Source organism: Gorilla gorilla, chromosome 15 (assembly GCF_029281585.2).
Source record: "Gorilla gorilla gorilla isolate KB3781 chromosome 15, NHGRI_mGorGor1-v2.1_pri, whole genome shotgun sequence".
NCBI lineage: Eukaryota > Metazoa > Chordata > Mammalia > Primates > Hominidae > Gorilla > Gorilla gorilla.
Genome location: NC_073239.2, coordinates 33054496 through 33193425, shown reverse-complemented (window position 1 = coordinate 33193425; position 138930 = coordinate 33054496). Strand labels below are relative to the sequence as shown.

The 138930-nt window shown below is 48.2% G+C and overlaps 5 protein-coding genes and 2 long non-coding RNA genes across 31 annotated transcripts; 4 read left to right on the top strand and 3 right to left on the bottom strand.

Moving 5' to 3' along the window:
• Positions 1-20064: 20064 nt before the first annotated feature.
• On the top strand, positions 20065-29421 carry NGDN (neuroguidin). Its single transcript, XM_004054969.5, has 11 exons — positions 20065-21170; positions 21485-21544; positions 22351-22422; positions 26408-26545; positions 26795-26879; positions 26963-27015; positions 27266-27389; positions 27479-27647; positions 28443-28599; positions 28746-28803; positions 29250-29421. Exons 1-11 carry the CDS (start codon positions 21159-21161, stop codon positions 29267-29269), a joined length of 948 nt encoding a protein of 315 aa, XP_004055017.1. The 5' UTR covers positions 20065-21158; the 3' UTR covers positions 29270-29421.
• A 7283-nt stretch (positions 29422-36704) lies between these two features.
• LOC134757118 (uncharacterized) lies at positions 36705-61050 on the top strand. The gene is made up of 2 exons (XR_010130741.1): positions 36705-38480; positions 60508-61050. It is a non-coding gene; the product is annotated as an uncharacterized lncRNA (long non-coding RNA).
• Positions 61051-65634: 4584 nt separating this feature from the next.
• On the top strand, positions 65635-88124 carry LOC129526815 (uncharacterized). The gene is made up of 4 exons (XR_008671576.2): positions 65635-67083; positions 69436-69600; positions 70014-70253; positions 87833-88124. It is a non-coding gene; the product is annotated as an uncharacterized lncRNA (long non-coding RNA).
• On the bottom strand, positions 72055-104553 carry ZFHX2 (zinc finger homeobox 2). 2 transcript variants are annotated; one of them, XM_019009630.4, is made up of 10 exons: positions 102531-104553; positions 84481-86570; positions 83763-84280; positions 82674-82914; positions 81317-81391; positions 80907-80965; positions 78805-79005; positions 78047-78173; positions 74403-77879; positions 72055-74141 (listed from the first exon to the last, which is right to left on the bottom strand). In XM_019009630.4, the coding sequence occupies exons 2-10, from the start codon at positions 86519-86521 to the stop codon at positions 73162-73164; spliced, it is 7719 nt and encodes a 2572-aa protein (XP_018865175.3). In that variant the 5' UTR covers positions 86522-86570; positions 102531-104553; the 3' UTR covers positions 72055-73161. The 2 variants fall into 2 exon arrangements, with proteins under 2 accessions (XP_018865175.3, XP_063553834.1); XM_063697764.1 differs by lacking the exon at positions 102531-104553 and having other exon boundaries at positions 83763-84190; positions 84481-87834.
• A 2387-nt stretch (positions 104554-106940) lies between these two features.
• THTPA (thiamine triphosphatase) lies at positions 106941-110763 on the top strand. 15 transcript variants are annotated; one of them, XM_063697773.1, is made up of 5 exons: positions 106941-107545; positions 107687-107807; positions 107944-108505; positions 108622-108714; positions 109893-110763. In XM_063697773.1, exons 3-5 carry the CDS (start codon positions 107959-107961, stop codon positions 110036-110038), a joined length of 786 nt encoding a protein of 261 aa, XP_063553843.1. In that variant the 5' UTR covers positions 106941-107545; positions 107687-107807; positions 107944-107958; the 3' UTR covers positions 110039-110763. The 15 variants fall into 15 exon arrangements, with proteins under 15 accessions (XP_063553843.1, XP_055218327.1, XP_063553842.1 ...); XM_055362352.2 differs by lacking the exon at positions 107687-107807 and having other exon boundaries at positions 106942-107545; XM_063697772.1 differs by having other exon boundaries at positions 106942-107545; positions 107687-108505.
• AP1G2 (adaptor related protein complex 1 subunit gamma 2) lies at positions 110752-119106 on the bottom strand. 10 transcript variants are annotated; one of them, XM_063697768.1, is made up of 22 exons: positions 119024-119106; positions 118391-118599; positions 117843-117967; positions 117559-117700; positions 117345-117441; positions 117097-117173; positions 116887-116982; positions 116401-116481; positions 115844-115942; positions 115614-115669; positions 115327-115440; positions 114997-115137; positions 114865-114919; positions 114661-114783; positions 113790-113879; positions 113574-113701; positions 113248-113352; positions 112798-112921; positions 112582-112717; positions 111438-111601; positions 111123-111221; positions 110752-111035 (listed from the first exon to the last, which is right to left on the bottom strand). In XM_063697768.1, exons 2-22 carry the CDS (start codon positions 118592-118594, stop codon positions 110934-110936), a joined length of 2358 nt encoding a protein of 785 aa, XP_063553838.1. In that variant the 5' UTR covers positions 118595-118599; positions 119024-119106; the 3' UTR covers positions 110752-110933. The 10 variants fall into 10 exon arrangements, with proteins under 10 accessions (XP_063553838.1, XP_055218325.2, XP_063553840.1 ...); XM_055362350.2 differs by having other exon boundaries at positions 118391-118595; XM_063697770.1 differs by having other exon boundaries at positions 118391-118595; positions 118877-119094.
• Positions 119107-120861: 1755 nt separating this feature from the next.
• JPH4 (junctophilin 4) lies at positions 120862-130437 on the bottom strand. Its single transcript, XM_031001890.3, has 6 exons — positions 129451-130437; positions 128358-128907; positions 126966-127737; positions 123076-123194; positions 122202-122734; positions 120862-120998 (listed from the first exon to the last, which is right to left on the bottom strand). Exons 2-6 carry the CDS (start codon positions 128734-128736, stop codon positions 120915-120917), a joined length of 1887 nt encoding a protein of 628 aa, XP_030857750.1. The 5' UTR covers positions 128737-128907; positions 129451-130437; the 3' UTR covers positions 120862-120914.
• Positions 130438-138930: the final 8493 nt, after the last annotated feature.

Genomic DNA, 138930 nt, shown 5'->3' with positions numbered 1-138930 from the left:
GCAGTATCATGTGCAGTCTTATGACCCAAAATATAATCCATAGACTGGCAGCATCAGCATCAGTGGGAGTTTGTTAAAATTGCAGAACCTCAGGCCCCAGCCTAGATCTATTGAGACATTAGCATGTTAACAAGAACCCAAGGTGATTTTGTGCACATTAAAGTTTAAGAAGCACTAATGCAGAGGAAAGAGCACAGGCTCTGGAACCAAGAAGATCTTGCTCTGAATCCCAGCGCTAAACCTCGGTCTTATCTGTAAAATGTGGATGGCAATACCTACTCCATATACTTATCTTGAGGATTATGTATATGAAGTTACAGGCACAGGTTCTAAGAAACAGTGAATTCACTAACAGTGAATGTATCTATTACTATCTATGGCCTGCTTGGCTTTCCAAACCTGTTCCAGTGCCCTCTTATTAGAACATCTTCCTGATTCTGATTGCTTTAATAGACTACCTCCTTTTATCTGCTGCCAGGCTAGTCCACATCCTCCCAGCCTCTGCAATGAGAATGTTCTCTGGGATCTGCCCCATCTCACTGGGTCCTGTCTAACTCCAGATCCCAGGTCCTTCCAGGCCTACTGTTCTGCTCCAATTAACAGGAACACAGCTTACCACACCCCAGGAATTCATTCCACCAACATTGATTAGCACCAGCTTTGTGGCAGGCATAGTCTTGACTTTGGGAGCTCACAGAATAATGTTGTTAAAAAGATTAACTGAGGCACATAAGATTTAAAAGAGTTTACTTGAGCAAACAGCAATTCGTGAATCAGGCAGCTCCAAACCAGAAGTGGCTGGGGGGCTCCACTAAGGGTACACAAGTGGGAGGCTTTTACAGGAGGAACATGGAAGTAAGGCAAATAAAACATTTGATTGGTTACAGGTATACAGCTGTCTTATTTGGTCTGTCCTGTTAGAAAGTCCCTAGTCACATAATTATAAGTTTGTTGGTTGCTTCTGATTCATTGAGCTTAAGTTCTGTTTTTCTTTAACATAGGCATTTACAAGAAATAGCCCAAGTTAAGTTTCACTTATGTTCACAAATCAAGCAAGGTTAAGATCACTTAAGAGGCCTAACTGGCTTTTCCTGCTCAGGGATTCCTCAGGCCCAGTGTCCATTTCAATTACTTTAACACTGTAGCAGGGCAGACAAGCACAGATGTGGTTACAATATAACAGAACAGGTACTATAACGGAGGAAGTACCAGGTGCTATGAAGGGCAAAGTCCGGATGCCATGGGAGCATGAAGCAAGGCCACATGATTTGGACTGGCGATCAGGGAAGGCTGTCTGGAAGAAACACCATTTTAGGTGAGACTTAAAGGATAAATTGGAATATGTATTAGTCCGTTCTCACATTGCTATAAAGAAATCCCAGAGACTGGGTAATTTATAAAGAAAAGAGGTTCAATTGGCTCACCGTTCTGTAGGCTGTACAGGAAGCATAGTGGCATCTGCTTCTGGGGAGGCCTCAGGAAGCTTCCAATCATGGTGGAAGGTGAAGAGGGAGCAGGCACGTCACATAGTGAAAGCAGGAGCAAGAGAGAGAAGGGGAGGTGCTGCACACTTTCAAATGACCAGATGGCACCAGAACTCGCTCACTACTGTGAGGACAGTACCAAGGGGGATGCAGCTAAACCATTCATAAGAAATCTGCTCCCGTGATCCAGTCACCTCTCACCAGGCCCCACCTCCAACATTGGGGATTACATTTCAATATGAGATTTGGGTGAGGACACAGATACAAATTATATCAGAATATGTCAAGAAGGAGCTGAGCAGAGAAGCCAGCGTGTCCAAAGCCCCAAGAGGAACTGAAATTGATTCAGAATGGCTAAAGTATGGGAGTAATCAGGGGAATATGACAAGAGAAGAGCCTAGAAGGCAGGTTCAGCTGGTCATGAAGGACCTTCTGAACCAAGTTAAGGAAGTTTGGACTTTAATCTATAGGCACTGAGCAGCTATTAATGTGTTTTAAGAGAGATCATGATACTATCTGATTTTATAGAATAGGTGGCATAACCAGTCATTCTTGGGGAAAGCAACGTTTAGTTTCTGATTCATTTGCATGAGAGATTCTAGACTTGTGGTCACAGGTAAAGAATGAAGAAACCTACCTAGAGAAACTGGGAACTAGAGAAGAGAAAGGGGAAGGGATCCAGGAGAAACGTACTCAGTTACATTTATACTATTCGGTAGATTCCACCTTCGAAATGTCCCGCCTCCTCCTTTCTTTTCCATTCTCTCGAAAAACACTAGGCAAGCCCCTTTTCCATGTCTGGATAATTGCAACAGCACCTTAACTAGTCTTCCAGAGGCTCATTTCACCAGATGGCTAGCAGACTTGATTTTCTAAAGCACTACCTCTTACATATCTGTCATTCATAGAAACTTCCAGGGCTCCCTGTTGTCTTTAAGATGAAGCCTGGACTCCTCTGGCTGGCATTTAAAGGCCCTCCATAAGCTGGCCCAACTGCCCCACCTTATCCCTTCACAGTCTCCCCCCAGGTCTGACTGGTCTATGGACAGCACCCTCACCCCAGGTTGGGCTTTCTCAGTCCCTGACCTTGTCGGGACTTTTTCTGGCTGCTTTTCTAGGCAAAGCTCAGTGGCTCTGGTTTGAAAGCACTTGCCAGTCCAACACAGCTACCCCTGAAACACACAAAACAAACTTTGTTGAAACTTTACAACTACAAAAATGACACCCAAGATCTCCTACCCAATCACATTATTCTCGTTTGTTCAGTTCTTTCCAAGGGGTGTGTATATGTGTATAATATATATTTTTGTATGGCTGCTGTGTGTAGATATATATATGTACATAATCTCATAAAACACCAATTAGCATTTCATATTCTTACAATCTTATATTTCATAAATGGGGATAATAATATTGCTAACCTATGGGTTTGCTGTCAGATAACTTAATACAGTGATATAGTTTAAATATGTGTCCCCCCAAATCTCATGTTGAAATGTAATCCTCAGTGTTGGAGGTGGGGACTGGTGGGAGGTGTTTAGGTCCTGGGAGTAGATTTCTCATGAATGGTTTAGCTCCATCCCCTTGGTGCTGTCCTCACCATAGTGTGTGTGTTCTCTCAAGATCTGATTGTTTAAAAGCATGTGGCACCCTCTCCCTGTCTTGCTCCCGCTCTTGCCATATGACATGCCTTCTCCTGCTTTGCCTTCTGCCATGAGTAAAAGTTCCTTGAGGCCTTCCCTGAAGCTGAGCAGATACTGTAAAGCCTGCAGAACTGTGAGGCAATTAAACCTCTTTTCTTCGTAAATTACCCAGTCTCAGGCACTTCTTCATAGCAATGCAAGAATGGCATAATACATACAGAGATTCTCAAACTTGTTCATGCTGCAGAATCACACAGAAGCTTTGTTAGGACACATTTTCTTGGCTGGGTGCAGCGGCTCACGCTTGTAATCCCAGGACTTTGGGAGGCTGAGGCAGGCAGATCATTTGAGGTCAGGAGTTTGAGACCAGCCTGACCAACATGGTGAAACCCCATCTGTATGAAAAATAAAAAAAAAAAAATTAGCTGGTGTGGTGGTGCATGCCTATAATCCCAGCTACTTGGGAGCCTGAAGCAGGAGAATCATTTGGGCCTGGGAGGTGGAGACTGCAGTAAGCCGAGATTGCATCACTGCACTCCAGCCTGGGATGCCTGAATTTGCATACCAGATGCTACTGGATTGAGGACCACACCTTGAGAACCACTGAGTTAATGCATGTAAAGTGCTCAGAATAGTGCCTGGCATGTAGTAAATGCCCAATAAATGGAGCTACAGAGCTATTCATTTGCTATTTCTGAGTAAAAATATTAACATTTATTTGTTTGATATTTAGATTGTTTACAGTTTTAAATAACATTGTTATTGAGATATAATTCACGTGCCATAAAATTTACCATTTTACAATATACGATTCAGTAGTTTTTAGTATATTCAGAGTTGTGCAAGCATCACCGCTATCAAATTTTAGAACATTTTCATCACCTCCAAAAGAAATACCATACCTATTAGCAGTTACTCCTCATTCCCACTGACTCCCTGTTTGTAGTTTTTTTGAACTTATAAATAAAGTATCTCTAAACATAAGTACACATGGCTTCTTTTTATTTTGAATGATTTCAACAGAACAAATTCTAGGAGACGAATTCCTTAGTCAAAAATTATGAATATGTTTACATATAGCCACCCTTTGAAAGCATTAATTTGCAATCATTGTGGCTTTTTTTCCTGCTGTTGCTTTTCATTGTTAGCATATTGCTTATTCTTACACCGCTTCAGTTTCCTTAAGTTGATGTCACCAGAATATGAGGTCCTTGGGGTTGAGAACTGTAATATTTTCATCTTTGTGTCCCCTAGGGCTACACTACTGAGTGTGGTAGTCACTAGCCAAACATGGCTGTTGGGTACTTGAAATGTGTCTAGTGCAACTGAGACACTGAATTTTTCATTTAGTTAAAATTTAAAATGAAGGGAGATCAATTTATTTTCAACAAAGATTCCTAAACTATTCTATGAAGAGATGGTGCTGGATACACACATGCAAAAAGATACGTTTAGACGACACCCCACGCTATACACAAAAATAACTTAAAACAGTTCAGAGACTTACATGTAAGATCTAAAACTTACAATTTTTGGAAGAAAACATAGGAAAAGTCTTTGGTTAGGAAACATTCTCTCTCATTCTCAAAGCAAGAAGAAAGCTGAACTGAAAACCTACAACTTTTCTTAGTTCTATCAGAGAATTTTGGCTACAGGACAAACTATCACCCTGAAAACTGGAGAGACGGGTGAATACAGAGAATACAAGCCAGCTTACCTGAAGCAGGAGGTGCTGGAACCAGTAACTGACAGGAACACCTAAATGGTAACTTCGATGAATTGCCAGAGGCTGAGCGTGAATTAGCTTGAGAGTTAAAAACTCCTGGGAGCCCAGTCTAAGGGGAGAACCCACACTTTCATGAGTTTTACCTCCCACCAGGTTCTCATGACGAAGAATGGAGAGAAATATCCTTATGTTTGGCAGGGCGAGGGTAAAGTGACCATTTAGAAATAAAATCAGAGCTTTCTCCACAACTAAGGCCTATCCAGCAGGGGGAAAGCCTTCGCTGATGTCTTCTTTTACTTGGGGAAAGGGAAATTATCTAGCTCCATCTCATTCTGGACTTCCTGTCTCACATATGAGGTAAAAAACAAAACAAAACAAAACAAATACCCTAAGAAACAATTCATTCTGGACTTCTTATCTCACATATGAGGTACAAAACAAAACAAAACAAAACAAAACAATACCCTAAGAAGCAATTATGAAGGTTACAGTCTAGAGTCACAGGCCCACTAAAATACTGAGCCCCAATCATAGGACTATAGAATGCTCTCCTACCCCGTATCTTGCTACCACATCAACAGGACTCCTGAATAGTAAAAGTGGATTATAGCTGACAAGGCTGCAAGGCTTAGATTCTATTTACGAAGGAGTTTCTAGGGAAACTCAAAGACAACAGAGGAGGCAAACACAAGGACTTTAGAAGAAATTAAAATCTTTGACACCTACTGCTGCAGCAAACTAAACACAGTCTAACTCCTGGTCAGATAAAAATAAAAATAAAACTTCACACAAAGTCTACCTCAATTCCTATTACCATGTCTGCTTTCAGCAAAAAATTACAAGGCATGCTAAAAGACAAGAAAAAACACAATCCAAAGAGACATAGCCAGCATCAGAACTAGACTCAGATGTGGCAGAGATTTTGGTATTATCTGTTTTAAAATGTACTGAAGATTTTGTTTTAATCAAGTATGGTAAAATGACAAACATGGAGACAACTGCCTTGAAAGAAGAGTTTATTACAGTTCTTAAGAGGAGGGGACAACTCATGCCACACAGGGCCAGATGGAGAAGCATCCAGTTCAGTCGGGAGGTAGACAGAGAGAGAAAAGCATGGACACAAACCTTTATTGTGTTTTCCACAGGAAAGGAAGGCAGGGCAAGGTAAATAGCTTAGCTCTGACCAATCTGGACAATTTTAGCAGGCTCTGTGTTACAGCAGTGATCTCTAGTTGTCTGGTCTCTGGCCCTGGGATTAATTAGGGCAGGGGAAATACTAGCTTGGTGTGCAAGAGTTAGATAAAGGAGGTGGTTAGGGATACAAGCTTTGGATTGGTTGGTTTGCTGGATGCTCATGGGCAAGTTGTTTACTGCCTCTAGAAATTAGTTAGCTCTGAAAGAGGCAGTCTTTCCAGGATTAGCAGGCCCCTAAGATGTCAAAACCTCATAAAATACAGAAAATTAAAAAACATGATTAATACATTATTGGAGTGGAAATTTAAATTAACTATGATTAATATGCTAAGGACTCTAATGGAGAAAAAGTGGATCATATTCAAGAACAGATGGGTAATGTAAAGCAGAGAGACGAGAACTCTAGGAAAGAATCAAAAGGAAATGTTAGAGTCAAAAACACTGACCAAAAAGAAGAATGCCTTGATGGATTAGTAGACTGGACATGGCTGAGGAAATATTCAATGAGCTTGAAGATATGTCAATAGAAACTTCCCAAACTGAAATGCCAAAAGAAAAGTAACAATATTCAAGAACTGTGGGACAATTACAAAATATGTAATTATGTGTAATGGAAATACCAGAAGGAGAAGGAAATGGGCAGAATAAATATTTGAAGTAATAATGGCAGGCTGGGTGCAGTGGCTCACTCCTGTAATCCCAGCACTTCGGGAGTCCGAGGCGAGCGGATCACAAGGTCAGGAGTTCAAGACCAGCCTGACCAACATGGTGAAACCTTGTCTCTACTAAAAATACAAAAATTAGCCGGGTGTGGTGGTGGGTGCTTATAGTCCCAGCTACTCAGGAGGCTGAGGCAGGAGAATCGCTTGAACCCGGGAGGCAGAGGTTGCAGTGAGTGAGATCACGCCACTGCACTCCAGTCTGGTGACAGAGCGAGACTTCAACTAAAAAAAAAAAAAAAAAGCTGAGAATTTTTTAAAATTAATGACAGAAACCAAACCATAAATGCAAGAAGATTAGAAAAAAATATCAAAGCAGGGTAAATACCACAAAAACCCCTATACCTGGGCATATCATATTCAAATTGCAAAAACCAAAGACAAACAGAAAATCTTAAAGAAGAGAAAAAAATTACCTATAGAGGAACGGATAAGAATGAAAATGTAATTTCTTGTCAGAAATCTGCATGCAAAAAGAGAGTAAAGTGAAATATTTAAAGTGTTGAAAAAAAAATCCACCAAACTAAAATTTTGTATACAATGAAATTATTTCTCAAAAGTGAAGAGAAAATAAAGACTTCCTCAAGGGACCCTTTCTATTTTGGAGAATGGAGGCTACTCCAATTAAAAAAAAAAAAAAGTTCTCAAACAAACAAAAGTGAGGGAATCTGTCACCAGCAGACCTGCCTCTCAAGAAATGCTAAAAGACGATTACATAAATCAGAAACTTGCATCTACATAAAGAAAGAAGAACATCAGAGAAGGCAAAAGATGAAGATAAAATAAATCTTTTTCTTAATCCTATCAGATCTAATAGATAACTGTTCAAAGTAATAATAGCAGCAATGGATTGGGTGATTAGAGCACATGAACAAGTGGTTCAATGAATTATAGTGATGTTAGTAGAGAAGGGAGGGAGGAATTAGGAATACTCTGTTATATTATAAGGTACCTGCATTAACCGTGAGACAGAATATTATTTGAAAGTGGATTTCAATTAGTTGTAAATGTATATTGCAAATCCTAAGGCAAACACTAAAATATTTTTGTAAGAAGTGTAACTGGGGCTGTGCATGGTGGCTCACGCCTGTAATCCCAGCACTTGGGAGGCCAAGGTGGGTGGATCACCAGAGGTCAGGAGTTCGAGACCAGCCTGGGCAATGTCTCTACTAAAAATACAAAAATTAGCTGGGCATAGTGGCGCACGCCAGTAATCCCAGCTACTTGGGAGGCTGAGGCAGGAGAATCGCTTGAACCTGGGAGGCAGATGTTGCAGTGAGTTGAGATCGTGCCATTGCACTTCAGCCTGGGAGACAAGAGTGAAACTCCATCTCAACAAACAAACCCAGAAGTGTACGTGATATAGTGATATGATAAGAAATATATATTTGGTCTTTATCCCTGGTTTCTGATACAGAGCTCCTAGTGTAATACAATAAATTAATATTTTATTTTTGTCCCCAGTTCCTCACACAGAGTAGCTCGGATCCTTGGAATATCCAGGGTGATAGAGGTGGTAGTTATTGTTATTCATAGTAAGCACCTTACAACCATAACTGGTCTTATGTTAATGAAGTGACCCTTGCAGGATGGGGGCTGACTGGCAGAGGGACAAACTATGTGATTAGAGGGCTATGGTTTGAATGTATGTGTCCCTGCAAAATTCATGTGTTGGACTATAGCTCCCACAAGATGACATTATTAAGAGTTGGGGACCTTGGGAGCGACCAGGCTATGAGAGCTCCTCCTTGTGGATGAGATTAGTACCCTTATAAAACAGCCTGAGGGAGAACATTCATCCCTTTCGCCCTTCTGCTCTTTTGCCAAGTGAGGACACAACATATGTCCCCTCCAGAGGATGGAGCCACAGCCACAAAGCACCTTCTTGGAAGCAGAAAGCAAGCCCTTGCCAAACACCAAGTCAGCCAGTACCTTCATCCTGGACTTCCTAGCTACCAAAACAGTGAGAAATAAATTTCTTTTTTCTTTTTTTTTTTTTGGGACGGAGTTTCGCTCTTGTTGCCCAGGCTGGAGTGCAATGGTGCGATCTCGGCTCCCTGCAACCTCCGCCTCCCGGGTTCAAGCGATTCTCCTGCCTCAGCCTCCTGAGTAGCTGGGATTACCAGCACGCACCACCACGCCCAGCTAATTTTGTATTTTTAGTAGAGACGGGGTTTCTCCATGTTGGTCAGGCTGGTCTCAAACTCCTGGCCTCAGGTGATCGGCCCGCCTCAGCCTCCCACAGTACTGGGATTACAGGCATGAGCCACTGCGCCGGGACAATAAATTTCTATTATTTATAAATTACCCAGTCTGTGATGGTTTTGTTGCAGTGGCAGAATGGATTAAAACAGGTTGGAACTTTCAGCACCCACCCCCTCTGCCCAACTTCCAGAGAAGGGAGAGAGGCTAGAGATTGAGTTAATCACAATGGCTAATGACTTAATCAATTATGCCTATGTAATGGAACCTCCATAAAAACCTCAAATGATGAGGTTGAGAAGGTTTCCAGGTTGGTGAACACATCCATATGCTGGGAGGAGGGTGCACCTCAACTCCATGGGGACAGAAGCTCCTGTGTGCAGGACCTATCTGGACTTTGCTCTATGTGCCTTTTCAGTGAGTCATCTGTATCCTTTATGATAGCCTTCATAATAAACTGGTAAAGGTAAGTAAAGAGATTCTCTGCGTTCTGTGAGCCATTAAAACAAATTACTGAGTCTGAGGAGGGGGTCATGGGAATCCTCAATTTGTAGTCCAGTGAGAGAGAAGTGTGGGTAACCTGGGGATCCATTACTTGTAACTGGCATCTGATGTGGAGGTAGGGCAGTCTTGTGGGACTAAGTCTTTAACCTGTGGGATTTGTGCTAACTCCAGGTAGTTAGTATCAGAATGGATTACATTTTAGCACACTTAGCTAAATTGCTCTGTGTGAAAACCCTACATATTTGGTATCAGAAGTCTTGTGAGTAGAGAAACAGTTTTCCTTTAGATATGCTGAGTGGAGAGAAAACAGAATCCCATAAAATGCTCAATTAAAACCAGAGAAGGCAGAAAAAGAGAGAAGAATTTTTAAAAAAACAAAAAAGTGTAGTGAATACAAAACAATTACACACATGGTAAATATATAATTCAAATATATCAATAATCACTTTAAATGTGAGTGATTATAAATGTCACCATGGATGGCAATAGCAATTTGCAGTAGCAAAGCAAAATGGGGAAAAAAAAGTTGTTCCTTGTGTAAAAAAATTTTAAGATAATAAAATGGACAAAATATTAAGAGAAACTTTCAATAAATACATAGTGAACTTGATTTTTAAATTTCTGTTCAATAATCAAAATGAATTGATAAAATTAGTCTCCTGAAATCAAAATTAAATGTCCAAAAATTAAAAAAAAATTAACAGAATCTGAGCTTGTAACTTTATTGAGCAATAAAATAGCTTAGATTCTTACACAAAAAAGAAAACCATTTTTAGATGGAGACGTAAAAGAATCTGTTGTTTCAGTTATGAAAATTTTGTCAGAAAATTATAGGGAAAAGTCTAGAAAAATTTTTTTAAATGAAGGCTCTCCAATTGAAGACAAAACAGTTGCTATAGAATTCAAGACACCTCTAACAAAGTCAAAATTCAAATGATTCAGGCCGGAAGTGGTGGCTCACGCCTGTAATCCCAGCACTTTGGGAGGCCGAGGCGGGCTGATCAGATGAGGTCAGGAGTTCAAGACCAGCCTGGCCAACATGACGAAACCCTGTCTCTACTAAAAATAAAAAAAATTAGCCAGGAGTTGTGGTGTATGCCTGTAATCCCAGCTACTCGGGAGGCTGAGGCATGAGAATTGATTAAACCCGGAGGCAGAGGTTGCAGTGAGCCAAGATCATACCACTGCACTCCAGCCTGTGTGACACAGTAAGACTCTGTTTCAAAAAAAAAAAAATTCAAATGATTCAGAATTTCAAAAATTGCAAGTACTTTTCTTTAGCTTTAGATGAATTATGCAGTATGAGATACTGCCCAATTAATACTTTTGGCTTTTTGTTTTGTTTTGTTTTATTGGTCTCAAAAGACTTCTAAATTTACAAAGAAATATGTGGCTCCCCTGCAAATTAAACTCATGGCATAGAATAATTTTGCTAGATATAAAAAGTTTGGTTTATATCAAAATGGATGGCGCTCCAGCCATGTTTGGTTAAAAGTTCAAATGTATTGGAATTTTAAAACAAGAGACTGGTGTTTCCATTATTGTTTTATCATACCACATGACACATATTTAAAATATTCATGTTCAACTTTCTGAAACAGACTGTATGAAAAATTCATGGATATGGTTGTTAAAAATTTCTCAGCACTTCCCAACTCATGTTTATGAGGCCAATATTACCCTGACATCAAAACTAGACAAAGATATCACAAGAAAAGAAAAATACAGAGCAATATTTCTTATGAATATAGATGTAAAGGTTCTTAACAAAATATAAGCAAATTGCATCCATCAGCACATAAAAAGGATTATATACCATGCCCAACTAGGATTTACACCAGGAATGTAAGGCTAGCTTAACATTTGAAAGTCAATTAATGTAACACACAGTAGCAACAGAATCAAGAACAAAAATCACATGATCATCTCAATAGACATAGAAAAAGCATTTGGCAAAATACAACACCTTTTCAGGATAAAAACACTTAACAAACTAGGAATAGAAGGAAACTTCCTCAGCCTGATAAAGGGCATTTATTGAAACTCCACAGTTAACATAATACTTAATAGCGAAAGACTTAATGTTTTCCCCATAAGATCAGGAGTAGGAAGCCTAGGATGTCCACTCTTGCCACTTCTATTCAACATTGTATTGGAGTCAGGGCAATTAGGCAAGGCAATGAGATCAAAGGCATCCAGAATGGAAAGGAGGAAGTAAAATTCTATTTGCAGATGACATGATTTTATATATAGAAAATTCTAAGGAATCCACTAAAACACAATTAGAATAATAAATGAGTTCAGCTAGGCCAGGCGCGGTGGCTCATGCCTAGAATCCCAGCACTTTGGGAGGCCAAGGCGGGGGGATCACCTGAAGTCAGGAGTTCAAGATCAGCCTGGCCAACATGGTGAAACCCTGTCTCTACTAAAAATATAAAAACTAGCCGGGCGTGGTGGTGGACGCCTGTAATCCCAGCTACTCCGGAGGCTGAGGCAGGAGAATTGCTTGAACCCAGGAGACGGAGGTTGCAGTGAGCCGACACAGTGCCACTGCACTCCAGCCTCGGTGACAGAGTGAGACTTTGTCTCAAAACAAAACAGAACAAAAGAAAACCATAAATGAGTTCAGCAGAGTTGCAGGGCACAAGATTAATACACAAAAATCAATTGGATTTCTACATACTGGCAATGAACAATCAAAAAATAAAATTAAAACACAGTTCCATTTACAATAGGATCTGCAATAGCTGAATAATGGCCATCCCAAAATACCAAGTCCTAATCTCTAGAACCTGGAAATGTTACCTTATAAGAACAAAGGGTCTTTACAAATGTGATAAAATCAAGGAGGTTACCTTAGGGAGATTATTCTGGATTATCCAAGTGGGCCCTAAATCCAATCACAAGTGTCCTTATAAAACAGAGGCAGAGGAGATTTGACAACACAGAAGAGTAGGCAATGTGACCAAGGAGGCAGAGACTGGAGTGACATGGCCACAAGTCCAGGAATGCTGTCAGCCATCAGCTTGAAAGGGTCAAAGAACAAGTTCTCCTCTAGAGCCTCCAGAGGGAGTGTGGCCCCGTTGACACCTTGATTTCAGACAAATTCAACTGATTTTGAACCTTCAGCCTCCTGGATGATGACATAATAAATTCCTGTTGTTTTAAGCCACCAAGTTTATGGTAATTTGTAAAAGCAGTCATAGGAACATAATATGACGTGAAAAATAATTTTGAAAACATAGCAATAAATTTAGCAGAAGAAATGCAAAACTTATACCCTAAAACCTACAAAATATTGTTGAAAGAAATTAAAGAAGACCTAAACAAGTGGAAAGATGTCTCATGTTCATAGACCTGAAGGCTTAATGTAATTAACATGGAAGTACTCTCCAAGTGGATCTACAGATTCACTGCAATCCCTATCAAAATTCTAGTTGTCCTTTTTGGACAAAAACTGACAAGCTGATCGTAAAATTCATATGGAAATGCAAGGGACCCAGAATAGCCAAATAATATTGAAAAATAACAAAATTGTTAGGCTGGGTATTGTGGTTCACGCCTGTAATCCCAGCACTTTGGGAGGCTGAGGCGGGTGGATCGCTTGAGGCCAGGAGTTCAAGACCAGCCTGGTCAAAATGGCAAAGCTCTGTCTCTATTAAAAAAACTAATAACAAAATTGGAGGACTTACATTTCCTAATTTCAAAACTTATTACAAATATACAGTAATCAAGATAGTGTGGTACTGGCATCAAGACAGACATACAGATTAATGGAATAGAATTGAGAGTCCAGAAATACACATGTACATTTATAGCCAATTGATTTTTTTTTTTTTTTTGAGACAGGGTCTCACTCTGTTGCCTACTCTGAAGTGCAGTGGCACAATCTTGGCTCATTGCAATCTCCACTTCCTGGATTCAAGCTATTCTCCTGCCTCAGCCTCCTGAATAGCTTAGACTACAGGTGTGTGCCACCACACATGGCTAATTTTAGTATTTTATTTTTTTGGTAGAGACAGGGTTTCATCATGTTGCTCAGGCTGGTCTTGAAATCCTGACCTCAAGTGATCTGCCCGCTTTGGCCTCTCAGAATGCTGGGATTATAGGCGTGAGCCACTGCACCCGGCCATTTATGCCCAGTTGATTTTTAACAAGGGTCCCAAGACCCTTGAGGAAATGATCAACAAGGAAAGAATAGTCTTCTCAAAAAATGTTGCTGGGACAACTGAATATTCACATGCAAAGGAATGAGGGCAGACCCCTACTTCACACCACACACAAAAATTGACTTTTTTTAAATTATACTTTAAGTTTTAGGGTACATGTGCACAATGTGCAGGTTAGTTACATATGTATATATGTGCCATGCTGGTGTGCTGCACCCATTAACTCGTCATTTAGCATTAGGTATATCTCCTAATGCTATCCCTCCCCCCTCCCCCCACCCCACAACAGTCCCCAGAGTGTGACGTTCCCCTTCCTGTGTCCATGTGTTCTCATTGTTCAATTCCCACCTATGAGTGAGAACACGCGGTGTTTGGTTTTTTGTCCTTGCGATAGTTTACCGAGAATGATGATTTCCAATTTCATCCATGTCCCTACAAAGGACATGAACTCATCCTTTTTTATGGCTGCATAGTATTCCATGGCGTATATGTGCCACATTTTCTTAATCCAGTCTATCATTGTTGGACATTTGGGTTGGTTCCAAGTCTTTGCTATTGTGAATAGTGCTGCAATAAACATACGTGTGCATGTGTCTTTATAGCAGCATGATTTATAGTCCTTTGGGTATATACCCAGTAATGGGATGGCTGGGTCAAATGGTATTTCTAGTTCTAGATCCCTGAGGAATTGCCACACCGACTTCCACAGTGGTTGAACCAGTTTACAGTCCCACCAACAGTGTAAAAGTAAAGTGGATCTTACATTAGGTCTTTGATCCATTTTGAGTCAATTTTTGAACTCTTAGGAGGAAACATAAGTGTCAATCTTCATGAGCTTGTTGCCTAAGCACCAATTTCTTAGATATGATACCTAAAGCACAAGCAACACTCCGCCCCCACCCCCCAGAAAAAGGTAAATTGGACTTCATAAAAATTAAAATCTTGGCCAGGCATGGTGGCTAACACCTGTAATCCCAGCACTTTGGGAGGCTGAGGCAGGAGGATTCCTTGAACCAAGAGTTTGAGACTAGCCTGGGCAACATGGCAAAAATCTGTCTCTGTGAAAAAAAAAAAAACCCACAAAAATTAGTCGGGCGTGGTGGTACATACCTGTAGTCCCAGCTATGGGGGGCTGAGGCTGCAGGATCACTTGAGGCAGGGAGGTCAAGGATGTGGTGAGCTGAAATCATGCTGGTGCACTCCAGCCCAGGTGACAGCGCGAGACACTGTCTCAAAAAAAAAAAAAGAGGAGAAAAAAAAAAAAAAGGCCAAGCATCGTGGCTCACACCTGTAATCACAGCACTTTGGGAGGCTGAGGCAGGTGGATTGCTTGAGGTCAGGAGTTCAAGACCAGCCTGGCCAACATGGTGAAACCCCGTCTCTACTAAAAGTACAAAAAATTAGCCAGGCATGGTGGTGCATGCCTGCAATCCCAGTTACTCGGGAAGCTGAGGCAGGAGAATCGCTTGAATCCGGGAGGCGGAGGTTGCAGTGAGCCAAGATCGTGCCACTGTACTCCAGCCTGAGTGACAGAGCGAGACTCCATCTCAAAAAGCAAAACAAAACAAACCAAACTTCAACAATTTTGTCCTCCAAATAATACCATTAAGCAAGTGAAAAGACAAAACAAAGTGGGAGAAAATATTTGCAAATCATGTATCTAATAAGGGGCTTGTGTCTAGAATATGGAAAGAACTCTTACGACCAATAATAAAAAGACAACTCAATTTAAAAATGATCTGAACAGACAGTTCTTTTTTTTTTTTTTTTTTTTTTGAGACGGAGTCTTGCTCTGTCACCCAGGCTGGAGTGCATTGGTGCAATCTCGGCTCACTGCCATCTCCGCCTCCTGGGTTGGGTTCAAACAATTCTTCTGCCTCAGCCTCCCGATAGCTGGGACTACAGGCATGTGCCACCACACCCAGCTAATTTTTGTATTTTTAGCAGAAACGGGGTTTCACCATATTGGCCGGGCTGGTCTTGAACTCCTGACCTCGTGATCCGCTCGCCTCGGCCTCCCAAAGTGCCAGGATTACAGGCGTGAGCCACCGTGCCCAGCCGACAGTTCTTCAAAGATACTCATGTGGCCCATGAGCACATGAAAAGATGTCCAACATCGTAAGACATTAGGGAAATGCAAATCAAAACCTCAATAAGACACTGGAGTAACTCACTAGAGTAACTATAATTAAGACTATAGATTATAGCAGATGTTGGCAAGGATGTGGAAAAATTGGAACTGTTTTGTTGCTGGTGGAAATGTAAAACAGAGCAGCCCTTTGGAAAACAGTCTGGCAGTTCCTCAAATGGTTAAACATAGAGTTACTGTATGACCCAGCAACTCTACTCCTAGATGTAAACCCAAAAGAATCGAAAACATATGTTCCCATAGGAATTTGGCTACAAATGTTTATAGCAGCACTACTTAGCCAGAACGTGGAAACAACCCAAATGCCCATCAACTGATGAATGGATAAATAAAATGAAGTATATCTATACCATGAAATATTAGTCAGCAGTAAAAAGGAATAAAGTAGTGATATACACTACAATATGGATAAACCTTGACAACATTATGCTAAGTGAAAGCAGCCAGTCACAAAAGACTACACATTGCATAATTCCACATTAAGGATATGTTCAGAATAGACAAAGCTACAGGGATACAAAGTTGATTAGGGGTTGTCTAGAGCTGAGGGTTAGAGGGTTGGGAAAAAAAGGGGAAGTGACTACTAATGGATACTGGGTTTTTTTTGGAACATTGTAAAAATGTTCTAAAATTATTATGGTTATATTTGCACAACTCTGTGAATATACTAAAAGCCGCTGAATTCTATGATTTTTTAAATCAAAACAATTTTTTTTTTTTTTTTTTTGTAGAGATGGGTTTCACTATGCTCCCCAGGCTGGTCTCAAACTCCAGGCCTCAAGTGATCCTCCTGCCTCAGCCTCCCAAAGTGCTGGGATTACAGGTGCAAGCTACCATGCCCAACCCCACTGAACTGTATCCTTTAAAGAGTGAATTGTATGATATGTATATTAACTCTCAATATAGCTGTTAAAAATTTTTCTCAGTATATACTTGAAATATTATGGACGATTGCCAGTTTATGAAACTGTTGAAAGAAATAGAAGACAATAAATTTAATGATCTTGTATTCTTTGCCAATGCTTGTTGGTTGAGTGGTAGAAGAGCTTTACAAAGATTTATTGTACTGTTAGCTCCAAGATTCTCTTGTAACAAAAGGAATGATTGTGTCAGGGCTCAGAAAACGATACTCCAGAGTATGGCACTTTGGCATGCTAAGCACTTTGAACTAAAGGAGATTGGAAGGCCTTAGAAGCAGCCTCAGAAGCAAAGTCTTTCTCTGACGTTCTCCTGCCCTCTTGTCTGCTGCCCTTCCTTCTGCTGCAAGGCAAGCCATAGAAACTAGAATTCTGGCTGGGTGTGGTGGCTCACACCTGTAACCCCAGCACTTTGGAAGGCTGAGGTGGGCAGATCACTTGAGGCCAGGAGTTTGAGACCAGCCTGGCCAATGTGATGAAACCCCATCTCTACTAAAAATACAAGAATTAGCCGGGCATCGTGGCAGAGGCTGCAGTGGGCAGAGATTGTGCCATTGCACTCCAGTCACTCCAGCCTCAGCAGCAGAGCGAGAATCTGTCTAAAAAACAAAAAACAAAGGCCGGGCGCGGTGGCTCATGCCTGTAATCCCAGTACTTTGGGAGGCCAAGGCCGGTGGATCACAAGGTCAGGAGTTCGACACCAGCCTGGCCAATGTGGTGAAACCCCGACTCTACCAAAAATACAAAAAAAAATTAGCCAGGCGTGGTGGCGCATGCCTGTAATCCCAGCTACTTAGGAGGCCGAGGCAGGAGAACTGCTTGAACCCAGGAGGTGGAGGTTGCAGTGAGCTGAAATCGTGCCACTGACTCCAGCCTGGCAACAGAGCAAGACACCGTCTCAAAAAAAAAAAAAAAGAAAAAAAAATTAGAATTCGTCTTCCCTAATGCAGGTTGTAAAAACTGGAACCCCAGGGCTGGGTGTGGTGGCTTATGCCTGTAATCCCAGCACTTTGGGAGGCCGAGGTGGGTGGATCACGAGGTCAGGAGTTCGAGACCAACCTGGCCAATATGGTGAAACCCTATCTCTACTAAAAATACAAAAATTAGCTGGGCGTGGTGGCGTATGCCTGTAATCCCAGCTACTCGGGAGGCTGAGGCAGAAGAATCGCTTGAACCCAGGAGGCAAGCGATTACAGCGAGCTGAGATCGCGCCACTGCACTCCACCCTGGGTGACAGAGCGAGACTCCGTCTCAAAACAAACAAAAACAAAAACAAAACAACAAAAAAACTGGAAGCTCTGTCCCCCAAACCAGCCATAAAACCTAAAAATTTTACTCTAAATTTCTCTCACCTTTCTGCTAGGAGCTAGCCGTAAAAAATATTCTCTGACTTCCTCATTTGATTGTCAGTCATAAATCCTCATTTTGGAGGGATCCTCCCTGTAAACCAGAAAGTATCTGAAACAGGTCTCAATCAATTTAGCAGTTTATTTTGCCAAGATTAAGGACGTGTCTGGGAGTGAGGTTTGTGCCTTTCTCCAAAGATGACTTTCAGGGCTTCACTATTAAAAGGGGAAAAGTAGGCTGGAGGAGAAAGAGGGAGGGTACACTGATTCACATGTTGCAAGAGAAAAGGAGCAGGTAGAGGAATAGTCAGTTGGTATTTGTCTCAGGCTCAGTAAATCGGCACACAAGATAAGGTGAACACACAGTAAATACTTGTAGAGATATTTAACATTTTATCTGTAGCTATCCGCTTAGGAACAAAAGCAAAGGCAGTTGCTTGCATGACTCTGTTGAGCTTAATTTTTTTCTTTTGGCATAGTGAACTGGGGTCCCAAGTTATTTTCCTTTCGCATTCCCTATACCCCAAAGGATTGCTATCTAGAGAGGCTAAGAAAAATCTGGACAGGCCTTGCTGGGATTCCCCCCTCAGTCTAGTTCTGTCAGATCATACTCTTTTTGTCCTATCACATTTCTACACGCTGTCCATTCTTCATCAAACCTAACCATAAAAATGGAATCTTCATTTCTGAAGGCTCCCGTGTCATGTAAAACTTTAAATAAATTCATCAAACTTTTTTCTTGTTAACTTGTCTTTTGTTATGAGTGTCTTCTATGACCCTTATGATGGGTGAGGAAAGGTATCACACTTTTCTGCCCCTATAGTTGACAAGTATTTTATTTTTTTAGAGATGGGGTCTCCCTCTTTCACCTTTTTTTTTAGAGATAGTGTCTTGCTCCGTCACCCAGGCTGGAGTGCAGTGGCATGATCATGGCTCACTGCTGCCTTGACATGGGCTCATTCTCCTGCCTCAGCCTCCAGAGTAGCTGGGACTACAGGCTCAAGTCACCGTTCCTGGTGGACAATTATTTTAATAATCAAGGCCGGGAGCAGTGGCTCATGCCTGTAATCCCAGCACTTTGGGAGGCCGAGGCAGGTGGATAGTGAGGTCAGGAGTTTGAGACCAGCCTGGCCAACCATGGTTTAGTAGAAACCCCGTCTCTACTAAAAATACAAAAAATGAGCTGGACATGGTGGCGGGTGCCTGCAATCCCAGCTACTCAGGAGGCTGAGGCAGGAGAATCGCTTGAACAGGGAGGCGGAAGTTGCAGTGAGCCAAGATCGCGGCACTGCACTCCAGCTTGGGCAACAGTATGAGACTCCGCCCAAAAAAAAAAATGCCGGGCGCGGTGGCTTACGCCTGTAATCCTAGCACTTTGGGAGGCTGAGGCGGGCAGATCACGAGGTCAGGAGATCGAGACCATCCTAGCTAACATGGTGAAACCCTGTCTCTACTAAAAAAAAAAAAAAAAAAAAAAAAAAAAAAAAATCAGCCGGGTGTGGTGGCAAGTGCCTGTAGTCCCAGCTACTCGGGAGGGCGAGACAGGAGAATCGCTTGAACCCGGGAGGCGGAGGTTGCAGTGAGCCAAGATGGCGCCACTGCACTCCAGCTTGGGTGACAGAGCGAGACTCGGTCTCAAAAAAACCCAAAATATGGCAGTGCAATTTGTTTTCTCATTGCTATCATAAAGCATATGAACAAACTAAATTTCAAATTCCCCGAAAAGGAAAAGTTTATAGCTGATCTAATTAGACAGGTCCGAAAATTTATGTAGAAACAGAAACTTTTCATAATACAAATCTTGATAAAACATTACAAAAGCTACTGGATAATTGACTAAGTATGCTGCAACAGCGTCCTGAGCTTCCACAGTGGGCTTGAAGCAGCAAATAAATGTTAGAGGAGTGGGGACTGAACACCCTCCTGCCTTCTTGAATCCAGCAAGATCTAGATACCAGGATTTCCTTACCCCACCTGCCCAGATACAGGTGTTATTCTTAATTCCAAAAGACAGCTTCGAGTCGGTAAGATCTGATTTCTAGACCCAGCTCTGTTGGACGAGTTGTGAACAAAAAATTATACACTATCATTCACCCTTTCGGTGCTTTATTTCCTAAGGCATGGGATGGGAACAATGAGTATCCGTCCAACCTACTTCACCAGCTTGTGAAAAACTAGAGTGAGAGAACACATCTGAAAGCACTGGGTAATGATGAGGCAGGTTATACTGAAACATGCACTGCCAGAGTTTGAACCAAGTTCTGCTGAAGACATGTGTGACCGCGGTCAGTCATATAAATATGAACGGTTCCCCAACTTGTAAAACGTATTCTTTTCATGTCCGCCAACTGGTAGGAGCGAGGAGTGTCGGGGCGTTATTGGAGCCGTTTCTCAGCGCTCCACAGTGCACACCAAGAGGGCAGGTGTCCTTGCACTCGGTTTCTAAACTCTGGCTCTGGGCTTCTCTAGCCTCGCTCTCTTATTTACAGATGAAGAAGGCTCAGAGACCGAGTGACTTGTCCACGGTCACACAAGGAGTACTGTTACAGAATCGATTCCAGGGCCACCGGGTCTGGGAGGCATTTGGCGCGGTGGCTGTTGGATGAGCAGCCAGCAATGGCGGCTCTGCAACGTCGGCACCGCAAAGCAAAGCCGAGGCTCATCACCTAGCGGCCGGTTCAGGCACTACAAGAAAAGTGCCGTGATAAAAGACTCTGGGTGCTGCGGCAGACGGGAGCCAATACGCGCTAAGTTCGCTTTGCTAATTTCTTTTTTCTATTGGTCCTTCCAACTGTCAATCAATTATTTGCCTGTCTCTTATTGGCTGGCCGTCAATCATTTTACTCAGTCTACCAATCACACGCTCCTTGCCAAGTGCTTTTTTTTTCGTCCTGACGTCTCTTTCTGAGTCTGACGAATTTAGCCAGTTCCTTTATTCCATTGGCCAGATCAGACTCCTCCTCTCGTTTATCCTGTTGGGGGCGGAAGTGAGAAAGCCCTTATTCGTATTGGCTTAGATTTGCAAGGGGCAGTTGTCTATCAAATCTATCAAGACGCCCTTAGCGCTCAGGAAGTACGAAACCGGAAGGGGTGGGCTTTGCGAAGATGGCGGCTCTGGTGAGTTTGGTGTGGTTTGTCCCTCGCGTAGCTATTGTGGAGTTTTCCTTTGCCTTCAGCGGTTGGAGGCAAACTGTTGATACCAGGGAAGGGTGGTGATGAAAGTTGCTTCAGGGAGGCGGCCTCCCTAGAGTTACCGTTCCTGTCCAGTAACCCAAGGGGCTGGCTTTAAGGCGAGTCTGTGAACCCGAGTGTGAAGGCCCCGAGTCTGGGTGTCTGACGGAGAGAGGGCAGTTTCCCACCCTAGACTTTCCGCTTTCTTATAATCCTGAGGAAAGAATGACTTTTCTTTACGCCTCCTCTCCCTTCTGTAGGGGGTGCTGGAGTCAGACCTGCCAAGTGCCGTGACACTTCTGAAAAATCTCCAGGAGCAAGTGAGTAGTGTCGCCTCTGGAATAAATTAGTCACGGATTGGCTTTGAGTTTGTGTACTTCATCTCAAAACTTTGGTGATTGAGATACGTGAATGCTTCCAAAAATCTTAAGAGTAAAGTGATGTAATCAAAACCTTTGCACGCCAGAATTCTAAGTAATTGATTCTGCACCCAAGGGAATACAAGAAACTCCAAAAAGAAATTATCTGAATAGTTTTCCTTTATTCATATAGCTAAGGAAACCAGTGCTTGGAATGGTAACATGACTTGCCCTTTGGGTGCCCAGGTAATACACACTTATATACGGATGCTTGTCGACTTAACGATGGAGGTTATGGCCTGATAAACCCATTGTTAATTCGAAAACCTCATAAGTCGAAATTTAGGCTTGATGCCGCTGCCCAGCATCACGAGAAAAGGACGGTTTCTACCGAATGCATATTCCTTTTACACCCTCGTAAAGTGGAAATTAAGTCATAAGTCGGGGAGTCATGTAGTTCTATGCATTGTTAAGTTCAACTAGTACAAACAAAATTATAGTCCTTCAGTCACTACTCTCTCAGTCCTTTTCTCCTCCCTGTGGTTCAGTAAAAGATGGTCTCTTCTTTAAGAAGTGGAAAAATTTTTTTTTTTTAACTTTTTGAAGAACCATCTCTCCTATGCTTTCCCAGAAGTGAGAAGATAGTACTATACTTTAGACAGTGTTTCAGATAATTTTTAGGTGGCATTGTTTAGCTTTTGCTCTTCACAGTTTGCAGACATGATTTGATATAGTCTAGTCACTTGTTTTATTTGGGCTAATTTCAGGTGATGGCTGTAACTGCACAAGTGAAATCACTGACACAAAAAGTTCAAGCTGGTGCCTATCCTACAGAAAAGGTAAGATGTACTCAAACAGTAAGCATCCCCTGACTTAATGTTCTCAGTAGTTCTTTCATTGTATGTTTATTGTGTCTTATATATCCTAAGTGCTCGAGCTTCAAACATAAATATGATCCAGTTTCTGTGCTGAAGTCTAGAGGGAAGACAAAGCAAAGCAATAGATGTAAGTGTTAATAGTAGCAGTCACATTACAGAGTTATGAGTCTCCAGCCAAAGAGAAGGATTAATCAACTGCCAGAAGAGCAGAGGGATTCAGGACAGGCTTCCCAGAGGAGGTGATAGGATTTTGAGGAATAAATGGGAGGGACAGAAAGAAGGAACATGTGCAAAGGCACAAAGGCCTGAAAGTATGGTGATAAGGGAAAGGAGTAAGTCATTTTTGTGATAGGACATACTTTCTGTGTTATGTGTGGTGGGGGTAGGAAATAAGATTGGAAAAGTAGTCACTCTGAAGATTACTGTAGGCCAACTGAGGAGTTACTTTCAGATTTCATCTAATCTAAGACACTTATTAATTGGGACATATCACTTATTGTATATATTAAGAAAAAATGTGACAGGCTGGGCATGGTGGCTCATGCCTGTAATTCCAGCACTTCAGGAGGCTGAGGCTGGAGGATCGCTTGAGCTCAGGAGTTCGGGACCAACCTGGGTAACATAGTGAGACCCTGTCTACAAAAGTTAAAAATTAGCCGGGCATGATGGCATGTGCCTGTAGTCCCAGCCACTCGGGAGGCTGAGGCCAGAGGATTGCTTAAGCCTGGGAGGTTGAGGCTGCAGTAAGCTGTGATTGCGCCACTGCATTCAGCCTGGGTGACAGAGCAAGACCCTGTCTCGAAAAAAAAAAAAAAAAATTGCTTATGACATAATACCAAGATGCCAGTGACTGAAACATGCATCCTGATTTCAGAGATGTTAAAATATGAAAACGATGTGCATCTTAAAATTGAAATATGCGCCTGTAATCCCAACACTTTGGGAGGCCAGAGTGGGAGGATTGCTTGAGCCCATGGGTTTGAGACCAGCCTGGGCAATGTGGTGAGACCTGTCTCTATAAAAAAAAATTAGCTGGGCGCAGTGGTGTGTGTCTGTAGTCCCAGCTATTCAGGAGGCTGAGGTGAATGGATCGGTTGAGCCCAGGAGGTCGAGGCTGCCATGAGCCACGGTTGCACCATCGCACTGCAGCCTGGGCAACAGAGTGAGACTGTCTTGAAAAAAAAAAAAAAAAAAAAAAAAAAATGGCCAGGCTAAGAAGAAAAGGTGGCTCACACCTATAATTCCAGCACTTTGGGAGATTGTGGCGGATGGATCACCTGAGGTCAGGAGTTCGAGACCAGCCTGGCCAACATGGCAAAACCCCATCTTTACTAAAAATACAAAAATTAGCCGGGCATGGTGGCGTGTGCCTGTCTGTAATCCCAGTTACTTGGGAGGCTGAGGCAGAATTGTTTGAACTCAGGAGGCAGAGGTTGCAGTGAGCTGTGATCATGCCACTGTGCTGCCGCCTGGGCAGCAGAGCAAGACTCCATCTGAAAAAAACAAAACAACAATTAAAATATTGTAGTTTTCAAATTAAGGTCTGGTAGAATCTTCTCAGGGATTACTGGTTGGGGGCAATGTGGAAGAACAACTCTGGACCTCTCATCCCTACTTAACTGGAAAACTCTGGTATTATCTGTTTTTATATATTGAGCTTTTGTCCTAAGATATTTAAGCCAAATATTCTATGGGTAAATACAAGTATGAAAATCATTGTAATAAGAGTCACTGAAGGAGTTTTAAGCACAGGAGTTACAGCAGATTTGTGCTTACAGAAAGATAACTAAAAACAGCATTCAAAATATATTCCCTTGTCTTTATCATTCAGTTATGTTCTTATTGTCCATTTTTATTTAAAGAAAATTTAAATCTTTGTTTTTCTCTCATATGCTTGTAGCTCAGTTTGAATTTGACAATGCCCAAGCACATCGGAAGAGCCTGCTTCTCAAATTCTTACCTGTTTTTGTCCTGGGTACCATGCTTTTTTGTTTTGTTTTGTTTCGTTGAGATGGAGTCTCCCTCTGTCGCCCTGGCTGGAGTGCAGTGGCACGATCCTGGCTCACTGCGGCCTCTGCCTGCTGGGTTCAAGTGATTCTCCTGCCTCAGCCTTCCGAGTCGCTGGGATTACAGGCGCCCGCCGCCACTCCTGGCTAATTTTGTATTTTTAGTAAAGACGAGGTTTTACCATGTTAGCCAGGCTGGTCTCGAACTCCTGACCTCAGGTAATCCACCCACCTCGGCATCCCAAAGTGCTGGGATTACAGGTGTGAGCCACCACACCAGGCCTTGGGTACCATGCCTTGAACCATTTCAGTGCCTTTTGGAGATGGATGAGTTGCCAGCATCTTTCTTAGATCACTATATATTTGTTTGTTTATTGAACAAATACATATTAACTTATCTTTTTGACCAAAGACTTTTACTAGGTGCTTTATAGGTTACAAGGTTCTTTCACATTATCTTATTTGAGCCTCATAATTATTCTTTGTGGCAGGGAGTAAATATTGTACGTATTTTACTGATAAGACTGAGGTTGGCCTGGCGCAGTGGGTCACGGCTGTAATCCCAGTGCTTTGGGAGGCTGAGGCAGGTGGATCACAAGGTCAGGAGTTAGAGACCAGCCTGGCCAACATGGCGAAACCCCGTCTCTACTAAAAATACAAAAAATTAGCCGGGCGTGGTGGGAGGCACCTGTAGTCCCAGCTACTTGGGATGGTGAGGCAGAAGAATCACTTGAACCCAGGAGGTGGAGGTTGCAATGAGCCGAGACAGTGCCACTGCACTCCAGCCTGGGCGACAGAGTGAGACGCCATCTCAAAAAAAAAAAAAAAAAAAGAGGTCACAAGGTTAAGTGACTTACTCAATATTTGACTACCAAACACCTAATTCAGAACTTAAACTCAGTTTGTGGACTCTAAATCCTTTGCTCTCCTTCTATACCACAGTAGTGTTGATCTCAACAGCTTAGCATGTTGGCTTAAAGACATCCAGGGATGAGGTGTTGGAGTCAGATTGAGTTTGAATCTTAGCTCTACTTGTATTACTGTGTTATCTTGGCCAAAGTATTTAACCTCTCTGAAATAGGTTTTCTCAGGGCTGTGAAGTTTGGAAGATACATAAAAGCCCAAAGAAAAAAATGAAAAATCAGTATAATCACCACTCTGAGATAACCACTGTGGTAATATTTTTGAGATTTTTAAAATTATAAGAATAATATATGCAACACTTTTTCACAGTCTAAAGTACACCATTTCTTCCTTTTCCTCATCTCACCCTAGGGGTAGCAGTTACTTGTGTGTTGTCTTGTAGACATTTTTCTATGTGTATAAAATGTATTCATCATATCCCCCCCCACACACACACTTTCACAATTGAAGTCATATTACACTTTCTACAACTTGTGGTGACATGGATTTAATTCGATGTCATTATATATAAATCATTGTTTTTACCTGTATCATATAATTCCATTGTATGGGGGGAAATTGGTAATTACTTTGATAAAATTAATTTAAAACTTGGCAGTCTGTGGAGACATTTTTGATTGTTAGAGCTTGGAGGGGCCATCCATGGGAAGAGGCCAAGGATGCTGCTGGAAACCTACAATGCCCAGGACAGCCCTCAACATAAAATGTTCTGACTTCAAATGTCAGTAGCTCTGAGATTGAGAAACCCTGTTATAGTCTTTTTTGGGGGGGTAGTTTATTGATTTTCCTCTTCTCATTGTCTTCTATTAATTCTCTGAGCGTTGTTTCTCTTGTATTAGCATAACTTTCTTATTGGCCATCTTAGGCATAGCTACTTCTTGAGACTATTCTAGATACCTAATATGAACTGATTGGGAAAATCTCGAACTTGGAAAAACATCCTGTTTACCCTAGGCTTTCATCTGGTTCTTTGGCTAAAACCAAATCTGTTTTTCTTTCTGTTTTGTTCAACTCAGGGTCTCAGCTTCTTGGAAGTGAAAGACCAGCTGCTGCTCATGTACCTTATGGATTTGACCCACCTCATTCTGGACAAAGCCTCAGGAGGATCTCTTCAGGGACATGATGCAGTTTTGAGACTGGTGGAGATTCGCACGGTATGAAGCATTTGGCTTCTTGGAGTTTTAGGTTTCTAAATTTTGAGCTCCAAGGGTATCACACAGTAGCTCTCATTTAAGTGAGTCTTCTCATGTTTAAGGAAACCAAATGAGAAAAGGTATTTTTCTATTCATTTGCTCTACTTTGTACATATTTTAGGTGCCTTATGTGGCACCTTAATATAGGGACTCTGGTGTGTGCTTCATTTTGGGAAGGAAATATAATCCTGATTAACTACCATGTTGTAGGTTTTGGAAAAGCTTCGTCCCTTGGACCAAAAGCTGAAGTATCAAATTGACAAGCTGATCAAGACTGCAGTGACAGGCAGCCTTAGTAAGTGAGGAGACCATCATGAAGTTGTGGGGACCATCAGAAAGTTCCAAATTTTGTAAAATTCACTGGGTTATTTATTTCAGGTGAGAATGACCCACTTCGTTTTAAGCCTCATCCCAGCAATATGATGAGCAAGGTAAGGGGTTGTATTATTCTCCTGATTTTTTTCTGAGGCATCTATACCTAGATGAGCCTCTTGGTGATCCTGGATCCCCTGGGATTCTCTTAGGACTTGATTTTCCAACTTGTGTGTTAGAATGCTGAGTTTGAGATTCCCTTTTTTCCCTTTTTATATTCCCACCTCCCCAGGGTACTCCAGCTTTGGGTTTTCTTCTCACTTATCTCATGAATGCTTCCTAAATTTGCAGACATCGTTTCTTTTGTAGTTGAGCTCTGAGGATGAGGAGGAAGATGAAGCAGAAGATGGCCAGTCTGAGGCTTCAGGGAAGAAATCTGTGAAGGGAGTGTCTAAGAAATATGTTCCTCCACGCTTGGTTCCAGTACATTATGGTGTGAACTTTGGCTGCTGCCTCCTCAGCATGAACTCTTTCTCTTCTTTTCTCTGTTCTTGGATAACCCTGCTTATTTTCATCATGTAGATGAAACAGAAGCTGAGCGGGAGAAGAAGCGTCTAGAACGAGCCAAGAGACGGGCATTGAGCAGCTCTGTCATTCGTGAACTTAAGGAGCAGTACTCAGATGCTCCAGAGGAAATCCGTGATGCTCGGCATCCCCATGTTACCCGCCAGAGTCAGGAGGACCAACACAGGTCTGAGCCCTTGCATTAGAAATTATTCCTACACTCTAGAGTCCTGTCCTCATGCTTTAGACTAATGTGACTAAGTTTGGTACCAAGAGAATTAATGTTACATAGAAAATGGAGTGAAAACTTTGGGATGATAGTTTCTAAGAATCAGGAGTTTGGAGTACAAGATAGTTCCTACTAGGAAAATTTTTACCCCAACTGTTTAGTTCAAAGCAAAAGCAGTACATTGCAATTCGACATGAGATTTGAGGGGAAAAAAAGCAGTACAAAGAGGAATATATGCAGTTCCACATAGTACAACTTTAAGATTCTGTGTTTCACTGTCACAGCTCTCACTTTTGTGCAGAAGGCAATAAAGGTAGGTTTTTATAGTGACATTGTGAGTGCTAGATAAGTTCAGGGAAGGAAAGTAGAAAAGCAGTGTAATTGAATACAGACTTGTCAACTTTGCTCAGGTGCAGTCTTTGCAGTTGATGGATTTGCATGAAAGGACACGTTTAGGGAAACCTGCTTATAGAGCTGAAATAAAAAAATTTTGGTGTAATATTTTAAATAATATTATGGATAGGCTATGGATTCATATCTAGCATGAGGGAAGTTCTAGCACAGAGCACATTTCATTGAGGAAGCTCAGTATTGAGCATTCAATATGTCCTTCCTAACTACTATGTTGATCTGCTGTGAAACTTCTTGAGAACTCCCTGAACAAGAGATGAGTAGATACTTGGGCCCAGGTTGTGGGCTGGAGCTTTCCGTCTCCATGGTCTGAGCCTGCTGGAAACTGTCTTTCTCTGGCAGGATTAACTATGAGGAGAGCATGATGGTGCGTTTGAGCGTCAGTAAGCGAGAGAAAGGACGACGAAAACGAGCAAATGTCATGAGCTCACAACTTCATTCCCTTACACACTTCAGTGACATCAGTGCTTTGACAGGGGGAACTGCTCATCTTGATGAGGTGAGGTTGAGATATGGTTGTAGTAGGATGTGACTTTCATGCTTTCAGCAAAATGTATGTGGGGCTTATTACCATGAGGAACTTGGGAAGGGATGCTGGCTCTCAGAACCACAGTGCCATTCCATCACTTCTCCATCTGTCTCCAGGATCAGAATCCTATTAAGAAGCGGAAGAAGATACCTCAGAAAGGTCGGAAGAAAAAAGGTCAGTGAACTGCTGGGACTTAGGTGATCAGGTGCAAGGTGGGGAGTACAAATTGAGTCTCTTTGGATTTGCCATTCTGGGTCTCACCAAGCCCTGTAGTATCTCTTCCATACTGGGCAATAATCTCCTTAGGTGGGCTTTTATTTTTTGCTTTCCTGAGCTGGAAATCAGCATCATTCACAAAATGAATCTCTGGATTCTACCTCTAAGGTCCCACAGCTCCTGTTCAGGCTTCCCTAAATAGAACTGATGAAGTGTCACTTGAAGGAACCATTATCCCATTTCAATTTTATTCCTACTTCTGGTCTTTTGTCCTGGGAAGATATTCAGAGTACTGCCTAGGAGACCCCACCCCTGTGAGCCCTTCCCTGTAGATGTCCTGTTTTCCTGTCCCTTTAGCTTTTCCAACTGTCCTTTGCCTCATTCTTGGTTTCCCTTCCTTTCAGGTTTTCGGAGGCGGCGGTGATTATGGGTGTACATATTTGTATATTTTTTGTCATCCTGAGATACTTCTAATTTCATTGTATATAGGTGGTTTTCCCTGGAATTCATTAATTGTTTGCTTTGGACATGTGGAAAGAGCCTTACTAATAAAATTGATTTTACTTATGAATTAAAGCCCCTTTTTGCACGTGTATTATACGACTGGAGTCGTTGGGTTTGGGATATTTTTGGTGAGCGGTTGGTGAAAAGGGAAATTTTTTTTGGAAGTGCAAAACATTTGTATTGTTTTCTTTGATAATATATTTTTCCCAAAAACTAAAAATTGGTTACGTCACAAAAAGTATTGAGAGACGAGGGTGGTATAATCAACTCTTTCAACCCATGTTGCCTCAACTTCCTGTATGATTTGTTATAATACAATACAGATTGAGATATTAACACATGAATTTTAGGTTTTATTAATGTTATCTGGGCTGGCCACCAGGTGGCATAAGTGGTTCAAGAAACTTGAGCTTGGCTGTAATCGAAAGCAAGATAGAACCTTTCCACATCAGCAAGATTATTCTTATCTCCACTTCTCTGAATGTTTTTCATTTCTTTCTGAAATAGCATGAACATAAGGCTGATCTTTGGTTAGTTACTGAGGGAGTTTGTAGAAAATAGTAGAGTGAGTAAGAAGGCTAGAGTGAAGAGTCAGTATAGTCTTGTGTTTTTCAGTCTCTGACCCCCCCCTTCAACTGAGAGTCATTTTACCAGAGTCAGTAAAGGCCAACCCTTCTATAAAGAGCTGGCAAAAAAAAAAAAAAAAAAATGCCAGCAGACAAGCAGAACATTCCTAGCTTAACAGCCAAACAAATGAAAATCCCACAGAAATAATTAGCCAAACTCAAGCCAGGAGACTGGTGGGCATTATACATCTGAGATCTTGTATTCTAATGAGAGAATAACCTCTGTTGGTGAGATATCCCACAGGCCTTGGATAATACAGAAAGTGAAAAAAGGGATAAAAAAAGATAGAAGTTGGGTCTGTAGAATTAATTCATTGGAGTTTTTAAAAAAGGCTTTGGGTCTCATGAACATCTGATTTTAGTGTCTAGTATTGCTGGGTTATATCGATAGACAAATTAATTTGGGTTATATGACTAAAACCTTGTTGATTCTGAATTTCTGAATTTGGATTTATACTATTCAGCCTGATTGGGGCAGGGGTCTTTCACTCAGCTGCCGCTTGGTAGAAAGTAGTTAGGAGACTGGACTTGTGGCTGTCTTCTGCTAATTCTGTGATCTTGGGCAAATCACTTAATATCCCTGGCCTTTAATTTTCCTCAGCTAAGAAATGAATGTATTAGACTTCATCTCTGAGATTCCCTTCAAGTCAAAGAGCCTAGAGCTTTTGTGCATGACACCAAGATGGGCTTATGTCTGGGGCCGCTAACGTTTAGTCCCTGGTAGATCTGAGAGAGTCTCACATGCCCTGGGCTCTCATACTTCTGTTTCCTCAAGGGAATCTAAACAAAGAGCCACAAGAACAGATTTAGAGACTTTTTTTCCTTTATGGCTGAACTAACTAGATGAGTGATTCAGTTCAAAAATACTTTAGTTAAAACCACTTCATTTGCTTGTTAGGACCACTATATTTGTTTCTAATTTATTAAGATTTGTGGATTATGGGAACTTCCAAGGGAAGGGAAGTGCTCTTTAAAAAACAAAACAAAACAGGTACTACCTTCTGGCCTGGTGTGGTGGCTCATATCTATAATCCGGGCACTTTGGGAGGCTGGGTCAGGAGGATAGTTTGAGGCCAGGGAGTTCAAGACCAGCATGTTTAACACGACAAGACCCTGTCTCTAAAAAAAATAAAAAATAAAAAAATTAGGCAGGTGTGGTGGTGTGTATCTGTAGTCCCAGCTGCTTGGGAGACTGAGGCAGGGGTATTGCCTAAGCCCTGGAGTTTGAGCTTGCTGTGAGCTATGATCTTACCACTGCATTCCAGACTGAATGATAGTAAGACCCATCAAAAAAAAAAAAAAAAAATTCCTGTGCTATAGGCTGAGCTAAGTGCTTTATACTTAATCTTTATAAATTTTTTTTTTTTTTTTTTTGAGATGGAGTCTCACTCTGTTGCCCAGGCTGGAGTGCAGTGGCGCGATCTCCGCTGACTGCAACCTCTGCCTCCTGGGTTCAAGCGATTCTCCTGTCTCAGCTTCCTGAGTAGCTGGGACTATAGCCACGTGCCACCACACCTGGCTAATTTTTTGTATTTTTAGTAGAGACGGGGTTTCACTGTGTTAGCCGGGATAGTCTCAATCTCCTGACCTCGTGATCCACCCACCTCGGCCTCCCAAAGTGCTGGGATTACAGGTATGAGCCACCACGCCTGGCAATCCTTATAAAATTTATGAAATCTCCATTTTACTAGTGAGGAAGCTTAGACACTTAGGGCAAACAATTTTTCCTAAGTTGGAGAACCAGTGCTTGGGGAACACTGAGGATGGAGGACTTCAGGTGTCCTGTGGTTCATGAAAATCTTAAGGGTTAAAAAATCTTTTTTTATTTGTAGGTGGTTTATAATCTAGCTCCCCCACCCTACTGCCCCATTTCTGTTACAGGCCTCGTCTTCAAAGAAACCCTAAGTTCCACAATTCTGGTCTCTTTGTGGTATACCAGTGAACACAGCAGACAAAATCCCTGCCTTTGTGGACCTTATATTAATTCAATCAAGTCTTTAATCCCAGGACATTTTGTTTTCCCTGGCTTTTAGGCATTATTTGAAAGAAGTTTCTGGTAAAAAGTTGAACTATTTCTGAGAATATTTGTACCAGAGTCATCAAACACTGTTTAGAGTGTATTGTTTGATGGAATATTACATGGATTCTCAATATGTAAAACAAGCATAAGTGGGGTTACTTTGATTGAAGTGGGAATGAGGGGTCCTGAAGTTCCATGTTCTTATGACCCCCTTTCCCCAAGATTCCTGAGGAGCTCCCAAGGAACCTTTAGAATTCCTTAGAATATAGTTTGAAAACAACTGTTAGGGTAGTAGAACAAGGGAACTAAGAACTAGAATTTTAGGATTTCGTTATGACTGTTCTGGTCACTTTTTTTCTTTCCCTTATTCCTACTAATAGATTCAGTTCTCTGATTATTCAGACCATATGAATATCGGATTTCCTCAGTATATTGCTCACAACAGATAATTTCTGGTGTTCACTAAGTAATAGCTGTCATTAATGCACACATGAGCACCTTACTTGTTTGGTTTTATCATGTGATGGTTTTGTCATGAGATAGCTTTATTCTGTAGAAGTAATTTACACCTCCGCCTTATTCTTTTCATCTTAGGGGACAGGGAAGAGAGTTTGACCAAGGCCTGTCTTTGCCTTAAAATCATTGTTTTGTTAGGATTTTATGAAGGCTTGGGGAAATGTCTATTGGGAATTCACAACAGTCTTCATAGATACCTTGTTAGGAAAACTGTGTTTTGTTTGCAGGGGAGATTATTAGTGTGTCAATTTTCAGCACCATGGAGAGTTCAAACGCTCCTCATTGCTTGGGTTGGTGAATGGGACACAGCTAAACCATAGAGCTGCATGGTATAGACCTGCCCGTTTTCAGAGCCCAGTTTGTCCAGTCTCCAGTTCTGATTGGTACAGATTGGATGAGAGTCAAACACACCCCTGAGTGTCCCCCCATCCTCCCTGGAATCTTTTAGGTCTATAAATCCCAGATTCATGCCAAGGATTTGGCTAACTTGATGGAGGTATGTGAGTGGAATCCTGCCTCCTGCTCCATTGGTAACATCATTTATCATTTATATTATGATACATGAAATTTTTACCAGCCCTTAAGAAAAACTCTGTTCCCTACTCATCTTTGCTTAGAGAACCTTGAGGGGACTTAAAGTTGCTTTTTCATTCCTTGGGCCTCGTTTTCTGCCTCTGCATGAGGAAAGGCATCAATGCTCTGGCTCTCTGCCCAGTCTTGCTTTTGTGTTTCTTTGATCTCATTGTTCAGAGGGTCTCAGAGAAGCCCCAAGAGCCATGCCTTTGCATGTTTAAGCTATTGATGCTTTTGAAATAACAGAGCGTCACTGTGTAAGAAGTGTATTAAAGGTCTATCTTGAACAAATTTGGGTCAATAAGGTGGCAGTAGTCACTGAGTCCTGAGGCCCTGACACCCCCTAAACACAAACACATTTGATGGCCATTATAGTTAAGGAAGGATGTGAGAAAGGAGGTCACACTGAGATTAAAATGGGGAGAAAAGCAATCCTTTTTGGTGGAATCCAGGAAATGCTGAAATGTGCTGGATTATATCTGTGGGAGTGTTGTGTGGGGTGTAGGGGAAGATTGCTGTCAGCTAGTGAAGGGCACTGATTGGAAACAGCAGAGCCTCAGGATTGGGGGAACAGATTCATTCATCTAAGATGTAGGTGCTAAGGTTTCTTCCAGCTAGAGTAAGCATGTGTTAAATGAGGACCAGCACTGAAAGGATAGAGTGGGGTTGGAGTGAGTAGAGATACAAGTAGGGGAAGGAGGGGCAGAACTGTGTGACGGGACCGTGGAAAGGTTGGGCTGTGAAGGGGAGGACTGCGGTTAGAGGGGGAGGGGGAGGCTGCTGCAATACTGAGCCTATCTAATGGGGGAGGGGAGGGGGAGATATTGGTGTGTGCTGCAGCTGCATTACTTCCCCTCCCCCACACTTCCCAAGAAGCCAGAGCAGTGCTGGCAAATCTGTCTTCATGTATTTATTATTATTAAAAATGTGACAGATCCTTCCTCCCTGGAAGCACAACAAATACTACTGATCACATTTCTCTCTCCCCTCCCTCTGCAGAGCTTTTGCATTCTCTCTTTCATTCCACCCTGTCCTCCCCCACTTGGTCTGTTTGGTGGGGGGAACCCTTCCCTTCTTTCCTTCTTAGACCTTGGTGGCTCCCTGGGGGTTTCTAATGGTGGTTGGGAGTTTTGAGGCAGTGCTGGGAGGAAGCAGCTGAGTGAGGGGCATTCATGGCCCCAGGGAGGCAGCTGTATTCTCTTATATCCAGTGGGGAAAGGAAATCACTTGGAAATAAAGATAAAAATCCTTTCTCCAGGTAATGAAATAAGCAGGTGCTCACATTCCTTTCAGTACCTGGTGTTCCTCCCTCTTCATATTCTTCTCTTTTCTACTGCCTGAATTCTGAAGGGGAAACCCCCTTGTAATGGAAAAAGCCAGGAGTTCTCTGTCTTCCCTCCCTTACCTTAAGTCCCTCTCTTCCCATATACAATTTATTCTTCTAGCCTGCATGTTGTGTAACCAAGAGATTTGAAGGGCAAAAGCCATGGCTTCTTCCTCCCCACCTGCACCCCAGACTCCCATGCCTAGGCAGGGACCTCTTTTGTTGCAGCCTGTAGCCCTTCACCATACCCATAGGTGGTGCTGCTGTTGCTCTGCAGGCAGGGCCCTCCCCGCCAACATCATTCCTCCCCACCGTGTCGCCCTCCCCCTTTCCCCAGCCCTCTACTGCCTGATTGTTATTCCACCAACGTCTCCTCTACAGTTCCCTTCCTCAAATTAATTTTGTGGCGCTCTTTTTTCCGCAGTGCCATCTTCTTCCCCTCCCCCAGCTCCAGCTCTCTTGCTTTCTGTCTCTCTCTTTCTCTGTCTGCAGGATCTCCATCTCACTTCCCTACCTGAAATCTACACTCTTCCCTACTCCCTTTCTTTTTCGTTATCTGTTCTACCCCTGACATCTTACAGATGACTCTCCCAATGAAAGGGGGCTGTAGATGAGGGTGGCTTAGAAGAGAACAGGGTGAGGAGAACTGAGGGGTCAGTACCGAAGAGTAGGTGGGAGAATGACGAGGCTCTACAGGGGAAACATGATGGGAGAGAGAAGATATCCTTTGCTGTCCGCATCTATTCAATTCCTGGATTTGGATAAGGAGAGTTCACTTGGCAAGCGATCGATCCTGTGTTATCTGAATCTACAGATTTGGGTTCTACATGCTGGGAAAATGGGAGCTAGGGAATAGCAAGAATTCAGATAATAATGGCTCATCCAGAAACTTTTGGATTAGATTGCTAAGGATACCTCTACTTTCGTTATCCTGTGTTTTGAAGACTGGAGGAGATGTCCTGTTACTGATCTTTTGTGTCCTCAGAAGGTTCTTTCCAGGACAGTTGTGACACTTATGTGATGGACATCCTGGCTCTCTGGTCACTGCTGAGCACAATTCTGGCTGCAGGACCTTGGCTCACTCTTGTAGTCTGCTTCCTTTTTTTGTCATTCCATGTCGTTCCTTTATCACAGCTGAATTTACCTGGTTGCCCCATTCAGCCCACAGTGCCCTGTATTGTTTAGCCTTTCCAGAATATGCCCAAACTCTTTAGACTGTTAGCTCTTGCCTCATCTCGCTTCTTAACTTTATTTTGGAGACCTTTCGTTGTGAGACCAGTACCCCACAACCAGCTAATTCAGCAGTGTTTTTTATTGTAAAGTTATCCAATTTCTAGGATGGCTAATTTTTCTCTTACTGGACTATTCTTTATGAATTAGTAGCATCCAGTTACTCCCTGGATGGTAGTGCTGAGTCTGACTTCTGTATATCCTAGGAATAGGCCATAATATGGACCTCTTTCCTTGATTCCCTGGTGGGAGGAGATCTTCCTTAGCTTAAGTGGCAGTCCTAGAATGGCTGGCTTCCATTTCCTCAGCATGTGTGAGTCAAGACTGACTCCTGGACTATGGGGAGAGGCAGAGTTTGCCAGAGCCACGGTGAAAAGCAGGGACTAGAACACCAACCCCTCACCTTACTGTCTGAGCCATGGAAGTGCCTGTGGAGCCCTGTCTTCTTGCCTACCTCTCCTGCCTTCCTAAGGTGCATACATGTGTTGGTGGAGGCAGAGGCCGGTGGCCTCTTCATTTCCTCAGCTGATTTTCCTGTTTCCTTTCTTAGAGATCTTTCTTGCTCTATTCAGGGGACTGTAGTTAGGGTCATGGTTTCATGTAATGTAGACAGTGATCTCTGTTTAGGTCCCTCTTTTAAAAAGCAAGATCCAATAAATATTTGTTGCAGTGAATGGTAGAGACTTAGCTGCTTTAGCATCCTTGGGGAGAGCAGTAAATTGAGTTTTGACTATTTTTTTTTCTAGATACTTACATTGCTGTGGCTAAAATTGTTTGATTTTTGTTTTCTTTTGCTTGAAGGCCCTATAGGGGGAAATGATTTATCTAAGCCTATTCAAATAAGTCATTAGCAGAGCTGGTATTAGAATTTGTTTTCTCTCACATCCAGGTCTGACTTTTCCTTTACTACCCCTTAGAAACCAATGTCTCCAATTCATCCCCAGAGCCACTGGCAGCCTTGAAGGCAGCAACGTGGCCAGGTTTTGTGTCAAAAGCTGGCCTTGGTTGGCCTGATGCTGAGACAGCATCAGCAGCAAGACAGCCAGGGCATGTGGGCTTGGCTGGCTGGTTGAGGAATCTAGCTTGCTGGGATGGTATTAGCATTTACGCAGGCCTTACACAGGCTAGCCTACTACAGGGGCCTCCAGAGTACCAAGGCAGGGAATGAATTCCCATTCCAGATTTAATTTGACCTTACTGCTGGCTAGTATACCCCTTCTGCTAAATACCTTGGGGCTGGATGGCACTTGGTGGTAGATGCTGGAACTCTGGACGCTCCATTCTCTCTGTGCTGATCTTCCGCAGCAAACTCTTCAGTCCCAGGATCACTTAAATAACAAAAAGTTCTATGGACCACCCCCTTCCACTAGTGCTGATAACTCTAAATCTTACATCATTTCTCTCTATTGTAAAACTACCATTGTGACTATATTAATACATTTTCTTATAATTTTTATTGTTAGTTAAAGCTTAGAATAGAAAATAGGCTTAGAAAGCATTTGTATGTACCACTTTGACTGAGCCAATGGTACCTTACCCTGAGAAGTGCTTTGTTTCATTTCCCAGCCTTGGGTTTAGCCCCACGGGTGGGCTCTGGAGAACAGAAAGCCCCTGAGTTTCTACTTCCTCTCTCCCAATTTTGATTTACTCACTGCTGACTCTTACAGGAAGCCCTAGGTGGTAAAGAGATCAAATCAGAATTCCTAGCCAGGAAAACCCTGTCTCTTAGTTACAATGACCCTTCTCTGTACTGCATTCAGCTCTGTGGCTGTTAACACCAGAAAACCTTCATCTGGCTTCACACCCTCCTTCTTAGTTTCCTTCAGTCAAGTCTTATGTAATCTGCCACTGATGGCAGACTTCCTTCTTACCCTCCTTATGTAGTCCCCCCGAGGCTTCAAGCCACAAAGCTTCCTAGATGCGTCCCACCAAAGGGGTGCTTTCTGAAACCAAACCTTTTCTGTCTTTCTCAGCCCTCATATCCTCACATCAATCCCCTACTGGACACATTTCCCCTGAGAGTATCAGGGGACACTCCTAGAGAGCCACTAGGTACTGCTGCAAATCCCATTCCTCACCCATCTCCCCGCTGGAGCTCCTGGAATCAGATTTTGCAGTTTCCTGTCATTCTAGCCTCCTTTTCTGTTCATTTGGAAGATTTTCTCCATTGCTTTTGATAAATTCCTGGTTTGGTAGAAATATCCAGTTTTTAGGAAGATCTTGTGGGATGGGTTCCCTGTCTCCGGCAGCTTGGTTGCCCCTCAGAAAGATCTGCTCCTGCATTCTGCCTGCAATGCTGCCATTGCCCTCTGCCTGGCCTAGGCTGTGTGGGATCAGTATGTGGAGTCCTCTGCATAGACATTCCATCCCTCTTTATCCATCTTGGCAAACAAAGCATCGCTGTGCCCCTAACTTCCTCCTCTTCCTTCTCCTCCATCATTTATTTCTTCTTTGCTTTCCCTCACTTCTCCCTTTCTCTCATGGATACCCTTCCTTTAAATCTCCTTCTTGTCCGTTTGCTCCCTGTTGCCCATCCATGCCCACTCCCCCCATCTTTCATTTTGAATAGCTATCTTCCTCATCGCCTGCTCTTGCTGAGCAAACAGCATGCTGTGGGAAGAATGGCAGCAGAGTAGGTCCCTGGTTGCCAAAGTAAGCTATCCCTTTTCTCCAGAAGATCAGTGCTATGTTTTCCCATCTTGTCCTCAGTGATCCTTAAGAGCCAGGGAACCCCAAGATGCTGACTCTCTTGGGATGAACAAGCTCTCTTGGCTTCTTCCAGTGTTGAAGAGGAGAGGAATTATTCGGTTCAGATGTCCCATTCTTTGGCTCCTGAGTGTGGGTATGTCCATGTCTCTCCCTCCCTTTCTCTTGTTTTCGCTTTCTGTCTCTCCCCAGCACAAAGCAGCGGCAGGACTGAATGAGCCTGTCTAGAGACTCTGCCAGCCTATCCCCCTCACTTTTGTCCCTCCCCCCTCACTGTGCATGCTGTTGGTTGGGGGGGGGGGGCGGGCAGAAGGGGGTTTGGAGGGCGGTGGCATGATGCCAGCCAACCCAGAACCATCTGCGGTGCCTTCTGCACTGTAGCGGGCGCTGTCTGTCCCGCCCTCCTCCTCTCCCCCTCTTCCTCTCTCATTTTTAATTAGGTGCTGAATTAATTAAATCCCACATGCTAATTAACATTCCTACAGGGAAGAATGCCAGGTCAGAAAAATGGGGGGTGCTGAAACAAGGCTTTTGTCCATTTAAGAGAGGATATTTAGGGATGGGAAGGTAGGGGAAGAGGAATAAAGGTTGAGGTGGAAAGAACAATCTAAGGGTGGAAAGAAACCTGAGATAGGTATTAAAGAGATGGAGAAGGGAAATCATGGAACCTATTAAAAAAGAAAAAATTAGAATTATTAGCACTGGAGAAATGAAACCTGAAGCCTCTAACGGTTAGGAAGTAGAGCCGTGAGTCTCAAGCATTAGTGTGCATGAATAACCTGAGAAATAATGACACAGGATGCTAATTTGCTGCCTTGAATGTCTTCTAAAGAAATAAATTTCAATTTTAACAGGAGTAATTTAGGTTAGAAATGAAGGAGAACTTCCTTATTTCAAGGCAGTGGGACACTTTACTAAAGGAACTCTAGAAGGTAAATTCTTATCTGCTCAGAATGGTTAAAGTTTGCCCAAAGCCAGGGGAGGTGATGCACTTTGAAGATTTTTTTCTAGATAAATACTGATCCTGTAGTGTGTACTGTGTCCTGGAGCACCAAGAAAATCCAGGATGGGGAAATTCAGGATTCATCCTCAGTTCTCTTTTCTCATTGCATCCAGGGTGAACTTTGACGTTGCTCTCTATGGTCCTATCAACTTTTTAGGGATGAACCTTCACTTTAAATTAGATCATTGCTTCTCTGGGAGGTTTAGGGCACTGATTCCTAGCTAGGACTTCAGATGGCTGTCTGATGGCTAGCATGAATTCTCTTCTTGGCTGAGGGGTTGACAGACAGGAGAATGACGAGTTCTGTATGGGGCCAGAAGAAGGGGGGATGGGAGGGTGTGGATTGACAAGAGTATGGCCGGCACAGAGGACTCCACTGTGAGGTGGCCTAGCCTGAAAAAAAGTAGGGAAAGCTTGCTTGTCATTGCTTTTTTCCTCTGAAAGGTAAAGAAAACTATGCTTAGTACAGATCTAAACTCTCCCTTGCCTCCCCTGCTTCCCCACCAATAAGTGATGTCTGGAAGGTATCCAGCAAGTTAGCAGATCCTTCTGATGGCCCTTAACCCAACCTTTTTCAGTCTGAAATGCGTCAGGGGCAAGTACTATCTTATATCCCTCTTACCACCATTCATTTAATTAGATGGCATTGCCCACCACCATTATTCCTGCTATAATAATCGATTAACTCAAAAATGTTTGCATATTAAACACCTACTATCTCTGTCAGACACATTAAGCATTAGGGTTAGATACAAAAATAAGGAATGAGGTAGAACTGCTATATCTGAGGGGTGTATATATTCCAGTTTAGTGCGGTGGGGAAAGGATGTACACAGTGAAGTGTGGTAACTTGGCCGGGCATGGTGGCTCACACCTGTAATTTCAACACTTTTGGGAGGGTAGGGTGTTAGGATTGCTTGAGCTTAGGAGTTTGAGACCAGCCTGGGCAACATAAGGAGACCCTCTCTCTGTAAAAAATTTAAAAAAAAAATTAGCCAGGTATAGTGGCATGCACCTGTGATCTTAGCTACTTGTGAGGCTGAGGTTGGAGGATCGCTTGAGCTCAGGAGGTTCGAGGCTGCAGTGAGCTGTGGTTCATGCCACTGCACTCCAGCCTGGGTGACAGAGTGAGACCCTGCCTTAAAAAACTCAACAAAGTGCTGGGTGCGGTGGCTCATGCCTATAATCCCAGCACTTTGGGAGGCCGAGGCGGGCGGATCATCAGGTCAGGAGATCGAGACCATCCTGGCTAACGCGGTGAAACCCCATCTCTACTAAAAATACAACAAATTAGCCGGGCCTAGTGGCGGGCGCCTGTAGTCCCAGCTACTCAGGAGGCTGAGGCAGGAGAATGGCGTGAACCCAAGAGGCAGAGGTTGCAGTAAGCCAAGATTGCGCCACTGCACTCCAGCCTGGGCAACAGAGCGAGACTCCGTCTCAAAAAAAAAACAAAAAGCAAAGTGCGGTAACTCGTTCTGCCGTTCTGCATATACATATGAACATATAAATATGAACTCCTGTAGCACTTGTTGCCTGTGCTCCTTTTTTATATATTGTTACTTATTCATTCTTACATATATGTGTCTTATCTGACCCCAGAGATGGGGGTCTTTTTGATGGAAGAAACACAGGGCTTCAGAGTGAGGTCCAAATGCACTAGCTTAAAGTCTTACATGTTAGCAGCTGTTCAGTAAATTTGTTGATTAATATATAACCATTTATCAAGGTGGAATCGTTGCTTTAGAGTCTGTGACATTCCTAGTTGTGGCAAGTATTTGTCCTCTGAAGGGAGCTCTTATTTTTTAAAAGTTGCAAAAAGTATGATGGTGAGTAAGATATAATTATGTGATGAACAAGAAAGGTAACTGAATAGGATAAATTGCTTAGGTTCCTAAATGGGAGTTGAAGCCAGCCTGGGTGGCTAAATAGGGGCAGTTCCTAAATAGGGGCAGGCCTGAAGAAAGGCAGTGGAGAGTGAAGAGAAAAGGGCACAGGCCTGTGTTTGTATGTACTATAGTTCCTTTCACTTTTTCGTAGATATTTCCCCCCATCTTCCTACTCCAAAATTATGATTAGGCAATTTATACACATTTATATTGTTTTGTTCCTTAACATTGTGTCATCTTTTCCTATACTATTAAAAAATCATATTCAAAACATACTTGGGTTAGCACGGTGGCTCACGCCTGTAATCCCAGCACTTTGGAAGGCTGAGGCAGGAGGATTGCTTGAGCCCAGGAGTTCAATACCAGCCTGGCAACATAGGGAGACCCCATTTCTACAAAAAAAAAATACGAAAAATTAGCCAGGCATGGTGGCTTGTGCCTCTAGTCCCAGGTACTTGGGAGGCTGAGGTGGGAGGATCGCTTAAGCCCAGGAGGTCAAGGCTGCAGTGAGTCGTGATTGCACTACTGCACTCCAGCCTGGGCTATAGAGCAAGCTCCTGTCTAAAACAAAAACAAAAACATGCTTAATGAACATGTAATATTCCATCATGGATATACCAAAATTTGTAAAACCATTTCTTATTTGTTAGACATTTAGAATGTTTCCAGGTTTTTGTTGTTTAGTTAGGTTTTCTTCCTTTTATGGTGACATTCACATCTTTATACATAAGTCTGTAGTTTTCTGAAGAGGAATTTCTGGCACAAAGCATAAAGACCCTCATTCTAGTCTGTAGATTGTGTTAGATTCACCTGGGAAACTTATTATTATTTACATTTTTTAAGGACTTATTTTTTGAATAGGTAAAAAATTTAAACACTATGAAAGGGAATGCAATGAAATTTTCTTCCACTTTTGCCCCTTGTTTCCCCTCCATAAAGGTGTTCTATTCATGTATGAGTACATGTGAAGATACTGAAGATCTGTACAAAAAAAAAATAGAGATTATTTTGATCCTCCCTCCCGGAAGTTCTAATTCAGTCTGAAATGAAGCATTGGAATATCCCCCCACTCCCAAAGCTTTCTAGCTAATTCTACTGCGTAGCCAAATTTGGGAACCACTAGGTTAGATGAACTTGTAGGATCCTTTCCAGCTCTAAAATTTAATGACTGAAACTCACAGAATTCATAATTTTAAAAAGAGTGATGGTTAATATAAAAAGCCATAATCAAGTGTCATAAAGATTCTCTTTGAAATGATCTCAGGGATCCAGTTTTTTGTACTGAATTTATTAATAATAATACAAATAATGGCTACCATCTGTTGAGTGCTTATTTGTGGTGAGCTCTGTGGAAAGTGCTGTATACATTCTCACTTAAACTTCATAGCACCCCATGAGCCAGCTAGGTAATTCTAGAGGCTTTGGGGAGATTAAGCAGCTTGCCAGTAATTGTGGGACTAGTAAGTGGCAGAGTGAAGATCTGAACTCATGCCTCTTACTGTAGGCTAATATTCATCCTCCCTCATTCCCTTCCCCCAACCATGAGATTAATAATATAGATAAGAGAATACCCCTTTCATCGTCACCCCCAAATTCTTGTAACCACTGTTATCAAATTAGTGTATATCTTTCTGGATCCCCTTCTGTGCGTTTATTTACGTAGAAGAGTATTACATGGTTTTGTGAGTGTTTTGAAGTTGTTATTTTATTTTTAGATAACTGGAAGCACACTGTACAGAGGGTTATACCATACTTACTCTTAATAATATACCTTGAAAATATTTCTACCTGAAGATATAATATTGGCCGGGTGTCGTGGCTTATTCCTGTAATTACAGCACTTTGGGAGGCTGAGGCAGACAGATCACCTGAGGTCAGAAGTTTGAGACCAGCTTGACCAACATGGAGAAACCCTGTCTCTATTAAAAATACAAAATTAGCTGGGCATGGTAGCGCATGCCTGTAATCCTAGCTACTCGGGAGGCTGAGGCAGGAGAATTGCTTGAACCTGGGAGGCGGAGGTTGCGGTGAGCCGAGATTGCACCATTGCACTCCAGCCTGGGCAACAAGAACAAAATTGTCTCAAAAAAAAAAAAAAAAAAAAAGGTAATGTTATTCTAAGGAACTAATGTCTCCAGTTCATGTAACTATTTCCCTAATGGTGGGAATTATTATAAGCAGTACTATTAGAAAGAATGTTGAAATATTTTGTCATAAATGCATAGAAGTAGAATTGCTGGAGAGAAGTTTTAAATGTTAGTGGAGATGGAAGTTCCGTCCAAAAACGCTAAACCATGCTAGCAAGGGAAATGGTACTCTAATATACTGCTAGTGGAAGTCTATGAGAGTACCATTTCCCTTGCTAGCATGGGACAAATGGTTGCTCCTCACCTGAATTTGCTTTATGTTAATTGCTTCTACTGGATGGTCTCTTGCAGAAAAAGCCAAATATTGACAGATCTCTTTTGATTAAACTCTAGGGTAACTTTTCCCCTATTATTTCTGACCTCTGTCTGCACCTGTTCTCTGAGATACATAGTCTTTTTTTTTCTTTTTGAGTCAAGTGTCTACATTTTATGTGTTTTCTGAACATCCTTGTGCCTGTCTGCATTTCCCTTTTTTAGTCACTATTATGCCTGGAATGGTTTAGGTATAACTGCTTAGAGTCAAAATGATTTCTCTTAACTACCTATCAGCACTGGTGGGGGTGAGGAATTATATAACACTTTAACACATTGCTTATTTTCTGTTTTAACACTTTATTTGTTTGGTAAATATTGTTTTGCCCTATTTGTGATCTGTTTGGAATGTGAGAGTCAGGCTGCCTTTGAACAGAAGCCACTAAAGGGTGGGATCAGAGTGCTTGTGTGTGCTCATCAGTTCAGCAAGGGGCCTCTTGATTATAGGGCAGCATTGGCTAGTGCACAGTGAAAATGGGCCTGCCCTAATGAAAAGGGGTACAGTCACCTTCAAGCCCTACTGACTTTTGGATTACACACAGGAACAAATAAACAATAACTAAAAATAAATGAGAAGTAATGAATATTGTTTGCTACTTTAACAACTTCAGTTGCCTTAGTAGTTATTACAGAAAAAAAAAAGGGGATAGATACATTCAGGAAGGCTTCTATTCTTGAAGGCCTTTTTTGACTTTCCTCCTGTGTGAGTAATGGAGGAATAAATGTGTGGAGGGAGGGAGGAAGAGGCCTCTTCCAGCACCAGGGATTTAGGATCCTTGAATAATTGGAAATGTTTGCCGCTGTGGCCATAAAAAGTTCAAGTTGGGCTATTTAGCTTCTAGATCTTGATGCTATGAACAGATCAATGAAGAAAAACTGACATTGAGGGATCATTTAAGAAACTCCAGAGCATTAGAGCTGAGAGGGAATTTGGAGGTCATTTACAATGGCATATGGCTTAATGGGGTTTGGAATCTGAAAAAACTGACCTTGAAACTCAACCACATCCTAGCTGCATAGCTTTTGGCAAGTTGCCTACCCTCTCTGAGCCCCAGTTTCTTCATTTGCAAAATAAAGATAATAACTACTTCATAGGATTGTTTTGTTTGTTTTTTTGAGATGGATTCTCACTGTCACCCAGGCTGGAGTGCAATGGCACAATCTTGGCTCACTGCAACCTCTGCCTCCTGGGTTCAAGCAATTCTCCTGCCTTAGCCCCCCGAGTAGCTGGGATTATAGGTGCACACCACCATGCCCAGCTAATTTTTGTACTTTTAGTCGAGACAGGGTTTCGCTGTGGTGGCCAGACTGGTCTTGAACTCCTTGACCTCAGGTGATCTGCCTGCCTTGGCCTCCCAAAGTGCTGGGATTACAGGTGTGAGGTACCGCGCCTGGCCACTTCATAGGATTTTTATGAGAAATAGAAATAAATATAAAGCATTTCCCAAAGTGCCTAGTATGTAGAAGGTACTCATTTGGTTATCAGATGGGCCAGCACCTTCATTTGGATGAGGAAACTGGTTCAGAGAAGTGAAGTAGCCAGCTTGAGGTCACAGACCTTGTGAGTAGCAGAGGCAGGCCCAGAATCTAGATATCTTGACTTTTCGTCCAGTTTCCTTTTTACCACACTACAATACAGGCTTCTTTCATTTATTCTTTAGTTTAAAAAGAAAAAAAGCAAAAACGTGCTGCTGCCACCGCCCCCATCCCACATGTGCACATCCTCATCCTTCTTTGTCTGTCTTTGTGTATAGGGAGATAATTGGGATGGGAACCCCACGGAGGTACAAGATAGGAAGAAATACTCAGTAGGGGAGATTTAATTGATTGGCTTATCAGAAGGCCTTGCTGGCAGTAAACCAGTCATCTTGGATCCATCTCTGGCATTAAGCAGTGAGGAATGTACTTTGAGCTCTTCCACTCCCCCTCCCCCTTTTTTCCTACTGTGCTCACAGGCTCTGGTTGGCTGGGACTTCCAAATGGATGAGGCTGATTTGCGCTGGTATCCTATTGGTCAACTCTTGTTTCCTCCTAACCAGGAGCTGCTGAGAGAGGAAAATAGCTGGTTGGCCTTTGGGATATTTTTTCTGCATTTTGCAGAGGGAAGAAGGGAGGAGGATGTGAAACTGGAAGGTCCAAGGCTGAGAATCTTGCCTCAGCAAAAGTATGCAAGTGTCTTTGGGAATCACTGGCTCCCATATTGCTAAATTCTGTACAGAGATTGTCCTGGATGGATTAAATTGGCAACACTTACCCACTCTCCTTTTAGAGCTAACTTCAGGGGACTGTCGTGTCTTATGCTAACTACCACGGCTGCTGTCTTCACTGTGGTACCTTGAGCTCTGGACCGTTACCTGCTTTTCTTGCCCTATTTTATCTTTTCCTACTTCCATTCCCAAAGGGCCTTATTTTCTGTTAGGAGACAGTGAATAGTGATGTTAGCTAAGTGCTGCTAATGAGTTTGATTGCTCATGGTATCCTTCCCAGGTGATGTCATGCTGTAACTTAGGTAAGAGTAGCACATCTGTCTACAGAGGATTCTAAGGAAATGACTCTAGGCATAGATAATTTGGGCAGCATGATATCTGCAACAGGTAGCATTTGCTAGGCACTCAATAACTCTGAGTGCTGCTTTTTGTATTAGGCACTGTGCTAGGTGCTGGGCTAAGACAAGAGCCCTCTCACAGAGGAGTTCATAATTTGGAAGAGAGATGGGCGTGTTTGAATGGTCATTACAATATAGGGTATGCTCTGGAGTGGACTGTCTGTTTAAAGTACTATGTAAGATCAATGGAGTGGATCCATAAGACATGGCAGAGAGATTTGGGGGCCTTGGTCCAGGACTATGGTATTGGGGCTGGGGCTGTACTTTAGCTGTCTGCAGACTCAGGGTCGTATGGAAACCTGGTATGATGGTAGATGCATTCCCCTCTTTTGAGGAGAGTTTATTGGAGCAGAAACCTTGATAACATCATTGGGTCACACCTGGGGTTAGGAATACTCTTCACGTGCAGTCTGGTATGGTAAAGTGGCAAGAACCCTAACTGGGAATAATAAGACCTAGGTTCAAGTCCCAGTTCTCTTACCTAGAGCTGGATCATAATCTATAAGTTGATTTAGTACCTCCTATGTGCAAAGAGGGTATAAGAATTGGACATATAAAACTTCTTTCCTGATCCCAAGAGCCCATGATGAAGTTTCAAGGCAAAGCTTAAAGGGATTAAAAAGGAGGAAGAATTAAGTGATTCAGTAACTACTATTAAAACAACTTAATTGCAGGAATTGGGATACTCATAATTACATCTCTCTCTTTTCTTAAAAAATAGGTACTCTATAGCTCCTTACTTGGAGCTAGATACTTAGCAAAGCCCTTGATAAATATTAATTGATTGACTAAGGTCTGACAATGAAAAGTAAGCCATTTCTGAGGGCCTTGGTGAAATAGTTTTGCATCACTTGACAAAATAAAACTCCCTTAGCTCTTAAAATTATATAGTGCTTTAAGATCCTTGGAGGGAGATATTGAAGTAAATGCAGAATGCCATCATTAGTCTGATGCATGCCATTGGGAAACCCTTGTCACCTTATGAGATGTGAGCTGCCTGTAGCTTCAGTCCAGGCCATGTGTTATAGAGAAAAGTGCCCTGGATTATGAGTCAGAAGACCTGGGTTCTACTCTCACCTCTGCTACTTACCAACAGGGTAAGTTTGAGGGAGTCAGCCTTTCAGTTGCCTCATCTTTAAAGAGAAAGTGATATCCACTCTGTGTTGATACATAGAACAGGAAATTTCCAAAGCAAAGCTTAAAGTAGAATGTGCTCTTAACCACAAAAACACTTTCCTCGGAGGCATTAAGTCTCCTGCGTCCAGGTAGGTCCTGAAGTATCCCTGCCTTGCAGATGAAGTAACTGAGACCTACAAAGGTTATATTTTGAGCTGATCTTGTCTTTGTTTCAGAGAATGATCTTTACTCAAATGTCCCCTTCTCTATGACTGCTCTATTTAAAATGGCCCTATCTTTCCCTCTATACAAACCCCTGTCCCCCTTCCCTGCTTTATTTTTCTCTGTGGCATTTTCAACATCTAACATACTACATATACTTAGAGATGGCTTATCTACTGAACATTGCCTTATGGTACAATTTCTGCTGGCATTTCAAGAGCAGAGGAATGTCGTGGCTAGAGTGAGCCTTGGACATTATGCATCTTGGGTCTTGCCTTGTGGCTAAAAAGGGATCCTGCCAAGTGGAAGGATCTTGGTAGTCTGTTTAGCTGGGTTTGGCTTCAAGGTCAAGGATAAAACTGGTAGTAAATAATATTCGGAAGAAGAAATCTGGGAAATAGGACTATTGTGTTCCTTTGTTCCTGAGCTTGTCACAGGCACTGTCCTGTTGGGGAAAGCCAAGAGGATTCAGAGGGCTCAGGTTCCCTAGAGTGAATTCCTTGTAGATTGGTCCAGTTACTAATGCGGTTACTATATTAAAAATTCAGATTTATGGTGGCTCACACTTGTAATCCCACCACTTTGGGAGGCCGAGGTGGGCGGATCACTTGAGGTCAGGAGTTTGAGATCAGTCTGGCCAACATAGTGAAACCCCGTCTCTACTAAAAATAAAAAAAATTAGCCGGGCATGGTGGCGCATGGCTGTAGTCCCAGCTGCTGAGGAGGTTGAGGCAGGAGAATGGCTTGAACCCAGGAGATGGAGGTTGCAGTGAGCTCAGATCATACCACTGCACTCCAGCCTGGGCAATAGAGTGAGACTCCATCTCCAAAAAAAAAAAAAACCAAAAAAAAACCCCTCAGATTTATGCAAAATTTAATGATTAGTGAAAACGGTTTTACTCACAAAAAGATTTGGGACATTTATGTGCTATAGATGACAAAACCCTGGACTGAGACTTAGCAGCTCTGGCCTCGGTGCAGTAACTCACACCTGTAATCCCAGCACTTTGGGAGGCTGAGGTGGGTGGATTGCCTGAGCCTAGGAGTTTGAGACCAGCCTGGGCAACATGGCAAAACCCTGTCTCTAAAAAAAAAAATACGAAAATTAGCTGGGTGTGGTAGTGCACGCCTATAGTCCTAGCTACTCAGGAAGCGGAGGTGGGAGGATCCCCTGAGCCTGGGAGGTCGAGGCTGCAGTAAGTCATGACTGTGCCACTGCACACCAGCTTGGGTGACAGAGTGAGACCCTGTCTCAAAACAAACAAACAGGGCTGGGCACGGTGGCTCACGCCTGTAACCCCAGCACTTTGGGAGGCTGAGGCAGGTGGATCACCTGAGGTCAGGAGTTCGAGACCAGCCTCAACATGGAGAAACCCCATCTCTACTAAAAATACAAAATTAGCCGGCATAGTGGTGCATGCCTGTAATCTCAGCTACTCGGGAGGCTGAGGCAGGAGAATTTTTTGAACCTTGGAGGTGGAGGTTGCGGTGAGCCGAGATCGGGCCATTGCACTCCAGCTTGGGCAACAAGAGCGAAACTCCGTCTAAAAACAAACAAACAAATAAACAAAAGACTTAGCTCTGCATTCCAATCTTGGCTCTGCAGCTAATTATCTGTGTGGCCTTTGGTAAGGCACTTAACTTCTCTGAAGTTGGGTTTCACTATTTCTTCCTAGGTTGCGATCTCTCTAGTTTGATCACATGAGATCTTAGGTTTAAATTTTTTTTTTTTTTTTTTTTTTTGAGTTGGAGTTTCACTCTTGTTGCCCAGGTTGGAGTGCAATGGCGCGATCTCGGCTCACCGCAACCTCCGCCTCCCAGGTTCAAGCAATTCTCCTGCCTCACCCTCCCTGGTAGCTGGGATTACAGGCATGTGCCACCATGCCTGGCTAATTTTGTATTTTTAGTAGTGACGGGGGTTTCTCCATGTTGGTCAGGCTAGTCTCGAACTCCTGACCTCATGTGATCCACCTGCTGTGGCCTCCCAAAGTGCTGAGATTACAGGCGTGAGCCACCGTGCCCTGACAGGTTTAAAGTTTTTAATGCTTGGCCAGGTGTGGTGGCTCACGCCTGTAATCCCCAACAGTTTGGGAGGCCTAGGTGGGTGGATCACCTGAGGATAGGAGTTCAAGACCAGCCTGGCCAACATAGTGAAACCCCGTCTCTACTAAAAATACAAAAATTAGCCAGGCATGGTGGTGCGTGCCTGTAGTCCCAGCTACTCGGGAGGCTGAGGCAGGAGAATGGCGTGAACACAGGAGGCGGAGCTTGCAGTGAGCCGAGATTGCACCACTGCACTCCAGCCTGGGCGACAGAGCGAGACTCTGTCTCAAAAAAAATAAAAATAAAAATAAGTAAAAGTTTTTAAAACTTATAAAGGAAAGAAGGATATGAACATGTGTTAGCATTTATTGGGTGACTCCTAAATGCCAACCACAGGATAAGGGGTTTTTCTTAGGAAAACTAGCTCATTTAATCTTTACAGTCACCGGGGCATTTTGCAACCATCTTACAGATGAGGAAACTGAGGCTTTTGGAGATTTTTCCTTAGAGTGTGAAAAAATTTTCCAGGGTTCCAGATTTATTACAAGAGCTCCTTTCTCAGATGTGGATCTTGGTCCTCAGGATGCTGCCTAGCTGCCCCCTTGGAATACTGCTGTTGCTGTACTGGCATGCTTCTTTGCTGAGCTTCAGCATGAGAATATAAATAGTTTTTCTTGGCTGGGTGCAGTGGCTCACGCCTGTAATCCTAGCACTTTGGGAGGCCGAGGCGGGTGGATCACGAGGTCGGGAGATTGAGACCATCCTGCCTAACATGGGGAAACCCCATCTCTACTAAAAATGCAAAAAATTAGCCGGGCGTGGTGGCGGGCGCCTGTAGTCCCAGCTACTCGGGAGGCTGAGGCAGGAGAATGGCGTGAACCTGGGAGGCGGAGCTTGCAGTGAGCGGAGATCGTGCCACTACACTCCAGCCTGGGCGACAGAGCAAGACTGTCTCAAAAAAAAATAAATAAATAAAATAAAGAAATAAATAAAATAGTTTTTCTCACTCAGTGGTGTTAAAATGGGAATCATCAAACAAAACAGTCCTAAGCAGTGTTCTATGGCAATAGCCTGAATGGGACAGATTAGCATGGCCACAAGATCTTTGGCTTTGCCCAAACCCAGTGGACCTCACCATTTGACCTGTTGAACTTTTCTTCTTGAAACTCTTCTTCCTTGGTTTCTGTGATGTACACTCCCATTGGTCTTTGCATCTCCCTGTTCCTTCTTGGTCTCTTTGGCTTCAGAGCCTTCTCTCACCCCTTAGACATCTTAAGAGTCTGTCCTCTTCTCTGTTTCTCATGCAGCATTTTCTCACTGGGTCATGTCATTCACTCCCATGGTTTCAACTACATCAATTTCCTAATAATTCCTAAGTCTCTATCTTCAGCTTCTAACTCCTGTATTCATTATTTGATGGGTACTTTCACCTGGATGATCTAAACAAACTTTAGTTTAATTTTTTTTGTATTTCAATAGTTTTTGGGGAACAGGTGGTGTTTGGTTACATGATTAAGTTCTTTAGTGGTGATGTCTGAGATTTTGGTGCACCCATCACCAAGCAGTGTACACTGCAACCAATGTGTAGTCTTTTATCACTCAACCCCCGCAACACTTCCCCTCAAGTCCCCAAGGCTCATTGTATCATTCTTATATCTTTGATTCCTTATAGTTTAGCTCCCACTTATAAGTGAGCATATACAATGTTTAGTTTTCCATTCCTGAGTTACTTCACTTAGAATAATGGTCTCCAACTCCATCCAGGTTGCTGCAAATGCCATTATTTGGTTCCTTTTTATGGCTGAGTAGTATTCCATGGTATATATGCACCACATTTTCTTTGTCCACTCATTGATTGATTGATGGGCATTTGGCCTGGTTCTGTATTTCTGCAATTGCGAATTGTGCTGCTATAAACATGCATGTGCAAGTGTCTTTTTCATATAATTACTTCTTTTCCTTTGGGTAGATACCCAATAGTGGGATTGCTGGATCAAATGGTAGTTCTACTTTTAATTCTTTAAGGAATCTCCACACTGTTTCCCATAGTGGTTGTACTAGTTCACATTCCCACCAGCAGTGTAAAAATGTTTCCTTTTTACTGCATCCACACCAACATCTATTATATTTTGATTTTTTAAATTATGGCCATTGTTGCAGGAATAAGGTGGTATCACATTGTGGTTTTGATTTGCATTTTCTTGATAATTAGTGATGTTGAGCATTTTTTCGTATGTTTGGTAATTTGTAGATCTTCTTTTGGGAATTATCTGTTCATGTCCTTAGCCCACTTTTTAATGGGATTATTTGTTTTTTTCTTGTTGATTTGTTTTGAGTTCCTTGTAGATTCTGGATATTAGTTCTTTGTCGATGCATGGTTTGCAAAAATTTTCTCCCACTCTGTGGGTTGTCTGTTTACTCTGCTGATTATTTCTTTTGCTGTGCAGAACATTTTTAGTTTAATTAAGTCCCATCTATTTATCTTTGTTTTTGTTGCATTTGCTTTTGGGTTCTTGGTCATGAACTCTTCGCCTAAGCCAATGTCTGGAATTGTTTCTGATGTTATCTTCTAACATTTGCGTGGTTTTAGGTCTTAGATTTAGGTCTTTGATCCATCTTGAGTTGAATTTTATAAAGGTGAAAGATGAGGATCTGGTTTCATTCTTCTACGTGTGCCTTGCCAAGTATCCCCGCAGCATTTGTTGAAAAGGGGTGTCTTTTCCCCACTTTATGTTTTTGTTTTTGTTTTGAGACGAGTCTCACTCTGTCGCCCAGGCTGGAATGCAGTGGCGCGATCTCAGCTCACTGCAACCTCTGCCTCCCAGATTCAAGCAGTTCTCTGCCTCAGCCTCCTGAGTGGCTGGGATTACAGGCGCCCACCACCACGTCCAGCTAATTTTTTTGTATTTTTAGTAGAGACGGGGTTTCACCATCTTGGCCAGGCTGGTCTTGAACTCCTGACCTTGTGATCCACCCGCCTCAGCCTCCCAAAGTGCTGGGATTACAGGCGTGAGCCACCGCGCCTGGCCCCACTTTATGTTTTTGTTTGCTTTGTTGAAGATCAGTTGGCTGTAAGTATTTGGCTTTATTTCTGCATTCTCTATTCTGTTCCATTGGTCTGTGTGCTTACTTTTGTACCAGTACCGTGTTGTTTTGGTGACTATAGCCTTGTACAGTTTGAGGTCAGGAATGTGATGCCTCCAGATTTGTTCTCTTTGCTTTGTCTTGCTTTGGCTGTGGATGCTTGTTTTTGGTTCCATATGAGTTTTAGGATTGTTTTTTCTAGTTCTGTGAAGAATGATTATGGTATTTTGTTTTTTTGTTTTTCTTTCTTTTTTTCTTTTTTTTTGTTGAGACTGAGTCTTGCTCTGTCACCCAGGCTGGAGTGCAATGGCACAATCTCAGCTCACTGCAACCTCCACCTCCTGGGTTCAAGTGATTCTCCTGCCTCAGCCTCCTGAGTAGCTGGGATTACAGGCACCCGCCACCATGCCTGGCTAATTTTGTATTTTTAGTAGAGACAGGGTTTCACCATGTTGGTCAGGCTGGTCTTGTACTCCTGACCTCAGGTGATCTGCCTGCCTTGGCCTCCCAAAGTGCTGGGATTACAGGCGTGAGACACCATGCCTGGCCTTTTTTTGTTTTTCTTTTTGAGACGGAGTTTCACTCTGTTGCCCAGGCTAGAGTGCAATGGCGTGATCTTGGCTCACTGCAACCTCTGCCTCCCAGACTCAAGCAATTTTCATGCCTCAACCTCTCGAGCAGCTGGGATTACAGGCATGTGCCACCATACCCGGCTAATTTTTGTATTTTCTTTTTAGTAGAGATGGGGTTTCACCATATTGGCCAGGCTGACCTGGAGCTCCTGGCATTAAGTGATCCATCCACCTTGGCCTCCCGAAGTGCTGAGATTACGGGTGTGAACCACCATGCCCAGCTGATGATGGCATTTTGATGGGAATTGCATTGAATTTTTAGATTGCTTTTGGCAGTATGGTCATTTTCACAATATTGATTCTACTCATCCATGAGCATGGGATATGTTTCCACGTGTTTGTGTCACCTATGATTTCTTTCAGCAGCATTTTGTAGTTTTCCTTGGAGAGGTCTTTCACCTCCTTGGTTAGGTATATTCCTAAGTATTTTATTTTTTGCAGCTATTGTAAAAGGGGCTGAGTTCTTGATTTGATTCTTAGCTTGGTCACTCTTGGTGTATAGCAGTACTACTGATTTGTGTACATTGATTTTGTATCCTGAAACTTTACTGAATTCATTTATCAGATCTAGGAGCTTTTTGGATGAGTCTTTAGGATTTTCTAAGTATACAATCATATCATCAGTGAACAGTGACAGTTTAACTTCCTCTTTACTGATTTGGATGCCCTTTATTCCTTTCTCTTGTCTGATTGTTCTGGCTCGCTTTCTTTCTTTCTTTTCTTTTCTTTTTTTTTTTTCTTTCTTTCATTTTTTGTGGAGACAGCGTCTCACTCTGTTGCCTATTGCTAGTCTTGAACTCCTGGCCTCAAGCAATCCTCTAACCTCAGCCTCCCAAAATGTTGGGATTACAAGTGTGAGCCATCGTGCCCAGCCTTAGCTTAACATTTCTAAAGCCACTACATCATTTCTCTGCCACATTTACTTCTTTTTTTTTCTTAAATAAACTTTATTTTTTTAGAGAAATTTTTGGTTCACAGAAAAATTGACTGAAAATTAAAGAGTTCCTATGTCCCTTGTAACCCCTGTGTCCACACATGTACAACCTCTCCCATTATCAACATCCTCACGCCTCAGTGGTACATTTGGGGGTTTTGTTGTTGTTTTTTTTTTTTTTTTTTTAAGAGATGGGGTCTCACTAGATTGCCCAGGCTGGTCTCCTGAGCTCAAATAATCCTCCCACCTCAGCCTCCTAAAGTGCTGGGATTACAGGTGTAAGCCACCATGCCCAGCCTCACAGTGTACTTTTGTTACAACTGACAAACCTATGTTAACCCATCATCACCTAAAGTCCATGGTTTACAGTAGGATTTGCTCTTCATGTTGTACAGTCTATGAATTTTGTCAAATGTATACCGACATGTATTCACCATTATAGTATCATACAGAATACTTTCACTGACTTAAAAGTCCTCTGTGCTCTGTCTCTTCATCCCTCCCATCCCACTGACCCCTAGCAACCACTGATCTTTTTACTATCTCCATAATTCTGCCTTTTCCAGAATGTCATTTGTTTGGAATCATACAGTATGCATAGCCTTTTCAGAATGGCATTTTTCACTTAATGATATGCATTTAAGTTTCCCCCATGTCTTTTTATGGCTTGATACCTCATTTATTTTTAGCACTAAATAGTATTCCATGTACCACAGTTTGTTTATCTAGTCACTTACTGAAGTATATCTTGGTTGCTTCCAAGTTTTGGCAATTGTGAATAAATCTTCTATAAATATCCATTTTCAGTTTTTTGTGTGCTTATAAGTTTTTAACTTTTTTGGGTAAATACCAAGGAGCATAGTTGCTGAATTGTATGGTAAAAGTATGTTTGGTGGGGCACGGTGGCTCACGCCTGTAATCTCAGCACTTTGGGAGGCCAAGATGGGCGGATCACGAGGTAAGGAGTTCGAGGCCGTCCTGGCTAACACAGTGAAACCCCGTCTCTGAAAAATACAAAATTGGCTGGGCATGGTGGCAGGTGCCTGTAGTCCCACCTACTCGGGAGGCTGAGGCAGGAGAATTGCTTGAACCCGGGAGACAGAGGTTGAAGTGAGCCAAGATCGCACCACTGCACTCGAGCCTGGGCGCCAGAGTGAGACTCCATCTTAAAAAAAAAAAAAAAAAAAAAAAAAAAGTTCATTTTTTAAAGAAACTGCTGAACTGTCTTCCAAACTGGCTGTATCACTTTACATTCCCATCAGCATTGAATGAGCGTTCCTGTTACTCTGCATCCTCAACAGCAGTTGATACTGTATTTTGTTTTTAGCCATTCTAATGATATGTAGTAGTATCTCATTGTTATTTTTATTTCGAATTCTCTAATGACATATATGTTGAACTTTTATTTATATACTTACTTGCCATCTGTGTATCTTTTTTTTTTTTTTTTTTTTTTTTGAGATGGAGTTTCGCTCTTGTTGCCCAGGCTGGAGTGCAATGGCACGATCTCGGCTCACTGCAACCTCCGCCTCCCTGGTTCAAGCAATTCTCCTGCCTCAGCCTCCTGAGTAGCTGGGATTACAGGCACCTGCCACATGCCCGGCTAATTTTTTGTATTTTTAATAGAGACAGGGTTTCACCATATTGGTCAGGCTGGTCTTGAACTCTTGACCTCAGGTGATCCACCTGCCTCAGCCTCCCAAAGTGCTGGGATTACAGACATGAGCCACTGCGCCCAGCCTGCCATCTGTGTATCTTATTTGGTAAGATATCTGTTCATATCTTTGGCCTATTTTTAAATTGGGTTGTTTTCTTATCATTGAGTTTTACATGTTCTTTGTATGTTTTGGATAATAGACTTTTATCAGACATGTCATTTGCAAATATTCTCTCCCAGTGTGTTCCTTGTGTTCTCATTCTCTTGATATATATATGTGTGTGTGTGTGTATCTGTATGTGTACACAAACACACACACTTTTTTTTGGCAGAGCAGAAATTTTTGATTAAATTTTTTAAAATTTCAATAGGTTTTTAGGAAACAGGTGGTATTTGGTTACATGAATAAGTTCTTTAGTGGTGATTTCTGAGAGTTTGGTGCACCTATCACCTGAGCAGTGTACACTGTAGCCATTGTGTGTGTAGTCTTTTAGCACTCACACCTCTCCCACCCTTTCCCCCGAGTCCCCAAAGTCTTTTGTATCATTCTTATGCCTTTGTGTCATCATAGCTTAGCTCCCAACATTTACTTCTTTTAGTCACTTTCCAGCTGGTGGTTCCAGTATCTTCCTGGTCACCTAAGCACATAGTCTGAGCATCACTCTGGATTTTTTCCTCCACTTGTCCCTATATACCATCAGTTAAGGAAAGCTAATATTACTTTCTATTACCTATTACCCATGTTTTTGTTTAGTTTCTAATTACCTCTAACCTGAACCAGCCACAACCTCCTCTTACCCCTGCCTCTGGTATTATTCCTATTCAAATCTGTTCTTCAATTAGCCACCAAAGTAATCTATCTGAAGCATAAATCTTACCATTACTGTAATCCCAGCACTTTGGGAGGCTAAGGCAGGTGGATCACCTAAGGTCAGGAGTTCAAGACCAGCCTCACCAATATGGTGAAATACTGTCTCTACTAAAAAATACAAAAATTAGCCGGGCATGGTGGTGTGCACCTGTAGTCCCAGCTACTCAAGAGGCTGAGGCAGGAGAATCGCTTGAACCCAGGAGGCGGAGGTTGCAGTGAGATGAGATCACACCACTGCACTCCAACCTGGGGCGCCAGAGCAAGACTCCGTCTCAAAAAAAAAAGAAAAAAGAAAAAAAATCTTACCATTACTCCCCTGCTTAAAATCCTTCAATTGCTCTTAATAGCCTTCAGAATGACATTTAAATTTCTAAATGTAGCATACACAGAAAGCCCTTTCTGACCTGTCTTCTGCACATCTTTGCCTTATACTTTTGTTTTTTTTTTTTTAAGAGACAGGATCTCACTCTGTTGCTCAGACAGGAGTGTGGTGGTGCAATCATAGCTCACTGCAGCCTCAGAAATCCTGGGCCCAAGCAATCCTGCCTCAGGCTCCTGAGTAGTCAGGACTACAGGTGCATGTCATCATGCCTGGCTTATTTTTTTATTTCGTAAAGACAGGGTCTTACTATGTTGTGCAGGCTGGTCTTAAACTCATGGCCTCAAGCAATCCTCCCGCCTTGGTCTCCTGAAGTGCTGAGATTAATAGGCATGAGCCACAGTGTCTGGCCCTTTGCCTTATACTTTTTGCTGTACAGCAGTAATCTACTTGTAGTTTCTTGTGCTCACCATTGCTCTTTTGCAGGCCTAGCACAGTTCCTGGCATTAAGTAGGTACTTATTAGTTTTATGTTGAATGATAGTGAAATATATAAATGTGAGATCGCATGGACTAGAAGTATTCCAGGTTCAGAGCTTCTAGAATAGGATACTAGGGAACCATCTTACCTAGAGAGCTTAAAATTTCCCTGAGGGGATATGTGGACACTACTGACTTTATAAAATTCATTTCTGCTGTTGATTCTATGGTGGGAGACTGATGTCCCACCACTGTCCTGGAATTTAGGAGACTTAGACCTAGTCTTGGATCTGTCACTTGGAGCAACTAACTGGCCATCTATAGGCCCAGAGTCAGTGAGTTTGCAATGTAGTTAAAACAGTGGGCTCTGCATTTACTTAAGAAAGACTGTGAAGGGAGTAGGTTTAGGGGTAAAATCAAGAATTTAGTTTTTGGAATAAGTTCAAGAGATCTATTGTACAAAATGATGACTATAGTTTATAACAATGTAGTGTATTGAAAATCAAGGCTGGGTGCGGTGGCTCACGCCTGTAATTCCAGCACTTTGGGAGGCCAAGGCAGGCAGATTACCTGAGGTCAGGAGTTCAAGATGGGCCTGGCCAAAGTGGTGAAACCCTGTCTCTACTAAAAATACAAAAAAATTAGCCGAGTGTGGTGGTGTGCGCCTGTAATCCCAGCTACTTGGAGGCTGAGGCAGGAGAATCACTTGAATCCGGGAGGCGGAGGTTGTAGTGAGCCAAGATGGTGCCATTGCATTCCAGCCTGGGCAACAGAGCAAGACTCCATCTCAAAAAAAAGATATAATGTTTTTTACCACATTTTTACCACAAAAAATGGTAAGTATATGAAGTAATACATGTGTTAATTAGCTCAACTGAGCCATTCCACAATGTATACATATTTTAAAACATCATGTTATACACAATAAATATAACAATTTTTATTTGTCAATTAAATAAGTAAAATTTTTTTAAAAAGAGTGGGCTCTGGAGCCCAGTCTGCCTGGTTAGAATCTCAGCTGTTCCTCTCACTAGTTAACTTCTCCTTGCCTCAGTTAATAGGTGTAATAATAGACCCTATTTCACAGAGCTGTATTAGATGAGTTAATATAGCACCTGATATAAGGGAAGTGCTGAGTAAACACTGCTTGTTATTGTTATTGTTGAAGGAAATACAGTTGGCCTTTGGAGATCTCCAGGTGACATGACCTTAACCTAGTAGAAGCAGAGGAGACCCAGGGCTCCTTTTCAACCCCTAGTCTTGGGATCTGGCCTAGCTGTATTATATCTGAGTGACCCACTCTTCCCTATTCCCAAACAATACTTGTTACTACAAATACCTTGTGGATGGGGAGAGTTATTAGAATGAATATTTCTGGGTCCTTCCTCTGCCCTAGTGAATCAGAGTCTGTGAAACGTGGTCTGGGAATAAGCATTGTCAGCAAGCTTATCAAGTTATTCTTATGCTTACTCAAGTTGGAGAACCATGGCTCTAGAAGTTTGTATTTAATCTGGGATAGCCTGGAATAGGGGACTGAAGTCTGTGGAGGAGGACTAAGCAACCCCACTGAGTGCAAGTTGGGAAGGTGCTTGGAGTTCCAGAAAACATCCCACTGAAACATCCAGGTTTTCCTGATTGGCATGTTCTTGAGGCTGTGGTGGAGACAGAGGAGGATGTAGAGTGTTTACCAGCCATATTGCCAGTAGGTAGAGAACACTGAAATGACCCATTTCTCCCTGTGCTCAGCCTTAATGATGGAATTAATCAGATGGATCTGACCAAAACATGTACCATTCTATACTTAGCTTCGTTCATTCAGCAAATATTTATTGAGCACCTCCTTTATTTCAGGCACCATTATTGGTGCTTGGGATATATCCGTGAATAAAGCAAAGATCCCTACCCTTGTGGAGGTTACATACCAGAGGTGAGAAATAGAAATAAACAATAAACATAATAGCTAAATTATGTAGTATGTTAGAAGGTAATAAATGCTTGGAAAAAGGAAAACATAGAGGAGGGTAAAGGGGTTGGGTTGGGTGTAAGCTACAGTAGAGTTGTCAGGGCCGGGTGCGGTGGCTTACGCCTGTAATTCCAGCACTTTGGGAGGCCGAGGCGGGTGGATCACCTGAGGTCGGCAGTTCGAGACCAGCCTGACCAACATGGAGAAACCCCATCTCTACTAAAAATACAAAATTAGCCAGGCATGGTGGCTCATGCCTGTAATCCCAGCTGCTGGGGAGGCTGAGGTGGGAGAATCGCTTGAACCGGGGAGGTGGAGGTTGTGGTGAGTTGAGATCGTGCCATTGCACTCCAGCCTAGGCAATAAGAGCGAAACTCTTTCTCAAAAAAAAAAAAAAAAAAAAGAAAAATAGAGTTGTCAGGCTAGGCCTCAGTGAGCAACAAGCAGGTGGAGGACAGGGAGCTTGCCACCCAGTTATCCAGGGACATGCATACCAGGCACAGAGGACAGCTAGTGCAGCGGCCCTAGGTGCGGAGCATATCTGGGTTGAAAGGTTGGAGTAGGCTGGTTCAGGTTGCAGGGGGGGATGTAGAAGTGGTGGATGCTGAGGACTTTTCATCTTCCTCAAGGTTTCCTGGCCTTCTCTGTTTTTTCTCCTGCATAGCCTCCCCATCCCCCAAGGGCCACCACTAAGTAGTCTCTCCTGCTTCTTTGCTGCTAATGGTGGGAGGCTTGGAGAGTGGCTGTCAGGCCGAATGATGGTTCCAGAAGACAATATACAGTTTATCAATACTGAATCTTGTAGCTCACCTCTACCATCACTGTTGTAGGGAGCCAGCCAGGCTTGGCAATGTTATTTGATAATATAATAATCATCATTTATATTGCAGCTCTGGAGTGCCTCTGCTACTGACAACTGCTCAGTATCTGGGTGTTGGAGAGATAAAACAGGCTCTAGAAGAGAAAGTGAACCAGGATGGAATCTACAACCCTGGCAAACTGAGTATTGGCTTCTCTCACTGACCACTGAGGGGATAATTTATCAAAGATGTCACCCAGTGATAAAAGCAGCCCTAAAATGCTTTCTTTAAAAAATGTGTCCTCTGAGAACATTTAGATTTTGCCTCTAGACTCTGGTTAGGTGAGTGACTTCACTTTGTGCCCCTTTATCCTATGGTTCCTCAGCTAGAGGAGTAGTCAGCAGGTGGGACAGTGAGTCATACTCTAAAATGGCTCTGTCATTCCTGTGCCATAGGGCTGTCAGGAGTCTGGGACTTCTACAGGAGGCTTTAGAGAGGGAGGGAGGAGATGGGGTCAGCTGGGACATTGATAGGCTTTCAGAGTTTGGAGGGACCTTATCACCTGGAAATATGAATGTAGATCTCTTTGGCAAATCAAAATTGTATTTTAAAGCTATTCTGTCTTTGAAATGGTATGGTGAGTTTTCTTGTGAAGAGTCATCACTCTTGTTAAGTTGTTGGGGGGGTTGTACACTGGGAGCATGGGTATGACGTAGGATGGGACCAACAATAGGACCCAGAAAGTGAAAAAAAATTGGTAATATTCTTATTAAAATGAGCTGGTCTCCACCTATTACCATTGTTCTTCAGCTCCACAAAGGGCCATGCAAGGGAAGGTGGGCTCATTATGGCAGGGGGAGGCCAGTCATCTTGAGGGTAGATGTTCTGAAGCTCAAGGAGCTAAAGAACCACTCCTGGTCACTTGACAAGCTTTCCTCAAAGTGGAACCTGCTTCTGTGGGAATAAAATTTAAAATTAAGGTGAGTCATATGTCCCTGCAGGTTTCAGACAGCCTATCCTCTTGAGGACTCTGATAGAGAGGTTAAGTGACCTCAGGGACTCCAGATGCCTAAGTGAGGACAGGAAAAGGGAAGGTTGCTAGGGATGCAGCAGGAGATGTCCCAGGAGACATTTGTAGTTTCTGGACCAGAATGGGATTGAGGAGTTAATAGGAATAGAAGCTTTGTGTTGATGCCAATGGTCTATAGTGAAGGATGTTTTAGAAGAGAGAGCAGAGATGGCTTAGAACTGAAGTTCTGAATCCAAGATATCAGGAACACTTAGGGGAGATTTTGAAAAACACAAACTCCTTCTCCCATCCCCTACCCCTATAGGGATACAGAATAGACTTTCCAGGGGAAGATAGATGCTGCAGTGTTCCAAAGATGGGGTGAAGGCAAAGGGTATAGGTCTGTGATATGATTTCCGCACCCCATGAGCTGGTTTGATACTTTCCTGTATTACTCCTATATTAGAAAGACAGCCTCACTGCTGTCCCTTTGTTCATGGACTGTTAGGATCCTGCTGACCTGGGTGGGGACGGCTTATCCATCTGCCAGCTTCCAGGTCAGAACCAGCCCTAGTTACTTGATAGGGCTTTCCACAAAGCAGAACACTGCTTCTGTGGGAGTAAAATTTAAAATTTAAAATTTAAAATTGAAAGTTAGCTGGGCATGGTGGTACATAACTGTAGTTTCAGCTACTTGGAGGGCTGAGGTGGGCAGATTGCTTGAGCCCAAGAGTTGGAGGCTGCAGTGAGCTGTGATCGTGCCACTGCACTCCAGCCTGAGTGACAGAGCAAGAGCATACCTCAAAATAAATAAATAAATAAATAAATAAATAAATAAATAAATAAATAAAAATAAAACTTAAAAAGTAAGGCCTCTATGGCCAAATAAGTTTGAGAATTAGTGGGTTAAACATGATCAACCATTTGGGTTTTTTAACCAGCTCCTTAGAGCCTTTAACATACCAGCATACATTGTGAATCTCTTAAAAGAGGGAATATGCAGTATTTCTCAAACTAATTTGATTGGGGGGTCCTTTTTTTCTTGAGGAGCATTTCATCAGATTAATGTTTCACAGAGCACACCCAGGAAGAAGTTTCACCATACTGGCATCTCTCTCCTTTTTAAAAAAATAACAACTCAAAGTTAGATAGCCCTTACTGACTTATTCCTAAATTCCTGACTTTTGAGGTAGGTAAGAGTACACACTTTTCCTACTCTGGAACTCCAAAGGCAGGCAGTGTTATGTTGTGGTCTTCCTAAGGCAGTCTTACAGGCAGTGCCAGCGATTCTCTGCTATTAATAATTCCCATTGATTTGATACCCTCACATTTCCCTATATTGATCTCCCATGTCTCCCTGCAGCAGATGATCCTAGAATGCTCCTTCCCCTTGACAGAGAGGTAGACAAGGGCAAGTCAACAGGGGCCCCTCTGAGCCCAGAGTGTTCTCTTGGTAACCTGGTCTGAGGGTCAGTGTGGCTGAATTGACAAATAGTAGCTGTTGACTCCCTGGTTTGGGGTTGGTTTTCTATAGGAGAAGCTACTGTTGGAGTCAGCTGCCTGAGGAATATACTTCTCTAGGCTGGGGTGGGGAAATGAGCTTGAAGACAAGGAACTGGCTGAGTCTTAATTTGGGTAAGAAGGCTCGGTGGCGCTCACTTGGACCGCAGTTTTATACCCCATTTTCCATGCCTATTCTCCTCCTTCCCCCGCCCCAACCTGTCCGTCACCACTCAGCTCTCTTCCTCCTTCATCCTTCTTTTGGGTTCTCTTTCCCTCCCCGCTGTTCTTCTAAGAAGACTGGCTCTCCTTCCTCCTCCCCCATCCCAATCTCTACTTCTCTTCACATCCCCTCTGCACCCCCAGCCTGGCAGCCTGCCCTGTAGGAATGTTAATTAGCATCCACGATTTAATTAATTCAGTAGCTAATTAATGATTGGGGACTGGGGGCTGGGGAGCTGGGGTGCAGGGGGTTGGGGGCTGGAGGTGACAGGGAGAAATAGCAGAGGCTGCAGAAGGCATCGCAGATGGCTGTGCGGTGGCTGGCACAGTGCCCACCGCCATGGATGCAAACACACTTGCGCGCATGCACACGTATACACACACACACACACAAAAAGGAAAGGGTGATCGAGGAATCAAAAGCAGGCAGGGAAGGGCACAGGGGCCCTGGGAACTGGGGCTGTGGGGCTGGGGGTGGGGAAGGCTCTAGATCTATTTGAATCTGCTCCGGAAGTAGAAGAGGAGAAAAAAAAGAAACAACCACAGGCGCAGAGAGAAGCGAGCTCTCCCGATACCCCACCTCACCCCACCCCCACCCCACCCCAGCCACCCCTCCTCCCTGGCATGGGATTCATGGGCACCAGCTGAGGACGGGGTCCCCTCCCTCTGCCTGCCATAAATATTGGTACTGAGGACCCAGACTCAGAAGGATAGGATATTCCCAAAGAAAAGAGTTTTTCTTTTAAGTTGCTTTAAAATATATATATATATGTGTGTGTGTGTGTGTGTGTGTATATATATATATGCATATATATGTATATATGCATATATATATATTTTTTAAATTGCACCCGTTCTGGTGTGAGGGCGAAGGCGAGTGAAAGAAGGTGACTGAGCCAGGAGGAGAGCACAGATGGCTTGGTGGTGGTATGGTGTGGTGAGTTGTGGGGAGGAAAAGAGGGGGGTCTGGCAGAGGTTGGGGGTGGGCGGAATGAGGACCCTGTTTTCCTCTTTTCGTATTGCTATGGATGAAGGAGAGAGAGAGAAAAAGAGAGAAAGTGGGTGGGGAGAGAAGCGAGACAGATGGCAGAGTGGAGAGGCGGCAGCCAGTGCCGGCACTGCCCAGCCTGGGCGGACCCAGCTCCCTCCGCCTGCCAGCTCTCCAAATGCCACCCTTCCCCCATCCTCCCCTCTCCCCATCCCCCCAGCTTGGCACTGATCTCGGGGAGAGAGAGGGAGGGAGGCTGGGCAAAGAGCATCTGTTCCCTCCATTCTCCCAGCTCCATCGGCTGCCAACCTAGGGCCATCGTCTGCCTCCATCACCCCTCCGCCCGCCCGCCTACCCACCCAATCCCAAACGGGTGCTGGATCAGGTGCTGAATCCGGCTGCCTCCTCGGGTACCAGTCACTGTGCATTGCTGTGTGTCTGCCACCGCTGCCTGGCACTCATGGGGCCGTGTGTGTGTGTATGTGTGTGTGCGCGCATGTACATGTACGCATAAGCGTGTGCTGTATGTGAGCCTCCTGGGCATGGGTGGGGGTTGGCATTGCGGTTGCCAATCTAGTGTCCAACCAGAAGGACAGAGGGATGGAGTGGAAGAAGGAGGGGAGAGGCTTGGGGTCTGGGAGGGGAGAAGAGGGTGCATGAGTTGCTTCATGCTGCCTGCTTACAGGCATTGGCATTGTAGCTGCCACCCTTGTGCCCACGGAGATGGGAGGAGGTGAGTGGAGGGCGCAGCGGCAGGAGTCCTGTGCTCTGGGAGGAAGGCTTTGTACATGGGAGCTGTTGGCATCACATCTGTCAGGCCGGTGCCCAGAACTGGGGCAATGGAGACTGGGGGATCCAGGAAGCAGGGAGGAGGGGCAGAATGTGTTTCTGATGTTGCTGTCCCTCTAGAAGCTCAGCTCTGAAAAATGGTTGGAGTATGAGGTGATTAGTGCTCTTCCAGCTTGAGGAAGTAAAGTGGTGGAGAGAGTAGCCAGGGAAGTGCCAAGAAACAGTCTACGAGCCAGGGAGGAGGGAGTGTGCCACCGTACCCAGGGAGAACTTGTTGGGGCTGGCAATCTGGCCCTTTGTCAGAGTATTGAAGGAGACAGCAAGAGGACCAGATGTGAGGTGGGTGGGTGCTGGCACTGCCCATGGCACCTGGCACAGGCTCTGGCATTGTGTGGAACAGGGGAGGGTGACAGTGCCTCTTGCCAATCTGGTTGAGAGGGCTATTGTGCCAGGAGTGAGAAGGAAGGAGGTGAAACATTTCGGGAGGTGGGGTGTTTGGGAGACCAGATTTTTTTCTGCCAGGTCCTCCTTTCCCTTCCCTCTTAGGCATGGGGAGTGGAGCAACAGACGGAGAGTGGCATGAAGACACAAAGGAGGAAGCACACCATTGCCAAGACCCCAAGGAAGAAGGATGGAAAGCGCTGGCAGTCCTGCCTGGCCCCCAGCCAGTTCCCTGCTGAAGATGGCCAGATCCCGTTGTCTGGTCTGTATATGCCACTTTTGCTGGGGTGGAAGGAGGGAAGGGCTGGCTTGCTGAGCTGGGCTCTAGAATGGGAAGGGTACCTTTCTGCAGATCCCATTTGGACTCTCCACTTGAACAAGTGAGGTGTCTGATTTTCTTCTTCGGTACCTTCCTTTCCTCCCCCTCCCTTCGCCTCACCCCACTTTCATCTGTCATCACCACCTGGGTCCTACTGCTTGGCACCCAACCAACTGGATGCCGCCACGTTTGGCAGTGCTGCACTGGCACGTGAACAGTGTCTCAGATCCTGGCACTGCAGCAAACCCAAAGCCACCAAACATGCTCATGATGCCACTTGGCAGCAGTCAGAGAGAGGGGGCTGTGCACATAGTGGTGCCAGGCATTGGGTGGAGCTCTGTGCAGGGAACTGGCATGAGACGATGCCCTTAACAACTGGGCTAAGTCAGCACTCCCTGGTCAATCTCAGCTCTGCCTTCCTCCCAACTAGATATCCACCTCCTTCCTACCCTTATTGCCCCCACGAAAGGGATTTAGATGGTACCATATTGAGTGTTTGAGCACCATGCGAAAGGAAACAAGCACAGAGGGACAGGCTAGAGCACAGGCTGTAGACACACCCAAGGCTCCAGGTTAGTGGACCATACATATCCTTGGACAACAAGAACAACAACAACAACAACAAAACCCTAGGAGAACAAAAGGAGGTGGAGAGAGGGACACCAGCTGTGTTGTTACCAGGATGGCACAAGAAGAGATTGGAAGGGAAGTAGGAAGGAGTGACCCTCAGACCTTGCTCTTGGGTGATGGGGTGGTTTGTACTTATGCATATTTCATTCTGCCTTGTGCCTTGTGATTTGCTGAGCTGTGGTTGAGATGAACTGGTTCTTTCTCCCTTGTTAAAAGATCCATATTCAATAATAGTCCTAGAAAGATGGAAAGGTGCTCTAGGCCTAGAGAGGTAGACAGGTGTTAGGAAGACAAACGGACTTGTCCTTCCAGAAAGACTATGCAAGGCACCCAGTTAGAGTTGGATAGATTTCCATATCTTTGAAATCCACCCCAAGAAGGGAGATTGAGGATAAGCAATGATCCCTGGTAGAGGGGAAGGCCCCTAGGAGGAGAATCCCCAGCATCTGTGGTGATACAGACTAGCCCTCAGAAAACTAGACCTTGGGCCCCCATCTGAAAGAATTTCTAGTAGGTTTGGCTTTCCCAGTGACTGGGCAGATCTTTAGAAGATCTGGAAGATTTGGCTGTGGGTGATGTGCAGGGGAGGCTGGGTGGCTCTGGGAGATAGGACCTGCCCAGAGGTAGGAGTAAAGTCCATGCTGGGCTGAGCTGCTCAGGGCTGGGGAAGTTCTGATTTCAGCATCTCTGGAAGTGTATGGCTACTTCAGAAGAAGCAAGGTGTTTTCCACAGCAGAGGAGAAAGCAAGGAGGCACTCAGCCAAAGTGGTGAGTGGACAATGTTTATATCTTTTCTCCTGTTCAAGAACAGCCAACGTAAGCAGAAGACCATGGTCAGTTTCCAGTATGTTGGGGGTGGGAGTCGGGGTGATGTCAGAGTAATGAAGTCGACAAATCTGAGGTTATGATAAGCCCTGGTGTGGTAGCCCCTGGGGTAGCAGGGTTGGTCCCTGGGTGCTGAAGAGATGAGGGCAGGTCACAGATATGGTGCTAAGCTCTCTAGGTCAGTGGTTCTCAAACTTCAGAGGGCATAGAATCATTTCAGGAGTTTCTGATTCAGTTGGTCTTAGGTGTGGTCCAGGAATATGCATTTTACATAAGCACTCATGTTGCAAGTGGACACTTGAAATGTTGAAAAACACTGTTCTGAGAGATGGCAGTCACCTTTAGGATGGTCGATCCAATCAGGGTTTCCCTTGCCTTTTGCATCTGTCTTCCCCAGACTTACTCATGTCTTTATGCTGACATGTTTGGGATATGTTTGTTGTGGGGTGTGTGTATGCGTTTTGGGTGGGAGCAGTGGGAGGAAAAGGAGAGATTGTGAGGTTGAATCCAGCGAATGTAACTTGTTAGAACAATGATCCTCATTGGCAGTAGTTACCACAGAAGAATCCTTTAGGGAACACTTTGAAAATTCACTCTTTCTTCACCCACAGATTCTGAAGGCTGGCTGCCCGTGGGTTTCTGAAACCTCATCATTGAGAATCACTAGGTTAGGAACATTGTCAAGAGATTATTCTCTGTGCTCAAGTCAAAATTGTGTAGATTTTGTGGCTGGGTACAAGATGGGTCCTGGAGGCAGGCCTGGGTCCCGGGTAATGGAAGTAGGGGTCCGTAGAGTACAACTCAGCCTACTGCTGATACTCAGCAAATGGCAGAGGATGCTGTGGTTTGAGCACTTGGTGGGGACATCTAGAAATGAGCACAGCATGGGTCATTCTTCACATCCAACTGAGAAGACTTAGTGCAGGGTTTGGTATCAGGGAGGACTTGTAGATATGGGGCAGTGCTGAGCCCCTGCTGATTACTGGTTGTGGTGTCTTAGCCATTGTTTGTGTAAGAATATGTGTGCAGTTGGGTGGGATTATGAGTCAACCCCGGGTGCTGCATCACCTTTCCCCCTCTTCTTGGACAGGTTCAGCTTGTTCTGGTCTACCTATACTCAACCTGCTTCCCCATTAGCTTCTGGCCAGACTTCTTTCCATGGCTGTGGAATTGCAAGAAATACCATACTCAGACTACTGCCAGAGAATAATGACATTTACCCCTTGTCTGTGCTTTGTGTGAGGGCTGTCTGGGTCCCATATATGAAGGAGCGTCACTGGGTGGTCACGCAATTGAATCACGCAATTTTATCTTCTTCCCATAACATATAGTTTCTCTCAAGAGGAATTACCTTCATGATTACTTCCCATCTTTCCCCAAACTTGATGGGCCATGGTCTAGATCTTCTGCAAATGTCTCTCAAATTTGCCTTCATCTGATCTTTTTATAATGTATCTGAGCTATAATCCTGTAGACCCTGAGGCTGGATCTACAGACTTGCTGTAGCAAGAGCTTTCTCAGTATAAAGGCATTTCTTCCCAACTCAGTCTTCTAGAAATGACGCTTTCATGGCTTATAAGTTTCTGACTGGTTGCTTCTGAGGGAAATTGTCCCCCAATACCTGGCCATTCGCAGAAGTTTACCCTGTTTTTCATGGTGACATCATATGAGTTTTCCCAAAAGTTTCCTCCTAGTTTGCCTCCTACATATCTCTTCCCTGATGTCCAGAATAATTTACGGTCCTCTCCCCATCAGGTGTGTGTGTGTTTGTTTGTTTTTTGTGACTGCGAGGAGGGGAGTGGACCCCTCAACCATGTGCGTGCCCCCGCTGCTGCCATACCCCTGTCCCCTCTTGACTGCCAGCAACAGCTTGGTATGGGCCCAATGCCCATCCATTTTCAGGGCTAGTTGATTTGGCAGGTGAGTTGTTACACACTCCTTAGCAGATCCTCTCCCCATATGTTAATATTCAACATTTGGTCACTCTTCCTCTTACCGGTTACTTTTTCCTCTCACTTTCTCTGTTTATAAGCTTTTTCTACCTACTTTTGTGTGAGAAAAATTAGCGTGTGTTGGAGGGTGTTTCTGCTTATGGGAGTATAGATCATGGGTCTTGGGGTATGTCCCTTGTACTTATACATATGTCCATGGGGCCCCATCCTTGCTGGCACTGGTGTGTTTCCCTGCAGCCCCCTCTGCTGGGGTCTGCTGCTGTTTCTGAGGGTGTGTTTGTTTGTTTCACTGGTGTAGTTATATATATGGAGCTCTATATTTCAGATTTACGTATCTTTCCAGGGATGAATGACTGTCTTAAAACAGATCACAGTGGTGGAGATTTGGAGAATCAGTGATCTGGTCTATAAGCCCTGAAAGTGGTTAAGAAACAAATACAAAGAATTAAGCAGATGGGTGCTATTATGCCTGGAATAAAAGGCTTGCTTGGTTCTTAAGCCTACTTCTGTAAGTATACTCCAGGGCTAGAAGGGTGGGATAGAAACAGATTTCTTTATGTGGTTCCTGTTGCAAACTCTGTCTTGTTTGGCCATTAAGGCTTCAGATTTTCTTATATTCTTCTAGCAATCTTTTTGTTCCTAGCTGAGGATTGGACACCTTACACCATCCTCACACAGACTCTGGTTTAGAGCAAAAATAGCCAAGATCACTTTCACCACCGCCTCTCGGTCTGACCCTGGTTGTTAAGTAGGGCAGAGCTCAATTTGGGTGCCTCTTGAAGGACGAGTGTATGTTAGAAGCCCTAGGGTTAGGGGTGGGGGAGGTACTGCAGAATAGGTGTTATTGTGCCAAATGCTTGAGTTACGGCTGTTACTCCACAGGAGAAGTACCATGATTTAATTCTGGTGACTTGGCATTAGCCTCTAGGATTCTGCAAAGGATTGTGCTGACTCAGCCTTCTGTCCACCAGAATACCCACTGTGCATTGCTCTCTGGAGCAGGACTGCTGCTGCTAAGGACTTCTGGTGTGAGAAAGGGACTGGGAAGGAATGCTTCCAGCCACTGGGAACATGGAATGGTGCCCCCTCAGGAAGCATGTTAATTGACCTAAGTCAGCAGAGTCAGCCCGGCTCTTTTGCCCCCAAATTCCAGGGTTCCAGGTAAGTACAGTTGCTTAGAGTCAGCTCATATCTACTGTTGGGACCGCACATGGTATTGCCAGGCCAGGGTGTTGGGTGTAAAAGAACATGTTGCGTGACAAGAGGAGGGGGGATTTCTGGTTACATCAACTCTCGGTGAAAACACTCATAGTTCAAACTGAAGTTGGCTGAAATCCTTAAGATACAGCACACCACACTTCTAACCATTCCATGCCAGGTGTTTGTCGATGCTTTCTTTAAAACGTTTCCTTTGTCTTGTTTTTGTTCTAAATTGTTTTTGGTTTCTAACTTTTATACACAAGTCACATTCCCAGAAAGCACAAGTGAAGAATCTTCTTTCCTCAGATACATGCTGCTAAGAAAATAGTTTTATACACAGAATTTCAACAGGAGAGAGAAAAGGACAGGGAGGGAGGGTACAAGAGAGGCGGGGAAAGAAAGTGGCAGTGAGCACAAGACCTCGGTGGCCAGTTTCTCTCCTGCTGCCTAGATTTGTGACTGGCATTTTTGGTATCGGAAATTGGGGTGGAATTACAAAACTAACTCCACCTAATTTGCTGTTAGTTAGAAAACTAACTCCACCCCACCCCTAATTTGTTAAAGTTGGAGTATTTCAGAAGTGAATGGGACAGGAAGTGAGACTCACGGAATATATGGGGGCTACTGACTGAGCTGAATTTTCTGTCCCCTCCCATTCTGTCTGCATGTAAGACACTGCTTCAGTATTAACATGTTCACAGAGTGATGTGACTGATAGAGCAGAAAACCTAAATCCCAGGGCTGGGTGAATTTGTATGAGAATATGAAATGGATAATGATAGAGCAACAGCCTGAAGGGGAGGGAGGATGGAAGGAGAACACCTTGAAAGAGAAGTGGTCTTAGGGACAAGAGTAGTAGGAAAAACTACCTGGAGGACAAGGAATTTTGCAGACTTTTCTTTGCTAAAAGAAAACATGGACTTCTCTACCCCACACTACTTTAGCTGGGCTTTAGGGTTGCCAGAATTATCACCTGATGGCTACAGAAACCATTTGCCTAGGGGTATGGAACATTCTTCTAGGTTCTATTGGTTCCCTTGGTGATAACACCCTATCAAAGATTGACCTGTGCTTCAGTCATCTCCTTGCCCACCCCATCCCCTCAATTCGTATCAGCTCTAGAACCCCATGAGTCTCATGGACGGGTCCCGACTCCCTTGGGAATGCCTCCAACAGCTGCTGCTTAATGGAGAAGCTGGGCTGGGCTGGACTGGAGGGAGCAGGAGCAAGGGCAGAGGACAAGGGGGAAGAAAAGGAGACTGGGGGGAAGGGAACAAGGGACCCAGCAAAGGTGGGCCTCTAGGGAGGGCAACAGGATTAGGAGTTTGTGAAAAAAGTAAATGCAAGGAAAAGGTAGGAGATGAAAGAGAAGCAGATCTCAGATTCAGAAATTAAATACCCCACTCACCCCTTTCTTCCTGGGACTGCCAAGATACTTTTGGTGACACTGACTTTTCTAACTCATAGCTGGAAATGAAGGGCTATTACCTGTCCTAATAAATACCCAATTCAGGGAACTGGGACATGTCTCTCCCCAGAGTTCAGGCTCTTCTCCCTATATTGCCAGCTCCCACCTCGGAGACTGGGCATAGCCGGGGAAGGTTGCACTGACATCAGTCCTTCGAGGACCACCAGACCCATAGCAAGGAGCTAAAGCTGTTTGGTCTTCCAAAGATGAGGTGGTTTAAAGAAACCCTTAAACTGGGGGGATGGGGGTGGGACAGGGAGCAGGGAGTGACACAAATAGGAAAAAAAACACTTGTTTGATGGGAGTTTTCTTTCTTTTTTTTTTTTTTTCTGTATTTTCCAAGTTTATGTTTTTCTTTAGTTCATTCCTCTGGTGTCCATTTCTCTCTTTTGTGCGCGTGTGCACATACTCTCTCTCGCTCTTGTTTTTTTGGTTGTGTTTCAGTTTTTTTTTAAAAGAACTTTGGATTTGCCGTTGGTGGGCAGTGCCTGTCCCTGGAGGCTGGACCCTCACGTGGCAGGGCTAGGACAAGGGGCAGGCCCACGGCCGCTGAGAGGATCTCTGTGTTTAAAGCCTTTGAGAATAAGTTACTGCAGTTCCCAGGGTGCAAGGTAGGGATTGGCAGAGGGGTTTCTGGTGGCGGCATCCCCTAGAGTCCAGGCCACAGGGACTCCCCTGTCAGGCAAAGAGAGGGTTAGGAGGGAGAGGGTAGGGAGAGTGAACCAGAAGCACTTCTCCCATGCCAGCCTCCAGTTTGGTTAGAGTTTTGTGGGCTCCCTGCCCATGCCAGGCTCCAACTTTGGGAGCCAACTGAGCATTTGGAAAGAGTTTGTGAGCGGTGTGGTGCTCTAGAAAAAGGGTTAGGAAGGAGAAGAGAGAGTGGCAAAGTTTGTTTTCCTTCCCCCTTCTTTGCCTTGGGCTTTCTTTTTCGTTTCTTCTTTTTATCTTCTTTTTCAAAATTTTTTGGTGTTTTCTCAGTGGAACATCATGGGATAACATGTGTGTGTGCATGTATGTGTATGCATTTATGGGGATGGGGAGCTGGGAATTCAGTGAGGAAAAGGAAGATAGAACCAAGGATATATTTTGTGTGTGGTAGGCAGACATGTATGAATAATCAGGGTGCCAAGATGGGTGTATGTGTCTGTGAAGATGGGCAAGGGCTACATCTGCAAGGAGCTGAGGATGAGGATCAATGTGTGTGTCTGTGAGGATTGGGAGGAGGCAGGACTCTGCTGGAAGTGGGGTGTGTGGTGCCCACTGAGGGTGGGAACTGAACAGTTCCTGTGAGGTGGGCGGGGCCAGGGGGTGGGGTGAGGGATTTGAGCTCCCACCAAACACCCCTTGGGGTAAAAGAGGGAGCCCTGAGGCCCTCCCCTCTCCCCATCTTGGTTAATCTGTTTATAAAGCTAGAAGTGTAGAGGTAGTCGTAGTTTTTGGGTTGGAGTCCGTGTGAGGTAATCTTGCTTCCTCTTTGGCAAAAGCCACAGCAGCCGAGGCAGCAGTGGCGGCGTTGGTGATGGAGATGGGTGGGCCCCCTTGAGGTGGGGCTGCCTTGCGCCTGTGGGCCGAGGAGCGCAGGTGGGAGGCTAGGGCTTCACGCCCACTCAGCAGCACCTCACATGCCAGGCAGTGGTAGGTGCAGATGGGCACCCGCAATGGGGGTGGCATGGAGCCCCCAGAGCCCCGCCCAAAGAAGCAGAAGGATCTCTGGTGGGCAGTAGCCGGGGCCTCCCCGTCAAATGCCATCTTGCACTGGTGGCACAGGTAGCGATGGGTTACATCCACGGTGGAGATGCCAGTGCTGCCTGTCAGCAGCTCATCAACCTCACCAGCTTCCCCCTCCCCTGGAGCAGGCAGTTCAGGAGGCTTTGGAGGTGCTGTGGCTGTGGGCTCAGGGGGCTGGGGTGGCGGCTGGAGGAGGGCATTGGGGAGCAGCCCAATGAGGGTCTGAGGTATCATGGGGTTCATGGGAAATAGCCCCTTCTTCATGCCATAGAGCTGTTGGAAGTAGGCCCCCTGTAGCTGGGGGCCAAAGACAGCTGGCGGTGCTGTTCCCCCAGCAGGGGGCAATGGAAAGGGCAGGAACTGGCCCCCCAACAGGGCTGGGACAGTGGTCTTCAATGCTTTGAGGTTCTTGAGGGCATCATTGGAGGAGCTGGTGGGGCCTGCAACTGGCTTTCGCTCACTGGAAACCTTGTCCCCCAAGGGCTCAGTAGGAGGGCCTGGGACAGGGTCAGTGGTGCCTGCTGTGGAGGTGTTGGTTTGGTCGGGCATGGGTCTCTGAGGTAAGGGGCGGCCTGGGCCAGCAGTCTGGACCACTGTGGTGGTAGGCAGGACCGAAGTGGCGAGGCCGAGGAGGCCTGAGGAGGCTGCCGGGCCTAGGAAGGTGAAAGGAAGGATGAAGGATTAGCCATCTCCTGTCCCATCATTCTTCCTGCCATAGGCCACCTCCAGCCACACGCACCCGTTCCCAGCACCGGATTTCCATGCCCCTTCCCTCCCTTCTTTCCCCCAAGAGCCTGACGCAAAGGAAGGCCACAGGAGATTGGGCATGGGAAGAATCAGGAAGGAAAAGGAAGGGCATGTCATTAGAGGGGGATGTTCTCTGAAGTCCAGCTCCTCCCAGCCTCCCTACTCACCTGAATTGAAAGGAGCTAAGTTGCCCAGCGGGGGCTGAGCCAGAGCTGGGCCAGATAAGAGGACCGGCGCCAGGCGAGGCAAGGTTGGGGCAGCCCCGAGGGGCATGGAGGCAGGTGTGGTGGCAGGTGGGGCCTTGAGAGCTGGGGGAGCCTCAGGTGCTGGGGCCAAGTCGTAGCACTTGCTTTCACTCTTCAGCTGGGCTCGAACCGCCTCCTTGAGTTTGGCCAGGTGCTGACGGGAAAAGAGATGGCCTCGGCAGGAGACATAGAAATCATACTTGACATCACAATAGGGGCAGTCAGTGCGCTGGGCTGCTAAGGGGCCCTCACTGCTGCCCCCAGTGCTCCCAGCGGCTGTCCCCTGTAGTTTGGCCTTCTTTTCCTTGGCACGAGCATTCTGGAACCAGACCTGGATGACTCTCTTGGGCAGCCCAATCTCCTCTCCCAGCACCTCACACTCCTGCATGGTGGGGGTGCGGTAAGCTTCATAGCAGGCTTTCATGATCTTCAGCTGCAGGCTGCTCATCTGGGTCCTGTAGCGCCGCTGCCCCATTCCATCTGGAACCCCAGTCCCACCTCCAGGTCCCCCACTGGTCCCTCCAGCCCCAGGGGATTCTGGTTCAGCTAGGCTGGAAGCAGATGAATCACTCAGATCTCCTGCAGACAGACTGCAAGCCTCACTCTCTGGAGAAGCTTTAGGTGGTTCCTCTGGGCCCTCTTCCTCACTGGGTGGAGGGGGAGGTAGGAGAGGTAGAGGTGGCTCTGGTGTTGGGGTGGTGGCCTCTTTCCCAGGTGGTAGGAAAGGCTGGGGCCCAGAAGCAAGCGTGGCAGTGGGGTAGGGAAAAGCAGGTGCTTCCCTCTTTGGGGCTTCCCTCCCAGTGCCATCATCTACCTTGCCTAATAAGAGGTTGAACTTGGGCAATGATGCAGGGGTGGCTGTGGCAGGCGGTTTCACTGCTGGACTAGGCACCCCCCCAGGGGTGCTTCGAAACTGGCCTTTCCTCTCCCGGGCCCTGGTATTCTGGAACCAGACCTGTACCACTCGCTTTTTGAGCCCCACCTCCTCGGAGATGCAGTCGAGCATCTTGCGTGTTGGGTTGGAATCCTGCATGTACCAACGGTACAGGATCTCTAGCTGCTCAGGCAAGATGGTGGTGCGCAGGCGCTTGTCCCTGGGGGGCTCGCCCTCCCCTCCTCCCCCTGCTTCACTGCCTGTGGGAGACAAGCTGCCGTCCTCATGCTTCCGTTTGAGAGGTGGACCTGGCATTGGTGAGGTGGCTGCCACCAGGGGGTTTCTCTCCCCAAACACCAGCAAGGGCAGATCTAGGAGTTGCGGGGGAGCACTGGGCTGCAGAGATGGCAGGAAATGTAGTCGGCGGTGACTGGTCAGGAGGTCCTGGCTGGAGAAAGAAATGGCACACTGGTCACAGGTATGGGCTGGGGAAGGTGATGGAGTAGCCTTCTCTTCAGGCTCTTTGCCTCCTGCCTTTGTTGCCTCTGCTTGGCTCAGCTCCTCCCCATCTGGAGGCTCTGGTAATGGGCCCTCAGGCCCTGCTGGAGGTTCAAGGCCCTGTTCCTCCTCTACTTCTTCTTCTTCCACCTCTTCCTCCTCTTCCCCTCTCTCTGCCTCTTCCTCCTCCTCTTCAAGGGTCTGGTCATCATAGCACTTCTTGAGGTGGCGCACCAACTCAAAAACACAGGAGAAAGTGGCGTGGCAACGCCTGCAGCCGGAGGCTCCGCCAGTGCCTCCTCCGGTTGGCATGGACCCACCCTCACAGGCATTTTTGCGTGCTTTCTGGCGGGCATTCTGGAACCACACCACCACCACACGGCTAGCCAGACCCAACAGACTTGCAAGTCGCTCCACCTCTCCATCTTTGGGGTAGGCACTAGTCTCAAAGAAAGACTGCAGGGCTTGGGTCTGGAACTCTGTGAACTTGGTTCTGGAGAACCGGCGGCCGGCAGGCACCAGGGGAGGAAGATTCCCTCTGGAGCTTTCTTCCTCCTCTGTGGGCCAGTGTCCCCCTGCTCGATTTCGCTCTTCGGGGGCACGGGTCCCCCCTGCCTCAGGCTCTGGGACCAGGAAGGGTGGGCCCAGGTGGGGAGCAGGTGAATCCAGAGACCCATCAGGAGGTTTGGGAGGCTCTGCAAGGGGCGGGTATAGGCTGTCATAGCTCTTTCGAAACTGAGCAGCATAACGGCTCAGGGCTTCAAAGGGCAGAAAGCGGCGGTGGACATGTTCCTCGTGTGTCTTGAGGATAAGCATATTGGAGAAGAGTTTCCCACAGGCCCCACAGGCCAGCTTGTCCCCACCCCCGAGGGCCTCAGGTGGGGGTGGGGTAGGGGGAGGGGGCACAGCTTGCTTCCCTTCATTGTACTGGATCACCAGCTCAAAGCCAAAGTTTTCTAGAAGGGCTTTGGCTGCAGTGCGGGCAGCCTCGTTGGGCAATGGGTCGGGGGGTGAGGAAGGCCCTGCCTCATTACCCTCTTTGGCCATGGGGGGCCGCTCCCACTCCCGCTCAGCCAGCTCAGCCTTGGGAGGTTGGGGTGGAGGAGGAGGGGTGGCAGCTGGCAGGGACAGCACAGGTGCAGGCCCAGCTAGTGTCAGCTTGGGCCCCACCTTGAGATCGTGGAGGTAGAAGGGCAGGAGCAGCTGCTGCTGCTGGAGCTTAAGCAGTGATTCGGGCACCAGAGGGAAGGGGGGCAGGACTGGTGGGGTGAAGAGAGGGGCTGGGAATCGGTGCAGGTCCAAGGGAGGTGGGGGAGGGGACAGGAAAGGCAATCCAGATATGAAGCCACTGGTGTCAGGGCCCTTCTTCTCAGTGCCCACCTCCCCCTCTGTCTCGCCTTCCTTGGGCTCTTCTTGGCTGCGTTCCGGCCCTTCAATCTTGGAATCAGTCTTGGTTCCCCGAGAGCGAGTCTGATGCAGAACTGACCGCATGTGGATCTCCAGGGTGGAGCTCTGGTTGTAGGAGACTCTGCAGACTGTGCACTTAAAGGGCTTGTCTGTGGCAGCAGTGGTGGTGGGTGGGGCACCGGCCTCTCCCCGTGCAGGGGCAGAGGGGTCAATGGCAGCCTTCTTCATCTTGTGAAGGTGGGAGACAGAATTATAATGAACCAACAGAATATTCTTCTGGGTGAAGGACTCCTTACACACAGTGCACTTATAGGGCCGGGCAGGGTCGAGAAACTTGTCCAGGGCAAAGTTGGTGGTTTTCCGATAGGTCAGAGGGTGGCGAGAGTCAGCTGGAGCTGGCTCTGCAGAGCGGAGCTCTCCAGTGGTCCCGTCTTCCTCCTCAGCCATGGTGGGCGGAGGAGCTACGTCTTCAGCTTGGGCATCAGGTTCAGGGACTGGAGATGGGGCTGGAGAAGGGGGTTGGCCAGGGCTTCCCGAGGGTTTGTCTGGGGCCTCAACTGAGGCCAGGGGAGGCTCAGGAAGAGGATCTGGACTGGCTTCTGGGGTCAGGTTAGGGCCTTCTAGGGGAGAGAGAAGAAAGTACAATGAGGAGGGAACTTCGTTTAAGCCAGAACCCACCCACTCAATACCAAGGCAGTTGACCTTGGCCTCAGTCATCTTCAGACCTTGTTGGCCCATGGAGTCCCCTTTCCTGGTACCTTGGGAGGCTTGCTGTTCCATTCCTTACCTGCTGCCTGGTCTCTGCTCGGTGTAGGCTCTGGCCCCTGAGTGGGGGGTTCCTGGCCATTGTCCAGAAGGCTTAATGTGGGTCCAGACAGCACTTTGGTTGTAAATGTCATTTCTACAGTTGTAGCCTGCAATGAGAAAAAGCCTAGTGGCTTCACCACCACCCCCCACTGCCCCTATGCCACTCCTGACCCATCTGCCCTACACCTGTACTTGTGCCGAGATCCCTTTCCACAGATCCAGCCTCCTGTCTGAACAAACCTCCCACCTAATTGCTGCTTTTGCTACAGATGAGAGAGCCTGAGCTGCTGCCTCTCCTATCTGGCTTCCTCTTTCCCCAAACCAGAAGTCATCATTCTTTGAGGCTACCTGGTCTGGCAGGCTGGTACCTGCTGTTCAACAACTCTTCTCAGGACTTAGTGGAGGTGAAACAGAAGCCTCTGCCTCATCTCTTAAGTAGAGGCAGCTAGACAAGCTCAGTTCTGAGTCTCCCTCTCTAAAATCCAACTTCAAATCCATGAAATGCTGCTTTTGTTGCCAACACATGCACTTGCCTGAATACTCCTGCCTCTTCCTCCCCTCCTGGATGGCCCTAACAAGGCCTTGTCGGACCGTCCTCACCCAGCCAGCACACGCACTTGCCTGAATGCCCCCCTGCCCCCAACACATGCACCTGCCTGAATACCCCTGCCTCTTCCTCCCCTCCTGCACAGCCCTAATAAGGTCTTGTTGTACCGTCCTCACCCAGCCTGTACTCACTACAAGCAGCAGCTTCTCAACGCACTCGGGCACCACGTTGTGAAGGTGGCTAAGGTGGAAGTGCAGGGCAGGCCGGCCCACCAGCTGTTCCTGGCACAGTGGGCATCTGTACTTGGGCTGCACTGCATGCTGGGAGAGTGTATGAGCCCTCACCTGGCTGGACTGTGGGCTCAGGAAGCTGCAGTATGGACAGCAGTATACCTGGAGGGTACATATGGGCAGTGGACGAAGTGTCAGGGAAGGATGGGACCCACCATCACATAGTCCTTTGGATGCAGCACTGGCCTGCCCCCACTCCTTTTTTTTTTTTTTTTTTTTAGATGGAGTCTGGCTCTGTCACCCAGGCCGGAGTGCAGTGACGTGATCTCGGCTCACTGCAACCTCCGCCTTCCAGGTTCAAGCGATTCTCCTGCCCTCAGCCTCCCAAGCAGCTGGGATTACAGGCATGTGCAACCACGCCCAGCTAATTTTTGTATTTTTTAGTAGAGGCAGGGTTTTGCCACATTGGCCAGGTTGGTCTTGAACTCCTGATGCCAGGTGATGTACTCATCTTGGCTTCCCAAAGTGCTGGGATTACAGGTGTGAGCCACCACGCTTGGCCTCTCACTCCTAATTTAAGAGGAACTAGCCAGATAGGAAGGCATTACAGCAGACCCAGCCTCCAGCCACAGTCCTGAGAGCTGGCTCCTCCCCACTTTCCCTTGGATTGGGACAAAGGCCTAGCTTAGGCCGCTACCTTGCACTCCTTCTTTGTCTGGCCCTCTTCCACCATCCTGGCCTCTCTGCCTTTTCTTGGTGTGTCTTTCCCAGTCTTTGCTGCCTGCCTCAACTCTCCAGCTAACAGATGGCTCTGTACCTACTACCCCCACCTTGGATTTAGTTTTCTTCTCTTACCTATCCTATCCTGTCGTGTCTTCTCTGTGAAATGGTTCCATTTCCTCTGGGCATTTTCTGGACCCAGAGGCTCCCTTGTCCCTGCCCACTCTGCCTCTGTGAACCGTCACCTGAAAAGGGGCCCTACCTGTCTGCTCAGAAGCCAGCTCATCCTCCCTCAGGCTCAGCAGCTCCCACCTTATTTTCCATCTTTCTTTTTCCTTCTTCTTTTTCCTAATGTGAATAAACACCACAGCTCCCCCAGTGGCCCAGGAAAATTCTGGCCCAGCCCTCTCAGCACATTCTCAGCCACACTTCCAGAGGGGTGAGGCTGCCAGAGGCCCCACCATCACCTGACTGCCAGACTTACCCAGCCTGCATCCAGGCTGGCACCAGTGGCACAGGCCTGTGTGTCAGGGAGGGGATGACCGTAAAGGAAGGGGATCCAGATGCTCATCTTAATGCACCTAGCCCCTGGAGCAGACATCTGGAAGAGGTCTGTTGGCGGGAGCAGGAGTTAGGAAGAAAAGATGCTGAGGACATAAGGCATTACTTCAGCTTGCAGTAATGCAGTAACACTGCGTACTGCAATAACAATAAATGTTACATATTGTAGTCCAGTTTGGAGAGCTGTGAGGCACAGGATGGCATCTCAAACCAGAGGCTGGGAATCCCCTCAGAACACAGAGCTGCCATTCCTGGGTGCTGCCTAGGTCTGAGTCGTGGGGATTTAGAGATTTGTGGCACATGCTGTCAGCGTGAACCATTTGGTTGGTGCCTCTACCCTTAGTAAGGGGATGCCAGGACAGTTCCATCCAGGCTCAGGGCGTTTTGTAGGGTAGGAACACCGGTGTCTTGTCTTTCTGCTCCTAACTGAGGGATAAAGAGCTGGGCAGTAGCTGGTTGTTTGCTTTTGCCTTTCTCCTCCTCTCCTTCCAGCATGTACCCCCACTCTTTCCTACTCTCAGCACAATTCCTTTATTCATCTTTCCCTCAAGTTCCTGCTGTCTCCCTCCTATCATCTCCCTCTGTGCTTGACCCTGCTGGGCCAGCTCTGCCCCCCAAAGTGCTGAACATGTGGAACTGGATCTGGGTGGAATTTCTTAACTGTGCTATTCTGAGTGAAATAAGTCAAAGCATGACAAAATTATGTCTGCCTTTAGAATATGAGCAGATCTCAGTAAAGCCAGGCCCCCACTTCAGCTCTTCCCAGTTACCCCAGTTCTGACCGTGGTCTGGTTGGCACTGTCTCTGGAAGGGCCAGTCTTGTTTTCTGTCTCTTCTGAAGCTGAGGATGAAAGAAGAGGAGATTAAGGAACCCTGACAGCCCTCAAGATGATTTGTAGCAGAGAGCTTCCAGGGTAGGCAGCTGGGCACTAGGGAAAGGGCAGGAAACTCAGTAGATAGGTGAGGCTTGGCAAGGGCTGACTCCGGGTCAGTAGGATGGTCAGGTCTGAGTTCTCAAAGAGGGCGGAAGTGCCTAGCCTCTCGTGGCTCAGCCTCCCTTCCCCCTGATGAGCCCTTTCTTTAATCAGTTTTGCTCCTTGAGCACAGACATTGCTGGGCTCCTGGATTACTGCAAGGTCCCATGAGCATCTCAGAATGTAGGAGGACTGGGGGGAAGGGAGGGAAAACTCACCCAATTGTTCTGTCTTGTTCTGGGCATCTTTCTCAGGGGTGGGTGGCTCAGCTAAGGGGGTGACAGGAGCCTTCCCTGTGTAGGATGGGGGGAGAGTCAGCTTAAAGAGGTGTGGCATCAGGGAAGGGAGAACATAGGACAGAGGAAGCAGGACAAGCAGCCGGTCAATGAAGGAGAAAATGGATGGATCAATCAGCAGGTAGGAGAGTATGAAAAGCCAACAAAAAGAAACACCCACACAGAAGATAGAGGGAAAATTACAGTATTAGAACTGGTAGGGCCTAAGAGATCATTTTATTAGAGTCCAGCTCCTGTCCTTTTATAGAAGTCCAGCAGTAGACAGCAGAAACAAGACCAAACTCAGCTCCCTGTCTTAAATGACCCAGGAAGTGGGAAGCCCCAGAAATGTAGTGGGAGGGGCACTGAAGAAGGAAGCCTCGGCTGAATGGAAGCAGCTGCTGCAGTGAGCAGGAAGTGGCAGGTCTAGCTGGAAGAGGAGATTACCACTCAAGTAAGAATTGACAGATGCGTAGGAATTTATTTTCGGTGGCAGCCTCATTAAAGTGTTAAAGTTCCTTAACTCCATTCAGCCCTGCGCCAGGATCGTTAGCTATTGATCTGGGCCCCTCCGGCACTTAACTCCAGCCAGCATATTGGCAATTCAATTAGCACCAGTCAATGCTGCGGGTTCCTGGCTCCTGCTGCCCATGCCCTCGCCCTTGCCCACCACTGGCTCTGCAAAGCCCGACGCCCATGCCCACCTCTGGCAGCCCCTTGCAGGCTCTTCTCCTGTACCCTCTGGATCAATGGTGCCTGGCTGGCTGTTCCCGGCCTCTGCTGGTACAACCTCAGCTGCCTAAGGGTGACTCTAAGCCCAGCCTTAGGGCTAAAGACCTCCTAGGAGACAGGAAGAGGCTGGGAAGCTTGTCAGGGGCCTCTTCCCATCCCTGCTGCCTTTGGATCATGCCCACAGCTCCTATCTCCTTCCAAGAAGCCCTGGCCCAGCACAAACAGGTTCTCTCTCCTTCCTACCCAGCTCCAGCCTGCCACCCTCCAGCATTACTAGGACACTAGTCACTACTCAGAATCACTGGGTGGTTCCTCTTCACCCTCTTCCTGTTCTATGTCATCCACCCAGCAAAGCCCCTGCCCTTCTTTGCCCCTCCACTCAAGGTAGCCTCCACGGTGCCTGACACGCTCATTCTGTCTTATCCCTTCACAGCTTCTTCCCATTTAGTATAGGTGGCCTACAGGCCCACTTCGCCTTCCTTGTATCTCTAACTCCGCAGCCCCCGTGCTCCCCACATCCTGCTGCCCTCCCTGCCCAGCTCTTATTCTCCAGTCCCTTCTTCCTCACCGGGAGTCCGGAGCTGCCCGTGGCTGAAGCTCAGGATGCTCTGAAGAGCTGCGGGTCCTTCCTCAGCGGTTGGGCCATTCTGTAGCAGCTGCAGACGCCTCTGGGCCTGGGCATCGCGGTGGGCAGGTGTGCGCAGGTGTTGCAGCACAGCCAAGCGGGAGGGTGTCTCCCACGCACACAACAGGCAGTGGTATAGCCCCAGCTCTGCCCCTGCCTCTGCTCCCTCCATGTCCAGCAGAAACTAGAACCATGGGAAGAGGCTGGCTCAGGCCCAGAAGGGACATGCCAGACCTCAGGGGACTTTTTTTTTTTTTTTCTAGAGAGAGTCTTGCCCTGTTGCCCAGGCTGGAGTGCAGTGGCATGATTTCTACTCACTGCATCCTCTACCTCCTGGGTTCAGTGATTTTCATGCCTCAGCCTCCCAAGTAGCTGGGATTACAGGCATGCGCACCACACCCGGCTAATTTTTGTATTTTTAGTAGAGATGGGGTTTCACCATGTTGGCCAGGCTGGTCTCGAACTCCTGACTTCAAGTGATCCTCCCGCCTCGGCCTCCCAAAGTGCCGGGACTACAGGCGTGAGCCACCGCACCTAGCCTCAGGGGATTTCTTTGCCTCCCCTAAGGGAGACTGACTAGCAGCAGCCCCCTCCCCACCCCTCGCTTCCTCCTCCTGAAACCCCCCCTTTCCCTCCTATGGCCACCTAAGTATTATTGCTTGCTCTCCCCAACCCTTTCTCTTTCTCCTACCACTCCTGGACTCCCTCCCAGCATGCAAATGGAGTCTGGTTCCATCCTCTTGAACCTCTGGTGACATGACAAACTGAGCTGATACCACCCCTCCCCTCCAGGGCCAAACACCAGAAGAGCTGAATAAAGTCTATTTCACTTGTCAGAGTTTACTATCCTTTGGTCTCTTTCTCCATGTCTGTCACTTTGTTACCCTGGTACATATGTCGTTACCTGGTGCATACTTTCCTTTTTCTCCATTTGTCACCCAGGGTTTTTCTATCACTTTCTTATTCTGCATCTCCTCCCTCTGTCCCCATTCCCTTCTCCTCTTCCGATGGCCCTTCCTGACCCAGCCTCACCTTATAGATTTGGCTGTTTTCTTCGTGGGCTGCACCCCTGGCATGCAGCTGCATCTTCTCCTTGCTGTTGGACTCAAAGTCACAGATGTTGCAGCGCAGGTGTAGTGGGGAGACAGACCCATAAGGAGCCCCATCTCCCAGGGACACTGGGGAAGGGGTGCCCATGGCTCCACCCCCCTCCCGCAGGTGGGCTGCCAGCTGGTACTTCTGAGCATGTTTGTCAGTCTTGAGGTGGAGTTGGAAGTTGGCCTTGAGCTGGGTGCCATAGCAGCAAAGCTTGCAGCGGTGGGTGTCACCAGCCACCTCCTTCCATTCAGCTTCCGGGAGGCTCCGGCCTATGCTGCAGTGGTAGAGCAGCAGCTCCAGGTTGTCTGTGCTGAAGGCCTGGCACACTAGGCAGCGGAATACCTTCAGGGACAGGCTGTCGTCTGGGGGTGGTGAGGTGGGCAGGCTGTCAGATGAGGAACCCAGGAGCTGACTTGGAGGCAGGTGGGCATCAGGGGATAGGCTTCCAGGGGCTAGAGGACAGAGACAGATTAGTGGCCCAAGAAAGAAATGGGGCACGGTTGGTTCACTATGTGGGGAGGTGGGTTAATGAGTAGGATAGTGCTCAGAGGGACTTATGGTTACCTAAGTGGGGAGTTGGTCCTTGGGAGAAAGCACGGAATAGAGTTTGGCCCTGGGGAGGAGAGAAGAGGGAAGAAGCACAGAAGCTTACCGGATGTGGGGAACTTGCGGGCAGGTGCTCCTAGGTGGTGGAAACCATTGAGAAGTAGCTGGGCTTCCCGGGGCTTGTCTGGCCTCAGCCCCGAGCCAGCCAAGGGAGTCTGAGGCTGCCCTAGGGCCTGGGGCCCAAAGTACTGGAAGAGTTCAGGGGGGCTAGTGGGGGTAGCCCCTGGTGGGGGAGGAGGGCCTGGCCCCATCAATCCAGGTGGCAGGCCCAGCGGCAGCCCCTGGTGCAGCATTAGGACATTCTGCATGTGCTTCTCAGAGGTCATATGGATGCGCAGGTTGCGGGAGATGTTTGTCTCGTAGCTGCACACCTTGCACTGCCAGGATGATTTGGTCTTAGGCTCTTTGTCTCCCGCAGAGGGTGGGAGTGATGCCTCTGGTGGACTTCCTTGCCCACCAGGGCCCGCCTGGAAGCCCTGCAGGTTGGCCAGGTGCTTGTCAGACTGCATATGGATGCTGAGGTTGCCTTTGGTGGTTGTAGAGTAGTTGCAGACGTCACAGCGGTAGGGTTTGTAGCCACAGTTGTAGCTCTCTCCACGAGCAAGGCGGGGGTGGGCGCCCCCAGCACTGCAGTAGCTGCAGTGACTGTTGCTCTCAGGGTGCTTCTCTCGCATGTGCACATCCAGGGTCTGCTGGTACTTGTAGTGCCAGTTGCACTTGGGACACTTGAGTGTCTTGCAGGAGTTGCGTGAGTGGAGCAGGGACATGTGGCTGGACAGGCTGAGGCCCTGGAAGGCTGCAGGGGCTGGGGTGTAGTCATCAGCTAGGCGATAGGGCTGGGGTGGGTCACTGGGGTCTTCGGGGGAGCCCACTGGGGCAGGGAGAGTGCCCCCCTCCTTGGAGGTGGGTGAGCTTTGGTTGAGTGGGGGGCAGAGCCCTCCATCCTCTTCTTGCCCCTCAGGGAACCAATCTGGCCCTGCCTCGCCTGCTGCTACTGGCAATTCTTTGGCTTGGGTTGGGCTGGGGTCCCAGGTGGCTGTGGGTGGAAAGGGTGGGCTGAGGGCCATAACTTCTTCATCCAGGAGGATAAGGGCCTGGACTTCTGCCTCAGGGGGGCCATCCTCTGTCTGGGCCACATTCGCCTCCATGTTCACTGTGCTGCTATTGTCAAGGGGTATGTCAGAAGAGGGGCGAGCAGGGAGTTTTGGCTCCAGAAAGCTTATGAGGGCCTTGCAGCCTTCATCTCCCTCCTGGAGCACAGCTGGGCTACCTGACAGGCCCTGATATTGGGCAGGGGTTAGCTTCACCCCATGAGACTGTGTGTGATCCATAAAGGCCTGGGGCTTGCTGAAACCCAGGCGGCACAGAAGGCAGAGCCAGAAGACTGCCACGTGGTTGCCCCTGCTGTTCCCCATGGGGCCATCTTTGGGATCTCCGGGTGGATTTGGAGCCAGCTGGTAGCTCCAGAAAGCTCCATGCCTTTCCTCACAGGCAGCCGGAGATGGTGCTGAGGTATCATGGGACAGAATTTGGTCAGAAGAGCTAAAGCCTTGGATTGGGTCAAAGCCATGTTGGATGTGAAGGGCAGTGAGGTGTGAGGGGGGTGGGTAGGCAAGGAAGGGCAGACTGGGCTCTTCTTTGATGCCCGCCTCACCCCAGGGGAAGCCCTTTGGTAACAGGAGTTCACTGCCACCTGGCAGGGACAGCTTGGCCACTAGGTAGGCCTCACCTCCAGCTGTGAAGAATAAGTGGTTGCTTAGGTCCATGGGAGGGAGCCCTTCTTCTTCCTCCTCCTGCTGCTTGTCCTTTTCCACCCCTGGGTCATTTGGTGGGAAGTGACCACAGTCAGGCCCTTCCTGGGGCTCCCCAATCTCCTTTGGTGGGACGAGGCCACAGCCTGACTCCAGGAGCTGTCCCCCTGGCTCTGAGGACTTCATGTTCTCAGAGGTGGAGGAGGCAGCAGGGGGATCTTTGGTGACAGGATCAGAGGGGGTGCTGGAGGAGGAGGTGTCCGAAGGCAGGGACGGGGCATTGTGCCCAGGGGAGGGGGTGGTACCAGTGGTAGAGGCTGAGTTAAGGGTGGCCATGGTAGACGGAGGAGTGCTGGGGGCTCATGTCAGCATGACAGCCAGTACCCTGTAGGGAGACAAGGAGAGAGCAGTGCCGTGAGGCTGCAGGGACCCCAGCTGGGCAGCTGGATCTCTGGATACTCCTGCCCCATCCTCTTCCCTGAACACCAGACTCAGACACCACTTTGCTAACCTGAAATTTCACTTAGTGTCTAACATGCTTCACAACTTAATATGTCCACATCAGAACTCTTCATTTTATTTATTTTATTTTATTTTATTAATTAATTTTTTTTTGAGATGGAGTTTTGCTCTTGTTGCCCAGGATGGAGTGCAATGGCGTGATCTCGGCTCACCGCAACCTCCACCTCCTGGGTTCAAGTGATTCTCCTGCCTCAGCCTCCTGAGCAGCTGGGATTACAGGCTTGTGCCACCACACCTGACTAATTTTGTATTTTTAGTAGAGACGGGGTTTCTCCATGTTGGTCAGGCTGGTCTCTAACTCCCGACCTCAAGTGATCCGCCCACCTCGGTCTCCCAAAGTGCTAGGATTATAGGCGTGAGCCACCGCGCCCAGCCTAGAACTCTTTATTTGTCCCCTGAACCTGCTCCTCCCCATCTTTCCTATCTCAAAAGTTGGTACCAACATTTATCCAGTGGCTTAGACTAAAAACCCAAAGTTTTATCTTGCCCTCACCTGCTGGACATATCCACTTCAACAGCAACCTCTAAAACATGTCAATCCCTCCATTTATCTCCTTCACTAACACCATCCTGGGGCCCGCTGAAATCCGGGCAGCACAGAAGGCAGGCCATTATCATCTCTTTCCTGGACTAACACAACAGATGCCACACTGGCCTCCCACTTCCACTACTGCCCACTACAGTGTATTTTCTCTCCATCCAGCAGCCAGAATGGGGGCTTTAGTTTTTCCTCTATCTTTAGCACAGAAAACAATGCCTGCCACAGTCAGTGTCTTTTGAATGGCAGAATTCTAGGAAAGACCCTCAGATTTTCCATACCCTGACGAGGTAAATTCCCTAAGTCTTGCCAGAGATAGGGCATAATTGATTTCCCCTGGCATGCAGGCACCATGCTTCTCTCCAATGCCTTCCAGATCCATCTCTGGTCACAGCATGTGGAACAGATGGGAGCTTCTCTGGTCAGTTGAAAGATAACAGCTAGTCGGTTGCCTCCTCTTCCTCCCAAAAGAGGTAACAAATAATAAGTAATAGTAATAATATTACTAATAGTTATGTAGGTACATATACCATGGTCCTGGCACTATGTTAAATGCTTTATGTTAATCATCTCATTTAATCTCACAGCAACCTTATTTTACGGATGGGGCATCCAAGAAAGAGAGATGTTAAGTGAGCTACTGAGGGTCACACAGCTCCAAGATAGTGAAACTAGAAATGGACTGATGAGGCACTGAGTAAACCCCAAAGTTGTGGTCTAGACTCCTCCACCCAGCTAGACTGTCCCTTGGACACAATACAGGCAAAATGAGACTCCAAAGGACTAGAAATGAAGATTCCAGTCTGGGCATGGTGGCTCACATCTGTAATCCCAGCACTTTGGGAGGCCAAGGCAGGCAGATCACCTGAGGTCAGGAGTTTGAGACCAGCCTGGCCAACGTGGTGAAACCCTGTCTCTACTAAAAATACAAAGAAATTAGTTGGGCGTGGTGGTGCATGCCTGTAATCCCAGCTACTCAGGAGGCTGAGGCAGGAGAACAGCTTGAAACTGGGAGGCAGAGGTTGCAGTGAGCCGGGACTGCACCATTGTACTTCAGCCTGGGCAACAAGAATGAAACTCCGTCTCACCAAAAAAACAGAAAGAAAGAAATGAGGATTCCTGGGCTGCCTCCAGCTGACAGAAGCGCCAAGGCTCCCATCCTTTTTTTTTTTTTTTTTTTTCCTAAATCAGGAACCTCCCCCTCAAACTCACCAATTCCCATGCCTCTCCATCCTATACTTCCCCCAAGGTCCCAGTTGGCCCATCTACGTCCTCTCTAGCTCTCGTATTAGCAGATCTCTAGTGATTAAACTGGTAGTGCTTCAGGCCAGAGTGCTTCGTGTAAGGGGCGAGGGGCGTGGCCTCTCTTTTCCTGGGCTACCTCTAACCCTCACCTTCAGATTTTTTTATTTGGAATGGGTCCTCAGTCTGGCCCCACCCAACCTGAAGGCCCCATTGTAGCTTCCCTCCTCCTGGGGTTCTAGCCAGGCATGAAGTCAGAGCCATTAAGGAATGCTGAGTGGAGTGGGATTAGCATGGTAATGAAAATGCAAATCAGCACCTGGGAAAGGGGTGGAAGGGATGGGGAGTCGGGGGAGTTGGAGAACCAAAAGGGAAGTGAAGGAACTGGACTGAGGGGAGCCGATTTCTCGATAACCAGAAAGCAGAAGCCCTCAAGTGGAGGGAGAAAGGTATTCCTCCTACAGAATCCATGGTGGGGGAGAGGGGTAAGGGTGCTGGTTTGTGAGGGTCTGTTATTCCATCGTCACCCACAGGGTGGGCCACACCGCCCTTCCACTACCCCACCTGGTGGGAATAACTGACTGGGCAAGAGGCCCTGTCCTGGGCCCTGCCGCCAAGGGCTGTACACAGGTGCGTGCTCTCTCCCAGCCGGCCCAAGTGCTACAGCTCACCCTCCCTAAGCCTACCAGCTGCTTCCTGGCTCCTGACTCACCACGCTCGATCACAGCTCAGAGTAGGGCTAGGCAGACCTAAGCCCCAAATCCTGCAGTAACTCCCAGATCCTCTCTCAAAAACATCTATTTCCTAGAACTGGAAAAAGACATAGCTGATTCCTAGCTAGAAACCAAAGGAGCTTAGCTTTTGGCTAGCTTGTAGGTGAGACTCTGATCGGCTGAGGGTAGGTTGGCAGCTATTTAAAATTGCAAATCTCTTCCCCACCTCCCAACCTAACCCTCCTCTTTAGGAAAGAATTTCAATTGCAAATATATCTCTGCCTCAGTACATCCTCCCCCAACCCCAACTCCCCATCCCCCTTTCTTCTCGGAGCTTCTCCCATCACCCACTATTTATTACAAACCTTTAGCTGCAGCGATTATTTTTTCGCTTTTTTCCCCCTCATTGCATTTTCACTCCTCCATCTTTCCTTCCTTCCCTCTCAGAATCGCTAGGTCCCTTTCTTTGCCCTTCCTACCTTGAACTGGAGACAGTGCAGAAACGGACAGGCCTAAGAGTCATCCCCTCCTGCCACCCCCAAGACCAAGATTCTTGCTCATCCTCAGACCCATCGCCATTCTTCCCTTTAGTTCCCGGCTTTCCTTAAGGGCATCCCCTATCCCTGCGGACACATCTCAGATGTGGGTAAAGAGACAAGGCGACCCCTGAAAGGCCCTGACATTGCTGCCTCTGAAGGAGGCAAGAGGAGGAAGGAGGAAGAGGGTGGATCTGGTGTAGGGTGGAGGTTGGGGACAGTCAGGGAAGACCTGGGTAGAGGCAAGGGCTGGGGGCCTCTGTGAAGGAGAGGGGTTAGGGGAGACAGAGCAGGCAGTGGCGGTGGTGTGATTAGAGAGGAGATTGATGTGAAGGGGCGCCACCGACGGCAGAAAGAGTCAATAAAACGAGAGGATCACATTAGAGGCGACAGAGAGAGCTTTAAATTACAAGGCTGCTGCCACTGAGGGGGATGGGAGGAGGGAGGCCTGGAGCCAAGGGAGGGCGGAGAGTGCTGAGGGTGTAGTCATCCCCTGAGATGAATCTTGCAGCTCCAAAATGGCCCTTAGTCTCCAGAGTTCCCTGCTGCCCCTTCATTCTATCCTCCTCCCCTAATGCACTGTTTTCGTCACAAGGCTGAGGAGGGGAGGAAGATGAAGATGGAGAGAAAGGTGTGGAGAAATAGAAGACATTTTTTCCTTTTGGTATTGCCCTCTTCCTCTGTCCAGACACAGGTCTCTGTGTACTTCTCAGGATGAGAAAGGAAGGATGGAAGTGCTACTTTCAAGGCTCAGCCAGGGAGTTAATGCCCTACAAACAAAAAAATATATACAGTCCTAATTACTGAGCTGCAAATGTTCTTCCATGGAGGTGGGAAGATACACATTAGGACCCAGAAAGCTGCCGAGAGAGAAATGTGATGAGACAGAGATAAGAGGCTCAGATGTAAAGTTGCAGAAACACAGGTGGAAAGCTGAAAAGGCAGGCCCTGACCGAGCAAGATGGGGGAAATAGTGAGACTTAAGGACCGGAGAATTACAAGAGACAAAGGGCATGGGCAAAGGAAGGACCAAAAAATTGAAGTCTGAGAAAGGAGAGAATCTGCCCCTCACTGAAGAGGAGCCATGTCGTGGATTCAGGCTGGCCGGCAGAACTGGAGGCAAAGCTGACCAGGGGTGCTTCCTCCCATCCCCCAGCAAGACCAGGGCTCCCTTTGGTACAGCCCCCTCCCACCTCTGGCTGACCAAGAGAGGAAAAGAAACACTACTGCTCCCTAGTGGTTACAGAGGGAATATCACCAAGGAGTTGGCAGGACTAATGGGACCTGACTGGCTTTTTCCTCCCTAACTCCCCTTCAAAAAACAAAACAACTCCTTTTTCTCCAAACCCAACTCCATGGCAAAGTCTTTCGAAGTGAGGTCTATCAGGGCACCATCAAGTTTGCATACAATGATTTTCACATCAGGGCCTTCCAAACAGTTGTTTTTCATTTTTTGAGACAGGGTCTCGCTCGGTCTCCCAGGCTGGAGTGCAGTGTCACCATCTTGTCTCACTGCAGACTCTGCCTCCTGGACTTAGGTGATCCTCCCACCTCAGCCTCCCTCCCAGTAGCTGGGACTACAGGCATGTGCCACCACGCCCAGCTAAGTTTTGTATTTTTTGTGGAGACAAGGTTTCGCCATGTTGCCCAGGCTGGTCTCAGATTCCTGGGCTAAAGCAATCTGCCCGCTTTGGCCTCCCAAACTGCTGGGATTACAGGCATGAGCCACCAAGCCCAACCCTCCTAACAGTTTTGCCTTTCACTTTTCTAATTGTTTAATCTACCCACTTTCCCTTAGAGTCAATTTTAGGACCTTTTTAAAAAAATTCCTCTCTCTTAAATTGTTGCCTCAGGCATTGCACCCTTCCATACTCACTGTCCTCGCCTTCCTCCCCTTTTTGTCTCAACCTGTTGATTACAAGAGGAGGTGACCATGGAGAGAAGGGGAAGAGAAACAGGAAGGATGAGATGTGTGTACCCCTAGTATGGAGGATTGTTTGGTATAAACAGCAAATAAACTATAACTAGATGAGCTCTATTTTTTAGGGCAATGGAAGAACATGGGCTTTGGATCCACGCACAGAGAGCCAGGTTCAATCCTTGCTCCATCACTCACTAGCTGTGCAACTTTGGGAAATTACTTATTGAGCCTTAGTCTCCTTATCTGGGAAAATGGGAATAATGATATTTTCCTTACTCAGTTGTGAAGACCAGATAGGTAACGTGTAAAGTGCATTTGCTGGGTGTTCAATGAGGGTAGTTCTTTTCCTTCTCTCTTGACTGTCTCCCATCATAGAGTGGAGCATGGTGTTTGCACAGAGGCTGACAGCTTTCCTTCTGTTCACCCCTTTTTCTTTTTTCTCTTTTTTTTTTTTTGAGACAGAGTCTCGCTCTGTCACCCAGGGTGGAGTGCAATGGTGTGATCTCAGCTCACTGCAACCTCCACCTCCCAGGTTCAAGTGATTCTCCCTGCCTTAGCCTCCCGAGTAGCTGGGATTACAGGTGCACGCCACCAGGCCTGGCTAATTTTTGTATTTCAGTAGAGACGGGGTTTCACCGTGTTGGCCAGGCTGGTCTCGAACTCCTGACCTCAGGTGATCCACCTGCCTTGGCCTCCCCAAGTGCTGGGATTACAGGTGTGAGCCACTGTGCCCGGCCTCTGTTCACCCCTTTCTTGACCAAGACTCATCTTCTAATCTCTGCCCTTTTCAACTGAGGGCAGAATCTTAGATGGACAGGATTTTTTTTTTTTTTTTTTTTTTTGAGACGGAGTTTCGCTCTTGTTGCCCAGGCTGGAGTACAATGGTGCGATCTTGGCTCACTGCAAACTCCACCCCTGGGTTCAAGCGATTCTCCTGCCTCAGCCTCCCAAGTAGCTGAGACTATAGGCAGGCTCCACCACGCCCAGCTAATTTTGTATTTTTAGTACAGACAGAGCTTCTCCATGTTGGTCAGGCTGGTCTCAAACTCCCAACCTCAGGTGATCTGCCCACCTCGCCCTCCCAAAGTGCTGGTATTACAGGCCTGAGCCACCACACCCGGCCAGGATTTAAATCTAGTCTACTCAGCCATAGAGTTCACTTCTTACTTAGCCGTCTTGATTGCTGGGTCTAGAGAGACCCATTATTCCAGAGCAAAGAGTAGAAATTTTGCCCAGGCTCACATTTGGACAGAAGCAGCTAATAAGTGGATCAAAACTATTCTGGCCTTTCCCTGCGTGTCTTCTTTTTTTCTTTTTTCCAAAGATCCTTTCCAAGTCATCCCTGCGTTTAAAACTATCATTCTATCTCTAAATCTTACCTTCTATATTTAAAAAGAAAACAAACAGTACTTTGATTCTTCCCTTTTAATTCTACCTATCTCTTCTAGACCCTTCCCCTTCTATAAATATTTAAGGAGAGCTTACTTTGTGCAAATAAGTTTTGTCCAAAAGAGAGAGAAAGAACGAGTACGGCAGGGAATGAGACAAGCAGGAAAAGGAGTGTTGTAAAGGGCAAAGAAAGATCGCTAAGGCAGAGAAGAGGAGGGAGGAAGAAGGGAAGGAGAGAGGGAGAGGTAAGGAAGTGAAGAGGAAGATGAAGCTAGGTCTTGATTTGCATATATTGAATCTTTTCCAGGCCTCCCAGCTCTGGCACCAGATTGGGATGGTGGCCTGTCCCCAGTGAGAAGGAGGTGGCAAGGAGGCTGTCTCTTGCACTTTGCAAGATGCTTAAGGTGGGCATGAGTAGATTGAGTGAGGTGTGAGGAGAAAAGGGTAGGCTCAGGAAGAAGATGGGGGTGGTAGGGAGCAGACAGGAGGAGAAGGGAAGCGGTAGGCTGAAACCACACACGTTCACATTGCATGGATTTGCTGAGGTGTGCTACAGAGTGTCTGCTACTGATGGGGGTGGGTGTCCAGGAGAGGAGGCATCTCCCTTGATGACTTGGAAAGTGTTGGATGTGTTAGGACAGCAGTGTGGAGCTGCTCTGCTGCACAGATCTATGTGATTTTATAGTACACTGGAGAGACTCATATCCTGCTAGATGTGGTTCTCTCGTTCTACATACCGTAGGCTTAGACAACCACGAACCAGCTCGGAACCCTTCTTCTGTATGAGCACTCAGGGAGTTGTCCCCTTAAATTCAGAATCAGGATCCTATCTGATCCTTGCATGGGGGACCGCTGAAGAATTTGGTCTCCCAGAACTTGGTAGGAAAACATTCTTTTTTTTTTTTTGGAGATGGTGTCTCTGTTGCCAGGCTGAAGTGCAGTGGTGTGATCTCGGCTCACGGCAATCTCTGTCTCCTGGGTTCAAGCAATTCCCCTGCCTCAGCCTCCCGAGTAGCTGGGATTACAGGCGCGTACCACCACAAGCAACTAATTTTTTGTATTTTAGTAGAGACAGGGTTTCACCATGTTGTCCAGGATGGTCTCTATCTCCTGACTACCTGACCCGCCCACCTTGGCCTGGGATTACAGGCGTGAGCCACTGCGCCTGGCTGGAAGGAAAACATTCTGAGTGACCGTGTATGTAAATAAGTCTTTCTGGTTATTTTATTCTGTGAACCTGTGTGATGTAATGACTGCATTTAAATAGTATTACAACAACAAAAACTAATTGTAATAATAGTAAATAGCTAACATCTTTAAATGTTTGCCATGGGCCAGGCACCGTGCTAGGCCCTCGGCAAGTATCACATCACCTAATCCTCCACTTCAATCTGATGCAATAGATGTAGCTATTCATTCCTATTTTACAAACATGGAGACTGACTTAGATGGGTTAAGTAATTTTTAAGATCTCCTGCTTAAAAAGAAGTAGAGTTGAGATTGGAACTCAGGTAGCCTGATGTCAGTACCTCTGCTCTTGGGTTAATTTGTAAGCTTCTGAACTCTGGCTGGTATGCATTTTGAATGAGGTCTTTTGAGTCTGATTGTATTACTCTGTGTGTCACCTTGAGCATACGTGCTATCATGTTCTGCTTGAAGGTGCTAGATGGCTGTCTTCCATTTGGTTTGTTTCTTAGTATAAGATGGGCCAGAAGAGGAGCACTGCTTTGTGCAACTCCAGGGTGCGTCATTCACACTGCAGTCCATGCAGTGGCACTGGCCATGCCCTGTGTGAAGGAAGGGAAGGAGCGGGAGGGAGGGAGTGGGAACAGGAGGGAAGGGATAGATAATGGCGGGTAGTGTTCTTTGAATGATATGTGTACCCATTTGTGACAGCATCTCTTAAAGTTGAAGGTCTACACATGTGTATCCATATTAGCATATGAACTTCATCAGACAAGCACTCTCCCTCCAACAGAGGGAGACCCTGTCTCAAAAAACAAAAAAACAACAACAGCCTTTAGAGCCAGACAGACCTGGAATCAAATTCTAGTTCTGTTTCTTAATATGTAAATGACCTCAGGTAAGTTGCTTAAAGTCTCAATTCAGTCTCTTCATATAGAGAATGGGGCAGGCCGGGCACGCGCCTATAATTCCAGCACTTTGGGAGGCCGAGGTGGGTGGATCATTGGAGGTCAGGAGCTTGAGACCAGCCTGGCCAACACGGTGAAACCCTGTCTCTACTAAAAATACAAAAAAAATGAGCCGGGCGTGGTGGCGTGCACCTGTAATCCCAGCTACTCAGGAGGCTGAGGCAGAAGAATCGCTTGAACCCGGGAAGCAGAGGTTGTAGTGAGCCGAGATCGCACCACGGCACTCCAGCCTGGGTGACAGAGTGAGACCCTGTCTAAAAACAAACACATCAAAAACAGAAAAAAGAAAAAAAAAAAAAAGGGAATGGGGAACTCATGGAGTTGAGTCCATTGAGAGGATCATCACTGAGATTGGCACTTTGGGTGTATCAATAAATGGAAATGGAATAATTATTCATCCATATGCCTTATTTCCTGTGTTGGGGTATGTGTATGTTGTTTTTTGATTGTATGTGGGGCAGCTGGTAACCTGGCTGTAGCCCTGTCCCAGTACTTCTTTGGGGTTGGTGAAGGTGCTTGTTCTCCCTGGCTGGATTTTCCCAGGCCCTCCATGTACACGTGTGTGGGCCCTGTGCTTCCCTTTCAGTAGTAGGGTGTCCTGTTCAGTGTGTTGCTGTGAGCCCGTGTGTGGTTGGCCCGGCTGGCGCGGGCGTGTTTAGGGTGGTGGTAATTACTGGGATGGCCCAGCCCTAATGAGTGTGATCTCGTTACACTCTCGCTGCCTCTAATGGAGCTAACCTCATTTCACAGCCATTAGAGATGGAGATGAGGCCCCGCCCACTGGCCCTGCCAGCTGCAGCTTTTGCAGCCCTGGCCACGTTCTTTCCCTCCGGCTCGCCATTTCTCCATTCCACTTCTCCTTCTCCCACCTTTTTTTTCTGCTCCTCCTACCAGGTTTCCCTTTCCTGTCCCCCATTGTTCTTTTCCCTGGCCGTTTTTCTGCACCCCTCTCCTCTTTCATTCTCTTTTCATATCTCCTTTCCCCGCTTCTCTCTTCGATTCCGGGCTCCTCTTCTCTTCACTCATCACCCTCCCTTTTTTCTCCTCTAGTCAGTTTGTCCTCCACATTGCCATTTCTCCATCCTCTTTTCCTTCCCTCTCCCCCACCCTTCACGGCTCCAGTTCCTCCCCTCCCCCACATTGCCCTGTCTGGCCAAAGGACAAATCTCAAGGGGAAACCAGCAAAGACAAACAAGGAGCAGTGACTTCATTATCGTCGTTAATTTGCCACTTCAGTTCCTCCCATAAGGGTCAAAGCCAGCACTGCTTGAACTCAGGACTGACACGCAGGCTGAGACCATGGCCTGGCTTTTCAGCCCTACTTCTTACACAACCACTCGTCCGCCCTCCTCAGCTGTCTTCATTTCCCTGCGGAGGGGTCAGGCTTCCTGTTTGCTCTCCAATTTCTTAATCCTCACAGCCTACTGCACTCCTTCCTTTCTCATTTAAATTGTGGCCATCTCTCTGTGCTCTCTCCCATCTCCAAGTCATGGGTTTTTCACCTTTGACTCCTATCTCTGTCATACTCTCTCCCAGCTTCTCCCTGCCTAATCTTTCCAGAACCTCTTTCTCATCCTTCCCTGGCCTTCTCTCTAATTTCGAGTACACTTCTTTCCCTAAAGCAGCAGGATTTATCTGTAGGTTTGTGGAAACCACATAGCCTGAAGAAGCTGGAGATGAGAAGAAAGGCATCTGTGGCCCAAGCAGACCACTGATACAGAACACAGAGATGGCTGGGGGGAAATGCAGACAACTGTGATGGAGGCAAGAGAAGCAGCGAAATCTAGACCCATGCCCATGGCCCAGGAATAAAGAAGACAGAGAACTGAGACTAGGGAAAGGAAAGGGCATCACAAGGAATGAAAAATCTGAGGATGGAAATGGCGTCTACCCCATCAGGTCCTCGGGGAAACACAATCTAACACTCTTGGCCCACCCTCTGCCCTCCTTCACTGAGAAGCCAAATGACTGGTAATTGACTCTTGACCTCTAGCCCAAGCCCAGCCCCAAAGGGAGAGGTCCAGGGCAGTTAGCTATGACTGGAGGAGGCACTAGGGAAATGTGCATACATGAAGTTAAATTCCTGCCTACACCCATTCTGCCCCACTGACTTTGCACATCAACGTGCTCCACAGGACCAGACTCTCCATGCATAAACCGCTCTGCAGAGAGGTCTTGCACACCCTGGAACATTCATGTCTTTCTGATTGCACAGGCCCCTGTGCATGCGACATTCCAGTTGATGGTCCTGCTGGGAATTCCAAGGCCTGAACTTTAGCTTTGATGTAATCCTGTGTTCCTGCCAAATACAGAAAGAGGGCTCCTGTTCTCTCATTAGACTTTGGGGTAAAAAATGCTGAGGGATGCTGAGCATCTCAGTAGAAATTAGAAAAATATATCTTCCTCCAGGTGTATGCAGCCCACATGCCAGTGGTACAGCTTGGTGACAGGACTGTGGGTGGACCTCAGCCCTGTCACCCCTTAACAACTGCACATGAGGACCCTGGTCTCTGGACTAGTTCCTACATGAGGAAGCCACTGAGAGCCCATGGGATTACCCTACGGGGCTGGAAGTTACTTCTAAATCTTTCACCCCTGCCTTGCCAGCCTGGGGAGGAGGGATGGGCAGGCAGTTCCCTAGGACTTTCCCCAGAGAGGCAAGGGGCTCTGGGAAAGTGAGTGGTGGGATGACCGAGCTTAGTGTGAGGAGCTCGAGAAGAAAGATGGAAAAATCAATGAAATGAGTTTCTAACGGTGGGGTAAAGGACCGCTGTGTCGACAGCCTGTCGCTTGCTGCAAAATATGAGCTGCCCAACTCCGTGGCGGTGGCTGACAGTGCAACAGCCACCACTGTCCTTCCTTCAGGCCCCCCGCCCACCAGCCCCTTCTCTAGCTGCCCTGGCCTTGCTTATTATAGCCAGACTGTCCTCCAGCACTCCCAGCTCTCTCCCCTGTCTTCTTTCGTAGATTTCTCAACCCATTCAGGGGCTTTTTGGCCCTTCACCTCGTGATTCCTGATTGGGTGCATGTTTGTTTTCTATAGCTTCTGTGTATTTAGACCTCCTCTTTCTGCAGATTTTGCTCTGAGAGTTGTGGTGAGTTTTACATCTCTTGCCTCCCCCTCTTCTAGATACCTCTGGAGTCTTTCAACAATGGAGAGTCAGATGTCAAGGCCATCCCTCACAGGGTTCTTTACATCAAGATCTGGGCAGCAGTAACTTCTCCCTCCTTTGGCCTTTTGGCCCACATGGCCAATGCTGCCTTCGTTGTATTAATAATTACCTGGGTTGGGATAGGTGTTTAGAATGGGTCTGGTATTGATTTATGAACTCCTTATTTGCGGCCATTGTATATATACGGTTATGACCAATTCAATTGTAGTTTCATGATTGGGAATGGGGTGGGGATGCTACTTTTAATTCACATTTGCCAACTCTCTCTTTGGAAACAACTCTCAACCTTTTCTGGAAACCGCCTCCTTTCTCTTCCCTCCTCCACATCTTCCTCTTGGGCTCCTAGGGCTGTTCATTCATGTTTTCCTCCAATTATCACTACAAAGACTCTGCACATGAGCCCTGAGAGTTCCCCTGGCTGCCTCCAAGTGTGACCCTAACCCAGTCTCTCCTGTCTGCCTCAGATCTCACTGTCACTGGTTAACTACCCTCCAGCCATTCCCTCTGGTTTCTGCTTTCCCAGTTTGCCCGTTAATGTAGACTTAGGTGGGGGGAGTGGGTGAAAATTAGGTGGGCAACTCTTTCCCCCAGCCTCTCCCTACTAATTCAACATTTGATCAATAGATATTTATTAAGCCTTTTCTGTGTGACAGACACTGTGCTAGGTGCTGGAAAACAATTGGAAACTAGACAGATGTAGCCACTCCTCAGATGACCATGTGACTAACCCTGAGTCTCTCACCAGACAGCTAAGTCTCTCAGACTAGGGGACTCTGTCCCATTTCCCCCCTTTCTGTACAGCCAAATTCCACTGTGCCCTCTGGCATTTCACAACCCTTCCCTTTTCTCAATCCCTGAATGAGTTTACACTCACACAGCCCTGATCCCTTCTCTCTGCATTCTAGCTTTAGTCTCCATTCCTAAACCCAAAGCCATTACACTTTCAACAACTCTCCTCCCCACTCACAAAGCCCTTCTCCTTTCACATTCTGTAACTGCCATTTCTAGTCCTCTTCTTCCATCTCTGCCTGCCTTTTGATCCAACCATCCCGACCTCAATGCCCTGTCTTAGGTTCCTTCCTCTTGCTACTGTCAGGCTCTAGCAAACCTCAGGTGCTCACAAACAAGAGTTATTTGTGACAACTGTTGTTCTGAGCTGAGAAGAGCTCCAGGGGAGCAAGGTCAAGCTACCAGAGTCAGAAATCCTACCAATTCAACCCAGGCCCTGGCCCATAGGTGATACAGCACCCCGGCAAAGCAGCAAGTGATTCCTTTATGGGTCTCAAGGTAACACCAGCTGCCTCTGACATCATGGAGGGAGGAACCCTGTCAGGTTGCCAAGGCAATACCAGCAATTTATGACATCAGAGGCTTGAGGTCTTTGGTTCTCAGGGGCTGGGAAGATTCAAGTTCCTCTCAGCTGAAGTTTATGGGAATTCTACTTTTTCATCTCTTTGCTTGTGTTCTGGCTTGGGAATGAAATACAAAGGCCTTTCATGGGGGTAGTGAGTGATTAGGCCAATGAAATGAATGCTCGTGAGGTTCTCTCTCTCTCTCTTCCCTGGATATTTCTGCTTTCTCTCCCTCTCTTGGGTATTTCTCTCTTCTGGGGCTTCGCCCAGTGGTATTCCTGCTATTTCTGCTATGCTTTTTTTCCAACCCCCCGGCCCCCCCGCAGTGCTCTCGCTCTCTTTGCATCAGTCACGCTGTGTCCTCACACCAGAGGCATTTGTTTCCTTTGATACCTCATCCTCTCCTCTTTTCCTCCTACCAAGCTCTGTGCAGCTCTGATCTGCCTCAGCACTCCTTCGTTTGCCATCCATTTACCTTCTTTGTACCATACTCTCTTCCCATCTCATCTTGTTCAGCAGTTCCTCCCTTCCCCCTCTTTACTACTGTATTAATTTCATAGTGCTTTTTCTGTTGACCTCCACTTTAGGAATATTCTATCATTTCTCTTCCTTTTACCTTCTGTATTGCTATCAACACGTTTTGTTTCATTCTTCCAATTTCTTATTAATCACCCCTTGGTTCCTCCCCTGCCCCCGAGTCCTCATAGATTTTCCTCCCTTCCTTTGCACATCCCTCACGTCATACATTTCTCTGCCCCGTGTGTTTATTGCACCGACCACCCCTTTCTTTCTTTAATTCTGTTCACCTCTGAAATCGTCCATCTTCTGCCCATGTCTGCCTGCTCCTTTTACCTTTCCAAGCTCCTGAGGTTTGGAAAAACAATGATGGGCTAAAAACTAAGGTAAACTCTCCAGATCCTTTATCCACCCTTACTGTTCTTCAGGCTGAATGAACTTGGCTCCTTACATACGATAGCTTTTATTACACTAATAAACACTGCCTCATTAAAAAAAAATGGTGCTGGATCTAAATATGATAGTAGCAGGGGCCTAGGAAGAAGATGAACTAAAAAGTGAAGAAAAAGCAACTGATATCTAGAATGAACTGAAGGATGGGGGGCAACCAGGCAGGGTGGAGCTTAGAGTCCTAGGGAATGTCCCCTTACAAAATCAAAGTTGACAGTTAACTGACATAATGGCACTGACTGATGGAGGGGTTATATGCCCCTGGAAGCTCATTAAATTTATTTCTTGGCCTGTTTATGTGCCTTCACAAACCATACCCCACACCTCTCCCAGCCCTTTGCTTGCTGGTACTTTCTGCTGCTGGGGTTAAAATGCTGGATAAGAGGAAAAGGGATAAAAGAAACTAGAAACTTAGGGTGATCAAGAAGAAAAGGTAGGAAGAGGGCAGATTATGGGAACAAAGGTGGAAACTCAGAGCTCATGGGAAACAGATGGAAAAAAGGGGTGAAGCAAAATGGGGAAATAAAAAATATACAATGATGATAAAGTGGGGGAAGGGAGTAAAATTAAGTCAGCAGGGAAGAGGTTTTGTTGTGGGAAGCTCCTGGAAAGGCAGATGACACACATGAGACCAGAAGGTGAGGTTCTGATGAGGGAGACAGGCACATGGCAAAGGGGACAGTCAACAATGCTAGGAAGTTCCAAAGCTTCTCTGGTGATGGTGGAAGAGGAGGCTGTCCTGGCCATGCTGAAGGCACTAGAGGCTTTGGCGAAGACACATTTGCTCCATCATCCCACTCCTCCAGGCCCTGACTGTGACCACCACAATCATGACTGATAAGCAAATTCCAAAGTAGCCTGAAAAGGCCAGAGATATCCAGACAGACTCTGAAGGAGAGGGCATGGAATCCTAGACCGACAGAACAGGCAGCCAAGGCGTGACACATAGTGATAGAGACACACAAGGAGAGGATCACTCAGATGGGAAGGGTCACAAGTGGAGACAGTGACATACAGATCCAGAGATGGATGGGATGGAAGAGAAAAGATGAAGAACAGCAAAACCAAAAGTCAGGGACACATGGACAGAGATCAGCGGGGCTACAGGCACAGCGAGAAGCGTGGTCCTGTGCTTGAAAATGATAGGGCTGCTCAGAGGGGCAGACGAGCGGATGGGGGTGGTAGGATGGGCGTGCAGGACAGACACGCTTCACCTTGAATGGGCTTATGGCCTCCCCTCACCTACTCAACACTTTCAAAAAAAGGAATGGAAAGCCCAACTTCAGCCAAAAACGAACGAAGATTGAGAGTATCCACGTCCCCTCCCACTCCACGCCCCAGCGCGCTAGCCCATCCATCAGCCCGCCGGCCGCGGTTCTCCCATCCCACAGCCGGCGGGGGGCCGCCGAGACCCAGGCCCCTCCAGGCTGACAGCTCTGAGCCCTCACACTCACCGGGCCTCCCCTTCCCCCCGGGACCCCCGCTCCCTGCCCAACTCGGCGCGGTCCGTCTAGGCTTTCCATACCCTTCGTCTGTCCGGCGGGCCTCTGCCTTTCCCGTTCCCGTTTCTCCCTCCACCCCCGCATCTCTCTCTTCCCCCATCCTCGCGCACGCCCTCTTCCTCCCACACCCCTGTCTGCTATCTCCCAGGGCTCTCGGTCTGTCTGTCCGTCCTTGTCCCCTCCCCCAGCCCCTTCCCGTCCCTCTCCGTCCCCTCCAGCGGCAGTCTCCAAGCGCCTCCTCTCCCGTCTCGAGCTTCCAAAGAGCAAGGAAGGGAAGAAGAGAGAGAGGGAGAGGAGAAAAAAACCAACCCAGCAGCATCGGAAATCGATGCACTTACACCTCAGCTGGAAGCAGGGACGGGAGTCGAACCGCGGCCACCGAGCAGCGCGAGGCGGGGAGGGGAGGGGGCGGCTCTTGGAAGGGACTTCTCCGATGTGTTGATTCCTCTTTTTTCCCCTCCTCCTCCCTCCCTCCAGCGCTCGCTCCGGGGCGTCAGGGACGGAGATGGAAAAAATAAATAAATAAATTCACGGCGGTGAGGGAAGTGAAGGAAAATAATCAATGCTATTTGGCTGCGGCTGAAGTGTTTCCCCGGCTTCGTGAGGGGGTTTCCATTGATTCACCCTGGGCACTCGCTCGCTCCCTGCCTCCTCCTCCTCCTCCTCCTCCTCCTTCTCCTCCTCGCCCTCCTCCTCCTCCTCCTCGCCCTCACTCCTCCGCCTCATTCACTGGCTGGAGTCTAGGCGTCCCACACAATGGAATAATCAATACCCAGGCGCCCGGGGCTGCCCCACTGAGCAGGTGCAGCGGCCCGCCCGCCGCGGCGCATGCCGGGAGTTGTAGTCTGTTCGCGCCCGCCCGCCTGCCTCGCGGGACCCAGGGCCGGGGGCAGGCCGGCCAGCCCACCAGGTCGCCTCCAGGTTCAAGCCGGTGCCTGCAAAGAGGGCAGGCCCCTTTAAACTCTTTTCCGTCTCCTCTCCTCTTCATCCTGTGGCCTGCAGAAACCATACATGTGTTTTGTTGTTTTGTTTTAAATCAGCTTCAGAACAAGCCCTGAGCCGCCCAAGGCCTCCTTTTTTCATTCTCTTCTTCCTGCCTTATTATTCCGCCTCCCCCCTCTCCCCCCGCGAAACTGGGTACTAGAACCTTCTCTACCGCAGCAATTACTCTTTAGTCTCTGAGAGCTTCTGCCTCCTCCACACGGTTACATAGTCCCCTGAGCTGGGTAGGGGGAGGTTCGGGCTCCTCCTCATCTTCAGTTTATCGCTTATTAAGTGCTCCTGAATTTTTTTTTTTTTTTTTTTTTTTTTTTTTTGGAGACGGAGTCTCGCTCAGTCGCCCAGGTTGGAGTGCAGTGGTGCGATCTCTGCTCACTGCAACCTCCACCACCGGGTTCAAGCGATTCTCCTACCTCAGCCTCCTAAGTAGCTGGGATTACAGGCATGCATCAACACACCCAGCTAATTTTTGTATTTTTAGTAGAGACGGGGTTTCACCATATTGGTCAAGCTGGTCTCGAACTCCTGACCTTGTGATCCGCCTGCCTCGGCCTCCCAAAGTGCTGGGATTACAGGTGTGAGCCACCGTCGCGCCCAGCCCGTTTTTTTGTTTGTTTGTTTTTTTCTTGAGACAGAGTCACTCTGTCGCCCAGGCTGCAGTGCAGTGGCATGATCCTGGCGCACTGCAACCTTCGCCTCCCAGGTTCAAGTGATTCTCCTGCCTCAGCCTCCCAAGTAGCTGGGATTGTAGGTGCCCACCACCATGCCCTGCTAATTTTGTATTTTTAGTAGAGACGGGGGTTTCACCATCTTAGCCAGGCTGGTCTCGAACTCCTGACCTCAGGCGATCCACCGGCCTCAGCCTCCCAAAGTCCTGGGATTATAGGCGTGATCCACCTCACCCGGCCGCTCCTGTATTCTAGTAACAATAATTTTTAAGATTTCTTGAATACACAGGGACAGTTCCAAGCACTTTTACATATATTGTTTACTCCTCTCAATACCTCAGGCATGAGGTAGATGCTATTATAGTCTCATTTATTGAGGAAACTAAGGCACAAACAAGTGAATTAACAGGCCCAAGGTCCAATGGCCAATAAGTAAGTGACAGTGCCAGGACTCGAAAACCTCCATGGTCTGGCTCCAGGGCCCATACTAACTGCTATAGCCTACTTCTCTTAAACAACACAACAAAACCCTGAAGTTCACATGACAAAAAGGAGAGATAAATGAACATTTTGAGTTTATACTATGTGACAGTTTATGACTGAATCCTCACAGGTAACTGTGAGGCAGGCCACATTTTCTCAATGAAAAAGCAGAGGCTGGCCGGGCATGGTGGCTCACTCCTGTAATCCCAGCACTTTGGGAGGCTGAGGTGGGTGGATCACCTGAGGTCAGGAGTTCGAGACCAGCCTGACCAACATGGATAAACCCTGTCTCTACTAAAAATACAAAATTAGCTGGGCGTGGTGGTGGGCACCTGTAATCCCAGCTACTCGGGAGGCTGAGGCTTGAACCTCGCCTGAACCCGGGAGGCAGAGATTGCGGTGAGCCAAGATCACACCATTGCACTCCAGCCTGGGCAACAAGAGTGAAACTCCGTCTCAAAAACAAAAACAGGCCGGGCGCGGTGGCTCACACCTGTAATCCCAGCACTTTGGGAGGTGGAGGCGGGTGGATCACGAGATCAGGAGATCGAGACCATCCTAACAGGGTGAAACCCCATCTCTACTAAAATTACAAAAAATTAGCCAGGCATGGTGGTGGGCACCTGTAGTCCCATCTACTTGGGAGGCTGAGGCAGGAGAATGGCATGAACCCTGCAGGCGGAGCTTGCAGTGAGCCGAGATGGCGCCACCACACTCCAGCCTGGGCGACAAAGCGAGACTCCGTCTCAAACAAACAAACAAACAAACAAAAATTAGGAGGGTGGGGTGGCACGTGCCTGTAGTCCCAACTACTCAGAAGGCTGAGGCGGGATAATCATTTGAACCCAGGAGGCAGAGGTTGCAGTGAGCTGAGACGCCAGAGTGAGACTCTGTCTTAAAAAAAAAAAAAAAAAAAGCAGATGCTTAGGAAAGTGGAGTAGCTTGCCGAAGGCCAAACATCTGGAAAGTGAAGCTGGGAGTCAACCTCAGGTCTGGCTCCGGAAACTGGTCTTTCTGTTCAAATAAGCTGCTGCTTTTGCCCCACTGGATTGGACCTTATAACATAAGGAAAAATTAGGTCTTCATCCCAGGTTAACAAAACCGGAAAGCAAAAGATGGATGAAAAGCAGGCTTTAGGAGCTGGGGTTGCTTCTCTCCCTAACCAACAGTGCTTAACATGGAGTGAGGACAGAGGTTGACCCAAGCTACTCCAAGTTCAAGATGCCATTTGTTTATTTATTTATACACAGGGTCTTGCTCTGTTGCCGAGGCTGGAGTGCAGGCAGTAGCAGGATCGTAGCTCACTGCCCTTGACCTCCTGGGCTCAAGCTATCCCGCTGCCTCAACCTCCTGAGCAGCTGGGACCACAGGCATGCACTACCACACCAGGCTAATTAACAAATTTTTTTTTTTTTTTTTTTTTTTTTTTTTTTGTAGAAACAGGGTCTTCCTATGTTGCCCAGGCTGGTCTCAAACTCCTGGCCTCAAGTGATCCTCCTGCCTCGACCTCCCAAAGTGCTAGGATTACAAGTGTGAGTCAACACACCTGGCCAAAATGCCATGTCTTTAAACCAGTGTCCTTCTCCCTATAATACACTGGTCATGTATTTCCAGAAACATACTGGTGAGAGGGCAGGTGTTGAGAACATGGCACTTCTCACCCATCATAGGAAGGAGTCCAGGAGTTAAGAGCCACAGTTCCTCAGGGAGCTTCCTCACATGGAAGGTCAGACATATAGTTAGAGTCTCCAGATAACCATAGTCCTCAGAGGGAGTAAGAAGGAATCGTCTCTATTAATATTTTGTCTCCCAAAGCATTCAAAGGGCCAACCCCCATGTTTTCCTGAATTTTATTTTTTTGGGGACAGATGGAGTCTCGTTCTGTCGCCCAGGCTGGAGTGCAGTGGCGCCATCTCAACTCACTGCAACCTCTGCCTCCCAGGTTCAAGCAATTCTCATGCCTCAGCCTCTGGAGTAGCTGGGAACACAAGCACGCGCCACCATGCCCAGCTCATTTTTGCATTTTTAGTAGAGACGGGGGGGGGGGGGGGTTTCTCCATGTTGGCCAGGCTGGTCTCGAACTCCTGACCTCAGGTGATTCACCTGCCTCGGCTTCCCAAAGTGCTGGGATTGCAGGTGTGAGCAACCGCACCGGCCTTTCTGTGTTCTAAATGAACATAAGTAGTTCTACACCTGACAAAAACTGCTTAGGGACCGCTGGAAACTCTGACAAACTCCTCAGTCTAGCACTCAAGGCTTTTCCCTCAACTGCATTTCTAGCCTCGTCTTCTCCTTACGTACCACCCAGGTGCTCTCCAGTTTCTGGGCCTTTGCTTAGGCTATTCCTGTCTCCATCTAGGTCTCCAACTGTTGAAATACCATCATATCTTTAGTTCCTGGCCAAAATACCACTTTATTCTCTGACAGAAAGTTTCTCACCCACTCTTACCCTCAACGTTCATGCCAGGAGGTATTAGATCCCCTCTAAAACTCCAGAGTAGCTAAACTGGACTTTATTACGCGCTGCCCCCGCCCCCTTCCCTCCCCCCACCGCAACCCCCCTCGCCACCATTGCCACTGGCCTGCGCTTAGCTGGCTGCTATAGCAGATATCTGTTGGACGGTGTGAATGGCTTGTATTCCAGGCCCATCTGCCTGCGTTGGGGGTGCGGCGGGGGGTGTTGGAGACGGGACTGGGGCTTGAGCTCCTTGCACCCGACTCTCCTCGCCGCCTTGTAGCCCCAGTACAGCTTTAGGTAGAGTACCGCAGGCACCAAGTGCAGCTTTCCTGTCACCATAGCGACGGGCGGGGCGAGAGGGCAAAGTCTCCCTTTGGAACTACATCTCCCATCATGCATCCGCGCCTCGGGGTGCCTGGCTCAGCCTCAGGCATGAAACCTGTACCAGCCCCCGGGAGCCGTGCGGGGCCGACAATGAGGAGCAGAGTGCAAGGGGCGGCCTCGCTCTCCTGGCCACCGCGGGGGTCGCGGCCTCCCATTACATAGCGCGTGTCTCGATCCCCGGCCTGCTCTCGGCACCGCCACAACGGGCGTAATATGGCCGCTGGTGCCGGGACCTGCCGGGCGCGCGGAGGGTCGGGCCGAGGTCCGGGATCCGGAACTGCTCCCGGCATTCCTCGCGAGTGTATGGCGTGGGCTCCCTTCCCCCTCTGTGGGTCCCGCGAGGAGACTCTCGGGCTTTGAGGTGAGACCTGAGGTTCCGCTGGCCGGTAGTGTAGCAGGAAAGGGCAGGTCCTCCCGGGTCGTGAGCCACTAGCCTCCTGGGGTGGCAAGGTGTAGAGAGGGGGGCGTTGAAAGGACACCCGCTACCCTGCCTGCTTTCTAGGGGTCTCTTTGGATTGAGGACATCAGCAGCAGTGGAAGGGATTTTACTGGAGACCTGTCACTGTCAGAGCCTTAAAATATCACCGACGGGGCCTTATCACCGACGGGGCCTTGTCACCGAGGTAGAGAGAAAAGGGCAGTAGCCCTAGAGACTATTGCGACACAGTGTGCCCCTCATAAGTTCTTCCAGGGAGGGGGTCTGTACTGAGTTGACGCCAAGGCTTTGCATCCTTGAGAACTCAGCAAACGTTTGTTCAGCCAATTGCAGGTAGCATGGCCCAGGGCTTGATTGAGGTGGAGCGAAAGTTCCTTCCAGGGCCTGGCACAGAGGAGCGGCTGCAGGAGTTGGGGGGCACCCTGGAGTACCGGGTCACCTTCCGAGACACCTACTATGACACCCCTGAGCTGAGCCTCATGCAGGCTGACCACTGGCTGCGACGACGAGAGGATAGTGGATGGGAGCTCAAATGTCCTGGAGCAGCAGGTGTCTTAGGACCCCACACGGAGTATAAGGAACTCACAGCGGAACCTACAATTGTGGCCCAACTCTGTAAGGTGCTGGGGGCTGACGGCCTGGGGGCTGGAGATGTGGCTGCTGTGCTGGGCCCACTGGGGCTGCAGGAAGTAGCTAGTTTTGTGACTAAGCGGAGTGCCTGGAAGCTGGTGCTCTTGGGAGCTGATGAAGAGGAGCCACAGCTCAGGGTGGACTTGGATACAGCCGACTTTGGCTACGCTGTGGGTGAGGTAGAGGCCCTGGTGCATGAGGAGGCTGAAGTACCAACTGCCCTAGAGAAGATCCACAGGCTCAGCAGCATGCTTGGTGAGGGAGACAGGCCCTTTTGTGCTTTTCCTGCTCCCCACTTTTATCTTTTGGAGGCACCCGCTGGACCATGTAGTGGGGGAGGGCCTCCGGATTAAAAAAATTTTTTTTAATAGAGACGAGGTTTTGCCGTGTTGCCCAGGCTGGTCTGGAACTCCTGGACTCAAGCAATTTGCCTGCTTCAGCCTTCCAAAGTGCTGGGATTACAGGTGTGAGCCTCTGTGCCTGGCCTGGATTATTTTTGTAATGGGAATGGTTTTAGCAGTTTTCTAAGTTTTCTTACAGTTCTGTGAAATCTCGTTTTCTCTTTAACAGTAGCTAATTTGGATCTAGTCCTTCCACGTGTCTAATTCCAGCCAACCTGCCTCATTTAGTTCTCATACCTATAGCCAGATCTCCTTCAGTTTCATTTCTCAGCTCCCTGCTTTGACTCTTCCTTCCCCCAGTCTCTTTTTTTTCTTCTTCTTCAGTCACCACTCCTCCACAAGGAGTAAAAAGTAAGCCTTTTTACAAAAGCTGCCCTCTGGGAGGCTCAGACCCAGGATCTTCAGATCATGAGACTGATGCACTGCCCACTACACTGAGAGTCCAACCAGCCTTGTCCTTTTGTTTTACAATTACCTAGATCCTTTTAATTTGTCCTTTTGGCTTTTTGTAAAGGACAATAACATTATAGTTGTGTGAGACAGTGGGGCATGATTTGGCAGATTTGTTCCTAAGCATAATTCCCTTGTAGACAGTTCATCCACACTAGGAATTGTGCATCCCATGGGGCCTTACAGCCCTGCAGTGCTGTTTGAGCCCTCTCAGCAAACATACACTGAGTTCCTTGCTATGTGCCCAGCATGATGCCAGGCACTAACAACAGACACTGGCAACAGGCAGTTCCATTCTCACCTCACCACGTAGAGGCGAGAATTCTATGTGAATCCCACCCCATGGCTATAGCTTCCCTCCTCTTCTTTCTATAGCTCTTGGTTTCTATGTGTACATCTCTGCATGTGCTTCATTACTAAGCTAATGAGCTTTGGCCTGGTCTAGGGCTTTAATCTTGATTGCGGAACAGGGTAATAACTGAAATGAGCTGACGCTGAGGCATCCTTCGTTTTCTTGGTGCCTGGGTGCCTCTTCGCCATTTCTCCTTGCTGGAGGAGAGAGGCTCAGGTGTGGCTTCTAGTCCCACTCTTGCCTGAAGTTGCTCTTTTAGGTCCACTTCCACAGGCAGGCAGGGAGTGGACTAGTGTGTTACAGAAGCTGGGTGGGTGACATTCAGAACCCCAGTGTGGCTTTGGAAACATCCATGGAGTCCTGGCTAGGTGGGCAGGGAGCAGAGTCCAAGTGCTTGTGGCTCTGTCCATTTCTCTCCTCATTGTCCTTTTACCTGTAGGTGTGCCTGCACAGGAGACAGCACCAGCCAAGCTGATCGTGTATCTACAGCGTTTCCGGCCTCAAGACTATCAGCGCCTGCTAGAAGTGAACAGCTCCAGAGAGAGGCCACAGGAGACTGAAGATCCTGACCACTGCCTGGGCTAGGGGTGTCACTTCCTAGAAGGGGAAGGGAACTCTGGGTCTAACGGAGTCCACTCCTGGGCCCACTGTGCCTCTCCCCTCAGTGTCCCTTCTGACAGTCACTCCTCTCTCTCCAGCGCTGCCTGTTTCTTCCCCCTCCTCTAAGCTACTCTTCCTTGAGCCCTCCCTGGCTGCTTCCTCTTGCTCATCCGTCAGATGCAATCTGTGGGCCGCCCCTCTCCCCTGGCCGCTAAGCAGCCTCCATTGATTTCCGCTCGTGTTTATAGGATTTCCACTTAGCCGTGATCAGTAGTTAAGCACAGGAAAATCCCTTGCCACCCCCCCTCCCTTGGTCGATGCCATTGATTCTGCCAGCGGCTCCTAAACCGCCTTACAGCTGAGTTAGAAGATGAGGAGAGGCAGCAGGGATTTCCCTGCCTTGGGGTGTGGGAAACAGAAGCAAGTTGAGGAAATGGTTGGGAATCGCTGTTAGAACTCTAGAAATTCTAATCTGACTTTGCCACTGTGCCCAGCTCTGGCCCAGAGGGTAGAGTGCCTCCTGTGGAAGTTTAGGGGCAAATTTGTTCCCTGACCTGGAGAGGGTTAGAAAGAACCAACAGCTGCCCCCTCCCCGCCCCCGTTCTCAAGGCTCAGGGGAAGATGCATACCTCCTATGTAAGAATGCTTTTCCCTTGCTGTTATTCATACACACTTTCCACTTCAAATATACCCAAATATGGCTTTCCTCACTTCTCAGGCTTTATTGGGCTTTATTTGTGGGAGAAGGGGGCTGGTCCCCAGTTTTTGCAGTGCAAAGCCAGAGCGCCACCTGCTGGTAGCCCTCAGGTGTAGGTTCGAAGCTGCTGGGGCCCCCTGGGGTTTGGGACACAGGAGAATTTCAGGCTGTGAGTGGAGACAGTTACTGCCACGATTCCACAGGCAAGTTGTTCACCTCAAAGATCTCCTGCACCGACTGGTGAAAGTGGTCGTAGGTGAGGCGCAGCTTTAGCCGCAGAGGGGCCTAGGAATAGGAGAGCGGGGACCAGGGTTAGCACCCACGGCTTCTTCTATCCCTGGGTCTTGTCTTGGGGGAACTCCTGAAGCTCACCTTGTTAGGATTGAGGATTCTGAAGAGCTGGGTGATAGGAAGGCCACCCCGAGCTGGCACTGTGTTCCCACTGGGGGCCTGCAGCTGCAGCTGGAGACTCTGAACACAGAAGTTTAACAGCACAGTATGGCAGTAGGTAGGGCTCAGGCAGCCCCTCTATACTCAGTGGCTCCACACCCTTTTCCTGTAACTCCCCAAGTGCTGATCTCCAGATGACTCAATCCCATCTCACACTGTCTCCCACCCACCTCCTCCACTTAGTGGCCTTTTCTCCTGGAGTCCCCAGGCCACCTCTGAACTCTGATCTTTACAAACCTTGGGCACAGCAGCCTGGCAGATGAAATGGGTGACATCACCCTCTGAGAAGTTGGTGGCAGTGACGGTGATTAACAGCAAAGCAGGGTTTTCAGGGGGTCGAATGAAAGACAGATTCAGCTGTACTCCCTCACGCTCAAACACTTTGAGATCTGGGATGGGAGCTGGAGTAGGGAGACAGAGGCAGCTCAGTGTGCAGGTTTGAGACAACATGTTTGTTCATTCATTCAACAAAAATTGAGTAAACACCTACTGGCCCTGCACTACTCGAAAGGCTAGTAACAAAGTAGACATGTAGATGAGGATGGAGCTTACTGTCTAATGGGGGAGAGAAACAATAAAAAAAGGCCGGGCATGGTGGCTCATGCCTGTAATCCCAGCACTTTGGGAGGCTGAGGCGGGTGGATCACCTGAGGCCCGGAGTTCGAGACCAGCCTGGCCAACATGGTGAAACCCTGTCTCTACTAAAAATACAAAAAATTAGCCGGGTGTGGTGGCTCGTGCCTGTAGTTCCAGCTGCTTGGGAGGCTGAGACACAAGAACAGCTTGAACCCGGGAGGCAGAGGTTGCAGTGAGCCGAGATCACGCCACTGCACTCCAGCCTGGGTGACAGAGCAAGATGCTGTCTCAAAAAAAAAAAAAAAAAAAAAAAGGCAAGATAGATAATTACAGACCATAATAGATGCTATGAAGGAAGTAAGTCATGCCAGAATAACTGGGGAGAACTGACTTAAATAGGAGTGGTAGGGGAAGGCATCTGACATTTTAGCTGAAGCCTGAAGAGTGAGAATGAGCTGGTCATTTGATGTGCTGGGGAAAGAACATTCCATGTAAAAAAGAACATGAAATGCCAAGGGTGGGAGGGTGTGAGGAGCTGAGAAGGGGGCAGTGAGTGGGTAGTGGGAAAGTGGTATAAGAAGGGTTGGGGAGGAAGCAGGGCCCTGTAGGCCAGGGAAAGAAGTCTGGAACAAAGGGAAGACAGATGACCATGATTGACTTCATTCTTTTACCTCCTGAGATGGCGATGGGATGGGGGACACACAGGAAGAAGCAGGGTCCATGAGCCTCAGCCCTTGGCTTAGGAGGAGAAGCAGTACATTTCCACCTACCTTCTCTAAGACATCTCCCCTTTGCTTAGGCTTACCTGGGGGTGGAGGTGCACAGGGAAGGTCAAGCAGGTGTACCAGGGCACCTCCTGGGGAGGGGTCCAGAGGGGGAGGATGCTGGACATCCCCAGAAGCCCCATCCAGGAGATCTAGCAGATCCAGGAGCTGTGAGGCCTGGCAGAAGGGACAGAAGGGGCAGGGCTGGGTATGAAGCTCAGCCCGTCTTCCTACCCCAGAGTTTCTAGCCTTCTCACCTGGGGCTCTGTGGGCACTGGGGCTGCTTCTGAAAGCTGGGCTGCTTCTTTGCTTTCCTTTGCTTCCTCATCAGCCTGAGGGCCATCTTGCTCCGCAAGAGGCATTTTTTCCAGGATGGCAGCCCTGAGAGGATGGAATGCAAGTGTGCCTCTGTGTGGTCTCTGGGCCTTTCACAAGAGGCATCTAGGATGAGGACTAGGAGTATGGAGCCCTGGGCACATGGTGGCTCAGAAGTACCCTTCTGATTTCCTAAAATGACATGTTGTTGCTGATTTTCAGATGAACAAGGAGGGTTGGAAGCCAGCTTAGCTTCAATTAACAGTGGGTGGGAAGCTCTCACCGTGGATATGGAAGAACACAGGTGAGGATGAGGCCCTTGTACCTAGAAAAGGGCATTTGGGAGAGGGCAGGGGTTTGGGTCCCATGCTGCAGCACAGTGCTGGACACACCTCATGTGGTCGTATTTCCGGAAGAGTGTGTCATACTCCACAGCCCGCTGCTGCAGCTCCACGTCCAAGCAGCTCCCGTAGATGGACACCACCTGGCGGATGCGGCTGGGCCAGTGTAGTATGTAAGTGGCAATGGCAGTGTGCCACTGCAGGATGTGGCAAGAAGGAAAGGCCCACGGAGCAGGGAAATACCCAGATTTGGCTCAAAAACAAGAACCTAAGGGCTGGGGGGTAGGGAGGGCTGGGCATGTATGCCTGGAAAGAAACTCAAAAATGGGTGCACCCAGTGACAGGCCATCTCTCAAGGGGCTGGGACCCCTTCTTACTTGTTGTCCCCACAGAGGCGAGTGCTGAGCTTCATGAGGGCTGTGAGGGCATATCCTCGAGTGGCTGGCAGGGACATATGGGACTGCAGCACCTTTTCCAGCAATGCCAGCACTTCCTCTTCATCCACCTTCAGACATGGATACAGTTAGTGGCCCTGGTGCAAGTCCTGTGCCCCTGACGAGTCCCTCCTCAGTGTACCCCCAATGAGGTCTCACCTGAAGGGGCTCAATCTCCTCGCAGTTCCCCGCCAGCAGGAGGTCCCCATACTCCCCAATGCACCAGGCTGCCACCTGCACCAGTGGTTGCTACATGGGATAAGAAACTGCTGGGCTGGCCAGGCATGGTGGCTCACGCCTGTAATCCCAGCGCATTGGGAGGCTGAGGCGGGAGGATCGCTTGAGACCAGGAGTTCAAGACCAGCCTGGGCAACAGAGCGAGACCCCCCCCATCTCTATTTAAAAAAAAAAAAGAGAGAGAAAAAGAAAGAAACACTGCTGGGCCAGTGTCTGAGGTTCCCTCCTCACTTCCAGACCTGGCAATATCCCTTTAGGCAGTGCAGAGATGGTGGGGGGTTGGAGGGGTGGGGAAAGGGAAGTTTGTTACCTGGCTCCCACTGCCCTCTGGTGGCCAAGCATCAGAACTACATGGCCTAACCAAACAGGATGGAAATGTGAGAGGGTCCCTCCCTTGTGGAAGGGGTGGATGCTTTCTGCCCACCCTATTTAATTAAGATGGAAAAGGGGGCTATAGATACTGGCTGGCATCTGTTAATTCATTCAGCATTCAAGGTAATAATAAAACCTCATAAACACAAGAGCTTTAATCTCAAGGCAGCTCTAAGAGGCAGTCAGGGTACATGGAACATAAGGGAAGTTAGTCATCTGTAGTTACATAACCAGGAGGTACCAGAGTCAGGACAAAAGCCCAGATGTTCTTAAAAACAGGGCTCTGTGCTCGGATGTCTTCTGCACTATGTAAGCAGCTGTGACCTTGAGAGAAAAATTGGAATCTAGTAGGGAGGAGGTGGCCCAGGATGGGCAAGGGAGTGGTTGGGCAGCCCTGGGCCTAGGTAGGTGGGAATGGTACCTGGGAAATGTCTTCTGCCAGGGCATTGTAGAGGCGGCGCACAGAGTAGGCATGTAGCTCCTGGGCCCCCCCAATCAGCTGGGTCAGGTTGGCCACTGCATCATCCCGCACATGGGTGCCCGCCTGGAAGGTGTGGGCATGGCCAAATCAGTGTGGTGAATCTTGACCACTTCTGCCCAGCTCTCTGACTGGCCCCTGCCTCACCGTTGTCAGCACATGCAGGATGGTGTCTATGTGCCAGCGTTTGGTTGGAGCAAACCTAGGGGATATATGGCTCATCAGTCCTGGTACTGACGCTCCCCAGATTCTACCCTCTTCGACTCCTGGGCACCTCACCTCTCTGCAGCCAGCAGGATGCCTGAGGCACAGTCAGCCCGTAGGTCAGGAGGGCAGGACTCCAGAAAGGCCTGCAGCTCTTGCATCATGGCTCGCACATTGGAGCTATTTACCAGAGCCAGGCTTAGTTCCAGGGCTCTCCTGGCAGGAGAAAGAGGTTTCCATGCAGGTAGCCCAGGTCATCCTGGTCCATGCCTCAGGCCCTCTGCTTCCCCAGGGACCTGTCCCCCTTAGTCCCCTTACTCCAGCTGCTCTAAGCTGGCTCAAGTCTTGGCCACAGGGCACTGGGAACCTCTGCCCTGCCCTCCTGTCCCCTCTATCACTGCTCACCGGCTGAGGGAGGCATCAGTTTCCCGTAGACATTCCACCACAGTGGGCCGATGCCGCTGCACAGCACTGTGATCAGACTGCACCAGTCGAAGCAGTGATGTCAGGGCTACATACCTGGTCAGGATGGGGGAGGTTCTATCATACCATGGCCATCAGCCCCCACTCCCCGTCCTGTCCTGGGTATAGGGATAAGATAAGAGAGAAATGGATCAGGAGGCTCTGGAGGAAGGAGGGCAGAGGGCCAGGGGATGAGTGGCACAGCCTAGGTAGACAGTTGGGACTATTACCTAATGTTCCTGTCACTGTTGAGTAGGAAGCGGCCAAGAATGTTGACAGCTAGAACCTATGAGAGGCAGAAGTTGGGGTCAGTCAGGAAAGGAGCAACCTGCTCAGCCATTGAGGACTGGGAACACACTGGCGCAAGATGATGGGGCTAGGAGGGAGAAACCAGCAAGCAGGACCTGTGTGGGTGAGGTGGTGGGCGGGGCCGTAGTGGGAGAGGCATAAGGGGTGATACCCGTAGGCCAGCTGCAGAGCAGATATCCATGATGGTGAGTACTGTCTCAAACAGGACCGCATTTCCGGCATTTCGGCTGGTGTCCGTGTTAGTGGCCACCTGAGTGGATGAGAGAGGAGATGTATCTGCTCAAGGCCCTCCTCAGGTCTCCTTTTTTTGATACAGGGTCTCACTCTGTCGCCCACAGCTCACTGCAGCCTTGACCTCCCAGACTCTGATGATCCTCCTGCCTCAGCCTCCTGAGTGGCTGGGACTACGGGCACATGCCAACAAGCCCAGGTAATCCTCAGGATTCTTGAAGGACTCCAACATGTCATCTGTCCATCCTTCAACCATCCAACAAAGTTCCCTGAGCCTCTACTATGTGCCAGGGCCAGCCTGGGCACTGGGGCAATAGCACTAAGACAGACTGTGTCCCTGCTTCATGGAGTTCACTGTCTAGAGGAGATGGAGAGGCAATTACACGGCCACTGCACAGTGACGAGTCATGTGAGGGGCACCCAGGGCTGATGGGGTCTCCAAGCAACACAGCTAACTAGTGCCCTCCCAGGCCCCACCTGGGCCAGCAAGTCATTCATGGTCTCACTGCTCTCCTCGTGGTTCCGGCCCAGGATCCGAAGCAGACGAAGTATCTGGACCTGAGGTTGGGTTGAAAATGGAAAGTTGGAGGGGTTCATAGGATAAGGAGTCATGGGGCTGAGGAGAAAACTCGAACATGTGAGGGTCTGGCTCGCTCCCTAGAGCCTTCCCCCACCTCCTCACCTCCACAGGTCCCTTGGTCCCAGGAGGGGAACAGAGGTGTGTGAGGCCAGGGGAGTTTAGGACAGGCTTAAAAAAAAATTGTTGCCAAACTGTATTTTCCTGACTTTTAGGCATTCCCTCTCCCCTCACAGGTCCTGGGATGACCCGAGCAATCCTGTGCCTGCTACTCTGCTGCCCAGGACACTGAGAGAACCAGTGTTCTCTGGGAGGAAACCACTGGTCATGGTCTTACTGCTATGCCCTCTCTGATCCAGGGATACAGCAGTGAAAGGTCACCCCACCTGCAGGAAGGGGTCGCTGACTCCAGATATGCTGTGTTCTGTGGAGTATCCCATTGTCACCAGAGTCCGGAGGATCTGTACCAGCTGGGGTACCACCTGGAGGGAGGGCACAACTTTGGGCATTCGTTCTAATCCTCTCCAGCTAAAGCCCCATTCCTTCCCCACTGACCCTCTCTTCCAGGCCCAGGGCCTGCCCCTTCACCAGCCCACCTTTCGGAAGTGCCTGAGGGCTGCAGGGCTTCGTTCGCAGAGCTCCGTGATCAGCGTGATGGTGCCCAGCAGGATGCCTGGGGTCAGGGTCGGGGAAGTGAATGGTGGGGGCCAGGGGCAAGAGAGTCTATTGCGTGTGTGCCTGTGTGTGTGCACTACCCTTCTCCTATGAGCTGGGGTTCCCATCCGATTTTCAATTCTTCTGTCCATAGACCTGAAGCAAAGGATGGGGGGCCCCACAGCCTTACCATGGTGACGCTCATGAAGCAGTTGGGCACAGGGTGGGAGGAAAACACTGGAGAGTTCAGGGACCTTCCGGATCATGTGCACTGCAGTCAGAATAGCCTGCAGAGGTCAGGGGCCTCAGACAGGGGTCAGAGGGGATGGACCCCTGCATCTACGACTATATAGCACGCAGCAGGCAGTGTGCAGGAGCACGTGCCAGGAGTCCCACCATCTCACCTTCTTGCGCACGTAGGGACTGGGCTGCAGGAGCAGTTTCTCCACCTCTGGGGCCAGGTCTCGGCACATCTCAGCAGAGCCCATGGTGCTCAAAGTGCACAAGGCCAGGCCTTGTACTGGCTGAATCCCCTGGCTCAGGTCACTGCAGGGTTTGGGAGGACGGTCAGTCAAACCTCTGAGAAAATCAGTCCTTTTCAGTACCCACAACAGGCAGTCCCCTGGGATTTCCAAGGTCCCTACTCTCCCATCTCCCTGATTCCAAGTGATTGCCAGAACCCTCTCACTTCTTGATGCTGTTGGTAATGAGCAGGTGGGCATCGTGCCTCTCATCCAATAGAAGCATGGCCCCCAGGTAGCCCACCCTCTTGTCTGTGAATCTGGAGGAGGCGATCAGTTTCAGGCACTCCATCTATAGTGAAGGGGACAGACCAGGAAGAGGCAGGGGTGAAACCATAGACACTCACATCCCTGTTCCATCTTCCTCTTTAAAACCAGATTAACCTGTGGGGCATCATATCTCATCACTCTCCCTTCAACAAGAGGAGAAGTTAGGAAATTCAGGCGTTAGTGGGTAGGAGGAACTAGGAGTTGAGGAGGATGGGAGCGGAGAGGAGGAGGTGCCTGCCCTAAAGGAGGCTGGCCAGAGAATGAAGGGTTCAGGCCAGCTGATGACCAGTAGGGGTAGCAATGGGGAAAGAGGTTTGCAGTGCAGGCTGTGAAGACTCTGAAATTGTAGAATTTAAAAAACCAGGGCATAAACAGGTGAGAGAGTCTGGGACTCTGCCCCACTAGCCTTCATCAAGCTCAGGAGGGAGGTATTCCTGGCCAGTACCTGTCCAAAGTGGGCGGGGTAGCCCAACATGTGGACGTAGAGCAGTTTGGCCAGCTGCCGGTGCCTGTGCACTGGGTCCCCGTCGCGGAAGGAGGCCCGGATGTGGGCACACTCCTTTTGGATCACCTCCCGCTCCTGGGCCTGAGTCTTGGCCCCGCGAATCTCTTCGATGAGGTCCTGAAGCTTCAGCGAAGGCACCACCATCCTGACTGGCAGAGTCCGGGAGTGGAGAAACACTCTCTGGTCGGGCGTGCCTGGGCTTTCGGCCCAGGCCCGTCCTGTGTCAAGACCCTAAGAGCCCGGGTCCCACAGGTACACTAAAATTGCGCCCGCATTTTACCTTTCCCGAAGTGGGTCTCCAAATTCCGCGCCCACCCCCCCGCCCGAGAAGCCCACTACGCATGCGTCCGCACCCCACCGGCGCCCCTGCCTATTGAGCATGCGCGGGAGCCCCACCTATTTCTCTCTACCGTTTCCTCCCCCTACCTGGTACCCCATCCCTAGCTCAGCCATTGCTTTCTTTCCACGACCCTCCGCTGTTTCTTCCGCGAGCTTCCTCCCCCGATTTCCATCTCAGGCAGCGGCAGCGGCAGCGGCAGCGACAGCCTGCCTACCCCAGGACTCCAGCCTCACCTGGCTTCTGCCTCAACTCCGCTCCTCTGCCCCCCAGCGCTTCCTGGTACGGGGCCGAGCAGGGGTTGGTGCTCCGTGCGGTCCTTCCCTCTCCCCGCCTCCACCACGGGACCCCGCCCTCCTGGGCCGACTGCAGAGCCTTCCTGAATCCTCTGACCTCGGGCCTCAGGCTTTAGCGGAGAGACAGCATGATAGGCCTGGAGTTCTTCAAGAGGCTTCCTCGCACATCCTTACCACCCGGAGAGCCTCAGTTTGGATTTGAAGCCATCGCACCCCAAAGGAGATGACAATCCCCCCCCTTTTTTGAACTTTTTTATTAATATATTTTTTTTGTTAAATTTCTTTGTATTTTTTTCCTGCAAGACTTGGTGTTGGCGGCACTGTTGTAGTTTAACTTCAATCCCAAATTCCATGAAATAGAAATCAGAAGTAAAGGTTGAGAGGGGAGGAAGGAGGGAGGCAAGCCAAGGAATAAACAAGAGTTTGACTAGAAAAAAAGAAGAGGGTATGTGTGGTGGGCATTCCTGGGCAAGGCCATTCCTTGAGGGAGGGGGTTGGCAGGCAGCTTGCCTCTGCCTCATGCAGGGGAGGGAGGAAAGATCCCCTGGGGACCCTACAGTCCCCTCTTCCTAGGGCTTCCTGCTCCCAGGGGAAAAGCTAATACCAGAGAGGGATCAGCCACAACCTCAAACAGGGCTCTCCACCCACCTGTCACCCGGGTTTGACTCCCACCTCTGCCCTGCCTGGGAAGCATGTGAGATCAGCTATCTTTGATCCCCTCCTTCTGTTGTTTTCCCATTTCACAAGATTCTGATGTAAAGGGGGAAGGAATATAACCCATTTTGGGACTACTAAACTTGTCACAGCTTCTGCTTCCATGTGAGCTCCTGTTATCTTGTCTGGTCCTATCCCCCAGAAGTGCCTCCTCCCACCACAACTCCCAGAGTTGGGATGTGGGGGCCTTGCTCAAGTGCCTCTAACCCTCTGCAGTAGAAATGTCTTCTTCAGGCCCCTTAGGAATTTAATCAAAGGCCACAAGTGAGTCCAGACCAACCAAATAAACTATTATGGGGGAGACAGAAGGGTGGGAGAAGTCAGTGGCAAAGTCTGGGCAGGGTGGACTTGACTGCATTGGATATTCTCTGTTCCTTTACACGTTGCTCTTGGCATGGCATGCCACCAGAGGGGGCTGGAGGAGGGGCTGGCCGATGAGGAGAAAAAGAGGGAAATGCTAGGGAGTTACTCTACTTTTCACTTCCCTTCTCTCCTTCAGGGAAGGATGGAATTGGGCAGTAACCCAGCTCAGTGCTTGGAGGTAAGATAATAGCCTCCAAGATTAGAGGTGGAGGATGCACCTCCTGCAGCTTTTTCACTAGGCCTCAGAGGGACAGCAGGCCCCTTAGGCTAGGGAGCCACAGCAGCTCAGCCAGTGCCTTGCCCGACATTCAATCACTCCTTCTTCATTTTCTTCCTCCTCTCCATTCAGCTTCCAGGAGTCTCCTTAGGACACCAAACCCCCACCCGCAGCGAAGTTGAGGTTTAAAGAAAAGGTGGGAGGGCGTGGAGCAATGGTCTGACTTAGATTTGTGTGTCTCAGAGAAGACAGCAACTCTGAGAGAGAAAAGCCCTTCATATGTAAACAATCTAGAGAAAGAAGGGGTTGGGATGGGGAAGGGAGTGAGGAATACAGAGACAGATCCAGAAGAAATGAGATAATCTGAAAGAAGACAGGGAAAGAAAAAGCGAGAGAAAAAAAGGAGCACAGAAAAGAAAGGAAGAAGAGAAAGAAAGATAGGAGAAAACACAGCCAGGAAGAGGAGAAGAGAAAAAAGGCAGGTCAAAGGGGTGAAGAGGCACGCAACCAAAGCCAGAACCAGGCCAGGAAGTAGCCTCAGGTGAGGAGCTGGGAGAACAGGAATGCCAGGCTGAGGTCCAGGAGGGCCACGGCTCCCACCACCAGGGGGTTGGCAGCTCCCTAGAGAGACAGAGGGGGAAGCAGACTCAGTCCCCGAGGACAGGGCCCACCTTCCTGCCCTGACTGAGGTGGCAGAGCTGAAGGGTCTCAGGCACCTCCCCGCACAGCCTGGAGCAGGGGGATCGCCAACATTTGTTTTGGATTGCAAAACCCCCTCTTCTCCCAGGCAGGGCCCCACCTTTCCTCTGACACCTTCAATGCAGGGACAGCCCTTCCACCTCCTCCCTCTAGTCCCCTCCCATCAGCATATCATGTGTCCCAGGCAGGAGGTGCCTGGCCTTAGTAGCAGACATTGGCAGCAGCAGCCAGTACTGCAGTAAGGCAGAGGGATGAAGGGGTGAGGATGTGGTTGCTAGGAAACAGAAGGCCTAGAGCCCAATCAGAGTAGAGGGTTCCGGGCAAACTCCGCCTCTCCCGGTTTTCTGCCTTCTTCTCTATTTCAACTTCTTCCCAGGAGAGGGAGGGAGAGTCAGGGTAGGGAGGGAACAATCTTTTCCTTTTTTATTTCTGGGCACCAAAGAGAGAAAGTGCGGAGGTGGGGGTGGGGGTGGAGTAGGAAACTGAGAGCTGGAAATGATATGGAAGGAGAACGGGGGAAAAATGTTCTGGCTCTCCCATTAATTATTAGTTTATAACCCTAGGCAAGTTACTTTTTTTTTTTTTTTTGAGACAGAGTCTCGCTCTGTCACCCAGGCTAGAGTGCAGTGGCGCGATCTCAGCTCACTGCAAGCTCCGCCTCCCGGGTTCACGCCATTCTCCTGCCTCAGCCTCCCAAGTAGCTGGGACTACAGGCGCCCGCCACCACGCCCGGCTAATTTTTTTTTGTATTTTTAGTAGAGACGGGGTTTCACTGTATTAGCCAGGATAGTCTCGATCTCCTGACCTCGTGATCCGCCCACTTCGGCCTCCCAAAGTGCTGGGATTACAGGCGTGAGCCACCGCGCCCGGCCTGGGCAAGTTACTTTAAGTGCTTTGGGCCTCAGTTCCCCCATCTGTCAAATGAGGGAGTTGGGCTTGCAGGTGTGTAAGGTTCCTTCCAGCTCGAACGCCCTCTATTTTTTTGAGGTGGGATGTGGTCCAAGACTGGCCAGGCAGAGGAAGCCGAGTGAGATAAAAAGCCCCCCGGTGATCAGACAGTTCTGGAAAGGGTGGGAGGCAAGGCTTTGGGAGAAGAGGGCACACAGCAGGGACAGAGGATCTCACCGGCTGGGCAGGCCTCTCGGTTGCAGCGGGCTCCCCGAGCTCTTCTGTCAGGCACCCAGCATCAGGACCCCTCGAGGACGAGCCCCTCAGGACCAGCATGGCGATGGGCTCAGGCTCCGTGCCTGCTGGGGCCCTCAGCGGGGGCAGGGGCTCTTCATCCTCCCCCTCCTCCTCTCGAAGACTTCCTGAACTGTCGCTGCAGCCTCCGAGGAGTGGGGAACCGTCTCTGGGCCCTGGCCCTTGCATCCCAGCCTCATCCTCAGCCTCATAGCCAGCTAGTTCCTCTGCCTGTGCGCCTGCCCCCCCCCACTCCTCAGGCCAAGCTTTGGGGCTGGAGAAGGGACCCTGGTCCCCTCCAGGAGGCAGTGGGCTCCGGCAGGCAGGGGGTCGCCAGGGTTGGCGGGAGGAGGCAGGACTGCTGGGCAGTTCAGGGGATCCCTCTGAGGGGGTCAGTCCGTTCTCATATACCCCAGGGCTGTCCTCATCCAGGGGCTCCGTGTCGGAACCTTCTGAGTCCTGCCTGGGTCTGCGGCCTGGGTAGGGATAGCTGAGAATCAGAGGGGCCTAACTGGCCTTGGGCTGGAGTGGCTGCAGCTTTATTCCTGACTGGGCACTTCCCAGGACTTTGGAATTCCCAGGCTCATAGCCTCTCATCGCCAGACCCCAAACCCCCCATTATCCTACTGCATACATTCCCAAGTCCCACTCCCCAGACTACCAGGTCTGGCCCCCACCCTGTGTTCCTTGCACCCTCATTCCTTGTTTTTTCCCATCCCCACTTCCCTTGCAGGGCTTCTCATCTGTTTCCCCACACCTGAGCCTCTCTAGCTCCCTAGGGGCCTCACTGCCCTCCCCCCAGCTGTCCATGCCTCACCTGGGGCCTCTAGCATGGGCTGCAGGTCCTGGGCTATCAGTTTGGCCATTCGAGCTGCCTCCACGGCCTTCTCAGCGACACTGCTGGCTGCCACTGCCTTTAGGAGGGCGTCTGCTGCCCTGTCGGGTCCAGAGACAGGGATTTAGCAGAACTTCCCCCACTTCAAATTAGTCCCTGCTCAGATGCTCCAGCCCCCTAGCCCCTGTCCCCTCTACATCACATCCTCCTCTCTGGAGTTCTCACCCTTCGCCACACTCTGCCAGCTGCTTCCCTTCCTGGCAGGCCAGGGCAGCTCCCGTTTGGTTTCCTCCCCCTGACCTGGGCTGTGTTTGCCATCATCACACCCTCCTGCTCCTCTCACACCCTTCTACTGCTACGCCCTGTAGTAACACTTCTTCCAGTTGCAAGGGCCAGGCCCTCCTGGAACTGTGTAATTCCATTCCTATCCTGCCCCCTTCCCAGTGACAGTCGAGACCTCACTCTTTTAGCACATCCCCTGCAGTCCTGCTTGGTGCTTATGAGCTATACTACCACCTTCTTTGCAGTTAGCACCTCCTGTTGTTACTAACTCCTCTCACCCCCCTGGAGTCACAGGCCTCTCTGTGGGGTCCAGCACAGGGTCCTGTACCTCGATCCTCCCCTCCAAGCAGCTTCGCCCCTGCCCCGCCCCCTTGTTCAGAGCCACCGTCTCCCTTATGTTAACAGTCTCTGCCTCCCTTTCTCTTTCTACTGTCACTTCTCCTTACTATTAATCCTACCTCTACCCGTGCAGATTTCCTGGCATGAGAACTTCCTATCTTGCATTCCTTCGGCCTCTTCTGTTATGACATTGTTCTTCCTCTTGTCACTGCTACCACCCCACTGCCCCCCGTCATGCTTTTCTGAGCTCTGGAACTGGAATAAGAGTGGGTCTCCCCTTTCGGTAATGATCCCATCCCCTCTCCCTACTAATATGCAATATGCTTTCTCACCATTGCAACTACACTTCTGGCTAAACCCTTAGTCTCCCTTCCACAACCCCCTACCACCTTCCCTGCTCCTTAGGTACAGGCAGCCTGGGAGTCTGATCAGTCCTTCCCCACTGTTGCTTCTCAGTTCTCCCTCTGATGTCAGATGCTTCCTCAGTTTTCTCTTCCCTTTCACCCTCTGCTGTTAATCATAGATGCCTTGTCATCCTTAAATGAGTTCTGTAATTCTGAGGGTGGGACACAAAAGAGCTGAGAAAAAGGCAGGCCGATGAGCTTGCTATGGGCTTGAATTGATCACACCCCATGACTTCCTCTGGTCACAGGCCTGTTCTCTCTGGCTTAGGAAGGCAGTCTGGTATGGGGGTGGGGAAGAGGATGGTGATATCTACTGTGCGTATTCTTAGTCCATAGCCTCTTCTTTATGTTCTTTGGGAGCTGTGATTAGCCCCTTCTCCTCAAACCTGGTGGGTCAAAGATCTTTAGAGCCTGTTTGGAGGGATCTCAGATAACGTGGCTCTTCTGTCTTAGGACTTTCAGACTGTATATAACTAGCCCTGTCCTGAAACTGAGCTGGACTCAGGGTGCACAGCGGGCACATGTGCAGTCTCCTGCCTCTGGCCCTTCAGTGGGGCAAAGTCAAGGAGAAGGTGGACAGGGCTGTCAAGGGCATCTGTTGAGCCGTGAGCGTGAGGATCATGGTCTTGGGTTGTATTGAGTTATTTTGGTGGCCTGAAACTGGTGCACTGATGAGGCCTGTTTTTGTGTATGAAGAGTATGGATGATCAAGTCCCACACAGTAGACTTAGTCTGTGCTCAGGCATCAGACTCAGGCCAGGCTCAGGCTACCTGGCAGAGGCACCTGCTGCTGAGGCTCTGCTGTTTCCATGGCAGCTGGCAGCCAGTCGGGATTGCCAGGCCTGTTGCTGGGGAGACCAACCAACCTCCTCCCACTGCCTGATCCTCTAGTTACTGAGATCAGTTTTTCCTGCACATGTCTCCACCCTATCTAGCCTAAAATGTTCCCTGGTGCTCTGCCTTCCCCCTTCCCTGGCTTAAGTCCCTGGGCTCTAACATCCAGACTCCCAGACACATCTATAGATGCACATTCTCTGACTCAAACGTCTACTCTGCATTTGGCATGTTTATATTCTTTCTCTCTCTCTCTAACACACACACACACACACACACACACACACACACACACACACACTCTCTCACTGTGTCACCCATTATACATACTCATTTAAGCATATTTGGACATATCCTGATCTCTGATCTCTCAAAAAGTCTCAAATTTAAATGAAATCCTCCACCCCTTTAAAAGAAAATTCAATATGTAAAAATTCAAATATGTGAGTTGTATAAATAAGGGGTCTATGAATCTCATTACAAGTGGATTTTTGGCTTCTTTTAGATTTTTTTTTTTTTTAGACTGGCTTTCACTTTTCTCGCCCAGGCTAGAGTGCAGTGGCATGGTCTCGGCTCACTGCAACCTCTGCCTCCCAGGTTCAAGTGATTCTCCTGCCTCAGCCTCCCGAGTAGCTGGGATTACAGGAACCTGCCACCACACCGAGCTAATTTTTGTATTTTTAGTAGACAGGGTTTCGCCATGTTGGCCAGGCTGGTCTCGAACTCCTAACCTCAGGTGATCCACCCACCTCGGCCTCCCAAAGTGCTGGGATTACAGGCATGAGCCACCGTGCCTGGCCTTCTTTCAGATCTGTGCTATTTAATTCAGTAGTTACAAACCATATGTGGCTATTAAGCATTTGAAACGTGTCTAGTCTGAATGGAAATGATGTGATTTAAGTGTAAAATTTAAGGGGCGGTCCCGTGCTGCCCACCTTGCTGCTCACCTCGCTGCGCAGGGAGCCTCGCTTGCTGCCCAGGGAGCTGCAGGTTTCAAAGACTTAGTTCAAAAGGAATTTGTAAAATATCTTAATAATTTTATACTGGTTACCAGTTGAAATGATAATATTTGGATATATTGGTTTAAATAAAAATATTATTAAAATTCATCTCACCTGCTTTTTTAAATTTTCTATTCTGTTGTTTGTTTGGTTTTTTGTTTTTCAGAGACAGGATCTTGCTATGTTGCCCAGGCTGGTCTTGATGGGCTCAAGTGATCCCCTTACCTCTCAAGGGTCTACAGGTGTGTGCCACAGTGTCTGGCTTCTTTTTGTTTTTTAATGTGGTTACTAGGAGATTTAAAACCACCTATTTGGCTTATATAATATTCCTGTTAGACAGCACTGCTTTAGATAGCAAGGTTCCTGATGCAAGGAAATGTAATTTGATTTACAGAAACGTTTCATTTACAGGGAAGCCTCCTCCCCTCAAACCTCCCATCAGTTGGGTAAAAGAAGGCAGAAGGGGCGAAACTGGGAGAGACTATCTTTTCAGGCGGATAGGTCAGCTGTATAAATTAGACTTCCCAAAGGCCCAAGGCTGAAATGGTGTTAGGCTGGGACGTGGTTAGGAAGGGACAGTCCCTATTCCACCCAGGGTTGATGCTCCCAGCCTGAGGCCTGGAGGCTGGATCAGCTGCAAGAGGAGGAAGACTAGAGACATGTTTTGAGTTCCAAGAGATTTCTGGGCCTGCACAAAACAGCTTCCTTGCTACTCCCACACACAACAATGGATTCCATAGACATGCATCTCCACAGAAAAGACACCGAGACACATTTACAGTCTTACACCATTTCCCTCAAATACCCAGCTACCCAGAGTTACACCCACATCCACCTGTAGACTCGGATATAAACACCAAGAATGCCCAGGGGTAAAACTGCCTGGCCTTAGGCTTGCAATAGCAGGCCCTAGGCCTTGGGCCTTGGTCCTCCCTTAGGCACACCCGCCTTCCTGGTCCCCAGCGCACCCCCTCCTCTTAGCCCAGCTTTGGCCTCTGAACTGGACGCCCACCTGGCAGCGGCGATCTCCTGGCGCTGACGGGCAGCACTCACGGCTCGACGGGCGCCCTCGACAGCCCTGTCCACCTTCTCCTTAACTTTGCCCCGCCGAAGGGCCAGAGGCAGGAGACTGCGGACGCGCCCGCCGTGCACCAGCCGGTTGCGCTTGTACTTGCCCTCCTCGCGGGAGCCGTCGGGGCGGGTGGTGCGCCCGTAGCCGTGCCGCCGGTTGCCCAGCCACTCGCCCTCGTAGCGCAGCCCGTTGGAGCGCTGGCTGACGCCGAAGCCGCTGCGCCGATCTGCGCGCCACTCGCCCGCGTACACCTCTGTGGCCGAGCCCTCGATGAGGGCGGGCGGCGCTGCGGCCGGGGGCCCGCTGGCCTCCGAGCCGGGCGGTCCGGTGCTGCCCACCTCGCTGCTCACCTCGCTGCGCAGGGAGCCTCGCTTGCTGCCCAGGGAGCTGCGACGTCCGCCCGCTCGGAGCCCGCTGAGCAGCAGCGAACGGCGAAAGAATCCGCCGGCCGCCGGAGTGCGCTTTCGGGACGACGCGCCGTCGGCGTCCCCGGGCCCGGCCAGCACAAAGCCGCCCCGGGAGCCCGAGGCGGGGCTGCCTCCCTCGTCGCCTGGCAAGGGCAGGGGCGGGGGTGGCGTCGGGGGGTCGCTGTGGCCGGAATCCAGGGAGGTGCGGCGGGGTGAGCGCAGCAGCGCAGCCTGATGGTAGGGCACACTCTGGCGTACCCCGTAGCCGTGGCGCTTCCCGGCCTGCCACTGGCCCTGGTAGGTGCCTGCGGGCGGCGGAGGGGTGGGAGAAAGAGTCAGGACGTGCCGCTGGGCTCCTTGCGCCCCAAGTCCCAAGCGCCCCTGGAAGCCCAAGCGTCAGGCGGGAGAGGTGGAGGCAGTTAGTGTGGAGGTCGGGGAAGGGCACTGGGAGCCGGGAACAGGCCAGGCTGGGCCGGAAAGTGTGGGAGAGCAGAGTGAAGACGGGCAGGTAGCAGGAGCCCTACGTGGATTTTGGCAGTGCGGGTAGACAGGGGAAACGGGGAGGGCCCGGCAGGCGTGCGAAGGACAGGCTGGTCAGGGCGTTTAGATAGGAAAACAGTACTCTGAGGGGCACGCCGACCCGACGGAGAGCAGAGGTGTTGGGGACAGGCAGGTAGAGAGGGAGGTGTGAGGACAGGCAGACAGGGAAGGGGTGAGGGAGAAGCGAGCAGGAGACAGACAATTGAGGAAAGCATAATCATGGTGGGAGAGAGCAGAAATTGGGGGCTGGGGGTCACATCGATGGGGAATGGTGGGGGGGGGTGAAGAAGGATGGGCGCAGGGGCGCAAATGGCGGGCGAAGGCGCAAGGCTGGGGAAGGCGCACGCGGACGAGCAGACAGACACTGGTGGGCCGGGCCCCGCACCTCCGTCGGAGTAGGTCTCGGTGCCGTAGCCGTCCTGGAAACCGTCCTTCCAGAGCCCGGCGTAGCGCAGGCCGGACACGCTTTCCCACACGCCGCTGCGCCCCTTCAGCCCGCCCAGCCACTCGCCGCGGTACGTCCAGCGGCTCTTGCGCTCCACGCCCAGCCCTTCGCGCTTGCCCTGCTGCCAGTGGCCCTGGTAGCTGTGTCCGCCGGGCCCCGTGAAGACGCCCAGTGACTCGAAGCCGTGTGCCCAGCAGCCGCTGTACTCGCCCTGGGCGCCGGGGCCCGTGCACACGCCGTAGCCATGTGCCCGCCCCGCCTCCCAGCCCCCCACGTAGCAGCCCCCGTCGTCAAAGTCGAACTTGCCCCCGGGGGACATGCATGTAGTTGGGGCGGCCTCAGCCCCCCGGCGGCTCAGCGCATCCTGGGACTGGAGAGCCGGCTGGGGGCCTTGGAGCCGGGCGAGGCCTCGGGGCGGGGGCAGTTAGACCGGGGCCGGGCGGGGGGGCCCCAGCGAGGGCAGGCAGGGCCGGACCCTCATCCTGAGTGGCTGCGGAGAAAGAGGGAGGGGGGCAAGTGGCGAGAGAGGCCCCTCCTCTTTGCCCGCCGCTCCCTGGCCCGGTGGCTCTGGGGCATCAGCGCCGCCCCCCAATCCACCCCCCTCCTTCGGCAGCATCTTCCAGCAGCTCCCAAGCTTTGGGGGAATGGGGGCTTCCCCCATTTCTGTCTTTGTGGAGCGGGCCCCTCCCAGGACTTGGGGCCCCAACCCCAAGCGGGAGTCCCAATTCTCCAACCTAGAACCCCGAAGTGTCGAGTGTGGATGGCAGTTTGGGGGTCCTGAGAGGGGGCTGGGCAGAATCGTAGGGCACCAGTTTCCCTGGCTGCTGTCAGGACCCCTCTGCCCCGGTTCTTCGGCGTCTCTGGCAAAGGGATGGGGGTGGGGGGTAGAATATGTAGCGGGGAGATCGGACCAAGGTAGGCAGACGGTTTTTCGGGGGGTTTTTCGGGGGATGGGGCCCAGGGGAGGCTCTGCAGGGGAAAGGCCAGGGTGGGGACGGGCAGACAGGCAGAAGGGAGGGGGCAGGCTACTCACCATGTGGGCTGGGGCTCAGGCTGCCTCCCCGGCACAGCATCCATGGCAGGATACCTCCACTCCCACCTCGCCCGGACAAGCCAAGCCCCCTCCCCTTCCGGAGAGACTGCTCCAACCCAGAGAGGAAAGGTGGGGGAGTCCGAAGAGTCCCCTCTCTCCCCAGCTGGAGGAGCAGGCTGGGTGGGGGGGCGAGGTAGTGGCAAGGGTGGGGGAAGATGAGAATAGTGTAGGGGAAAAAATCTGCCTTGGATGGAGATAGGGAAGAAGAGCTGGGAGCTGGATGCAAAGGGGGAGGGGGCTCTCAAGAGGGGGTGTTTTTATTATTTTTTTCTTCTTATGGTTGGGAGAGGAAAAATAAATCAAAATTCCGATTCCATCCCAGCACAAATCAATGTTTGCTCCATCCCAGCATCACGGGGGAGGCTGGGCCAGGCAGATTTAAAGGGGCAGGGAGAAGAGAAGAGAGAAGAGGGTGGGTAGAGGAGGATACGGTGAAGAAGAGACAGCGGCAGTGATGCGGGTGGTGGTGGGGTCCCCAAGCAGAAAAGGATGGGTGTCCGCTAACCCTTCGGTGAGGGAGGAGGCAGGCAGAGAGGAGAAGGAGATGCACTGAGACCCCCAGGGAGGAGAGAAATCCTGGCATGCGGGCTGGGAGTGGGGCGAGGCGGAGGGGAGGGAAGAGGAGCGAGGGGGAGGAGACTGAGCTGAAGATGGGGAGGCAGGGGGAGGCCGAAGCCGGGCGGGGGAGGAGAGATGCTGGCGAGGCTGGGAGAGGGTGAGAAGAATACAAAGAAAGAGGTGCAGGGGTGAGCACTAAGGAGGGGGGAGATGCAGCCTGAGAGAGGGGAAGGCGGGGAGACCCATACTGGGGCTCGGGAGGGATGGCAAGGAGGAGAAAAGCAGGGGAGGAGGGAAGAAGGGGGAAAGAAATAGATATGGAGACTGAGAGAGCGAAATAAGGCTCCTGAAGGGAGGGAGAAAGCTCTGCAGAGGGAAGGGCAGGCGTGGGTATAGAGATCCAGGCAGGAAGAGCCCAGATAGAGGCAGGAGGGCCGGAAGTGGTGTTTGTGGGGCCCTAGGGAGAAGGATGAACCTGTCAGCTGCTTGGACTGAAGCCAAAAAGCTTTGGGGCATGGATGCGGGTGTCCACTGAGTCCACTATCCTCCGGAAGAAAGCACTGGAGGGGGACCAGGAGGCTCACGCTCTTGCACTTTCTGAAGATGCCTGAAATGGGACCCTGCTAGGAACCCTGGCCCCATCAATGCTTCTCCAGGCCTCCCCATCCTCCATCCCCACCACCCATTTCTCTCTGGGTTGTCCCTCTGAAGGAGAAGGGGGTGTATTGCTTCTGAATGGGGAGGAGGGCATCATGCTTGGTGATGGCATGAAGATCCCAGGGCTTTAGAATCTTTTCTTTTGCAAACCTAGAGGCAAAGACATACAGACATGTTTGAGAGGGCCCTTATTATGGCAAGGCCCTCTCTAGCCCACCACCCCTCTGTCCTGTCTGTCCTCTCACCAGAGGGCCAGCACATCCTGACCTTGCTGTTTACAGACAGAAGTAGGCACACACTGTCTTCCCTCTCCCCTTAGTTTACTTAGACTCTGCATCTAGTTCTATCCCTGCCTCCAAGCCTATTTAGGAAGGAGGACACTGTGTCCAATTACACACAACAGAGTACATAGTCAAATGCACTAAATTGCCCCTATTTTCATACACAGCTTGGTCCACCACTCCTCCCCCACTGCATTCCCATTTTACAGAGAAGAGAACTAAGGCCCAGAGGGGAAGTCATTCACCAGAGGTGAATGACAACAGAACTGGCAGAGCTAGCAGTAGAACACTAGACTTCAGACCATTTGAGCCCTGTAATTCCTGCCAGGATTCCATGAACTTGGGGACCCTCCCTTAGGCTCAGGGCCTCCATTTTGAGTACTCTGGTAAAATAAAGAGCATGAGGTTTGGAATAAATAGGGATTTCTCTTGCATCGTGTCTTCCCACAATTTACATGAGGTTGGAGAAATGTAAAATTTAATCCTCCAGGAAAGGGACCACATCTTCTAAGTGCTTAGCATAGAACAGGTCAGCTGTGGGTCCACTTGGGGCATGACTGTTGATGGAGAGTTTATTCATTTATTCATTCACTCATTTCTCTATTCATCAAGTATCTACATAGTCTACTGTGTACCACCCACATAGCCAGGTGCTAGAGACACAGTGGTGAACACTGTGAGGCCTGCCCTCATGGAGTTTACTACTGTTGAGAGGTGACAGAGTGCTGGCAGCCCTCGCAGCCCTCGCTTGCTCTTGGCGCCTCCTCAACCTTGGCGCCCACTCTGGCCAGGCTTGAGGAGCCCTTCAGCCAGCAGCTGCACTGTGGGAGCCCCTTCCTGGGATGGCTGAGGCTGGAGCCAGCTCCCTCAGCTTGCGGGGACGTGTGGAGGGAGAGGCACGGGCGGGAACCAGGTGGGCGTGGGCTTGGCAGCCCCGCACTCAGAGCAGCCAGCCTGCCCCGCCGGCGCTGGGCAGTGAGGGGCTTAGCACTCAGGCCAGCAGCTGCAGAGGGTGCGCCTGGTCCCCCAGCAGTTTCGGCTTACTGGCGCTGTGCTGGATTTCTCGTCGGGCCTTAGCTGCCTCCCCGCAGGGCAGGGCTTGGGACCTGCAGCCGGCCATGCCTGAGCCCCCCTCACACCCCCCCACCCCCCCTCACCCCACTCCCCTCACCCCACCCCCCCACCTCACCCCCCTACCCCACCCCCCTCACCCCCCTACCCCCACTCCCTCCTCCCCCCCTCCCCTGGCCGTGGGCTCCTGTGCCTCCCCAAGGAGCTCTGCCCCCTGCTCAGCGGAGCCCTGTCCCATCCACCGCCCAAGCGCTGAGGAGTGCGGGCTGAGGAGTGCGGGCGCAGGGGGCAGGACTGGCAGGCAGCTCCACCTGTGGCCTGGTGGGGGATCCACTGGGTGAAGCCAGCTGGGCTCCTGAGTCTAGTGAGGGCTTGGAGAACCTTTATGTCTAGCTAAGGGATTGTAAATACACCAATCGGCACTCTGTATCTAGCTCAAGGTCTGTGAACACACCAATCAGCACTCCGTGTCTAGCTCAAAGTTTGTAAATGCACCAATCTGCGCTCTGTGTCTAGTGGATCTGGTGGGGACTTGGAGAACCTGTATGTCTAGCTAAGGGATTGTGAATACACCAATTGGCACTCTGTATCTAGCTCAAGGTTTGTAAATGCACCAATCAGCGCTCTGTGTCTAGCTCAGGGTTTGTAAATACACCAATCAGCACTCTGTATCTAGCTAATCTAGTGAGGACTTGGAGAACTTTTGTGTCTAGCTCAGGGATTGTAAATGCACCAGTCAGCTCCCTGTCAAAACGGACCAATCAGCTCTCTGTAAAACAGACCAATTGGCTCTCTGTAAAATGGACCAATCAGCAGGATGTGGGTGAGGCCAGATAAGAGATTAAAAGCAGGCTGCCCCAGCCTGCCGTGGCAATCCGGTAGGGTCCCCTTCCAGAGGGTGGAAGCTTTGTTCTTTTGCTCTTTGCAATAAATCCTGCTGCTGTTGGCTGTTTGGGTCCACACTGCCTTTATGAGCTGTGACAGTCACCGTGAAGGTCTGCAGCTTCATTTCTGAAGCCAGCGAGACCACGAACCAACCAGAAGGAAAAAACTCTGAACACATCTGAACATCAGAAGGAACAAACTCTGGACGGGGCCGCCTTTAAGAACTGTAACACTCATCGCCGTGTCTACTAAAAATACAAAAAATTAGCCGGGCTTGGTGGCAGACGCCTGTAGTCCCAGCTACTCGGGAGGCTGAGGCAGGAGAATGGCGTGAACCCGGGAGGTGGAGCTTGCCGTGAGCGGAGATTGTGCCACTGCACTCCAGCCTGGGCGACAGAGCAAGACTCCGTCTCAAAAAAAAACCCAAAAAAACTGTAACACTCACGGGGAGGGTCTGCGGCTTCATTCTTGAAGTCAGTGAGACCAAGAACCCACAAATTCTGGACACATCTTGTAGTAAAGGCAGGCAACCAACAAGAAATTCTAGTGTGGTTAGTGCCACATCAAGTTTGTGGGGTGGGAGTAGAGAATAGGGATGGAATCCACCTGAGGCTGGTGCTCTAGAGAAAGAGGCATTTAAGATGAATCCAGAAGGGAGTTCTGGGGCAGGCCAAGCTGTGTTGCTCACCCCTAGATATTCAGCCTAGGGTGTCAACCTTTCCTTCTCCACACAGTGCCTTGTCCCACTCCACCCCTAAAATTCCCCTTTTCTCCAAGCAAAAGGGAAAACAAGAAAAGAAAAACCAACCTATGGTCCTGGAACACCCGTGCCTTGTTTCTTAGGGAGAAGAGGTGACAGGGTGTGATGCCTTGTTGGAAGCTATACTGTATTCTGAGCTGCAAATTAATTGTAGGGTCCAATGAAGTCCCAAAGAAATCTCTGACAGAAGTACTCCCAGAACATGTGGGATGCACAGTCCCAGCGCCCCCATGTCTCCCTGAGTGAGGCAGCCTTCCAGCCCCTTTCTTTTCTGTCCCTACAGGCTCTACAATTCCCTCCTTCAGGGCAGGGGCACTTTTTTTTTTTTCAGAGAGTGCACTGGTTTGTTTTGCCACAATTTACCAACATTCAGGTGTCAGAGAAACGGGAAGTAATGTTCGATGGAGCAGCTCTGTGCTAGGAGCCAGGTACTGTGCTTGGTGCGCAATCTGTATGACCTCATTCCATCCTCACAGCAAAACTGTCACTGTGAGCAGTCCAGGCTGGAGGCCTGGAGCTAGGTGTCCAAAGATGGTCAGACTTATGTCTGAATTCTGACTCTTATCTGCCACCTACTAGTTGGGTGAACCTGAGCATATCACCTAACTTTTCTGAGCTGCAGTTTGTTTATCTCTAAAATAGGATTATGATAATCTACTCCATGCCTTATTTTGAGGATCAAAATGATCATGTATGAAGTGTAAGTATGCATAATATGTATAATAATATAGGAGGGAAAACCACTTGGCATAGTGTCCAGCACATAGTAAGTGCCCAGTAAATAATGGCTTGAAAAATAGATTGGCATTATGCCAGTTTTATAGGTGAGAAATCTGGGACCCAGCAGTTAATTTGCTTAATGTTGCTCAGCTAATAGATGGCAGCCCTTGGAGCTTGATATATATCAGACTCCCAAGTTAATATGCTTTAACAAATGCAATTTTGGGGGTCCTGTTTATAAAAGTAAAACATGCTCATTGTAGAATAATACAGCATATCAAGAATAAAAATTAAAACCACCCATAGTCTCACTGTATAACAGTTTAGTATATTTTTATATAGTCTTCTATGTACTTTTAACATAATTAAAAACAGTGCATATACAATTTTGTATCCTACTTATTCACTTAGTTTTCATTGTAAGCATTTTTTTATTATACTTTAAGTTCTGGGGTACACGTGCAGAAGGTGCAGGTTTGTTATAGACGTACACACGTGCCATGGTGGTTTGCTGCACCCATCAACCCATCACCTACATTAGGTATTTCTCCTAATGCTGTCCGTCCCCTAGCCCCCCACCCCCCTACAGGCCACAGTGTGTGATATTCCCCTTCCTGTGTCCATGTGTTCTCCTTGTTCAACTCCCACTTATGAGTGAGAACATGCAGTGTTTGTGTGTCCGGCATTGGTGGGTTCTTGGTCTCACTGACTTCAAGAATGAAGCTGCGGACCCTCCTGGTGAGTGTTACAGCTCTTAAGGTGGCGCGTCTGGAGTCTGTCCCTTCTGATGTTCAGATGTGTTCGGAGTTTCTTCCTTCTGGTGGGTTCGTGGTCTCGCTGGCTCAGGAGTGAAACTGCAAACCTTTGCGGTGAGTGTTACAGCTCTAAAGGTAGCGCGTCTGGAGTTGTTCATTCCTCTCGGTGGGCTCGTGGTCTTGCTGGGCTCAGGAGTAAAGCTGCAGATCTTCGCGGTGAGTGTTACAGCTCATAAAAGCAGCGTGGACCCAAAGAGTGAGCAATAGCAAGATTTACTGCAAAGAGCGAAAGAACAAAGCTTCCACAGTGTGGAAGGGGACCCGAGCGGGTTGCCACTGCTGGCTCGGGCAGCCTGCTTTTATTCTCTTATCTGGCCCCACCCACATCCTGCTGATTGGTAGAGCTGAGTGGCCTGTTTTGTCAGGGTGCTGATTGGTGCGTTTACAATCCCTGAGCTAGATATAAAGACTCCACGTTCCCATCAGATTAGTTAGATACAGAGTTTCAACACACGGGTTCTCCAAGGCCCCACCAGAGCAGCTAGATACAGAGTGTCGATTGGTGCACTCACAAACCTTGAGCTAAACACAGGGTGCTGATTGGTGTGTTTACAAACCTTGAGATAGATACAGAGTGCTGATTGGTGTATTTATAATCCTTGAACTAGACATAAAGGTTCTCCATGTCCTCACCAGAGCAGCTAGATACAGAGTGTCGATTGGTGCACTCACAAACCTTGAGCTAAACACAGGGTGCTGATTGGTGTGTTTACAAACCTTGAGATAGATACAGAGTGCCGATTGGTGTATTTACAATCCTTGAGCTAGACATAAAGGTTCTCCACGTCCTCACCAGAGCAGCTAGATACAGAGTGTCGATTGGTGCACTCACAAACCTTGAGCTAAACACAGGGTGCTGATTGGTGTATTTACAATCCCTGAGCTAGATATAAAGACTCTCCACGTCCCCACCAGACTCAGGAGCCCAGCTGGCTTCACCTAGTGGATCCCGCACCGGGGCTGCAGGTGGAGCTGCCTGCCAGTCCTGCGCCGTGTGCTCGCATTCCTCAGCCCTTGGGTGGTCGATGGGACTGGGCGCAGTGGAGCAGGGGGTGGTGCTCGTCGGGGAGGCTTGGGCCGCACAGGAGACCATGGAGTGGGTAGGAGGCTCAGGCATGGCGGGCTGCAGGTCCCGAGTCCTGCCCCGTGGGAAGGCAGCTAAGGCCCCAGCGAGAAATCGAGCGCAGCGCCGGTGGGCCAGCACTGCTGGGGGACTCAGTACACCCTCCGCAGCCACTGGCCCAGGTGCTAAGTCCCCCATTGCCCGGGGCCAGCAGGGCTGGCTGGCTGCTCCAAGTGCGGGGCCCGCCAAGCCCACGCCCACCTGGAACTCCAGCTGGCCCACAAGTGCCGCACGCAGCCCCGGTTCCCGCTGGTGCCTCTCCCTCCACACCTCCCTGCAAGCTGAGGGAGTGGGCTCTGGCCTTGGCCAGCCCAGAAAGGGGCTCCCACAGTGCAGTGGGGGGCTGAAGGGCTCCTCAAATGCCACCAAAGTGGGAGCCCAGGCAGGGGAGGTGCCAAGAGCAAGCAAAGGCTCTGAGGACTGCCAGCATGCTGTCACCTCTCATTTGGTTTTCTGTTCTTGTGATAGTTTGCTGAGAATGATGGTTTCCAGCTTCATCTATGTCCCTGCAAACGACATGAACTCATCCTTTTTTATGGCTGCATAGTATTCCATGGTGTATATGTGCCACATTTTCTTTATCCATTCTATCATTGATGGACATTCGGGTTGGTTCCAAGTCTTTGCTATTGTGAATAGTGCCACAATAAACATATGTGTGCATGTGTCTTTATAGTAGAATGATTTATAATCCTTTGGGTATATACCCAGTAATGGGATTGCTAGGTCGAATGGTATTTCTGGTTCTAGATGCTTGAGGAATCGCCACACTGTCTTCCACGATGTTTGAACTAATTTACACTCCCACCAACAGTGTAAAAGTGTTCCTATTTCTCCACATCCTCTCCAGCGTCTGTTGTTTCCTGACTTTTTAATGTTTGCCATTCTAACTGGTGTGAGATGGTATCTCCTTGTAGTTTTGATTTGCATTTCTCTAATGACCAGTGATAATGAGCATTTTTTCATATGTTTGTTGGCTGCATAAATGTCTTCTTTTGAGATGTGTCTGTTCATATCCTTTGCCCACTTTTTACTGGGGTTGTTTTTTTCTTGTAAATTTGTTTAAGTTCTTTGTAGATTCTGGATGTTAGACTTTTGTCAGATGGATAGATTGCAAAAATTTTCTCCCATTCTGTAGGTTGCCTGTTCACTCTGATGATAGTTTCTTTTGCTGTGCTCTTTAGTTTAATTAGATTCCATTTGTCAATTTTGGCTTTTGTTGCCGTTGCTTTTGGTGTTTTACTCATGAAGTCTTTGCCCATGCCTATGTCCTGAATGGTATTGCCCAGGTTTTCTTCTAGGATTTTTATGGCTTTAGATCTTACGTTTAAGTCTTTAATCCATCTTGAGTCGATGTTTGTGTAAGGTGTAAAGAAGGGGTCTAGTTTCAGTTTTCTGCATATGGCTAGCCAGTTTTTCCAACACCATTTATTAAATAGGGAAACTTTTCCCCATTGCTTGTTTGTGTCAGGTTTGTCAAAGATCAGATGGTTGTAGATGTGTGATGTTGTTTCTGAGGGCTCTGTTCTGTTCCATTGGTCTATATATCTGTTTTGGTACCAGTACCATGATGTTTTGGTTACTATAGCCTTGTAGTATAGTTTGAAGTCAGGTAGCATGATGCCTCCAACTTTGTTCTTTTTGCTTAAGATTGTCTTGTCTATGCGGGTTCTTTTTTGGTTCCATATGAAGTTTAAAGTAGTTTTTTCCAATTTTGTGAAGAAAGTCAATGGTAGCTTGATGGGGATAGCATTGAATGTATAAATTACTTTGGGCAGTATGGCCATTTTCACGATACTGATTCTTCCTATCCACGAGCATGGAATGTTTTTCCATTTGTTTGTACCCTCTCTTATTTCCTTGAGCAGTGGTTTGTAGTTCTCCTTGAAGAGGTCCTTCACATCCCTTGTAAGTTGTATTCCTAGGTATTTTATTTTCTTTGTAGCAATTGTGAATGGGAGTTCACTCATGATTTGGCTTTCTGTTTGTCTGTTTGTCTGTGTATAGGAATGCTTGTGATTTTTGCACATTGATTTTGTATACTGAGACTTTGCTGAAGTTGCTTATCAGCTTAAGGAGATTTTGGGCTGAGAGGATTTTTTTTTTTTTTTTTTTTTTTTTGAGATGAAATCTTGCTCTGTCTCCTAGGCTGGAGTGCAGTGGCGCGATCTCGCCTCACTGAACCCCTCCCCTCCTAGGTTCAAGCAATTCTCCTGCCCCAGCCTCTTGAGTAGGAGGGATTACAGGCTCCCACCACCATGCCTGGCTAATTTTTTTTCTTTTTTTGAGACAGAGTCTCACTCTTATCACCCAGGCAGGAGTGCAATGGCATGATCTCGGCTCACTGTAACCTCCACCTCCCAGGTTCAAGCGATTCTCCTGCCTCAGCCTCCTGAATAGCTGGGGTTACAGGTGGGCACCACCACGCATGGCTAATTTTGTATTTTTAGTAGAGGTGGGGTTTCACCATGTCGTTCAGGCTGGTCTTGAACTCCTGACCTCGGGTGATCCACCCGCCTCGGCCTCCAAAAGTGCTGGGATTACAGGTGT

What these genes read in the sequence shown, in the direction of transcription:
- NGDN (XM_004054969.5), top strand. An exon ending in TGAAAAATCTCCAGGAGCAA is followed by an intron (nt 21,545 to 22,350) that starts GTGAGTAGTGTC and finishes GGCTAATTTCAG; the next exon opens with GTGATGGCTGTAACTGCACA. An exon ending in TGCAGTGACAGGCAGCCTTA is followed by an intron (nt 26,880 to 26,962) that starts GTAAGTGAGGAG and finishes TATTTATTTCAG; the next exon opens with GTGAGAATGACCCACTTCGT.
- ZFHX2 (XM_019009630.4), bottom strand. Translation starts at nt 86,521, where the DNA reads ATGGCCACCCTTAACTCAGCCTCTACCACTGGTACCACCCCCTCCCCT. An exon ending in CCGCAAGTTCCCCACATCCG is followed by an intron (nt 84,281 to 84,480) that starts GTAAGCTTCTGT and finishes TCTGTCCTCTAG; the next exon opens with CCCCTGGAAGCCTATCCCCT. An exon ending in AAAACAGCCAAATCTATAAG is followed by an intron (nt 82,915 to 83,762) that starts GTGAGGCTGGGT and finishes CCATGGTTCTAG; the next exon opens with TTTCTGCTGGACATGGAGGG.
- THTPA (XM_063697773.1), top strand. Translation starts at nt 107,959, where the DNA reads ATGGCCCAGGGCTTGATTGAGGTGGAGCGAAAGTTCCTTCCAGGGCCT. An exon ending in CAGGCTCAGCAGCATGCTTG is followed by an intron (nt 108,506 to 108,621) that starts GTGAGGGAGACA and finishes TTTTTTTAATAG; the next exon opens with AGACGAGGTTTTGCCGTGTT. An exon ending in CCAAAGTGCTGGGATTACAG is followed by an intron (nt 108,715 to 109,892) that starts GTGTGAGCCTCT and finishes TTTTACCTGTAG; the next exon opens with GTGTGCCTGCACAGGAGACA.
- AP1G2 (XM_063697766.1), bottom strand. Translation starts at nt 118,594, where the DNA reads ATGGTGGTGCCTTCGCTGAAGCTTCAGGACCTCATCGAAGAGATTCGC. An exon ending in CCCTCAGGCACTTCCGAAAG is followed by an intron (nt 116,983 to 117,096) that starts GTGGGCTGGTGA and finishes CCCTCCCTCCAG; the next exon opens with GTGGTACCCCAGCTGGTACA. An exon ending in AGGAGATTGAGCCCCTTCAG is followed by an intron (nt 113,702 to 113,789) that starts GTGAGACCTCAT and finishes CCATGTCTGAAG; the next exon opens with GTGGATGAAGAGGAAGTGCT.
- JPH4 (XM_031001890.3), bottom strand. Translation starts at nt 128,736, where the DNA reads ATGTCCCCCGGGGGCAAGTTCGACTTTGACGACGGGGGCTGCTACGTG. An exon ending in CGAGACCTACTCCGACGGAG is followed by an intron (nt 127,738 to 128,357) that starts GTGCGGGGCCCG and finishes CGCCGCCCGCAG; the next exon opens with GCACCTACCAGGGCCAGTGG. An exon ending in GCCCATGCTAGAGGCCCCAG is followed by an intron (nt 122,735 to 123,075) that starts GTGAGGCATGGA and finishes ATCCCTACCCAG; the next exon opens with GCCGCAGACCCAGGCAGGAC.